The sequence below is a fragment of the Ceratotherium simum genome, chromosome 39 (assembly GCF_057802395.1).
Source record: "Ceratotherium simum simum isolate JZ-2026a chromosome 39, ASM5780239v1, whole genome shotgun sequence".
Lineage (NCBI taxonomy): Eukaryota > Metazoa > Chordata > Mammalia > Perissodactyla > Rhinocerotidae > Ceratotherium > Ceratotherium simum.
This window is the reverse complement of record NC_141938.1, coordinates 13,235,001-13,369,501: the sequence shown is the minus strand read 5'-3', so window position 1 is coordinate 13,369,501 and position 134,501 is coordinate 13,235,001. Positions and strand designations below refer to the sequence as shown.

Genomic DNA, 134,501 nt, shown 5'->3' with positions numbered 1-134,501 from the left:
AGTTCCAAGAGGATAGGGTTGGGTCTGTACTGGTCACTGCTGCGTTCCAGTGTCCGGGACATTGCCAGACACTCAGTAATAGTTGTTGGTTGATTGAATGAATGAATCTGCTGCCCGCTGATCCCACCTTCTGCTTGTCCATCAGTCAAACCAGACCCCCCAAAGGGCGTGCACCTGAGCCCCCTCCCTGGGCAGCGGCTGTGGGTGCAGTGGGAGCCTCCTCAGTCCTGGCCCTTCCCGGAGATCTTCTCACTCAAGTACCGGATCCGCTATAAGCGTCACGGATCCGCCCGCTTCCGCCAGGTGAGGAAGACGCGGGGAGCCCGGGGAGGGTGGTTCCCGGGTGGAGGGGACAGCAGGTGCAAAGGTGCCCGGGCGGCCTCGAACGCAGGTTGGGGTTGCTTGTGTGCAATGTAAAGGCTGGCGGGGACTCAGACAAACCCTTGTACACAGATGTTCCTAGCAGCGCTATTCACAGCAGCCGAAAGGTGGAAACAGCCCAAATGTCCACCCACAGATGAATAGATAAACTAAATATGGTCCATCCACACACTGGAATATGATGCAGCCATGAAGAGGAGTGAGGCCCTGACACACCCACACCGTGGATGGACCTTGAACACACGATGCTCAGTGAGAGAACCAGACACAGAAGGGCACACGGTGTGTGATCCCATTGATGTGAAATGTCCAGAACAGGGAAATCCACAGACAGAAAGTGGGTTCGTGGTTGTCAGGGACTGGAGGAGGGGATGGAGAGTGACTGCCCATGGACACAGGGTGTCTTTTGGGGTGACGGAATGTTCTGGAACTAGGTAGAGGTGATGGTTGCACAACATTGTGAATGCACTAGATACCATTGAATTGTCCACTTTAGAATGGTTAATTTTACACCATGTGAATTTCACCTCGACTGAAAACAACATATATTGTTCTAAATTCTTAGAAAAGAAACAATGAAGGCAGGGTACCTGTGAGCCTCTGGGAAAGTCAGCTGTGTCCCGGGCAGCCTTAGATGCTGGGATGAAGAGCCGAGTCTGCAGAGTTTAGCCTTTTGCAACCCGTCTCTAGAATTTTCTGCGACGGTGGAAATCCTGTACATCTGTAGTGTCCAAAATGGTAGCCACCAGCCACGTGTCTCTGACAAGCAATCGCGATGTGGCAAGTGGCCGGCTTTTAAATTTTATTCAGTGTTCATTAATATAATTTAAAAAATTTTGCAATTGTTAAATTGAGGTAAAATTCACATGTCACAAAACTCACCCTTTTAAAGTGCACAAGCCAGTCGCTTTGAGTGTGTTGGCAAAGTTGTGCGACTATTAATTAATCTAAATGTAAAACATAAAGTGTCACCTCCGGCTGCTCTACGGGACAGCCTGGGTAGAGCAAGGAAGGGACAGAGTCAGACCTGGGGTTAGGAAGCGGCCTGTAGGGGGCTGGAATGGGACATCCTGAGGATGAGGGGGGACCGGGAAGGAGGAGAGGGCTGGGTGTCGGAGAGAGAGTGTGGAGTGGCGGGGACAGAGAGGGAAGGATGCACAGGAGAGGGGACAGAAAAGGCAGGGCTGAGTGGGAGTCTCTTTTGCGTCCGCGGGATTTCATCTACGGAAGTGTCCGAGTGATGGCACGGAAGGTCGAGGCCATTGAAGGAAGAATTTACTACATTTCCCGAGAGGAGGGGCCGCGCCACCCCACGTGGGGCCATCTGGGGCTTCCGCGGGAAAGGCAGGGCAGGGCCAACAGCTCAGGGTTGGCCAGTTTGAATAATTCCAGCAGGCTCAGGCTACAGAGGTGGCCCCTAGTTGTCCCGTACCTGGCCCTGGGGTGACTTAGGGCGGGGACAGTGGCCCTGAGAGTGAGACTTAGAGAAAGGCGGCGATCGGGGGTATAGAGTCGGGAGGGGTTGGTTTGGATATGAAAGGCGTGCTCCCCCTGGCCGAGCCCTTTGCCGTCTCTGAGAATGGCTAGCCCTGGAGGGGGGTCTCTCTCTGGTCAGCAAGGTGTTTCAGATGTCAGAACATCATAAGATACAGACATTTAAAACACATGGTTAATACAGCGGGGCTGGGGGGGAGGGAGGCATCGAGGCTGATGCCAGGGGCTCCGGTTCAGGCCCGGCAGGAGGAGTGGGGTTGGGGATGGTGGTCCTGGTGAGTGAGGGGTCTCGCCACTGAGACATCCCTAGGGGCTGGTGAGGTCCATGAAGGATTTCTGAACGAGTGGCTCTGGGGCCACGCACGGAAATCGGCACAGGTGAGAGTCAGGAAGGACTCAGACGTGGAGGGGCCTGGGGGCATGCTGTTTAGGGGGCATGCTGTTTGGGATGGGCTTTTGGTGCCCGCGTCCTGGAGAAGCGGCCTGAGCAGGGGCTGAAGGCTCAGCTGTGCAGGTCTGTGCACGGCGGCCCCTCGCGGCCTCCTCGTCCCGGCTGACCCAGCCCTGTGTCTGCTCTCAGGTGGGGCCCATTGAAGCCACATCCTTCACCCTCAGGGCTGTGAGGCCGCAAGCCAGGTACTGCATCCAGGTGGCTGCTCAGGAGCTCACCGACTACGGGGAACTGAGTGACTGGAGTGTCCCTGCCACCACTGCTGTGACCCCGGGCAAGTAGCAGGGGGGTCCCGGCACCCCCAAAGAAGGGCCTGGGTCCTTGACATCCACCCCCCACTGCTGCCATTCACCCTAGGGTGGATGGGACCCGACCGGCCTGGGTTCACTGCTGCCGAGTCGCTGGGCAGCCTTGGACAAGTGACTTTGCCTCTCTGAGCCTCAGTTTCTCAATCTGTGAAATGGGGATGTTCTCCCTCCTTGGACAACAGTGCAAGCCTTGTGAACTGTGAATGTGAGATATTTTTTATTGTTTAATTAGAAAGGGATCATTGTCATTGGAATTAGGACTCTTCCTCCCTTCCTTCAACCGACCCAGATGAGACCCAGAGAGGAGTCTGAGAGGAGAGCACAGAGCAGGACAAACATACAGTGGATCCCCACTCCCATGACTGGGGTCAGGGCTGGAGCAGGGGAAGAGACCCGGGCTGGGGGTGTGGGGGTGGGGGTGGCGGGGGTTCTGCTCAGGATGGGACAGTGGGATCCATTCAGTTCAGCAGATTCGTTCACCCATCTCTTCAAAGCTGCGCCAATGTGAGTCCCACTGTGGGTGTACAAAAATGGGACATGGGTGTATCTGGGAAGACTCTCTGAGGAGGGGGCAAAGCAGCCAGGCCCTAAAGGTCAGGGAAAATCCATGCGCTTGTCTGTGGATTTCACTCAGGTCTTCACTCAAAGGTCACTTCCTCCAAGAAGCCTTCCCTGACCACCTCACCCATGGCAGGCAGAATAACTACCCCCCAAAGATTTCCACGTCCTAACCTCCAGAACCTGTGACTATGGTACCTTACACAGCAAAAGGGACTTTGCGGGTGTGATTAAATTAAGAATCCTGAGGCTCCTTCAAGATGAACAATCTTTCATTAAGTTAATAAACATCCGGCAGGTTCACCCTGGATTATCCAGGGGACCCCAAGATGATTACTAGGGTCCTTATAAGAGGGAAAAGGAGGGTCAGAGGGAGAGAGAAGGTGATGTGACCACGGAAGCAGACGTCAGAGCAATGGGGGGCCACGAGCCAAGTATCGCAGGCGCCTCTGGAAGCTGGAAAAGTCAAGGAAACGGATCCCCCCCGGAGCCTCCAGAAGGAACCAGACTTCCCACCTTCAGAACTATAGGATAATAAATGTGTGTGGTTTTAAGACATTGAATTTGTGGTAATTTCCGTAGGAAACTCACACACCATCCCCTTCTCATCACTTTCCATATGTGGCCCTGTTTTATTGTCTTGGGATCCTTTCCCAGACCCCAAAAGGGTCTTTTTTTATGTTTGCTGTCCGTCTGTCCCACCAGACAGGCAGTGACCCCCGTGAGGGCAGGAATCTGATGTCCTGTTCTCTGATGGGTCCCCAGTGACTGAGCAGGGATCTGACCCAGAATTAACAATTACAAGGGGAGGGCAGGCAGCTGGGGAAGGAATGGGGTGGGACCTCCTCTTTATAGGGACAACGCAGGTGGGCAGTGGGGGGACATTTGGGAGCCGGTGTGTGAGGAGGAGGGAGGTGGGTCTGCAGCCTGGTCTTCGAGTCTCAGCCTGTGATCAGGATAAACTTGGGGTGGGGCGTCCAGGGTGCTCCTTAGGGGACATGTGTCGCCCGTGGGATCTGCCCCCAGTCCCCACGTGGACACTAGGACACAGGAACGGTGTGTGGATTCCCAGAGGCCAGCGCACAGGGTAAGCGCTCATCTCTCAGCGCTTTATTTGCTAATTAAAAGAACGAACAACAAAGGAGTGTCGCGACCAGCGGCCACACAGTGTCACGATGAGATGTGAACCAGCCGCTGCCGACCTCTAGGGGGCGCAGCGCCTCCTCGGAACTTCTCCAAACCCAGCCCGCTCCCGGAACCGTGGTTGCGCACCACCGAGGGTGCAACTCGCAAGAGGAGATAATAGGCTTCCGATCTTGACAGGCGGGGATCGGAGCCAATGAAAAAAGGCAAGCTGTGTACGCTGCAGCCAATAATAGAGGCTGGAGGACGTGACGTCAGCGGAAGTGCAAGGGGCGGTCGGGGAAGGTCGGTAAACACCGAGCCTAAGCAGTTGCGTCGTGCTTTTAAGAGTAGGAGGCAAAGATGTCGGAACGAAAAGTTTTAAACGTGAGTGATGGGCGACTGGGGCTTTCTCCCAGGGGCGGGACATCTCGGAGCTCCGGCCGAGGCAGGCTGCCTCTGCTCTCCTATTGGAACCTTTTTCTTCTTCTGCTCAACGGCCTTCCGCGGGGCGGGGCTCCGCAAGCTCCTCCCAATCACCTTCGGGGGGGGGGCCTTCGCTAAGCCTTCCCCTTGAGGCTGGCGTGTATGCAGTCACCTGTGAGGGGCGGAGCTTGGGCTATTTAGCCAATCACTTCCCCTGATGGGGTTTTCTGAACGGTGTTTTCCAATCACTTCCCTCGGGGCGGGGCTATTTAAACTCCTCCCAATCACCTTCCTCGGGAGGTGGGCCTTCTCTAAGCCTTCCCCTCGGGGCTGACGTGTATCCAATCACGTGCGAGGGGCGGAGCTTCGGCTATTTAGCCAATAACTTCTCCTGATTGGGTTTTCCGAAGGGTATTAGCCAATCACTTCCCTCGGGGCGGGGCTTCCTTAAATTAATGGTATTCCCGCTGTGCTCCATGGCCTTCAGGGGCGGGGCTCTGTTAATCTCCGCCCCCTCTTGGGGTCTCTAGCCAATCGCGTTTCTTGGAGGGATTAGGGTTTGCTAAGCGCCTCTGCCCTGCTGTAGGGGACCCTCCCCGTTGTCTCAGCTTCTCCGTCTGACTCTGTTGGGGGAAAACCAGGACTCTTGGGGGGTGGAGGGGTTCTCTGAAGGCAGGATTTGGCTTCTGGGAAAGAGAGCTCCGGAATTCTGAGTCCCTGTCCTCCACCCGCCAGGAGGGTGTGTGCTCCCAGGAAGGGGGTGAGCTCCCCGTCCTGGGAGTGTGTAAGTCCAGGATGTCAGGACGGAGCAGAGAAGAGACCTCTAGACTGATGGCCGGGAGCCCAGGGTTCCGAGGTCGGGCGGACGTCCCTTCCTGTGGCTCAGCCCCTCGTCTTTTAAACACCTGTGTTGGGAATCCAGCCCCAGCCTCCTCGCATTCCAGTGCAGTGTCCGTGAAACCCCTTCCGTCCTAAGGATCCAACCGGGCGCCCTCTATTTCCATAACTTACCGGTCGATACTTCTGTGTGCCAGGCCCTGGGCTAAGGGCTGTGCTCGTCCAGCCCTCGTGGGTGGACAGGTTATCCATTCTTCAGATGAGGAAACCGAGGCCCAGGGTTAATATAGCGGGCCTGAGGCTGCCTTACACGGCTGGGCCTTGGCTGGCCTCCGGGAGCTTGGATGTCGGGATGGTCCCCAGTGTTCCCTGATAAGACTGGCTCCCCGTGCCTCAACTGTACCAGCAACATGGTTTACTCTGAGCACCTGCTCCCCGCCTGGAGTCTGGACCCTGGGACGTGCTGGGCAGGGGTGCCTGCGTGACCAGCCGCCACGAAAACCCTGGGCGCTGGGTCTCTGAGCTTCCCCGGGAAGCATTTCATGTACGGTGTCACAGCTCCCTGCTGGGGGCACTGAGCACGTCGTCCTGTGTGCCTCCATCGGGAGAAGACTCTGGAAGCTGGCGCCTGGGTTCCTCTGGGCTTTGCCCCCCCATGCGCCTTTTCAGATTGTTCTCTGTATCCTTTCTCTGTGATGAATAGTAGCCGTGAGCAGGGCTGGATGCTGAGTCCTTGGAGTCCTCCCACCAGGCTTCGCTCCCGGGGTGACCCGACACAGGTCCCAGAGCCTGTCCCTCTGCCCTGGCCCCCCCCCGCCCCGCGTCTGAGAGCAGCTCCCCTGACGCTTCCTTCCTCCCCGCAGAAATACTACCCGCCCGACTTTGACCCGTCCAAGATCCCCAAGCTCAAACTCCCCAAAGACCGGCAGTACGTGGTACGGTTGATGGCCCCCTTCAACATGAGGTGAGCGCCCCCCGCGGGCCCCCCACCAGGATGGAACCCCCCGACCTCGTAGAGCTCCCAGCTGGTGCCGGCTCGAGATCTTGGTCGTTAGTAGTAAACATGTGAGCACAGAGATGGGGCCCAGTATGTGCATTCACTTCCTCCAACAGCCTTGGTCATTTCTACCCCAGGACCTTTGCACAAGCTGTTCTCTCTGCCTGGAACACTCTTCCTTCTGCTCTCACGTGACTGACTCTTCTTCACCCTTCACATCTTGGCTTAGATCTCATCCCTTCAAGAGGCCCTTCCAATCCTCCGTCTAAACCCTCCACTATTCTGCCTCCCAGTCCCCAGATCTTGTCCTTCATATGACTTTAGAATTACCATATCTTACCAGTTGTAAGCCCCACAATTTTTCACGTCTGAGCAGGAGGGCCTGAGGGAGGGCAGGGTGGCAGGAGCTCTGCTTTGCTCTGTGTGGCTTCCCTCCTGGTGGAATCTTCCCTCGTGGAGGCCAGGATACCCCGTGAGCACCAGGCTTCCTTCTGGGAGTGTGTGACAGGCAAGTCTCACCTAGTCTGGTGCTTCCCAGAAAGGTGGCGCTCGGGCCGAGACCCAGGCAGATAATAGTGAGAAGAGCACAGCAGGTAGGGGGAATCCGAGGCAGGCTGCCTCAGAAGGGAGGGAGCTCCCCGTCCCTGGAGGTATGCAAGCAGCCATCTGCCAGAATCAGAGCCTCCGACCAGTAGGAACCAGGGTACTGAGATGGCTCGAGTCCCTCTGTCCTGCCCCACAGGTGTAAGACGTGTGGAGAATACATCTACAAGGGCAAGAAGTTCAATGCCCGCAAAGAGACGGTGCAGAATGAAGCCTACCTGGGCCTGCCCATCTTTCGCTTCTACATCAAGTGCACGCGCTGCCTGGCGGAGATCACCTTCAAGGTAGGCAGCCAGCTAGGCCAGTCCTTCCTGCCGTGTGGGTTACCCACTCCTGTCCTCTCCCTCCAGGGAAATCCGACTTCCCCTTATCCCCAGGAAACAGAGAAAGGGTTGGGGGGATGTTCATGACAGTATTATTTATAAAAGCAAAAAACTAGAAGCAACCTAGATGTACAATAATAGGGGATTTGATAAACAAGCTACTGTACAGTGGAATATTACGTAGCCAGTAACAATCACATTTTTACTTTAATTGTTACTCCACAGGTGGTAGTAAGGATTTGGGGAAAGGATGAGGAGAACTTATAATTTGCTTTTCACATACTTCTGTACCATTTGAGTATTTTTTTGCCATAAGCTTTTTTTCTTCGGTTAAAAGATAAGATTTGATTAACATAAACAAAAAAGATATTTTAAAGACTTATATATTTTGATTACTTACTTTTTTAACAACAGTTTTATTGAGATATGATTCACATACCCTATAGTTTGCCCTTTTAAAGTGTACAATTTAGTGGTTTTTAGTATATTTGCAGTCTGCTAAACTTCCACCTCCATTTAATTCCAGAACATTTTCATCACCCCCAAGATAAGCCCTGTACCCATCAGCAGTCACTCCCCATTCCCCCCTGCACCCCAGCCCCTGACAACCATGAACCCACTCTCTGTCTGTGGATGTGCCTGTTCTGGACACTTCACATCAATGGGATCACACACCGTGTGTCCTTCTGTGTCTCGTTCTCTCACTGAGCGTCATGTGTTCAAGGTCCATCCATAGTGTGGCTGTGTCAGGGCCTCACTCCTCTTTATGGCTGCGTCATACTCCAGTGTGTGGGTAGACACATTGCGTGTATCCACTCGTCAGCTAATGGACATTTGGGTTGTTTCCAGAAAGTGATTTTTTTGCCTGAATTGTAAAGTGTGTATATATTTAGATATTAATGAATACACGTGGATTTTTTAAAGACTACAGGCACAATGGCAAAATGTTATAGGTTGGCTTTTCTTGTGGAGAAGTTCAGGTGATTAAATAATTGGGGTTACATATATATGTTTATGGATATGCGTGCACGTGGTAAAAACAGAATTCATACAGCACTGCAGGATTAACACTGGAAAATTGCTCCTCTCTGCCCAGCCAGGCCCTGTGCATAGAAGCAAACACTTCTGACTGTTTCTTACGTGATTTTCAAAAAAAGTGCTCTGCAGACACATGCACGTGGGATCACTCTCTTCCTCACTCTTTTTAATAATAAACTTCTATTTGGAATACTTGTAGATTTACAGAGAAGTTGCAGAGAGAGCACAGAGGGTTCCATCTGCCCCTCACCAGCCTCCCCTCCTGTTAACGTCTTCCATTTCCATGGTGCATCTGTCACAATAAGAGCCAACGTGGGCACATTATGTTAACCAAATTCTAGACATGACGTGGATTTCAGTTTTTCTTCCCAAGTCGTCTTTCTGTTCCAGGGTCTCATCCAGGATGGCATGTTATATTTTGGCTCTCCATTTTATAAACACAAGTAGGAGCACGCTGTGTACATACTTGATGTGTAGTTTATAATTAAGGAAAAATGTTAATAAGCGTACATACACAGAAGGTAGAAAAGAAAGCACAACATGTGCAAAGGCCCAGAGACATTTATCTGCAAATGTGGAGGGTGGGGAGTGGAGCGTGAGGGGCTGTAGGGAGGCCGTGGGCAGGTGAAGAAGAGTCTGAAAGTCTGTGCTGGGGAGCTAAGTGTTTTTGCAAAAGGGGACAGGAGCGCTAGCTAGAGAGAACCATACCAGCCAAAGCAATAAGACAAGAAAAAAAAAGGAAAAGCTATAAGAAGGAAGGAAACACATTGAGAAGGTGTCCCAGGCTGCCGGCTGCTGTTTAGAGCAGGAGCTTTCGATGCCCAGGGACGGAGGAGCTGACGTCTGCCCATCTTCCTTCCCAGACAGACCCCGAAAACACTGACTACACCATGGAGCACGGAGCCACACGGAACTTCCAGGCCGAGAAGCTCCTGGAGGAGGAGGAGAAAAGGGTGCAGAAGGAGCGGGAGGATGAGGAGCTGAACAACCCCATGAAGGTGAGCCAGGCGCCGCCTGTGTGCATGGGTGCACGTGTGTGTGTGCGTGTGTGGGTGCAGGTGATATTGGTGCCTCTTCCTGCTTCAGCCCCCCGGGCAGGGCGGTGGGGTGGGGAGTGTGGTCAGCAGAATTCTAAGATATCCCCCAAGACCCCCGCCTCCTGGTCACACACCCTGCATAGTCCCGGGAACTGTGTATACACAAGGACCTTACTCCCCTGATCAGGTTATGTTAGATTAGGTTATGACACAGTCGACCTCATAAAAGGGAGGTTATCCAGACAGGTCTAGAGTTGGAGACAGGATGGCAGAGATTTGAAGGAACGACACTGTGGAGGGGGCCACGTGGCAGGGAGCAGTAGGCGGCCTCCAGGAGCTGAGATCGGCCCCCGGTCAACAGCCATCAATAAAACAGGGATTTCAGTCTCATAACCACAAGGAACCAAATTCTGCCAGCAACCTGCATGAGCTCACAAGAGGACCGTGGGCCTCAGATGAGAGCACAGCCTGGTGTTTTCAGCCTGGTGAGACCCTGCCAGAGAACCCAGCCATGCCGTGCCAGACTCCTGATCCACAGAAACTATGAGACAATGAATTTGCATTGTTTTAAGCCACTGGGCTGGTGGCAAATTGATATGCAGCAAGAGAAAACTAATACAGGGGGCCAGGAAGTTGGACTTCGGAATGCAAAGTGCTCCCTGCAGCTGACTACCCCACAGCTTTCTAAGAGGGTTCCCATGACCAGTGGGTGTTAAGACTAGAAATGTAGCAGGAAAAGTTCTCTTGAACATTTCCTGGCTGTGTGACCTTGGGCAGGGCACTTGGCCTCTCTGCGCCTCAGCATCCTCATCTGTTAAATGGGATTGATATCTGTGCCCTCCTCATACAATTGTGAGGATTAAATGACTTCATATACATAAAACTCTTAGAACAGGGCCTGGCACTTAGTTAGTGATCCCTAAATGTTGATACTATTGTTGTTATTCCTCTAAGAAATTTTCATCTTCAGTTGGACATTTTTGTGGTTTTTCTCAGAAATATTATGCCCTTCTGTTCCTGGACCCTCACAGCTCTGCCAGTTGTTTTCTAAGCAAGCCGTGTTAGATCTGATCTGATTTTTCCATGGGTGAAAAAGTGCAGAGTTCATTTTGTGCAGAGTAGCAGGAAGGGAAGTGGGTATCAGTTAGCTGTTGGTGTGTAACAAGTTACCCCCAAACATTGCAACTTCACACATTTATTATCCCACAGTCTCTGAGGGTCAGGAATCCAGGAGCAGCTTAGCTGGATGGTTCTGGCTCAGAGTCTCTCATGAGCTGTCGGCCGGGGCTGCCTCATCTGAAGGCTCGACTGGGGCCAGAGGAGCTGTTTCCAAGCTGGCTCCCTCTAGTGGCTGTTGGCGGGAAGCTTCAGCTCCTCGCCAGGTGGGCCTCTCCACAGCGCTGCCTGAGCCTCCTCACAGCATGGCGGCTGGCTCCCCCCAGTGGGTGGTCCTAGAGAGCGAGGAGGAAGCCTCACTGCCTGTTATGACCTCGTCTGGGAAGTGACACACCATCATTCTGTTGTATTCTGTTCATTAGAAGCAAGTCACTACGGGCCGGCCCTGTGGCTTGGCGGTTAAGTGCGCGCGCTGCGATGCTGGTGGCCCGGGTTCGGATCCTGGGTGCGCATCGAGGCACCACTTCTCTGTTCATCCTGGGGCCGAGTCCCACATGCAGCAACTAGAAGGATGTGCAGCTACGACACACAACTATCCACTGGGGCTTTGGGGGGAGAAAATAGAATAAACAAAATCTTTAAAAAAAAAAAAAAAAGAAGCAAGTCACTAAACCAGCCCACCTCCAGGGTTGAGGAATGAGGCTCCACCACTAGAAGGGAAGAGTGTCAGAGAATCTGTGGACATATTTTCAGACTGCCATTTTCCAGACGGATAATACAACGAGGTCACACAGCCAGGAAGCAGCCACGGCAGGATTCACGCCCAGCCCTGCCTGGCTCTGCAGCCAGCCCTCTGAGACAGGGGCGGCCGACTTCACCTCTCTGAGCCTCAGTTTCCTTTTCTGTGAAATGGGGTTGTTATGAAGATGAAATGAGATTATATTTGGAATCCTCTGGGCCTGGGGCCTGGCACATAGCAATTGCGCTGGTTGTCTTTTTAAAGCTGCCGTATTATTTTTACTTAATGATGGAGCCAGGCTGGAAGTCCAGGCCGCCTGGCTCCACCCCTGCCCAGCCGCGTGGGCTCAGGCGATCACTTCCCCTCCCCGAGCCTCAGTGTTGTGATCTGTGAAATGGGCACAGTGATGGGACCGGGCGGGAGGTGTGGATCGAGGCACCAGGCTGCAGGTCCTCCCCTTGCCCGTGGTGACCCCGTGGCCATGCGGGGTGCGTCGAGGGGTGACGCACTTAGCCCCACATCGTCACGCCCACCAGGTGCTGGAGAACCGAACCAAGGACTCCAAGCTGGAGATGGAGGTTCTGGAGAACCTGCAGGAGCTCAAGGACCTGAACCAGCGGCAGGCCCACGTGGACTTTGAGGCCATGCTGCGGCAGCACCGCCTGTCCGAGGAGGAGCGGCAGAAGCAGGAACAGGAGGAGGACGAGAGGGAGACGGCGTGAGTGGGGGCAGCAGGCCGGGCGGGCGGAACCACCGTCTGGGGAGTCCCAGGGCCTCCGACCCACCTCACGGCCTTTGCACAGGCCATTCCCTCTGCCTGAAACGCCCGCCTTCTGGATCTTTCCATGGCTCCCTCAAGCGTCACCTTCTCAGGGAGGCCTTCCTTGCATCCCCCCTTCATCTCACTCTCATGGCATCTGTGTCAGGTCCCCAGGACCACTCCCAGGTTTGCTGGTTTGCTGGGAGGACCCCCAGGACGCAGGATATAGTCATTCTCACAGCTGTGGTTTCTAACAGAAAAATCAGTGGAGGGAAAAGGCACGTGGGATGGGGTTGGGAAGACCAGGCAGAAGCTTCTAGAGTCCTCTCCCAGGGGAATTACACAGGATGTGCTCAATACCCCCAAAACCAGACGTGACAGTGCATCTGAGGTGCCATCTTCAGGGCTCTCGGAGACCCAGAGACCCAGGCCCAGGGTTCCCAATGGGGTCACGCAGGGCGTCCGCCCGGCATGGATGAGAGTCCAGACCCAGGAGGGGAGCAGGTGCTCGGCGTAGACCTCGTGTTTGCACAGACAATTTAGGGCTGGGCAGCCCCTGGTCAGCGAAGGTAGCCAGAGCTCCTGGAGTCCAGTTCAGATGCCACTGGGGGCTAGCATGGCAAGCCGGCGTTTCCGAGGACGCAGCTGCTGGCCTGCTGTGTTCATGTTTTTCTTCATGGCGCCTACCACTCTTTGGAAACTTCTAGCTGATTCACCCTCTCCTGGTTTATCGTCTCTCCCCTCCTTTAGACTCTGAACGGGGACTTTGGCTTCTGTGTCCCTGGGGACTGGGATGCGGTCAGGCGCACAGTAGGTCGGCACTATTGGGTGGGCTGATCAACCATACTGAGTAACAGTGAGGGAAGTCTGCACTTACTGAGCACCTTCTGAGTGCCAGGCACTGTTTTGACTGATCATTATGACGGTCGAGAGGACTGAGGTTCCGGGAGCTCCAGGCACAGCCCTGACCAAGGTCACCAACCGTGGTTCAAATCCAGACAGGCTGATTTCAGCGTCCAAACACGATAACCACTCACTGCCCTCAGTGGAGAAAGACAATTTAAAAAAAAAAAAGAATTTGTGTGCCTCTCCATCCCCCACTCAGTGAGGCCAGGAAAGGGCAGCAGGGCCGACACGCCTTGGCAGGGGGGGTCCCGGCACTGTCCCCCCACAGAGCATGTCCCCAAATCCCACGTTCCATCCTGCAGGGCCTTGGTGGAGGAATCGAGGAAGCGAAGACTGCTAGAAGACTCTGACTCGGAGGAGGAGGATGGTGCTCCCGCCCCACCCCAGCCAGCCCTCTGGCCCAACCCCACCGCCATCCTGGACGAGGTGAGCGGGGCTGCCGGAATCTCCCTGTGCTCGCGGGGGAAGCTGGGACAGAGTAAGTCAGGGGCGGGCTGAACTTCTCCTTAAAAAGCCAGACAGTCTGCGTCACACTGCTCAACTCTGCCGTTGTAGCACAAAACAACCATAGGTGGTATGTAAATAAGTGGGTGTGGCTGTGTGCCAATAAAACTTTATTTACAAAAACAAGTGGCAGGCCTACGGGACAACAGCTTGCCAGCCCCTGCTTCAGCTGTTGAAACAAGCAGATCCCCAATTCAGAGACCTGAGAACAAAGGTTTATTTCTCAGTCACCTAACAGTCCCGGCTGCCCAGGACTTCCAGGCAACTCGGCTCCATGCAGTCATTCAGGGACCCAGGCTCCTTCCATCTCCTTGCTCTGCCCTCTCCTGGAGCATCGATTCCAGCTCCGTGGTTACAGCTGGCTCAGAGCACACATGGCTTCCAGCTCAGGTGTGTGAAGGAGCAGCCGCTGGCGCCTTGAGGCTGAGATTCAGATGGGGCCCACCTGCTGTGGAATGGGGTTCCTCTCACTTCCCGTTGGTTGGATTTAGTCATGTGGCCGCATCTAGCTGCAAGGCAGGCTGGGAGCTGCATCCTCTAGCTGGCCCGCGCTGGCACAAAGAAGGGAAGAGGAGGATGTGGCAGGTGGATGACTAGCATTTTCCACCACAGCTGTCTTATCCATGGTGGTCAAGTTCACTCTGGCTTGTTAATCAAAGAAGGGGAAAATCATAAATAACACAGGCACCCCAGAAACATGTTATTTTAATTCAAAACATATTCATGGTCTGAGTTAAATACAAGTCCACCCACTGGACAAGACACAGAGTAACGGTTTCAACTGCACAGAAGTTATTTTTCTCTCGAACAGCAGTTGTGCACAGCCATCCAAAACAGGGAAGGTGGCCTCATGGTGTCAGAGGCCCAGGTTCCTCCCTTCTCCTTGTCGTGCCGTCTCAAGGATGATGCCATTTCAGTGCCACTTCCCCATCCCAGCCAGTGGAAAGGGGCAGGGGTAGAGACCATTAAGGTTACTCTATCCTCAATGGAGTGCATCCTCCTGCTCACATCCCATTGGTCAGAACTGAACCACCTGACAACGTCCTGTTGCAAAGGAGGCTGGGAAATGTAGTCTTTCATGGAGGCAGCCATAGTCCAGCTGAGAATTCTGTAACTGTCAGAAGCGAGGCTGGGTTTGGGGGTCATGCACACTTACCCATCAATCTTTTAATGTAGAACCAAGACACTTTCTTTGGGGATATATCCCCTGATGAGAGCTCTCACACCATCTTTCTCACATAAACCATCCCTAGAATTCACTGTCTAAAATCTCCTTTTTTTTTTTTTTTTTTTTGGTGAAGAAGATTAGCCCTGAGCTAACATCCACAGCCAATCCTCCTCTTTTTGCTGAGGGAGACTGGCCCTGGGCTAACATCCGTGCCCATCTTCCTCCATTTTATATGTGGGCCGCTGCCACAGCATGGCCTGACGAGTGGTGCAGAATTCCGCGCCCGGGATCTGAACCTGCGAAACCCAGGCTGCCGCAGCAGAGTGCGCAAACTTAACCACTACACCACCGGGCCGGCCCCCAAAATTTCATCTTTTTCTTTTAAGTGGAATAAGAGATCTCAGCTAGTTTCAAAACAGTCTGACCTTTTATGACTTTTCCTCCCAGTCTTCTGTAGTCAGCTTGCTGATCCCTAATTTGACAGCAGACCTTTTGTTTTGTTTTGTTTTAAGCAATATGCCTTCATCGAGACTTCTCAAGCCTTCCCTGTAACTTTTACAGAAGGATATCTCTTTCTGCACCTCTGTTTCCTTGGTCGAGTTTAATGACGGCGAGTACAATGGGCATAGACAATTTGGGGACAAACACTCGTGACTCTTAGCACTCAGCCTGCCCTGGGAGCCCGTGATGGTGTCTGACAGAAGGATCAAGGGCGCAGTTGAGTCCGGGAGTCACTGCAGTGGCCCAGATAAGAAAGCTTTGCCTGGAATTGCTGGTCTCCCTCTGTCCCCCCACTGGACTGCACCTGTCATGGTCGCCACTCACTGAGCCCCACGGCCAGGACACACGGAACACCGTATGGCCACTGTGTCCTCCTCCTCCCCACCATTCCCTGCTCCAGCTGAACCAGCCCCATGGGTGAGCCAAGGTCAGCCCCACCTTCGAGCCTTTGCCTCGCTGTTCCCGCCGCCTGCAGCACCCTTCCTCACGTGTCCACTTGTTAACTCCTCCTCATTCTGACATGGGCCCAAAGTCCCCTCTCTAAGGAGACCTACCCTGACGCCCTCATCGACAGTGGCCACCCCTCCCTCCTGCTGTCACAGCCTGGCTTCTTTCTTTCACACCACTCATTAAGACACATGTTGTCCTGATCATCTACTTGATTGCCCACCCTCTGTGGTCCATGAAGGCAGGACCCTCCCCGTCATGTTCCCCCTGCGTCACCAGCTCCTAGCTCAGACAGGGCCTCCTTAGTCTAGTGGTTTCCAGTTCCTCCATTTCAACATAAAACAGATAAAAGGGGTCCCTTCTGGTGTGATTGAAGAGCTGAGAGTGGGCCTGAGCACCTTTCTGCCTCCTCCTGGCTAGTCCCCAAAGTGGGTGCCTCCGTTTTCCCTCAGACATGTTGAGGGAGCACCGACTGTGTCAGGAACTGTTTGTGGCACTGCAGACCCGGCAGTGAATGAGACAGGAACCCACGGCATAGTTGGGGGGCCAGTTAGTAAGGTGCTAGAGGGCTGTGGGCATGGCCATACAGCACTCACTTGAGCTTGAACTGTCAGGAAAGGTGTCCCAGGGGAGTGGATACCTGATTTGGGTATTGAAGGATGAGTAAGAGTTCACCAAGTGAACTAGAGGCAAAGGGGGTGTCCCAGGTGGAAAGAATGGCATGGTAAAGGCATGAAACTGAGAAGCCACAGTGTGACTTAAGAAGTGTAAGTGCAGCATTTATGGGATGCAAAGTGGACAGAGGCCTTGAGTACCAAGCTTGGGGCAATGGGGAGCCGTAGAGTTTAGAGGAGGAAAGACTTGGTCAGCACAGGAGAGGGAGTGGAGGTGGCAAAGATCCCTCTGGCAGCTGGTTCAGCAGGAGACTAGGAGCAAGGAGGCCAGAGAAGGGGTGGCATCTGGGACAGACCACCTACTCGTGTCCCCCCATCATCCACAGGCCCCAAAACCCAAGAGGAAGGCAGAAAGCTGGGAGCGGAGTGTCGGCAGCCTTGGCAGCAGGCCCCAGCTGTCGGGCCTGGTGGTGGTGAAGAAAACAGACCTGGATCGCAGCACCAGGAGGGACCCTGCAGCTTCCACACCTGGTAGGTTTCCACAGGGTTCAGGGAGTTGAGTGCAGTACTTTGGGTGGCCACCAGGTGGCAGCAGCGCCTTCCCTGAACCCCAGCGCTGTTCCAGGGGAGCTGAACACAGTGTCTCAGGTGGCCACTAGGTGGCAGCAGTGCCCCCAGCGCTCTTCCCGGGAGCTGAGCACAGTGCTTCTGTCAACCCTAGGTGGCAGCAGTGCCCCCAGTTCTGTCTAGGGAGCTGAGTGCAATGCCGGGGGTGGCCACTAGGTGGCAGCAGCGCCCCCCCCAGCAACTTTCCCAGGAACTGAGTGTAGTGCCTCTTTCCGCCACTAGGTGGCAGCAGCATGTCCAGTGCTGTTCCTGGGAGCTGAGTGTAGTGCCTCTGTCTGTCACTAGGTGGCAGCAGTGCCCCCAGCACTGTTCCCAGGAGCTGGGTGCAGTGCCTCGGGCAGCCACCAGGTGGCAGGAGCGCCCCCAGCGCTGTTCCTGGGAGCTGAGTGTAGTGCCTCTGTCCGCCAGTAGGTGGCAGCAGCGCTTCCAGCGCTGTTCCCAGGAGCTGAGTGTAGTGCCTCTATTGGCCACTAGGGGGCAGCAGCCGCCCCACCCCCACCCCCACCCCCGCGCTGTTCTAGGGAGCTGAGCACAGTGCTTCTGTCGACCACTAGGTGGCAGCAGCGCCCCCCAGCGCTGTTCCCGGGAGCTGAGTGTAGTGCCTCTCCTGGCCACTAGGGGGCAGCAGCCCCCCCCCCCCCGCGCTGTTCTAGGGAGCTGAGCACAGTGCTTATGTCTGCCACTAGGTGGCAGCAGCGCCCCCAGCGCTGCTCCTGGGAACTGAGTGTAGTGCCTCTCTCCACCACTAGGTGGCAGCAGCGCCTCCCGCGCCGTTCCCGGGAGCTGAGTGTAGGGCAGAGGTCCAGAGGTCCGCCACCAAGTGGCAGCAGCGCCCCAGCGCTGTTCCGGAACCTCTCTGGGGTGGGTGGGGGGAGGGGTGCCCCCGACCATGGCCAGCGCCCGTGGGGTAAGAGGAGAAGGGATGGAGTTTCCTTTTTACCTTTTAATTACAAAAGAAACAAGTGTTTTTAAAACCCTAGTCAGAGAGGCGCTTATACGATAAAATGCCCCATCCCGCGGCTCCTCCCCAGCCCGCCAACCTTCCTTTGTCAATAGACTCCTGGCTCCGCCCTCCCCGGCCCTTGCCTGGGTGTCTACACCTGGCTCGTTGTGTAGCTGATGCTGCGCGTGTGACCCCCCGGGTCCCCTTGGCACCCTCGGGACGTGGAACATCAGGGTGGGCTGGGCCTGGTGAGGTGGGTGAGAGCAGGGTTCCCGCCGAGCAGCCTGGGTGCGGGTCCCCCACGCCTCCACATGGTTGTTCTTTGCCGAGGCCGAGGGTCCTCACCCCCACCCCAGCCTCAGTTTCCTGTCCTGGAAGGTGCGGATCACAACAGGGCCCACCTCGTGGGGTTTTCGTGTTGATTCCGTGAGCTGCTCCATGTCAGGCGCTTACAGGAGATCCTGGCACACAGTGAGCTTCCGTATTCATGAGCCGTTGTTTTCAATACAGTTATCACCCATTTATCAGATCAGGAGCCCAAGGCCCAGAGAGCTGAAGCCACTTGCCCAGAGCCACACAGCCGGGGTGGGTGGTGGAGCCAGGATCTGCTTCTCTTAACCACCGTCGTATGTAGTTGGACTTTGGCCTTGGAGTGGTGTCTGTTTTCTGCGGTGCCCTCCTGGCATGGGCACCTTTGCCCACCTGGGTGGGGTTTCCATAGGTCAGTTGAGGAAGAGGAGTTGCTGGGTCAGGGGTCGTGTGGGTTTCAATAGGATGGGTCCCACCACACGCTTCCAGAAAGGCCGGCTTGTTTCCGTGCCCTCCGAGAATAAGCAGAAATGGCCGACCCCGCTCTCCCAGCCTCATCCCGGGCCCAGCCTTTCTGGAACTGTCGGAGGCGGCCGCAGGGACAAGGGGTGGTGGGCTAGCTCTCGCCTCTCCCGCAGGCACCGTGCAGAACGGGAAGGCGGCCGACCCTGTGGCCCGGGCGCCCGGTGTGTCCTCCCTGAGCCAGCTGGGCGCGTACTCGGACAGTGAGGACAGCAGCGGCAGCAACTGAGCCCTGCCCGGCCTCCTGCACCGGGGTCACACATCTGGGGAGGAGGCCCCGGCACCAGCCAGACGCACAGCCAGGCAAGCGTGAGAGTCCTCTGAGGCCGGCGGGGCCAGCGAGGGCTTCAGCCGAGGGACTCAGTTTCTTTCCTGGCCCCACCCACCAGCCTTCCAGACCTCAGGGCCCCGAGCGCACACTGCCACGCTCCTGGCACCGAGTTCAGGGCCGTGACGTCCGTGGAGCAGCTCTTGCAGGCCTTTGAGGTCGTCTCTTGATCAGTCCCGCAGTGTCAGCCACGTTTTGGGCACATGGGTAAGCCCACCCACCCTGGTTGGCTGCATCACCAGACCGTCTGGAAGCAATAAAGAGACGCGCTCACCTGGCCTAGGTGCCCGCTCTCTGCCGGCGTCTGAGGAGGGGGCCGCAGAACCACCAACTTAGCCGATCTGGGGTTCCTGACTCAGAAGCTACGAGATAATAAACGTTGGTTGTTTAGTGTCCTAAGTGTGGGGATATTTGTTATGCAGCAAAAGGTAGCTGATGCCGTCACGTGACCAGGAAGGCTGGTTCCGAAGCTCGCGATCTCTCACGGTTGCCAGATTTCCGGATTTCCCTCTGCTGTAATCCTCCCCCTCCAGGACTTTCTAGTTGAAGTTCCTGAGCCCCGCCACCCAGACTCCTCCCCAACCTGACGGACCCCCGTCTCTTCTTTCCCTCCCCTGCAGGGTGGCTGATGTCGGCCCTACTCACACACACACACACACACACACACACACACACACACTCTTTCACTTGGCATCTGATGATGAGGCTTTGTATTTTTCACGGTCTGTGTTTGGGGGGTGAAAAGCCCCCACTTTTGGGGACCCACACTCCTACAGTGATTTCCCTGTTTAGGTGCGATATGAGGAGGCGACCTGTGGTCCAGACTGGGCTTCTATTTTTGTTTGTTTGTGAGGAAGACTGGCCCTGGGCTAACATCTATGCCCATCCTCCTCCACTTCCTATGGGACGCCGCCACAGCATGGCTTGACACGTGGTGTGTTGGTGCGCATCCGGGATCCGAACTTGGCCGCCAGCAGCGGAGCGCACGCACTTAATCGCTATGCCACGGGGCCGGCCCCCAGGCAGGGCTTCTGATGAGGACTTGGGGGGCCTCACCTCCTACCTCCACGGCTGCAAAGCCTCAGGTCCTGCTTTGACGCCGTGACCGTGGTGGCTGGCACCGGCTCATGCTGGCAGCCAGTGCAGACTGACGTGTGGTGCGTGTCTCTTCCCAATTCTGCACTCAGCAATGTCATATTTGTGGCTTAAAATTGGCCACGCAGGGGCCGGCCCCGTGGCCCAGTGGTTAAATTTGGTGTGCTCCGCTTTGGTGGCCCAGGTTCGTGGGTTCGGGTCCCAGGCGCAGACCTACACCACTCGTCAGCCATGCTGTGGCAGTGACCCACATATAAAAAAAGTAGAGGAAAATTGGCACAGGTGTTAGCTCAGGGCTCATCTTCCTCAGCAAAGACAAAAAAGGAATTTAAAAAAATTGGCCACAGCAGGAGAATTTACACCATGGAAATCGGCAAATGCTACAAATCTCTCCCCTGCACCCGAGAGCCAGCTGTGGAGCATCTCCCAGCACACCACTGCCTGCTGTCCCCAAACTCAGTGTCATGCACTGTGCCCAGATATGGTCCATTCAGACTCTTGGTTAAAAGAAATCATCCGGCTTAAGAGGTTGTGAACCGAGGCTGGGGGCTTGGGGCCTCCCTTGTTCCTTTGGATTCATTCTTTCAGACCGTTTCCTGAACTTCCGTCGTTCTGGATCCACCCCCATTTTTGCCATGAGCACGCACCATCTGTTACTGTTATTTGCTTCGTATTCTTAAATGTTAACCTAACTCCACTCTAAAACACGGGTTAGCAAACTACCATCCACAGGCCAAATCTGGCCCTCGGCTTGTTTACGTAAATAAAGTTTTATTGGCACACGGACATGTCCATTTGTGTGCATATCATCTGTGGCTGCTTTCACTCTACAATGGCTGCAAGTTTATTAATCCATTTGCTCATTCAAAAAATTATTTATTAACCACCTACTAGGGGCCAGCCCAGCGGCATAGTGGTTAAGTTCGTGTACTCTGCTTCAGTGGCCTGGTGTTCGCAGGTTTGGATCCCAGGCGTGGACCTACTTACCGCTCGTCAAGCCATGCTGCGGCAGCATCCCACATACAAAATCGAGGAACGTGGGCACAGATGTTAGCCAGGGTTCATCTTCCTCACCAAAAAAGAAAAAAAAGAAACTTTAAGCACCTACTGTGTGCCCAGCTCTTTTAGGTGCTGAAGCTACAGCAGTGAAGAAAAATGGACAGTCCCTTCTCATAAAGGTGGCATTCTTGTTGGAAGATGGGGGATAAAGGAGTAAACATATCTAAATATAATAATATAAAGAAAATAAACGTATACTAGAAGTGGTCATAACTATGATGAAAATAAAGCCGGGTAAGATCGTTGGGAGGGCGTGCCTGGAGGAGGTGTGTTTATCGCATGTGGCTCCCCGTGTTAGTTATCTAGTGCTGCGTAACAAATTATCTCCCCAAATTGGCAGCTTGAAAGCAGGAATCTGGACGTGGTTTCGCCGGGTTCTCTCTTGGGCTTCTCAGCTGTAGTCGAGATGTTGGCCAGGGCTGAGGTCTCATCTGAAGGCCCGACCGGGGCAGGGTCCGCTTCCAAGCTCACTCCCATGCTTATGGGTGGAATTCAGTTCCCCCCTGGCTTGAGGCCAGAGGCCGCCCTCAGTCGCTCGCCTGCACAGCTAGCTCTGTAAAGCCAGCCCGAGACGAGAGTCAGCTAGAAGTGACACCCCATCATCTTTCTCACAGGGCCTGGCCACGTTCAGGGGGAGGGGGTTACACATTGGCATGACTGCCAGGAGGTTGGTGTCCAGGGGGCACACCTGAGGGTCTACCTGCCAGACCCCCTGGGCAGTGAGCTTTGCAAGGGTAGGTGGGTTGACAAGTGGGTCCCCAGCACCTGAGACCATCCAGGTACTCAGTAGATGCTCAATAAATGTTGGTGGCCTGAGTGGCTGTCTCCCGTTCACAGATGAGGAAATCGAGGCCCAGGGAGCCCCATGGTTCTGCCCGCTCTCCACCACCCCTCACTGGAATGGGTTCTTTAATTCTTATTTTCCCTGCTGCCTTTGACGCTGGAGCCTCAGCCCCCCCCCACCCCCTCCCTGCCTGCCCGGCCTCCCCCAGGGCCCCCCTCCTGCTCTCTGGAGCCCGTCCTTCCCCCATCAGCGCTGACAGTCCCTGTTCCTGCGAGCTCCGTGTCTGTCATCAGTCCCAGAGCTGTCAGGCCTCATCCTGAATCTCCTCCATCATCTCCCCCGGGGCCTGCCTGGCTGCCAGAGCACAGCAGAGGGACCGGGCAGGGTGGCCTCCCTCCTGCTGGAGCCCACTCCCGCCTGGGCCTGGGCCTGGGCCTCATGAAGGAGATGAGGGGCCGCCCCTGCTCCTAGGCTCCCTGCACACCCGAGCTGGCTACCTGCTCCCTGGGGCATGCTCCGTTAGGGCCCCATTTCACGGGGCGGGGGACCTCGGCCAAAGGCTCAGGTGAGGGTGGGGCAGGACCTGGGTTGGAACGGCTCCAAGGCCTCCCCTATCAGACTCGGACCCCAGAAGGCAGGCTCATGTGTCCCCCATCAGACTGGGACTCCTGAAGGCAGGCTTATACCTCCTCCATCAGACTGGCGGCAAGACCGTGTCTCCCATCAGACAGCGAGTTAGGAAAGACAGAGCCAGGTCTGGGAGCTTGTGTCTCTCTGAGACTAGGAGCTCCTAAGGCAGGGCCATGTCTCCTCCATCAGATTAGGAGTTTTTCGGCCCCACCGTGGGCCATCCCAACCTGGTCCCCTCCTGTCCTGGGGCCTTAGCTCCCATCCCCCCTCCAGACTCAGGGATCCAGGGGGGCTGCTCCATGAGACGAGGGTGAGGGACAGACAGGGCAGGCGCAGCCACCAGCCAGGGACCCTATCTGGCTCTTTCCTGAGGCCCTGTCCACCTTAAGCATATATTGAGCACCTACTGTGTGCCATGCAATGGAATATTATTCAGGCCTGAAAAGGAGTGAAGCCCTGACACAGCCACACCGTGGATGGACCTTGAACACACGACACTCAGTGAGAGAACCAGACACAGAAGGACACACGGTGTGTGATTCCATTGATGTGAAATGTCCAGAACAGGCACATCCACAGAAAGTGGGTTCGTGGTTGTCAGGGGCTGGGGGAGGGGATGGGAGTGACTGCTCATGGGGATGGGGCTTCTTTTGGGGGGTGATGGAATGTTCTGGAATTAGTGGTGATGGTTACACAATCTTGTCAACATACTAAAACCCACTGAAATGTACGCTTTAAGTGGGTAAATTGTAGGGTATATATGTTACATCTAAAAAACAAAAACGGTGCCCCAAAGGCGTCCAGGCTGTAAGCGCCCAACAGACGTTAGCTGTTATCCTCCCATTTCGCAGATGGGTAGATAGTCCAGGTCACTCCCCAAGGGCAGGGGGGCTGGGGGTGGGCACCGAGCCCCACCCAGGAGGTGCCCCCGATAAGCTGCGTCTCAGACCATGAGTGCTGGAGGGAGGGAGGTCCCCCCAGCCCAGGACCCCCAGACTGCCCCCTCCTTGTCTTTGCCCACGCAGTGCCCCCCTCCTGGCACCGCTCCCCTGTTCCCTCCTCTCCCGATCAGAAACCCAAACCCACGAGGTTATGTGGCTCTTCAAGGTCACTCCTCGAGGTCGCTGGACCAGCCGCCCGCCCTCCTTCCCATCCACCATCTCTGGCTCCTCCCCGACCCCCCCCATCCTCTCCTTGGGGCGGGGTGGGGGCGGCCCCAGGAGAAGCCAGCTCAAAAGGCGCAGAAAAGTCAAACGCCCGTTTGATTCTGCCTCCAGGGCTGCTAATTGCCATTCCTAACACGCTCTGTAATTAGAAGGCCCCTGTCAAATCCTTATAGCTCCGATGTCTCCTATGTACTGACAGGCGAGGACTCGAGTTTGATGAGATCTGTCAACGGCTCATCGCCGGCCGGGAATCGCCTGGCGGCTGACAGAAAACAGGACAATTATCCGCCGTGCTCCCCGGCGGTCCCCGGGGATGCTGCCTTGTCACCCGTGGCAGAGGGAGGGGTTGGGGGGGACCTGTACAAATGCGCTTCAGGAGGGGGACCCAGTTCAACAGGTTTGCCTTGGGCGACGCCGTGGAAGCTGGAAAGGGATGTGCCCTCACAGGCTTTGCCTTGTCTGCTCTGGGCCTCAGTTTCCCCATCTGGAGACAGCGGAGGAGAGCCAGAGAACCACTGATTCTGGCGGGTCTCGAATGCCACTCCAAGCCAGGCCATATCGTGGCGTCCCCAGAATGAGCTGCGGGTGGCCCTCAGCAGGTTCCTTCCCAATCTGTCTGTGCCTCGGTTTCCCCATCGGTAAAATAACGCCCTCCATTCTGGCCATCCTGTCTCCAGCTCTCCGCGGCTTTCCTGTGACAAGCCCCATTTTTCAAATCAGGAAGGAAGGAGCAGGCTGACACTGCCCCGGCCCGGCTGTTCCTCCCGGGGTGGGTAGCTCAGTGTGGTCCTCCCTCCCCTCCAAGCCATAGGCACCAGCCCACCCTGGGGACGGGGGGGTGGGAGAAGGGAATCTGGGGTCCCCTCCTTCCCTGCCACCCACTCTTACTCCAGTATTAGGGGGAACTGAGCCAGCCCCCTTACGGGGAAAGAAAAACTGTTTGCTCAGGAGGTGGGCAGCAGCTCTCTTTCCCTTACTGTCCCCAAACCTCTTAGTGTCCTCGTCCCCAGACAGCTTCAGCTGCCAACAGGCATCCGGGCCAGGCGAGACCCCTCGCATTTCTGTCCCCCTCCCTGCCTCCACCCCCAGAAGCCACAAAGGGACAGATGCTGGGGACACGCGCCAGGCACAGATACCATCTCCCTTCCCCTGGCCAGCTGCCCCACCCCCGCCCCCCATCCTGCAATTAGTCCCCTGGGGAGGAGGGACAGACAAGAGCCTCTGGGGGGAGGGGAAGCCAGAGCCCCGTCCCTTCCTTCAGCTGCGTCAATATCCATTTCAACCAGTGACCTCTGGAACGATTTCCAATTTCCCATCTCCTGGTCAGTTTCGCCGCCAGACTCGTGTTCAATTTCAACCCTGCACAGCGGTCACTCGCCCCCTCTGCTGGTCAATTTCACCCCGCCTCGCGGTCAAGTCCGGCCCCCCATTTCCCGGCCAATTTCCACCTCCCCTCCCCGCCTCTGCCCCCCTCACTCCCCAGCAAGGTCAGCCCTGCCGGGTCCCACCTCCCGCGCTCCTCGCTCGCTCCGGCCAGCCCCGGTCGGTCCTCCGGGTCAGTGTCCAGCTGCCGCGGCCTCGGCCCCCGCGACTCCGGCCCCGCATCCCCCTCCCTCCGCGGGCAGCGGCTCCCCTCCTCCCCAGAACAGCTGAAGGTCTCAGTCGCCTCCGAGGGGGGCGCAGGGGGAGGAGAGGCGGGGGAAGCCGCGGGGAGGGAGGCGGGGAAGCCTTGACGACGCTGCCCGGGACGCGGCCCGGGGCCGGGAGGGCGTCCGCCCGCGCGCCCCCTCCCTGAGTGCCCCCTCCCGGCCGCGCGCCGGCGGCGGCGGGGAAAGTCTCTTCAAAAGCGTGAAGGAGGATTGGAGGAGCTTGATTTCCCTTTGTGCCCGGGGCTGGGGCCGGATCGAGGCGGCCGGGCCGGGGGCCGGGGATTGGGGCTCCCCCCGGAGTGCAGAGGAGCGCAACAAAGGATGCGCCGCGCCGGGGTCACCGTCCCCGCGGCCCAACTTTGCGCGCGGCGCCCGCGCCCCCGGGGAGCCCGCCCGCTGCGCTGAGAACCCCGGCGCCGGAGCCGAGCCAGGGCTTGGGGGTCCGCAGGCGGCGCTCCCCCCGACCCCCGGACCCCAGGAGGGGACCCTGGGGCTTCCCGGAGGCGGCGGGCGGCCGAGCCGCGCACGGGGACCGCGCTGCCCGCGGAAACTCCGCGCGCGTCCGCGGATGCCGCTCGCCCTGGCCGGGTCCCGCGGTCCTTCCAGACCCTCCCCGGTCTCCTTTTTCTTCTCCCCTGTTCCCCTGTTCTGAGCCCAGCCAGGGGGCACACCTGATCTCTCTCCTCCTCCCTGGGGGTTCCGCCGAGGAGAGGGGCATGTGGGTGCCCCTCTGACAGTGGCCGGGTTTGGGGTGACGCGCGCACGAATGGCCAAGTGGCTCCGGGACTACCTGAGCTTTGGCGGTCGGAGGCTCCCTCCGCAGCCGCCCACCCCCGACTACACCGAGAGCGACATCCTCAGGGCCTACCGCGAGCAGAAGAACCTGGATTTCGAGGACCCCTACGAGGACGCCGACAGCCGCCTGGAGCCGGACCCCGCGGGCGCCGGGGACGCCAAGTACGACTCCCCGAAGCATCGGCTCATCAAGGTGGAGGCGGCCGACATGGCCAGAGCCAAGGTCTTGCTGGGCGGCCCCGGGGACGAGGTGCGTGGCCGGGTGGCCCCCGGAGACGGGGTGGGGAGGGCCAGGCTGGGCGCCCCGACTTTGGGGAGCTTGTCTGATCTGCGACCCCCCGGGCGGGCCGGGGCACCAGCCAGACACCCCCCAGCCCTGCACCTGTTTGAAATCTGTCCCTTTCTGGGGCACAGCGCTGAGTGGCCTCCTTCCTCTCTGGCTGGGCCTGCTGTGTCCCCGTGTCCTCCAGCTCCCTGGTCCCCCCTTCTGTCCCTTCCTCTTGGCAGCTGGAGGGATCTTCCTAAAACAGCTCTGGGCGGGTCACTCCCCTACCGGGCACCGGAACAGCCTCACCCCTGCTCTTTGCCTTTCCTGTTATTCCCATTTTCCAGAGGCAGAAACTGAGTCTCGCCGACTCACCCAAGGTCACGTGGCCCTAGCTGGTTAGGATCTGAACCCAGACCTGCCTCCAACGCCCAGGCTTTCTCAGTGTTTTTCCTAGAGGGTCAGGAGTCAACACCAGCCCCCAGTGGAGACAGACAAGGATTTGAGGAGGATTACGAAAGGCTGTGTTGCGCGGGGCTTAAGAGCACAGAGAGGCAGGAGGTGGCAGGGCCTCGGAGAAGCGGACAACCTGGGATCAAACCCTGCCTCTTCCTTACCTGCTGTGTGGCCCTGAGCAAATCACTCCCCCTCTCTGTGCCTCGGTTTCCTCATCTGTAAAATGGGGATGATGTACTCACTGAATGTTGGTATCGCAAGTAAATGTATGTGTTTAGAACAGTGCGGGCAGCTGATAAACATTAAAATTAGGGAAGGAGGGAGGCGGGATCTGCGTCGGGAATCTGAAGGGCATGGAGGGAGAGAGGAAAGGAAGCTGGCATCTGTCTGGAACATTCCTGGGTGGTAGAGAAAACACTCTACCTGCCTCCAAAAATGAACTACTTGGGGGGACGTGTCAGATGGCCCAGAGAGAGCAGGTAGGGCTGTACTGTCGCCCAGCAGGGGGCTATCCAGAGATAGGCTGGGTCCCCTGAGCCCCCGTCCCTCCCATTCCGTCTCTCTCCAGTCAGAAGGCGACACCGAATATTCAGACCCCTTTGATGCCCAGCCCCATCCGCCACCCCTGGATGACGGCTACATGGAGCCCTACGATGCCCAGCGGGTCGTGAGCGGTGAGTGGGCGGGGCTTGGGGGAAGGGGACAGGTGGGAGGTGGCACTGGGAGCTGACAGCGTCCTCGGCCTCCCAGAACTGCCGTGCAGGGGCGTGCAGCTGTACGACACCCCTTACGAGGAGGAAGACCGAGAGCCGGGAGACAGGCCTCCTTCGGGGCGGAGGCCTCGGCAGAGCCGGCTGCCCCAGGAGGATGAACGGCCAGCTGATGAGTACGACCAGCCCTGGGAGTGGAAGAAAGACCACATCTCCAAGGCCTTTGCAGGTGCCTCTCCCACCCGTGCCCTGACCTCTGAATGCCTGCGTCCTTCGATTTCCTGCTCTGGTCGCATCCCCTGTTTCAACTTACAAAGTAGACCCCAATCATCTGCCAGGTTGGGAGTTGGTTAATTCTTACTAAAGTGTGAATGACTGATAGTCATAAATTCCTCTTCCCAGGAGAACCTGTATCCTCCTTGGAAACTGAAACCCCTTTTAGAGTGCAACCTACTCATTCTGCTCAGTATAGTGCAGGGATAGTCTTTAGTGTCAGACTATTATCTCCTGAGTCTCAGTTCCCTTACCTGTAAAATGGGGGTCATTTTAGTACCTACCGAACAGGGTGCTTATAAACTGAGTGCTAGAAAGGGCTCAATTACATGGGAGCTCTTGGGGGAGAGGGCAGCATTTATTAGTAGCTATCGTTAGGTGGACTTGGGGTCAATTCCTAACCAAGTTGGGTAAGCTTGGACGACTCTCTGAACCTCAGTTTCCTCTTCTGTAAAAGGGGTAATAAGAAAGCTTTAAGAAATAAAATAACTTGGACCAGGAAGAGTTGTGGGAACCCATCTTTGCCCCAGAAGATGTATGACTGGGAGGGGAATGGGAGCTCAGGGCCGCAGTCTACCTGTCTGTATATTGGGGGTGGTTTTCTAGCTCCAAGACTGGGCCAGAATCCGGCAGAACTTCCAACCCACCCCTCTGGCCACGCCCCCTGCTCTCCGATTTGTCACTTATGGAGCTGCCCCGCCCCTCTATGCAGATTTATGAATGACCACACCCCTTCTTCTGAAGGCCAATGGGTTGCACCAATCCTGCCCCGGCCTTAAACCAAGCCCTTCCTCTTCTGGATTCTGATAGGTTGCCCCAAGCTGGGACCGCCTCCCTACTGAGATTCCATTGGCTTGCCCCTGCCCCGCCCCTCTCAGGTGGGCTGGACTTAACCCTTTCCCCTCGAACCCTCGCCCTCCAGTGCAGTTTGACAGTCCGGAGTGGGAACGGACCTCGGGCTCAGCCAAGGAACTCCGGAGACCCCCACCACGAAGCCCCCAGCCCGCAGAGCGCGTGGACTCGGCCCTGCCCCTGGAGAAACAACCGTGAGTGAGGAAGCTGATGATGGAAGAGCCCAGACCAGCTACAGATTCCTCGGACTGGGGGGGCTGGAGGAACTTTGATTCATTCATTCACTTCATTCATTCCTTCAACTAATCTTCCCCGGGTGCCAACGCCTGCTCTGTGCCGGCCACCTAGCTAGGTGCAAAGTAGGATCAGATGGAGTCTCCCTCCCTCTGGCATCAGACTCTGGGCTCGATTCCCTGCTCTGTATCTCCTGGCTGTGTGACCTTGGGCAAGTCACTTACCTTCTCTGAACCTGGGGCTCAAAACCCTCAAGATGTGCCTGGCTCAAATAGAGTAAAAGGAGATTTCCTCCCTTCACTTGGGTGGGGCTTGTAAGAAGGACACAGGTGGGCGGGGACAGGATGTGGCAAATCTCACGAAAGTGAAAGTGGTCGGCAAGTGATTGAAGTTGGGGGGTTAGGGAGGGAGGCTGTGAAGATCAAGGTTGAATCGGAGGCGGCTGCCACACCGGGGGCCTGGGCTCAGCCGACCCCGGGGATCACCGTGTCTGCCTGAAAACCTGGCTCCTCCTGAGAAACCCCAGGGGATATTTCTTGCTTGTTTGCCTGGGTGTCACAAGCCCTGGTAGCGACGGGGCGTGCACTCGACCCCAGGGTGTGTTGGAAGGGGGTCGCCCTTCGTGAGATAGCTGTCCCCTCCTCCTAGGTGGTTTCACGGCCCCCTGAGCCGGGCGGATGCCGAGAACCTGCTGTCGCTCTGCAGGGAAGGCAGCTACCTCGTGCGGCTCAGCGAGACCAGCCCCCAGGACTGCTCCCTGTCCCTCAGGTGAGACCCAGCCCCCTGGAGGAACAGAGTCACAGGACTGCATGCGTCCAGCTTTCGGGTTGATTCAGCGGGAGCGGAGAGGAGGGGGCTCCAGCAGCCAGTGGGTGGGACTTCCAGGACTGATAGGCAGGGCTTCCAGGCCAGGGGGTGTGGCTTCCAGGCCAAGGGGTGGAGCTTCTAGGGCAGGGGCGTGGCTTCCAGCCTGGGGGTGGGGCTTCTAGGCCCAGAGGGCGGGGCTTCCAAGGAGGCCACCATCATGGTTCCAACTGGGAATGAGCTCCCTGTCGCTGGAGGTATGCAAGAAGATGAAGTGGAAGCCACGCAGCAGCTCTAGGCCTTGGGTGAGATGGGGACGTAGGTGTCCAAGCTTTCTTCGGACTCCCCAAGTCCAGAAGTTGAAGTATATCCATTTGTGTCTGTCGGGGCCAGAATCTCAGAGTGGCCCTCTAGGCGTCTGAGTTGGAGACCCCGGTTCTACATACTTCTCTGCCTAAGATTCTAAGTGTGTCTGATTATAAAATGCTCCTAAGATTCTACTAGGCGTCTGAGTGTGCGATTCCTAGAAGGACAAGATGGGTAGAGGGCTCAGAGGCAGGTTCAAATCCTACATCTGCCACTTTCTAGCTGTGTGACCTAATCTGAGTTACCCAACCTCTCTGGGCCTCAGTTTCCTCATCTATAAAATAAGGATAATGATAGATAGCATCCAGTTCATGGTAATACTGCGATGATTAAATGAAAAAATGTTGAGAATAGTTCCCAGGAAACAGGAGGTGCTTAATTCATATGGATGATGATGACAAAATGATTCCAGGTTCTAGGTCATTCCAGCCACCAGACATGAAGAGAAAGGAAAGGGACCCCAGACTGGGGGTTAGCTAGCGGGGAGCCCAGGAGGGGTAGCGCAAGAGGTTGGGAGGTTTGGCGAGAAAGTCCAGTCGGTGTTCCAGGGAGGGACTTCCACCCACCGTGACCTCCAGCCTGCCTTCTTACGGCACATGGATGGACGAAATCCTAGCCAGTGTGGGACAAGCCAACAGCTTGACACCAAATGGCTGTTTACCAGCAATATTATGGCCAGCCCCCAGCTCCTGCGGGCCATGAGGGAGTGACTTTAGGGCTGGAGATCAGGTCTGGGGTGCTCAAGGCTCCCTGTGACGCCCGTCCCTTAGGAGCAGCCAGGGCTTCCTGCATCTGAAGTTTGCGCGGACCCGGGAGAACCAGTTCGTGCTGGGTCAGCACAGCGGCCCCTTCGCCAGCGTGTCCGAGCTGGTGCTCCACTACAGCTCCCGCCCGCTGCCCGTGCAGGGCGCCGAGCATCTGGCCCTGCTGTACCCGGTGGTCACCCAGACCCCTTGACCGGGAGCCTCAGGCCCCTGCCCTGCGCCCTGAGGGCCCAGCATCACCCGCTGAAAATGCCAGAGGTCTTTCTAGTCCTGGGGGAGGCCAGATGGAGAGACTCCCGAGCCCTCCAGGCCCTGGGTCTTCATCAGAGCCGCCGTCTCGGCCCCCTTCTGGGTTCCAGGGCCCAGAATTGTGTCTGGAAGCCCTCCGCTGGCCTGGAAAATAAATAAGTTATTGTGTGTTTCCAGTGTCTTTTCTGGGAGGCCGGCCCCAGGGAAGGACGAGGGAGATGGACCCTTGGAGGGAGAAGGGTGTCCCCAGCTTCTCGTTTTGGGGACAGAGCTGGGGTCGGAGACTGAATTGCTCACAGGGAGGGACCAAAACTCAGAGAACTGGAGATGGGCAGGGAGCGAGGTACGGAGGCAGAAGAAAACCCGGAGACAGCGGAGACCGGCAGATGAAAAAGACGAGAAACTGAGGGGGGAGGCTCTCAGGCCAGCCCCGCCCCCGCTCGGCCCCTCCCTCCCATCGGGCGGGCAGCGCGGCCCGATGCCGCCGCAGGAAAGACATCTGTCCCCATGGAAACAGAGAAGTGGGGGCGGGGAGCCGGGCCCAGCTGGTGTCACTTCAAGGTGAAGTCGGGCAGGAGATCCAGGGAGCTGATAAATGCCAGGGAGCCCCCATCTCCGCCCTCTCCCGTCATCTCCGAGCCTGCCCGGGGGCGACACCAGCTGGAGGGGGGCCTCCAGCTCAGGGCCCTGTTGGGAGGCCGCGAGCATCACTTCTCTGCTAATTGGATATGTCCCTCCAAGGATAAGAGGGGGGAGCTGACGAGTCGTCACAGAGGCTCTTTGCCACAGTGGACCTCCCCCCATCCCTGGGGGCTCTGGGACCCCCAGATGACCCCTCAGATCTCTTTAGCACCTCCAAATCGCCACCAAGTCTGGCTTTGCTTTCTTCATGAGCCTTTATTGAGGGTTCTGGGGGCAAGGGAGAGGTGCGGCGTCCCAGAAATGAGGACGGGGTCTCAGGACGGAGCGCGGGCCCCGCTGACCCCCGTGGAACCAGTCGCATCTTCACGTGGCCACTTGGGGGTCCTCTCTGGGTCTCCGGGGGCTCCGACTTCTCTTCCTTCTTCAAGGAACCCTCTCGGCCTCGGCTGCCTAGAGGGGCCTGGGTCAGGAGAGACTCTGACTGTAGAGATGAGATGAGTGGGCCTGGGGCTGGGGCAAGGTTTGGGGGCCAGGCACCGCTGGGGGGTGGGGGGCTGCGGGAAAGAGACGGAATAGAAGCTCTGGGCTTTCCGGTCCTCCCTGGGGGTCTCCAGCACCTTCCCCTCCACAGGCCATGCCTCAGTCTTCTTTGGCGCCCCCCGGGGCCGGTAGAGGACGTTGCTGTAGAGGGGGTTCCCTGCATGGGGGAGAGGGGCGACACAGCCCAAAAGGGGGCACTTAAGAGAGCCTGGCCCTCTGCAGCCCACCTCTGGGGGCTTTGTCTCTGCTTCTGAAAAACATGGGTGCAGCGGCCAGCCGTCTCCATCTATTCCCATTCTCTGCCCCCCGCAGCTCCACCCTCCCTCCTTCCGGAAGGGCAGGTGTGGAAGCCAGATGGGGGGGGGGGGGGGGGTGCATTCCCAGCTGCAGTTCCCGCCTCCGCCACGCGGGGGCGGAGTCGCCAGCGGACGGCGGCGCCTGCGCGCACCGTCTGGCCCCCGCGCGGCCACCTGCGCGGTTACCTGAGTCCTCGTGCCCGCAGCGGCGGCGGCCCCAGATCCCGGCGCCCAGCGCGATCGCGGCCACGGCCACGCCCCCCGCCACCAGCAGAGCCGGGAGGAGTCCTATGGGGGGAGGGGGCAGTGTGACGGGGGGCGGGGCAGGGGGCGGGGGAGGGGCTGGAGGAGGGGCGCGCGGGCGGGGCTCACCTGGGAAGCTGGAGCCCTGTTTTGGCGGTGGCCGGCCATCTGCAGAGAAGAAACCCGTGTCTCGGGGGTGCCTCCTGCACCCTTCACGGTCAGAGCCCCCCGACCCTATATGGGACCTCAGGGGTCCTGCCCCTGCCGTGCTGTGTGAGTTCGGGCAGGTAGATGTTCGTTCTGTACTTGTTTCCTCTTCTGCAAAATGAGACTAACCATTCCTATCTTGCTGGGTTATTGTGGAATAACTGGCAACTGGGTTTTTTCATCATGAGCTCCATTACCCTCATCAGGAACACCATCGCCCTGGTCATGAGCACCCTCATCCTGGTCAAGAGCTCCAACATCCTCGTTATGCCCTCCATCACCCCCACCAGGAGCTCCACCATCCTTGTCATGAGCCCCATCACCCCGTAACAGGCTCCACCATCGCCATCAAAACCTTATCATCCCCACCATGAGCCCCCTCACCTTCATCCTGAGCTCCATCACCCTGCTCATGAGCTCCACCACCCTGGTCACGAGCTCCATCACCCTGGGCACGAGCTCCATCATCCCCATCCTGAGCTCCATCACCCTGGGCACGAGCTCCATCATCCCCATCCTGAGCTCCATCACCCTGGTCATGAGCTCCATCATCCCCATCCTGAGCTCCATCACCCTGGTCATGAGCTCCATCACCCCCCATCCTGAGCTCCATCTCCCTGGTCACGAGCTCCATCATCCCCATCCTGAGCTCCATCACCCTGGTCACAAGCTCCATCATTGTCATTTTGAGCTCTATCCCCTGCATCATGAGCCTCATCATTCCACCACAAGTCCCATCATCCCGGTCATGGGATCCATCATCCTCATGGCTCCTGCTTTTTGAGCCTCTACTCTGTGCCAAACCCATTTTACATATGAGGAAACTGAGGCTCAGAGAGCCTGAGTCACTTGCTGGGGGTCACACACCCAGGCGGCAGCTGGGCACTGCTTTGAACAAAGGCATTGCTCATCTCATCTCCCCTCTCCTTACACTGGCCTGAACATTTGAGTCTTGCTGAATAATCAGCGTCACAGATATAATAACCACTTACGTTTATTGAGAAGTTACTAGGATCCAGACCCTGCAATGAACTCTTTAGATATAATCGCTCTAAATCCACCTAACCCATTGAGGAAAGCACTATTAGCTCTGTTTTGATAGCTAAGGAAACGGGCACAGGGGATCAAGTTACATGCCCAGGGTCACACAGCAAGTGAATGGCAGAGTGGGGACGTGCTTCCAGGTCCATATAATTGACACGAACTCCAGCCAAACGCTCCTTCTGCTGTGACTAAGATGAGGCCCGGCGCCCGGGACCCCTTCATCCTGCAGGTTCTAAAGTTGGCGGGGGCTGCCAAGGAGCCATGGGGATGGGAAGCCAGCTGTGTGGAGCTGGACCCACGCCCGCCCTCTCCCTCGCAGCTGCCAACAACCACAGCCTGGCGCCTCCGCATCCCACTTCTGCTAATTGGTAATTGGCCCTCTCGTCACTAGAGGGGCGGGTGGCGGGCAGGACAGCCGTAACACACCGCCCTGGAGGCATGCGGTGGGCGGGCCCTGCCAGCTGGAGAGGATTGGGCGTCTCTAGGGGCTGGGAGCCTGAGAGGGCCCGGGCACGTGCCCGAGGCATCAGGAATGACCAAGAGCAGGAGCCCCATCTGGGTCAGCTTGGGTCTCCCCGCCTGCACAGGGTTTGGTCCATAAGGGAGTGTCATGTGTGAGCTGGGATCTCAAAAAAGCCAGCTGCACCCCTGGCTTGTGTGGGTGCCTGGACACATCTCGGCCCCCTCTGGACCTCAGCGTTCTCATCTGTAAAATGAGGCAGCTGCTCAGCTGATCTGGAAAGTTCCTTCTGGCTCTGCGAGTCAATGGCTTTCGATTCTGGCTTCTAGAATTCTCTGCTCTTACTCTGAGATTGCAAAATCCTAAGAGTCCATCTATTTGAAGTACTTAAGATACTGCAATTCTACAATTCTAGAATCATGCCTTCCTTTATTTCAGTGTTTCTCAACCTTTTTCATTATCATCCCTCTAGGGAGACATTTAAAAAACCTTAATTTGTTCCCTCATGATATTTTAATACCACAGATATACTGTAAATCTGTTTATGTACTACCTTTATATCTATGCTTTATACATAAAAAGAGTAAGGTTTTCTTTGCTTCCCAATAGCCAATTTTTGCCTCCTTAGGAGCAATATTCCCCATTGAGAACGTGTGCTGTCCTTCTAAGAACCTAGGATTTTATGTCCCTAGGGTTCTAGAACTGCAAGATTTTATATTCAAGATTCTAGAATTGTCTTAGGTGCAACAGAAATGTGTACATATGGTGACCAAAAGACAAGTTCTAGATTGTTCACAGCAGCCTTATTCATAATAGCCAAAACCCAGAGAATACCCAAATGCCCACCAACAAGAAATTGGATTGATCAACGGTGGTGGAGTACACGATGGAATAGTCTACAGCAAGGAAAAAGAATGAAACTCTGCTACGTGCACCGACATGGAGGAATCTTCCAGACATCATGTTGAGTGAAAGAAGTCAGACACAAAAAAGAATATACTCTGTGATTCCATTTAAATAAAGTATGAAACCAGGCAAAATAGATCTATGCTGTTATAAGCCAGGATAGTGTGTGGGGGGGTGAGGGGTGAGGGGGCACGAGGATGGCGTCTGGGAGGCGGCTATGTTTCTTGAGCCGGGTGGTGGTACATGGGTGTGCTCAGCTTGTGAAAATCCATTGCTATGGTTTGAACACCACTGAACTGGCCATTTCTGACATGTGCATTTCTCTGTACGTAGAATATACTTTAATAGCATGTTTTAAAAAAAGATTCTGGCATTGTTTTGAATCAAACTCCAGAATTATATGTATCAAGAGTCTTTATGATATTCTGGAACAGGGCTCAGCAAACTACAGCCTGTGGATCAAATTCGGCCCCGGTTTGTGTTTTTTTAAATAAAGTTTTATCGGAACCCAGGCCCGCCCATTCCCATATGCACAGTCGATGGCGGCTTTCACGCTCCAAGAGCAGAGTGGAGTATTTGCAGCAGAGACTGTCTGGTGCACAAAGCAGGAAATATTTACTACGTGGCCCTGTACAGAGAAAGTTGGCTGAGCCCTGGTCTCGAATGATAAGTTCTAGCGCATCTTTGTTTCTGTGCTTCTAGAATTTGATGTTCCTGCGTTTGCAGAATCTGCAAGAATCTGATTTGAAGAATTTAGAGTTTCTGTTTCTAGGAGTTGGAGATGTTAGAGTCTTAAGAATCTAGAGGTTCTGAGTCCCTGGCTTCTTCCTCCCACTCGCCCCCGTACCTGTCTCCACCAGCAGCCACGTTCCGTTGCCCTCGGCCTCCTCCAGCTCCGGGATCTCCGTGGCCACCCAGCACACGTAGTCCCCGCTGTCGTTGAGGCTCACGCGGTCCAGCTGCAGGGTGACAGTGCCAGGTGGCCGCCAGGAGAGCCGCCTCCAGGGCCCGCAGCCCCCTGGCCTGAGGCTGCCCTTGGTGACATATGATTGGCACACGCTGTCGCCATCCTTGATCCACTCCACACGGAGCTGCTCCCAGGCCTGGGTCTGCACCACCTCGCAGGTCAAAGTCACCTGGGTGTCCTGCCTCACCCGCAGCCACCTGGGCTCCTGAAGCACACTCAGGCCTGGAGCTCCTTGCAGGGCTGGGGGACAGAAGACGCGAGTGAGGCCTTTCTCGTGTGTGTGTGTGTGTGTGTGTGTGTGTGTGTGTGTGTGTTTGTGACTTACTCCCCTAACGAGCCCGCAGGGGCTAGGCAGTAAGAGTTTGCAACCTTGCTGCCTGTGTGATCTGTGCAAGGTCACTTCTCCTCGATGAGACTCAATGGCCCCATCTGTGAAATGGGTATAACTCTCCCGGCACCCGTGAGATTTCAAGATGGACTCCCAGCTGTGTGCGTGCCAGGCCCTGCCCTGGACACCGTGGACACAGACACAGAGGGGACCGAGACAGACAACAATCCCTGCCTTTGTGGGGCTGACACTCTGGGAGGAGAGAGACACAAGAAGTCGTGAAATGAGAATCATGATGGAGGAAAGGAATGGGGGAGTGGCGATAGAGGGTAAGGATGAGGTGAGAGACTGCCCTCCTCTACTTATGGAGGGCAGTCAGCGAAGGCCTCTTGGAGGAGGTGACATTTGACTGGGACTCTGTTAAGAAGTAGCCAGTTGTGGGAAGGAAGGAAGATATAGAGGAAGAGCACTCCAGGCAGAGGGAACAGCCCGTGCAAAGGCCCTGGGGCAGCACCGGGCCTGGGGTGTGGGAGGAACAGCGAGGAGCCCGTGTGGCTGGAGCAGAGGGAGCGAGGGGGAGAGAGGGAGGAGGTGGGACCAGAGAGGTCCGCAGGGGATGGCTTATGCGAGGGCTTGCAGGCCACAGGGGTGGGGTGTGGTGGGGATGGGGAAGCGGAGGGGGGGAAAACAGGGGCAGTTTGCTTTTTAATCTAAGTGTGATGGGAAACCAGCAGAGCAGGGAAGAAACACAGTCCCATTTAAGATTTTTAAAAACCATCCTGACTGCTGTGGTGAGAACAGACTAGGAGGTGGGGGGCTGCCGGAAGAGGAGGGCCGAGGAAAGCAGTAATGGGCGCACGACCCTGGAGAGAAGGGGTCAGAGTCTGGCCAGATTTTGAAAGTTGCCCCTAGAAGATCTGCAAGAAAATCTGAATTGGGAGACAGGGAAAGAGGGATGGTGACCGATTCCCAAGGCTTTAGCCTGAGGGACTGTGCGAACGGCGGTGGCTTTTGGCCAAATGGGGGACGCCGAGGGAGGAGCAGGGCTGGAGCAGAGAGTTTGCTGTTGGCCGTGAGATGTCTGGGTGCCTGTTAGATGCTCCCAGAAGGGGTGAGTTTGTGTCGAGTTTCCGGCATCGGGAGGCAACTGCAGCTGGCGCTAGAGACGAGATCATCTGCCAGGGAACAGTGTTCCAGGCAGAGGGAACAGCAGGTACGAAGGCCCAGAGGTGGGATCAAGCTTGGTGTGTGGGAAAAAAAGAAAAGAGTCAGCAGGCCAGACATGGGGGAGACAGGGACCGTGGAGGAGGGTGGAGACGAGAGAGGCCAGAGTGGCCAGGTCACGAAGGCTGTATGTAGGTCACGGTCTGAATTTTATCCTAGGGGCCCCCTCTGAGGATTCTGCTGGAATCCTTCAACCCTCCTAAGGTTCTGAGAATCAGAGACAGACGGGCCCTTGTTGGCAGAGCGGAAAGACTTAAGTTGTAGAGCGGATCTGAGCGGGAGGGGCAGGCAGCTGGGGTGATGGGGAAGAGCGGGTGGGGACAGAGGGGAGGGAGACCCAAGTACTCACCCCAGAGCTGCCCCAGAAGGACCAGCGCTGTGCCCAGGGACCCCATTCCTGGCCCATCAGGCCCCCCACTCTCCTGGCTGGCGCCCCGCCCTCCCCACCCCCCTGCCATTCAACAGATTTCCTGCCACAATCTCCGCCCCCTGCCACAGAGGCAGATGTGACACCCCGGCCAGACGGCAGACGTCCGGTGGCCGATGCTGCTCGGGGCTCCACTTCCTGCTGCCTCGTGCCTCAGTTTCCCCAAAGTTGTTATTGTTTATCTGAAAGGCAGTATCAGTATGTGAAAGGGGATAATGGGTCCCAGTGAGTGGAAAATCTTTCTGGAAGACTCTACATAAACACAGCTGGGCTGGGGGGACACTTTGGAAGGCCAGGTGACACAGGCGTGGGCGGGGGGGCGGCACAGGGGCCTGAGCAGTGGATTGAACAGCGGAATCCCGCCTTCAATTATGTTGCCTCAAAATATCTTCCTTTGAGGTTCAGAGGAATAGACGTCTCCTGCTGGCTTCGGGTCCCAGGACAGGTATGGGGGCTCCCCCGCCCCCAGGGCCTTGGGAGAAGTTTGGCAGCCCAGCTGAGGGGGCTCATAGGCTCTGGACTTTCTCCCAGCCCTTCACCCGTCACCTCGGGGGCCGGCAGTACGCCCTCGGAGGAGGGGGCAGACCTCTAGGACTCCATGTCTCACCCCCAACCACAGCGTGACCTCCTTTCTCACCCAGAGAGAGGAAGGCCTGTGTCCTTCGCAGAATTGTTCTGATCGACCACAGGGACGCTCCCGCGGTGGCTCTCTGCCCACACCTCCCCAGCAGACACGCACAGCTTCCCAGCCTCTCCCTGCTCAGTCCTTCCCCACCCTCTGCCAAGGGGCAATGCTGGGGATCCGGATAGATTCAGCCCCAAGCTGAGAGGGAAGACATAGCCAGACACACACATTTCTAGCCCTGCGAATTCTGGGCTGGCAGGGAGACTTCGGGAGGAGATGTTAGGGCCTGGGGCTTTGTGGGATGTGTAGGAGTTCAGTGGTGACGTGGGGAAGGAAAGAAGGCGTTGGAGGCTGTACATCTGCTTGGGCAAAGGCCTTGGATTTTCGGTAAATGCAAGGCGTGTGAGCAGTCAGGGTCCAGAAGTCGGGGGCGCGGGAGATAGAATTCTACTTTGAGCACCAGCGTGGGTGAATAATCGGGGAGACAGAGGCACCAGGAGGACTAGGGATGGGCTTGAGGTCACATGGCAGGGCCGGAGGTCGAACTGAGGCACCCTCCCTTGCAGCTCCAAGCTCTCTCCGGCTCAGGCATCATTACTAATGTCGCCGGGTGGGCCCCAGGCTCAGGGGGTCCCAGCTCTCGGAGACCCCAGCGCGGGACTACATTTCCCAGCGTGCCGTGGGGGGCGCGCCTGCGCGCTGCGGCCAGTGATGGAGCGCTGACGGGGGGCGCGGCGGCGGCGGCGGCGAGGGCTCGGCGGGCCATTGGCTCCCGGCCGCGGCAAAGGCAGCTTGGGGACTAGCAGGGCGAGCGGGGCCCGCGGGCCGGGCCGGGGACGAGCTGGGCTGCAGCCATGGAGGACCAGAGGGTAGGATGGGGGCCGGGCGCGCGGCGGGGGCGGACAGGGAGGGGCCCAGGTGATGCCGCAGCGCCCTCCCCAACCCCCCACCCGACCCAGCTGCTCCGCAGCCGAGGCCCCACCCCCGCCGCGACCCCGCCCGGACGCAGCCCCCCATTCGGGACGCAGCCCCCCACCCTCGCCCAGACCCCTCATCCCCTTGGCCTGGCTCCAGGCGCGTCCCCTCCATGCCCCCCACCCCCTCCCGGTATCCCGGACCCAGCCCTGACCCCATCCCCCACGCCTCCCACCCGGACTACGGCCCAGGTGTCCCGGCCCCTGCCCCGCCCCGGAGGACGCCCCGCCAGCTCAGCACAGGTGACCCCACGGATCCTGCGCCCCAAGAAAAGGGACCTGTCCAAGGCCTGGGTCAGAGCTACAGGCCCCAGCAGGATCCTCCCACGCCGCCTCCTTCCCTCCCAGCGTCCCCTTCCCCAGACCTCCCTTCCCCCTCCCACTTACCTGGGCTCTTTGGCTCCCCTTTTCCTGAGGTTCATCCTTTCTCCTTGCTAATCCCTCTTCCCAGGCTATCCCCTTCCCCAGGTTAGCCCATTCTCTGCAGGCATCATTTCCCCAAGCTAGCCCCTCACCCGGATCGTGCCCCACCCTCAGCATCTAGGTACCTGGTTGAAGGCTTTGTGCTCAGGCCCAGGGTCTGTCCCTTTCTAAAAGCCTCAGTTTCCTCCCCTGTGTAATGGGGATGCTCGTGGTGCCCACCTGCTAGGTGAGGGGACGTGGGGCCAGAGCTTCGCCCAGGGCCTGCCTCGTGGCGGATGCCCAAGCTCATTGGCACGGTGTCCCCCACATCTTCTCCCTGGATCCCTGGAGGGCAGGATGGGGAGCCCCAGGTGGGGGAGCCGTGCCAGGCTAAGGGGCTTACCGGCCGTGGGTGCGTGTGTGTGGTTCCCATGGGGACAGGAGGCTCTGCGGAAGATCATCACCACGCTGGCTGTGAAGAATGAGGAGATTCAGAGTTTCATCTACTCCCTCAAGCAAATGTTGCTGAACGTGGAGGTGAGGAAGGCACCCCCCCAGGAGGAAGGGAGGGAGGTGGGGAAGTCTTGCGCAGGTGGATGGAAGGGAGGGAGCGAGCGGTAGCCATAGGAGCTGGCCTGTTGCTGCTGATGCCTGCGGGACTCTGGGCCTGCCTGCCATGTCCGGGCCTCAGTTTCCCCATCTGAGCACCAGCCTTGGCCAATCCTGGCCGTTCCGACCCCACAACGTCTCTCCAAGACCAATTCGGCCAAGGTGCAGGAGGACCTGGAGGTGGAGTTCCAGTCTCTCTTCTCCGTCCTGGACGAGCTGAAGGAGGGCATGCTCATGAAGATAAAGCAGGACCGCGCCAGCCGCACCTACGAGCTGCAGGTGTGCATGTGGGGGGACTCGCCCAGACCCCCGCCCAGACGCCGTCCCCCACGGCACCCCTCACACTAACAGAGCCCCGCTGGCCTCAGCATCTTCCTCCAGACCTGTGCCTCCTCCTACGTCCCTTTTTTGGAGATGCCCCCGAATGTCTCCAGCGTCCAGAGCCAGACACCCCGCCGTTTTGGCCTCCTCTTCCCTGGCCTGTCCCCTGCCCCCCTCCCTGGCCATGGCATGTCAATTCCCCACCCACCTGTCCTCTCTCTTAATCCCCTCTTGCATCCACCTCCTCCTCTCCACTGTCACGGCCCCGCCCCACATCTGGCTGTTCCTCCCCTCCCGTCCTCACCTAGCATCTCCAATTTCTCAGCCCTTCCCACCTGTCCCCCAGATCTGACGGCATCACTCCTGCTCAGACACCTCCCATGGCTCCCATGGGGTCTCAGACTCCAAGCTGGGGTCACACGGGCTGTATTGAAACCTCCTGGGCAACTTCCAAACATCCCAGATTCCCATCCCAGGGGAATCTGCAGCCTGGGGGCTCAGGTGTGGCCCGGGCATGTGGGTTTTTAAGGAAGGGGTCCCCAGGTGATTCTGAGGCACTGCCATGAGCCAGGTGCCGCCTCGCTCCAGGCTCCCTCCCCAACCTGGAGTTCTAGAAGGGCATGGTCCCCTGCATCCCAAAGGTGGGAGGGAGCCCCGGGAAGGTTTGAGGCAGTGGGGTGAGGTGTCCCCTCCCTCAGTGCCCTGCCACCCGCAGAACCAGCTGGCTGCCTGCACGCGGGCCCTGGAGAGCTCCGAGGAGCTTCTGGAGACAGCCAACCAGACCCTGCAGGCCGCCGACAGCAGGGACTTCCACCAGGTGGGTGCCTCGGCCGCCGGCTAAAACACAGGATGCCAGGTTAAACTTACATTTCATATCAGCCACGAGTAACGTTTGAATATAAGTATACCCCATGCACTAGTCAGTATAAGTATATCCCCAAAATTGTATGGGCTATACTTTTGCTAAAAAAAATTATTCATTGTTGATCTGAAATTCAAATTTAACGACAAATAATTTTTTAGTATAAATATACCCCATGCAAATGTTTAGTGTGAGTGTGTCCCAAAGATTGGATGGGACACATTTATACTAAAAAAATCTTTCGTTGTTTACCTGAAATGCAAATTTAACTGGGCTTCCTGTGCAGTCCTGCACGGCATAACGACGTGTCAGTCAATGATGGACTGCATAGACGACGGTGGTCCCATAAGATGAGTACCGTACTGTCTAGGTGTGTTGTAGGCTGTACTATCTAGCATGTAAATATGCTCTAGGATGTTTGCACAATGACAAAATCGCCTAACGATGCATTTCTCAGAACGGGTCCCCGTCTTTAAGCAACGCACGCCTGTATTTTTATTTGCTAAATCGGCCAACCGTGTGTGCTGGGCACTGGGCAGGAGGTGGGTGGGGTGGGGGCCTGTGCCCGCCTATCTTCAGGGCACAGTTAAAAAACATCGGAGTTTCCGCCCCAGTGCTGGGAGACTCCAGGAAACAGCTGCCACGCTGGGCCTCACCTCAGTCTCCCTGTCTGTGTAGTGGCTTTCTGGCTCAGTTGAGACAGCTCTGAATTTTTTTCTGTCCCTCTTTCTAGGCTGCCAAGCAAATCAAAGATGGGTAAGATGCAGGGACCTGGCCTCCACCCCAGTGCCCCGCCCCTGGTGTGGAGGTGGGGACACCCAGGTGAGGGTCCCTTGGCCCAGAATAAGGGGGAGGGGTCCCCACCACACACCTTGGAGGACCCAGCCTGGGCCCCCCTGAGAGGCCTGCCAGCGGGCTGCCACCACCTCCTTCCCTGCAGTGTGACAATGGCCCCCGCCTTCCGGCTGTCACTGAAAGCCAAGGTGAGTGACAACATGAGTCACCTCATGGTGGACTTTGCGCAGGAGCGGCGGATGCTGCAGGCACTCAAGTTCCTGCCTGGTGAGAGGGACTCGCTGGAGGGCCAGGGTGTCAGGAAAAGGGTGGGGGGAGTCTGGGCAGTCCTGAGACAAGACCTGGAGTAAGGCTGACAGCCAGGTGTAGAAACCCCAGGAGGCCCCACCCCTGGGGGTGGAGACTCGGTAGTGCCCCGCCCCTGAGGGGGTGGAGCTACTATAAAGCCACACCCCCTTGGGGTGGAGACCTGAGAATGCCCCACACCTGGGGGTGGACGGCTGAGGATGCCCCGCCCCTAGGGTAGAGCCACTATGAAGCCCCGCCCCCCATGGGTGGAGAGCTGATAATGCCCCGCCCTTGGGGGGTGGGGCCACAAGAATGCCCCGCCCGCGTGTGGATGGAGTCTTTGACAAGCCACACCCATTGTGGGTGGAGCCACAAGGAAGCCACACCCCTTGTTACAGAGACCCAAAGGCCCCACCCACCAGGGATGGAGTCCCATGAAGGCCATGCTCTCAATCAGTAGAGAATTCTAGAAATGTTCTACCTCTAAATGGTGGAATCCTGAGAAGGCCCAGCCCTTGTTGGTTGAACCCCGAGAAAGCTCCTCCCCCTCACCCACCCCTTGGTGGAACCCTGGGAGGCTCCACCTCCAGGTCCCAGAACCCGGAGGGGCCCCGCCCACAAGGCGGTGTATCATGTGGGAGGGACCGCAGCGAGGCCCTCACCTCTGCAGACGCAGGACCCTGATCCCACTCTCCCCACTTTCCTGGGCAGTGCCCAGCACCCCCGTGATCGACCTGGCCGAGTCCCTGGTGGCAGACAACTGCGTGACCCTGGTGTGGCGCATGCCGGATGAGGACAGCAAGATTGACCACTACGTGCTGGAGTACCGGCGGACCAACTTCGAGGGCCCGCCCCGCCTCAAGGAGGAGCAGCCCTGGATGGTCATCGAGGGCATCCGGCAGACGGAGTACACCCTCACCGGTCAGTGCAGCTCACCCCTCCAGGCTCCCGTGTCCCCACCGGCCACCTGGGGGCGTGTGGATGACCCCAAAGCTCAGGGGTGTGAGAGCAGCCTGGCAGGCTGATGAGGCGTAGCGAAAAGTAATCATACTGAAAACGATATTGATGACAGCATAGGAGGTCCTGTCTTTGAGTGAGCAAAGCAGAGAAGTCCTCTCCTTCGTGGAGCTGGCTTTCCCGGGCCACCCTCCAAGTATTTGGGATTTCCTTGACAGTCATAAGAAAGCAGAAAGCCCCCGGGGGAATCCACTCAGCTGGTAGGGGAGGGTCTGAAGGAGGGAAAAATCGGGGGATCCCTAATGAATTTAAAAAGCCGGCCTGAGCCAGGGGAAACCCTCAGGGGGCGGGAGAGCCTTGCTGACAAGATAACTATCACATAGCTCTTGGGCTGTAATCAGTTGCTTCCTTATCTGTAATTAGCATACATGGTTAATAATGAGCATGCTAATTGCGGGAAAGAAAAGCCACCAGCCAGCAAGAGGGCCTGAGAAGCTATTGGTTCATCCTTTGCGTGGGAATCAAAATAGACACACCCCATTTTTTCCCAATCTTTCTTTATTATGGTGAAATACACGTAACATAAAATTGACCATCGTAACCATTTTTAGGTGGACAGCTCAGTGGTGTTAAATACATTCATAATGCTGTGCAGCCATCACCACCATCCATCTCCAGAATGTTCTCATCTCCCCAAACTGAGACTCTGTCCCCATGACACACTGACTTCACATCCCCTCCCCCAGCCCCTGGTCCCACCATCTACCTTCTGTCTCTGTGGATGTGACTCCTCTAGGGACCTCCTGTGAGTGGATCACACAGTATTTGTCCTTCTGTGTCATGTCACTGAGCATCAAGTCCTTGGGGTCCATCCATGTTGGAGCAGGTGTCAGAATCTCCTTCCTTTTCACGGCTGAGTCATATTCCATTGTATGGATAAGCCCAGCTTTCTCCAATAGTGGCAGCTTACATAACTATGGTTCATTATCAAATCCAGGACATTGACTTGGGCCAGTTCTACACTGTGTGTGTGTAATCCCATTCACAATTTTATCCCGTGTGTAAATCATGTAACCACCCCCACACTCAAGGTGTAGCTCTGCTCTATCACAGGCTTGAATGCATACACTTACCTATGTAAATAACCTGTGTGGTTATTTGCAATCCACCTCCTATCTCGATTGCTTGGAAAGACGGGAGGGTTTTGGTTAAGTGTTTATGACTTCCGTTCCTCCACTCATCTCATCCTGGTGTGAACCCTGCTCAGTGTGGGGAATATGACGGCCGGTTTGCAGAATAGGAAACTGAGGCACGCAGTGAGTGAGTCCAGACCGTCGATGTTCAGATGGGTTCCTAGCATTCTGGGTGGTAGTCTTAGCTCTGGGGCAGTAGGTGGCGCTGTGGAGCAAACCGCTGGACTCGCAGAGAAGTGGATCCAAAGAAGGGTGAGGCAGTTTGGATGGGCACCTGGAAGAGGTGGCAGCCAGGTTGAGGCCCGAAAGAGAAGGGGTGCAGGGAACAGCCTTCCAGGCAGAGGAACAGCTTGATCAAGAGCTCAGAGGCCAGAGCGCCAAGGCTTGTGTCTGGAATTAATTACGTTTGCAGAGAGAAGAGCATCTGTAGGCAGAGATGAGAGGATGAGTGGGAACTTTACCCTGAGGGCAAGGGGAGCCATGGGAGGTTTTAGAGCGGGGGTTACCGAGTGCTGTTGGGGATGCCCAGAGGATGGGCATCCTGCAGGGAACACTCAGGAGGCAGCCAGACATGTGGTCTGCGTAGAGGTGGGGTTGTGGGTGCCGTGGATGCACGGATGGTGCCTGAAGGGTGATAGGGGTCAGTGAGCAGAGTGAGATGAGTGGGGGTCCTGGACTGAGCCACCCCAACATTGAAGGGTGTCGGAGGGAGGAGCCTTCAAGGAAGACCAAGGGGGAGCAACCAGAGGGGGAGGCAAGGAGAGGGCAGTACCATGGGCGCCCCGAGGAAAGAGAATGTTCCAGAAGGGAAGGAGTGGGCAGCCAGGAGGTGCAAGGTGGGGACTTCAAGGCCAGAGGACAGAGAGGGAATGGGGCAACAGAGAGGGGATGTGGACAGCTCTCCAAAGAGGTGTAGCTTGAGGGGGAAGACAGCTAGATAGCTGCTTTTTACTTTTTAAGATGATAAAAAATTAATAAGAAAAAAAGGGCAGAAAGGGAGGGTAGGATATATATTCTAGTAGGAGGGAACCAGGCATGGCTAGATCCAGGGGTTCCAGCAAATGACTCTGTCACCTCGGTTCCTGTCCTTGTTGGCTCTGGGGGCTGCATTCTCAAGTAGGTTTGCCAAACGCACTGGCAAATTTTCCCAGAAGGAGCTTCCTCCTGGCTGGTCAGCCCAGAGGAAGAGATTCTGCTCGTTATAATACCAGCCAAAGTCCCAGGGCAGATTCTGATTGGCCAGTTTGGGTCACGTGCCTATCCCTGAACCAATCACTGTGACTGAGTCATAAAGGATCCTGATTGGCCAGTTGGTTTGGAGGTGGAGTTAAGTTATCCATAGCCCCACAGGTGAATGAGGGCAAGGATGGTTTCTTAGGGGTAAGATGTGATTTGCAAGGTGGTCCTTAGAATGAGGGGTGGTGGGATTACTGTGGGACATGGGGGCCTCTAACCTAGTGCTCAGAGTGTACACAATGTTGAGATCCCTCTGTTGCCTTCTAGGTCTCAAGTTTGACATGAAATACATGAATTTCCGTGTGAAGGCCTGTAATAAGGCAGTTGCAGGCGAATTCTCCGAGCCGGTGACCCTGGAAACACCAGGTGACTGGCTCCCACCCCTACCTGGGCTGTGACTCCATAGCCCCTCACTCCCAGGGCCCCAGGGATTGGTGTGTAATTCTAATCAGGGTTCTGTGACCCTTTTTGCCCTGGCTGCCAGGAAGCTCAGAGCTCAGTCCACAGTAGATCCCTCAGCCTGAGTATCTGGTATAAACCTGCTTTTGCCCTTTGCTTTTGCAGTTGACCCCATCATAGCTGGATGGGTTTTACACACACACACACACACACACACACACTCACACACTTCTCTCTCTCTTCCAAAAAATCAATAAGTGCCCTGTAGAGTTGAGGATGGGATATCAGTAGTGAAAACAGATTCCACAGCCTCCCACAGCGACACCTTTGCATGCCCTGATAGGAAGTTCTTCTGCAACCTAGCTTAACTCTGTCATGCTGTAGCCCAGCCCCTTTCCTGGGGTTAATCCCTAGCGTAAGCACAGGGCAGCACAAGTGGTTTGAAAATGGCTCCAGACCTGGGAGACTTTTAGGCAACGAGCCCTCGGCCTTCACTCCTGAGGCTCCATGTTCTGCCCCCTCCACTCTTCCCCATCTTGTCTCTCGGCGTCTTTCTGCCTGTCGTCTCTCTGTCTGTCTGTCTCTGAGCCTTCGTCTGTCGGTCTCTTGCTCTCTCTTAGTCTCTGTCTCTTTCTGTTCTCTGTCTCTGTCTTGGTCTGTCTTGGTCACTGTCTGTCTCTCTCGGTCTCTCTCCGTGTCTCTCTGGGTTTCCCCATCTCTGTGACTCCCATGTCTGCCCGGCCCCAGCCTTCATGTTCCGCCTGGATGCATCCACATCCCACCAGAACCTGCGGGTGGAGGATCTCTCCGTGGAGTGGGACGCCATGGGCGGGAAGGTGCAGGATATCAAGGCTCGTGAGAAAGATGGGAAGGGGCGGACAGCGTCTCCCGTCAACTCGCCAGCCAGGTAGGCTGCCCCGTCACACAGAGCCTGGTGTGGTCAAGGCTGGGGTGGAGGAAGGGACATGGAGCTGGGGGGAGCCATGAACGAGTGAATGAAAGGAGAGGAGACTTTGAATTGGGTTTTGATGGTTGAATAGGAGTTTTCCAGATGCGGAAGGGCACAGGCATCTTCTGACATGACAGATCCAGTGTATGAAAAGAACCAACTACTGTTGGGGACTGATGACAAGTCTTTGGTGGCTGAGGTGGACCAAGGAAGCCCCCCTACAGGGGAGGTGAGGGCTGAAAGGAATCTCCCCCCTCCCTGCCACCCACAGAGGTACTTCATCTCCCAAGAGGATGCCCTCAGGTCGTGGGGGACGGGATCGCTTCACAGCTGAGTCCTACACGGTGCTGGGTAAGGAGGGGGGAAGATGGGAGGAGAGAGGGGAACTCTGAGCAGGGCCCTGGTGGTGGGGGGTGGGACAGAGCTCCTTCGCCTGGGGAAACTGAGGCAGCCATCCACAAAGCTTCTCTGGGAGTGGTCCCAATAACATGTGGTGCTGGGGAAATGGGAAGATTGAGGGAGGAGGGATTACTGGGGGGAGGCAGAGCATATGGATGCTCTGGACTGGGGAGCGGCTGGTCAGGGGGATTGCCTGGGGTCTGTGGAGTAGCTGGGACTTGGGGAGTAGCTGGAAAGAACCATCGCCTGTGGAGCAGCTGGGTGTGTGGAGAAGGTGAAGCAAGGCAGGGGTGCGGGGAAGTAGCTTAGGGTACGTGGGATAAACTGGGGATCAACTAAGGCCTGAGGAGCAGTTAAGGTTCTATGGAGGATCCGGATTTTCTGGAAAGCATCTGGGACTGGCGAGAGCTGGGGTTTGGGGAGGAGCAGGGGAAGGTGCGGAGGGGTCTGCAGAGTGGCTGAGATTTGCCAGGGAAATATCTCACCCTGGGAGAGCCTAGGCTAGTTGTGGTGGGGGGAGTAGCTGAGGTCAGGGAGAAGCAGGCCTGGAGAAGAAATGTACACACGGGTTAGGGAAAGGAGAGGAGACTCTGAATTGGGTTTTGACGGTTGAAGAGGAGTTTTCCAGATGAGGAAGGGCACAGGCACGTTCTGACATGAGAGACCCAGTGTATGAAAAGAACCAAACACTGTTGATATCTCCTCTCCTCCCTATGTCTTGGGGAGGAGCTGAGATATTAGATGGAGATGAGCTGCGATCTGGGTGGGGCAGGAGAGTGCGGAGAAGCTGAAGTTCAGGAATGGCTGGATCAGGGAGCAGCTGAGCTGGCAAGAATCTGGATCTGGGGCCTGGGGAGGATGTGGACTCAGGGATTAGCTGAGATCTGGCGGGCATCTGAACCCCAGGAAGAGCTGAGGCCTGCAAGAACTGGCCTCCACCGGGAGCTGGGGTGCCGGGGAGAATCGACATTCAGAAAGCGACTGGGAGGAGTCGCAGAGTTCTGAGGAGTATCCGGACTCCAGCAGGACTCGAGCAGCAGTCTGCCAGGAGCAAGGGTTTCGGGATTATCTAGTCTCTGGGAGGAACTGAGGACCGAGGAGTATCTGAAGGTGGGGAGGAACTGGAGGAAGTTTCGAAGGCCTTGAAGTATCTGAAAGGAGTAGCTTGGGCCCGTAGAGAATCTGGAAGGACTAGCTGAGGCTTGGAGAGTATCTGGACTTAGTCTCTAGAAGGAGTTGATGAAGCCTGGGGAATAGCTGGGGACCGAGGAGTATCTGGAGGGAATAGCCGTGGTCTGGGGAGTCCCTGGGTGGGCACGTGGGACCCGTGCCCGCTGCCTGCCCCGCCCCACAGGGGACACGCTGATCGACGGCGGGGAGCATTACTGGGAGGTGCGCTACGAGCCGGACAGCAAGGCGTTCGGCGTGGGGGTGGCCTACCGCAGCCTGGGCCGCTTCGAGCAGCTGGGCAAGACGGCGGCGTCCTGGTGTCTGCACGTCAACAATTGGCTGCAGGTCAGCTTCACGGCCAAGCACGCCAACAAGGTGAAGGTGTTGGACGCCCCCGTGCCCGACTGCCTGGGCGTGCACTGCGACTTCCACCAAGGTGACCCCGAGCCCCCGCTGGCGTCGCCAGCCCCCCACCCGCCCCGTCTCTCCGCCGCAAACCCCCTTACCGGTCCCCCTGTCGCCCTGCCATCCACCCCAGGCCTCGTGTCCTTCTACAACGCTCGGACCAAACAGCTCCTGCACACCTTCAAGGCTAAGTTCACGCAGCCCCTGCTGCCTGCTTTCACGGTGAGACCCCGCCCCCGCCCGGGACGGGAGCGGGTGGCGCGGGATGCCGGGCCTCGCGTCTCAGCCTGCCTGGCCCTCACCGTCCCCCAGGTGTGGTGTGGCAGCTTCCAGGTGACGACAGGCCTGCAGGTCCCCAGCTCCGTGCGCTGCCTGCAGAAGCGGGGCAGTGCCACCAGCAGCTCCAACACCAGCCTCACCTAGGCCGCCGGGCCGCCCACCAGCCGGGCTGATCTTGGGGGCAGCCAGCTGGGGACCCTCCCCTCACTTGCTGCTTGGAGCCTTAAGTCCTGATGGGGGTCACGAACGGGGAGCAGCGGGGCGGGCCCTCCTCCTACCTCGCCTCCTAATAAAGGTCTAACACTGGCCAGGCCGTGCTGCTCTGTGTGTCCCGGCCCCCTCTGGACCTCAACTCTCCCAGCTGTGAAACGGGCTTTTCTTGCAGAGCCAGACAGCAGTTCTGCTGAGCTGGGGATCCTGGGAGTAAACGGGGGCAGCTGTGGGCAGACATCCGATGGACCCCTCACTGCCCCCCCAAGCCAAGCCAAACACAGAGGCCGTGGAGTCACTCAATCTTTTAATTCTGGGAGGAGGGATCCGGCGGACTGACGTGCTGTGCTCCGAGGTGGGCCCGCTGCTCCCCCGCACGTCCAGCCGCGAGTTCCAGCGCCCGCCGCCTCCGCAACTTCTCTTCCAGCTCTGCTGTCACATCTCCCAACCCTGGGGGGCGGGGACCTGCGGCTTCAGCTGTGCCAGAGGGATCCCCAGTCTGTGCTGTCCCCCCACATCCACTGAGGACCGGCTGCAGAATCTGGGGCCCAGCGCAAAATGAAAATGTAGGGGGAACTTCAAGACAGAGACAGTAGGGCATTAAACCGAGCGCGGGGCCCTCCGCAGTGTGGGGTCCTGTGTGACCGCATGGGTCGCACGCCTGTGAAGCCCACCCTACATCGATCCCCTAGACCCCTTACCGGTTGTGGGGAAGAGAGCCTGCGCTGAGCCTGCTAGCTTCCTGGCCAGGCCACCGTCGAGGCCTTTGGGCTCTGAAGGAGAAGGGGGATGAAGGTTGAGGCTGGCCCTCCACTGGATGAGGGAGGGGCCGGGAAGGAGGGACCCCTACCTGGCTTGGGCCCAACGGGTGGCTTTGGGGGCTTCCCCTGGACCTTTGCCAACCTCTTGGGCTTCAGGACGACTGGGCGACTAGGAGGAAGCACTGCGTAGACAAAGGTGTGGCATGTCACATCCGGCCCTTAGCCTGCCGCCCCCATCTCTCAGCCACCCCTGGTGCCCCACCCACCGTCCTCGTTCACGTAGTTGGCCGCCGGGGCATCGCCAATGGGGATCACGTAGTTCTCGTCCTGGTTCGGCAGCGGGGGCAGCTCGTCCTGGCTGGACACCGGCTTGACGGACACAGGAGGCGGCTGCTCAGGGGGTGCAGGACCTGGGGGGACACGGCCGTCACTGTCGGGGCCCACGTGCTGCAGGGACACCTCGGGGTGGGTCTGTAAACGGGAATGCACGTGTGCAGGCCCGCACAGAGGCGTGTGTGTCTGTGCACGTGCCCATGTATGAGTGTATTTGCATCCCTGTGCAGCATAAACACGTCCACTGGGTGAATTTGCGTAAGCTGAATACATGTAAAGATTTTGTCACACATGCCTAAATGTGTGTATATGCACGACACTGCATGGCTTCTAAGACGTGCACTTGGGTACTTACTTTATATTGGTGTGTGCACATGTGTATCTATAAATATCGGAATTGGTGCTCGTGGGCGAAAAAGTGCATTTGTGTGTACACGTGATTGTGGCTTAAGGTAGGTAAGGGTGTGCTGTACAAGTGTGTGACGTGTGTTCATGCGTGCGTGGAGATCTATCTACAGAGATGTCTACACATGAGCTTCTATTATGCAGGTGGACACAGTTCGTGTTCGTGAGTGTGGCATGTCTGTATGTACATGTACATACATGCCCATCGTGCACATGGGGCACCCAGCATCTGCTCAGCCTGGGGAGGACCATACTGCTCACCCCACAGACCTTTCCAGACTTTTCCTCCCACTCCATAAATTGGACCGCCTCTCGCCCCTTTCCTAACAGCCACCCCGATTTCCCATTTCTGGGGAGTTCTTGCTCCTGGGGCACCCTCTGATCGTCTCATCGCACATCTCTACCTACTGAAATCCTCTGAGACCTTCAGCAAACACCCCCTCCTCCAGGCAGCCCTCTGCCTACTCCGCCCCCCTCTTCTCCCCAACTCTAGGCTCCCCAGGTTCGACCTCACAGGGTCCGGAGGGTCTGTGTCCAGCTCTGTCCCCCACCCCGCTCCACAACCTGGACACCCCTAGAGGGCACGGTCTAATTTCTGGATGCCTGCAACTCTAGGTGCAGGATTGGGCACAGGAGGCGCCATATGGGTCCTAGGTCTCTCTCCCCTCTGACCCAGAGGCGGCCGTGGGGAGGGGGCATCACCTGGGCGGGGGGCCGAGGGCGCCACCCACACACTCTCGCCGTTCTCTTCATCTGCCTCCACGTAGCCTGGAACAGAGAGGGCGGCCTGGAGGAGGCACAGCGGCAGCCAGGGGCTGACCCAGGCGTGGCCCCGTCGGGGCGGGGGCGGGAGAGGCACGGGCTGGGCCCCCCGAGTTCCCTGAGGCCGCACCCACCTAGCACCTTCTCGTAGTCCTCGTCCAGCAGGAAGGGCACCAGCGCCTTCTTGGTGTTGGACACGAAATAGTCGACCACCGCGTCGAGCGAGGCGCAGGAGAACTGGGGGCGGATGGGGGTCGCGGTCAGAGCTGGTGGGGAAGGGGCGCGGACTCGCCAGGGCGCTTCCCAGGACCCCGGCCCAACGCTCACCGGCTCCTCCACGTCGATCACGTACTTGGGACCCTGGTGCTTCACTTTGTAGTGCCGGACCACCGGCATCCTGCACCGGCAGTGGGCGAGTGGGTGGCCGGGCTCAGGCCAAGGAAGACCCCGCCCCTCGCCCGGGCTCCGCCCCCGGATCCTGACTCCACCTTAGGTCTGGCCCCGCCCCTAACCCCGCCCCTATCTCTGACCACGCCCCGCTCCCGACCCTCCTTCACCACCCCCCCACCGGGCTTCCGGAACCGCGCATGCGCACCCGTTGAGCATCTGGCGCGTGGTGACGGACACTCCGCCCCCGCCGTCTCCGCTGGGCCGCAGCAGCAGGTTCCCGCACTCGGGGTAGCGCTCCAGGAGCAGCTGCGCCTCCAGCCGGTTCACCTTCAGGAAGCACCTGGGGCGGGCCGCGCCCCTCACTCAGGACAGGCCCCGCCCCCAGGCACCTCCACCCCGGGCACCCAGCCACGACCCCGTACGTAATCCCGCCCCCGCAAGGCCAGCCACGCCCTCCCGTACATAGCCCTGCCCCCAGAAACCCAGCCCCGCCTCTGAACAGCCACGCCCTCCCGCACATAGCCACGCCCCCGAACGACCAGCCACATCCTCCGGCACAAAACTCTGCCTCGCCCCACGGGACCAGACTCCGCCTCCGGACAGCCAGCCACGCCCAATACGTAGCCCCGCCCCCGGGCACTCAGCCACGCCCTCCTGCCCATCACCAAGCCCCCGGACACCCAGCCACGCCCTCCCGTACATAGCCACGCCCCCGGACACCAAGCCACATCCTCCCCACATAACTGCCCCTGGGGACCCTGACTCGTCCCCCGGGCCCAGACCTCGCCTCTGGAGACTCAGTCCTGTCCCCAGGCACAAATCCCGGGCCCCGGAGACCCAGATCCGCCTCCCAGGCACCTAAACCCGTCCCTGGAAAACTTGCCCCGCCCCCCAGGAACCCAGACCCGGTCCCAAACACCCAGTAGGGCTCCCAGTAGGGGACGCAACCCCCGCCCCAGCCCGGATGCAGCCCTGTACTCCGCTCAAGACCCAGCGCCGGGAGACCCCGCCCATTGCCCACCCTCTGCCCCACGCCCTCCACCCCGCCCCCATCCTGGAGCCCCTGGGCCAGGCGGGGCACTCACGAGGGCATCTCGACCGCGCGGCGCGCCTCCTCTTTGGCCAGGGCCTCGGCCATCATGTACAGGTGTCCGGGCAGCAGGGTCAGACTGGACGGGACACGGAGCTGAGGGGCGATCGGGGCACAGCGACCGCGCCCGGCCGTCAGGGAACGGGCGGCTGTGTCCAAGTCACAGGGGGGCAAACTGAGACCAGACTGGGGACGGAGCCAGGATTCGAGCCCAGGTCTCAGGGCTCCAGAGCTGCCCTACACCTCAGGGGCAAAGAGGCTTTGGAGAGGATGCAGAGAGAGACTTCGGTGATGGGGAGGAGGACAGGGCAGATGCTAGAATGTAGGGTCTCAGACTCACAGACCGCCAGGGCCAGGCAGGGAACAAATGGATAAAAATAGAAATCAGGAATGTTGACTAAAACTCCTGGTTTTTAAATGATGGCAGCTAACTTTAAAATTTTTAGCACTTTGTTGGCAAAACGAAGGATGTTTATGGGCTACATTTGGCTTGTAGGCGGCCAGTTTGAGACCCATGTGCTATACTTAAGAGGCTTGTTTTGGGAATGAAGGATGGAAAGAAAAAAGAGGATTTCTGAGGAGGCCTGGTGGGGAGTGGGAGAGAGGCGGAGGGAGACCACGCCTACCTCCACCACCGTGAGGATGAAGCCTTTCCACATCTCCCTGGACTCCAGGCTCTCCACCTAGGGAGGGATAGAAGAAAACAGTCTATGTCGAGGAGCCTCAGTCTATTCATCTGTGAAATGGGAGTGAGGAATAATAGTCCCTATTTCCAAGGGCTGTTTTAAAGATTAAATGAATTAGGACAGGTTCATTTAGGGTGATGTCTGAATATAAGTCTTTAGTAATATGAGATATTATTATTCTTGAATGTTATTACATCATTTTAAAAAACATAAATCAGATCTTGTATCTCCTATGCTCTAAACCCTCCCAGGGCTCCCACCTCCCTCAGGATAGAAGCCCAAGTCTTCTCTGTGGACCACAAGGCCCTGCAGGATCTGCCCCCGTCCCCTCCCTACCCTACCCTCCTCCTCTCTCCCCCTCACTCACTCTGCTCCAGCCTCACAGGCTTCCTTGCTGTTCCTCCAACACGCCAGGCACAATCCTGCCCCAGGACATTTGCATGTGCTGTGCCCTCTGCTGAAGAGCTGTTTCACAGATATATCTACACTGCTGGCTCCCTCACCTCCTTCAGGTCCTCAGTAAAGCCTTTCCTGATCACATCATTTAACATTGCAACCCTGACCCCCCTTTATCCTTTCCCTAGTGCTTGTCTCTCCGGCATCTACCACCATCTGACACTCCCTAGATTTTACATATTTATATTGTTTATTGTGTGCCTCCACCACTAGACTGTAAACTCTACAAGGGCATGGATTTTTAATTGTCTTGTTCACTGCTGTGCAACTAGAAGAGTGTCTGTCACACAGTAGGTGCTCAATAATGTTAGCTGAAAGACTGAATGATAGCAATGATGATCCCTGTGGATTAGATCTTGTCCTGGGCACTTCAGACATATTGTCCCATTTTGCAGTTGAGGAAACTGAGGCCCAGAGAGGTTAAGTGACTTGCCCAGTGTCACCAGCCCAGTGGTAGATTCTGACTCTGTGCTAGTGTGTGTTAATAGTGGGCATGGCAGGGAAGGAGGGTCTCCCACCAGCCCCACCAAGGTTTCTACCTTGAACTTGATCTCCTGGTTGCGGAGGACCAAGCTAAAGTGGGTGCCGGGATCTCGGGCGCTCCCCTGGGGAGCCTCATCTGTGATCTTCACGAAGGCTCCCAGGTCTAGCTTCTCCACGTGCTGGGGGCACAGAAGCGGGGATCTGAGCACCAGGCCTGTGGCCCCTCGGGCCCCCACACCCTCTGCTTGGTCCCTGAGGCCAAGGGTGGCCCAGCTCTTGAGCCCTCATTCCCATCCTTACCTGGGAGTCCCGATTGCTGTTGTAGAAATAGAGGGTGAGACCCCGGAGGCCTGCCCAGAACTTCCTGTAATGCTGGGGACCAGAGGTGGAGAAAGAGAAAGAGGTGAGGTGGCAAAGCTGGGCACCTCCATCACACCCGCTCTGCCTCAGGACCTTTGCACTGGCTGTTTTCTCTGCCTGGACACTCTTCCCCTAGATCGTCACATAGTTTCTCCCATCTCCTGCTCTGGGTCTTCGAACAAATGTTGCATTCTCAAGGAGGCCCTCCCCATACATGGTCTGGCTTCTGGGGATCTGTTATTCCCCAAGAAAGGGCGAAAGGGAAACTTGACAGGATGGGACACCCGGAGCAGCCCCCCAGTCTATGGAGGCGGGAGCTCTAGGAGTGAGTTAAGCTGACTGGCTTTCTGGTGTTCCACCCATCCACACATCCACACATACATACATCCCCCTGTCCCCTGTCCCCTTATCCACTCCATTAATATTTATTGGCATCTCCTGGGTGCCAGGCCCCCGGCCAGGTGCTGAGTCCACAGTCTCAGAATTTCACAAGGTTCTGGACTCTAGAAGGTCTGCAGATTCAGGATTTCTCCCCAGGATTCTGAATTCCAAGTGTCCTAACTCTCTAGAGATCTCAGGGGCTGAGACAGCTCAGACTGCGAGATTCTAGGGTTTTGTTTGTTTTTCACCAAGTATTCCCCGAGCACCTGCTCTGCACCCAGCTCTGTTGTGTGCAAAATAATAAGCGGGACAGGGCTTCTGTTTCTAAATGGATCATGGTCCAGAAGGATAGAGAAAGCACAGATACTAAAATCCTCCAGGGAAGAGAAGCCAGGACCCCCTCAAGGAGGGACAGACCCTGGGCCATGAGATCGCAGAGGAGGAAAGAGGCCCTCCAACTGAGAAATATGGGAAGACTTCCTGAAGGAGGAGGCACTTTAATTAGTCCATAAAGATAATGAGGATAGTGTTTATATGGACAGTACCATCCATTCATCAATCCATCAATCCATCCATCCATTCATCCATCTATCCATCCACCCACCTGCCCATCCATCCATCCACTTATCTACCATGTACTCATCCACCCACCCACCCATCCATCCATCCATCCATCCACTTATCTACCACATATCCATCCATCCATCCATCCATCCATCCATCCATCCATCCATCCATCCATCCACTTATCTATCCACCCACCCATCCATTCATCTATCCATCCACCCACCCATCCATCCATCCATCCATCCATCCACTTATCTATCCACCCACCCATCCATTCATCTATCCATCCATCCATCCACTTATCTACCACATACCCATCCATCCATCCATCCATCCATCCACTTATCTATCCACCCACCCATCCATTCATCTATCCATCTATCCATCCACCCATCCATCCATCCATCCATCCATCCATCCATCCATCCATCCACCCACTTATCTTTCCACCCACCCATCCATTCATCTATCTATCCATCCACCCACCTGCCCATCCATCCATCCATCTATCCACTTATCTACCACGTACCCATCCATCCATCCATCCATCCATCCACTTCTCTATCCACCCACCCATCCATTCATCTATCCATCCTCCCGCCCCCCCACCCACCCGCCCATCCATCCACCCACCCATCTGTCCATCCATAGATACATACACACATTTAACTAACATTTACTGAGGGCCGACGATGTGCCAGGCAGTGCAAATAGAGCAATAAGTGATGAAACTCGGTATGGTCAGCCTTGCTTCGTCACGCACCAGCGATGTGCCATTGCACAAGTATTTAAGCTCTCTAGGCCTCGGTTTCCCCAACTATAAAATGGCGATAATAATGGTACCTACCTCAGATGCCGTTGGGAGAATCAGGTGAGTTAATCTACGTAAAGGGCCAGTGCTCGCCCTGAGTCAGCTCCTCCGCCTGCTGAGAGCTCCCCCTGTCCCGTGACCGTGCCTACCGCCCTCTTCTACCCATTTTATCATAGGGGAGACTGAGGCACAATGATGGAAAATCACTTATAGAAGGCCCGGGAGCCAGGAAAGTGTGGAGCAGGGATGTGAACCTGGGTCTCGTGGTCTTTCTTAACCACTGTGACCTACTGCCTCTGGAAGCTTTCCAGGCTGGGGAGGATTGGGCGCATGGAGGCAGCGGGAAAGGAAGAGGGAACAGCCATAGCCAAGGCAGGGAGGTGGGCAGGAAACGCAGTGGGGGGTTTATTTAGGTTATAGGAGGAGAGAGGTATGGGGAGCGAGGAGGGAGAGATGGGGCCTTGGGGAAACTGAGGGGCTGGGACTTTATTCTGAGGAACGGGTGCACACACACACACACACACAGGTCCCGTGACCAGTATCTGGTCCTGCCCAGTGTGGCCCCATCAGCTCTCACTGTCCCCACATGCCACCTTTCCCGACCTTGACTCCTGCAGCTGAGAGGTTCATGGAGTTCAATCAGGGGTGGGGGAGAAGGGAGGCTCCCCACCTCCTGGAGGAAGTCCCTGATTTTGTTTGTATCCGAGAGACACAGAGAGAAACCGAGAGACAGTCTTCAGAGAGAAAGACTGAGATCAGGAGAGAGACAGATGGAGACAGGCTGGGAGAGACACAGAGAAAGAGAAAGAGAAAGAGATCAAATTAGAGTCGGAGACACAGAGAGAGACAGAGACAGACAGACTGATGGACAGACCCTTCGCAGCCCCCAGCACACGCCCCGCCCTATCCATTACCCACCCCACCCCCCCTTGGCCTGGTAGAGAAATCGAGGCTCAGAGAGGCGCCATACCTGCCCGGCCGCCCAGCAGAGCCAGGGTCCCCACCCCGCCTTACCTGGTCGCGAGGTCCCTTCTTCTCCAGAAAGCTCTCATGGTAGTGTGAGGGCAGGGCACCCTTGGGCTTGGGCCTGGGGAGCCGGGGTGGGCTCAGGGCCGAGGCCATGGTGGCCCGGGTCTTCTGCCCGGCCTCTCCCTCCCGTGGGAGCCCCAGCTGGGCCAGGAAGCTGAGAAACAGGTTCCAGGGGAATTTCCTCCCTTCTGTCAGCTCCCGGGCTGCCTCCTCTGCCAGCGCTGGGCGGGGGCTGGGCTGGGCAGGTCCAGCGATCCCAGGGGAATCCCGGCCTCTCTGGTCTCCGGCTGGGAGGGACTTGACATCTTTACTATGTGGAGTCTTATCCATGGACATGGTCTGCCTCTTTGTTTATTTAAATCTGATTTCTTTCATCACTGTTGTGTAGTTTTCAGTACACAACTCCTGTACCTATTTTGTCAGCTTTGCATCTAAGCATTTTTTAAAGCGTTTTTAATTTAATGTAACGTATTTTTCATTCTGGTTTCACACATTCCTTGCTAGTATACGGACGTGCAATTGATTTTGGTGTGCTGATCTTGTATCCGACCACCATGCTGAATTAACTCATTAATTAGTTCTGGGGGTGTTTTTTTGTAGATTTCTTGGGATTTTTCTAAGTAGGCTGTCGTGTCAAATGCAAAGAGGCCTGGTTTTATTTCTTCCTTTCAATCTGTCGGCCTTTTATTTCCTTTTCTTGCCTTATTGTGCTGGCTAGGACTTCCAGCACTGTGTTGAATGAGAGTGGTGAGAGTGGGCATCTTTGCTTTGTTCCCAGTCTTAAAGGGAAAGTGTCAATCTTTCACATTAATCACCATCACAACTGAAGCTTTTGTAGATGCTCTTAACCAACTCCAGATAGTTTCCCTCTGTTCCTAGACGGCTGAGAGGTTTTATTGTGAGGGAGTGTTGAATTTTGTCAAATGCTTTTTCTGCATCAATGATACAATTGTGTGACATTTTTTCTTCAGCTTGTGTGTGAGTTTTCTACAGCTGCCGTAACAAATTGTCACAAATTTAGAGGCTTAAAAGAATGCAAATGTATTATCTCACGGCTCTGTAGGTTAGAAGCCCTACACGGATCTCACGGAGCTAAAATCAAGGTGTTGGCAGGGCTGTGTTCCTTTCTGGAGGCTCAAAGGATGAATCTATTCCCTTGACTTTTCCAGCTTCTAGAAGCTTCCCGCATTCCTTGGCTCACGGTCTCCTTTCTCCATCTACAAAGCCAGCGACAGCGGGTGGAATCCTCACCTCATATCACTCTGAACTTCTCGTTTCCACGTTTAAGGACCCTCGTGGTTACATTGGGACCACCCAGATAATTCAGGATAATCTCTCTATTTTAAAGTCAGCTGACTGGCAACTTTAATTCCAACTGCAACCTTCAATCCCCTTTGCCACGTAAACCTAACATAGTCACAGGTCCTGGGGATTACGACCTGGCCACCTTTAGGGACCATTATTCTGCCTACCACAGCCTGTTGAATATGGGTAGATAACATTGATTGCTTTTGGAATACTGAACCAGCTGTGCATCCCCAGAATAAACTCCATTTGGTCATGGTGTATAATTCTTTTTATATATTGCCAAATCCTATTTCCTAATATTGTGTTAAGGATTTTCACGTCTTTATTCACGAGGGATAGGGTCTGTAGTTTGCTTTCTTTGTACCGTGCTTATCTGGTTTTGGTATCAGGGTAACGCTAGCTTCATAAAATGAATTGAGAAGCGTTCCCTCCTCTTCAATTTTCCAGATTACATACAAGTGGTGTTAATTCTTTGGCTCTTCGGTAGAATTCTCCATCAGGGCTGGACATTTCTTTTTCCAGAGTTTTTAAGTTACAAATTCAATTTCCTTAATAGAAATAGGGCTGCCTGGACTTTATACACACAGCCAAGAATAGCCTTTGGAATCCACTCCAGAGCTGTGTGACTCTGGGCAATTCTGCATCTACTGAACGATCTAATAAACTCGATAACAGCATCTGCCATATAGGCGTGCCGTAAATGGTAAATGGTTAATAAAGTCACAGAGGTTAGTTTTAATTTATCAAAGGCAATCGGGAGCCATAGAGGGATTTAGAGCGGAGGTGGGAGCTGATAACAGTTGCATTTTAGAAAGATCCCTCTGCAGCGGGAGGGGAAGCTGGATGGGGTCGGGGGTCAGTATGGAGGCCTGAAGCCCAAGAGGAGATGGCCAGGGTCCAGGCGGGAGAGGCTGGAGGTCCACCCCAGGATTTTGGAAGAGAGTCGAAGAGAAAGTGAGCTAGGACATGGGGGCATAAACAGAGGCCCGTTTGGGCCCTGCTGAGTCTAGGGGGCTGGGGTATCCCCAGTTGGTGGCTGGCCCCGCGGTGGGGGTGGGGGGGACTCCAAAAGGAGGCCTGGTCAGGGCAAAAAGAGCGTAATAATAATTCACATCGATCCAGCTCTTGCTCTATGTCAAGGCTCCCAGCAGCTTGGGGGAGCCCCCACCCTGCGCCTGCAGCCCTGCCGGGAACCGGGGGCGAGGTCCCGGGACAGAGGCCGGGGACAAAGGACACGGACGCGGCCAGCCCGCGCGCATCCCGTCAGGCTCCGCCCACAGGCACTGTGCGCGCGGGGGGGCGGACCCGCGGGGCTGGTTTTGACCCGGGAGCTGATTGGCTGGCTGAGGACCAGACCCTGCAAGTGATTGGATGCGTGAGTTTCAGGGGCCCCTGTTGATTGGCCCCCATGGGGGTGCGGTCCCAGTTCACCGGAAGCAGCATTTTAACATTGATTGGCTGGAGGGAATCCAGCGGCTGCTGCCTATTGGCTGAAGATGAAATGGCCCTCCTATAATTGGTTGGCGGGCTCCGCTCTGGTCCAATTCTAGAATCAGCCGGGGGGGGGGGTGGGCGGCTGTAAGTTAACCCTTTCAAGACTGCACCCGTCTTGGGCGCTTTGGACCCGCGGGTGCGGCTGCTGCCCCCTTCTGGCCCCAGGGCGCTGTGGCTCGTTCTCCCGGGCCTCAGTTTCTCCTCTGGTCCCAACGGCCGAGGCCTCTGCGTCCCTCAAGAGGGGTGGCCGCGGACCTCAGTTTCCCCGCCCGTCCTAGCGGGCTGAGCCCCCCGCGCCCCCCAGCCCCAGGGGTGGTGCGCTCGGGTGGAGCCACTAGTCCCCCAAAGCGGAAGTCCCGGGCCTCAGTTTCCCCATTTGTGCCCACGGGCTCTCGGTAACCACGCCCTTCCCACGGAGGGTGGCCGCAGGCCTCAGTTTCCCGGATGGTCCCGAGGGCTGAGTCCCCCGACCCCCTGTCCCCAGTGCGCAGGCCCAGGGCCTCAGTTTCCCCGCGCGCCCCGCGGGCCGAGCCCCCCGCGCGCCCCCCGGCGGCGGCCAATGGCTGCGGCGCCCCGTTCGGGGCGGAGCCGCGTCACGTGCCGGGAAGACAGAGGCGGCGCGCCCGGGGCGCCCGGGGCGGAGCGGCCATGGCAGGCGCCGGGGGCGGCGGGGCGGCGGGGCCGCCCGGGGGCGCGTGGTCCCCGCGCTGCAGCCTGTCGCTGCCCGCAGCTCCGGAGCCGCCGTCCCCGGCGGGCGGCGCGGCCGAGGAGGCGCCGGATGAGGACGAGGACGAGCCGGAGGCCGAGGACCCCGAGCGCCCGGCGGGCGCGGGCGGCGCGCGCAGCGGTGGCGGCGGGGCCGGGCCGGGGGGCGGCGGCGGCCCGGGGGGCGCGCTCCCCAGGCGCGCGGTCACGCTGCGGGTGCTCCTCAGAGACGCGCTGCTGGAGCCCGGCGCCGGGGTGCTGTCCATCTACTACCTGGTGAGCCCCCCTCCCCGCATCCCATCCCGGCTGGGGCGCGGAGGGGAAACTGAGGCCCGGAGCTCCCCGGCTGCAGGCCGAGCCCGGTGTGGGGAGGGGAAACTGAGGCACGGGGCATCCAGACCCTGCACGAGTTCTTCCGGGCGGGAGGACATCGTTCACCAAACGCCCCATTCCACAAAGGAGAAACTGAGGCTCGGAGAGGACACCACGGCCTCCTTGGCTGTGTGACCTGGCTCAACCTCTCCGTATCCCAGTTTCCTCATCTGTAAAATGGGATTTTTTTTTTTTCCTCCCGTGGGGTGGTATGAGGATTAAATGAATAAAGCGCTCAGCAGGGTGCCTGCTATGCAGTAAGTGCTGTATAAGTGTGCACTGTTATTCCTGTTATTGGTACTTTGTTGTTGTTGGATGTGTGAATGGGAGCAATTTGTGAATTGAGCGCCTGCTGTGTGCCAGGCTGTGTGTTGGGTGTTAGGGGCACCGCACTGATCAAGACGGACCCTGTTCTCACCCTTTGGGGGCTCCCAGTCCAGAGAGGGGAGAGGGGGGCAGACACATAAACGGGCAGTTTTGATCCAGGCTGATCAGGATTGTGGCTGGACCTGCAGGTACTGGGAGGCACCCAAGCTGGAAGGCTTCCTGGAAGGGGTGCTGTGGTGGGAAGTGGGTGCCAAGCCCCGGGGAGCAGCATGAGGTCAGGGAGGACTTCCCGGAGGAGGGGCCTTGCTGGGTACCAGGTCCTGGGCCCAGCCAGCCTGCTGTCGCTGCAGGGAAAGAAGTTCATGGGGGACCTGCAGCCGGACGGGAGGATCGTGTGGCAGGAAACAGGGCAGGTGTTCAACTCGCCCAGCGCCTGGGCCACCCACTGCAAGAAGTTGGTGAACCCAGCCAAGAAGTCCGGCTGTGGCTGGGCCTCCGTCAAGTACAAAGGCCAGAAGCTGGACAAGTACAAGGCTGCCTGGCTCCGGCGGCACCAGCTTCACGTGCCCACAGTCACCGCTGATGAGGTGCGTCCCTACTCACTGTCTGATAAGGAGTGCCTAGAGAGAGGGGATGTTGCAACTGGGGCTTTGAGGGATGAGTAGGAGTTTTCAGAGCAAGATGAAGGGAAGAGCTTTCCAGAGGGAGGGAATGGCAAGGCAAAGCCATAGCTGATGCAGCTGGAGGTTCACATGTTTCGGGTAGCTGAGGGGGCTGGAGACGTTGGTAGGGACCAGTTCTGCAAGGGTCTCGAATGCCATGATAATAATAGATCTTCTTTGAAGATTCATCAGCTGGGTAAACTTCTGGCTGGCGAGTCTGAAATCTGTAGGGCTGCTGGCAGGCTGGAAACTCAGGTGGGTGTTGATACTGCAGTTTTGAGGCCTAATTCCTAGTTTTCCAGGAAACCTCAGTTTTTGCTCTTAAGGAACTTCAACTGATTAGATGAGGCCCACCCCCATTATCAAGAGTAATCTCTATTGAAAGTCAGTTTATTGTAGACGTGAACCTCATCTACCGAATGCCTTCACAGCAACACTGAGACTGGTGTTTGATTCAATAACCGGGTACTGTAGCCTAGCCTAGTTGACATATAAAACTACCCTCACACCACGTCATAGGGCTATTCATTCAGCAGGTATTTAGTAAGTGCCAACTGTGTGCCGGGCTCTGTTCCTGGCACTGTAGATAAAGCAGAGAGCAAAATAGAAAAGTCCCTGCCCTCGTGAAGAGAGAGAGAGACAAAGATACAAAATAAGTCTATCTTATAGCGTGTCGGAAGAAGTGAGCAGGGGCAGGGGATGGGAGGGGGGCTAGGGTGGTCAGAGAGGTCCTCACCGAGAAGGTGACATTTGAGCAGAGAACTGAACGAGGGGAGGAGATCTGGGAAACAGTCCGTGCAAAGGCACTGGGGCAGGACCGGGCCTGTCGTGTTGGAGGAACAGCGAGGAGCCCGTGTGGCTGGAGCAGAGGAAGTGAAGGGGAGCGAGGGAGGAGGGAGGGCAGGGAGGGGACGGGGCAGGTCGTGCAGGGCCTGGGGGGCCACGGGGAGGACTCGGGCTTCTCCCCAAAGGGAGCGGGGAGCCCTGGAGGGCTGTGGACAGAGGAGGGGGGCCCTGACTCAGGGGCTCACAGGCGCCCTCTGGTGGCTGCTGCGGGGAGGACAGACTTGCGGGGGCAGGAGCAGGGGACCAGGGCGGTCCAGGTGGGCAGTGATGGGGTGGCCCAGGCCGGCCATCGAGGGGGGAGAAGTGGGCAGGTTCTGGCTAATTTTGACAGTGGATCTGACGGGGTTTCCTGATGGACCATATGTCGGTGTTAAGAGATGTTTTGTTCTGAGCATGTGGGTGGATGGGGTTGCCCCCTCAGAGATGTGGGGATTCGGGAGGAGCAGGTCTGGGGGGACTGTCGGGACGGCGTGGCCGAGTTGAGTGAGACCCCCATGAGCCCCCCACGGGGAGACATCGAGGGGCCGCTGGACCCCGAGTCTGGGGCTCAGGGCAGGCCTGGGCTGGAGTCAGGACGGTGGGCATCGTTGGGTGTAGAGGGGGTTCCAGCCCCGAGGGTGGACGAGGCCTCCCAGATGGCGGTGGGGGAGGGAAGAGGCCTGAGGACTCGGCCCTGGGCCCACAAGGGAGAGAGGGGAGACCGAGGGTCCCGGAGAGGTGGGAGGGAAGCCGGGCAAGTGCGGGTCCCTGAGGAGTTCCCAGGAGGAGGGGGAAACGTCAAGGTCAGATGCTGCCAAGAGGGGAGGGGACAGAGACTGAGATGTGGCCATTGGGTTTGGACACAGAGAGGTCCCCTCTGCAAGGGCGGTTTAGGAGAGAGCAGGAGGAGAGGTATTGAGAGAATTTAATAAAATGATCCATGCAAAACGCTTGCTTCATTAATGCATGGAGTAACAGTGCGTACGCTAAGTGCTTTGCACGCATTACCTCATTTCCCTCTGACGCCCCCGCTATGGGGCTGGAGGTCATGCCATTTTACAGATGAGGCGAATAGCGCTCAGAGGGGTTAGGGCGCTTGCCCGAAGTCACACAGCTTGCAAGAGGCAGAGGCGGGATTCGAACTTTCAAGGCTGGCCCGGAGCCTAGCCCACCTTTGCTCACTCACGCCCTCTAGTGGGCACTTGGGGCAACAGCAGGCACCTAAGGCTCAGCCCAGCCAGGGGTCTGTGTAGGACTTGGTGGGGAGGGTGGGGGCCACCCAGCTGAGGGTCCCGCCGCTGTCCCCCACCCCACCCCGCCAGAGTCCGGCCAGCGAAGGGGAAGAGGAGGAGCTGCTGATGGAGGAAGAGGAGGAGGAGGTTCTGGCAGGGGTCTCAGTGGAGGACAAGAGTCGGAGACCACCAGTGAAGGGCCCCTCGGAGCCTGCCCACCCGGGTGAGAGGCGTGGGGTAGGGGAGGGGACAGGTCTGACTTTTCTTTTCTTCAGCGCCCCCAAGATGCCTGGCTGACAACCCGCCAGCTGATTTCCCAGCCCCGCCGCCTGATTTCCCAGCCTCGCCGCCTGATTTTTAAGGCTGCCTCTGGAGTTTTGGCCTTCTTGGGCCGCCCCGTCTTGGTTTTCCAGTTCCGGTCAGGGGAGGGACTGATGCTCCCTTTTTCCCCTTACCCCCTACCCCGCAGAGGCCACGCCCCCGGGGAAGCGGGTGGAAAACAAGATCCGGGCGCCCGTGCGCTACTGTATGTTGGGCAGTCGCGACTCCGCCAGGTCAGTTAAGCCCCCCCACCCCCAGCAGGGTTGGGACAAGGCCTCAGATTCTCAGAGCTGGCTGTGGGGGCTGGGGAGCCAGCTTGGGGGGTCCTGAAGCTGTGGGACCCTCTGGCTCCTACAGGAACCCCCACACCCTGGTGGAAGTAACATCCTTCGCAGCCATCAACAAGTTCCAGCCGTTCAACGTGGCCGTCTCCAGCAACGTGCTGTTCCTGCTGGTGTGTGCACGGCCCCCGCCTTGTCCCTTGGGGGCCGGGGGCTCCCAGGCCTGGGCAGGGGGCTGGTGCGCCCGGGAGGGGGGTGTCCCCGGAATGTTAGCCCTGTGAGGGCAGGGACCTTGTGTGCTTTGTTCACTACTGGTAAACAGTAGGCGCTCAATCAATGTTTGAAGAGGGAGGTGGGCGGGCTGGCATCTGGGGCCGGGCTGCAGCCTGAGCGGGTCTTCCGATGTCCCTCCCCTTCCCAGGACTTCCATAGCCACCTGACTCGCAGCGAGGTCGTGGGGTACCTGGGGGGCCGCTGGGACATCAACAGCCAGAGTGGGTATTTGGGCCCTGGTGGACAGGGGGGTGTTTGGGGCCGGGCTCGATGTTCACGCCTTCTCCTGCCCCCGCGCAGTGCTCACCGTGCTGAGAGCCTTCCCCTGTCGGAGCCGGCTGGGGGACGCGGACACCGCGGCCACCATCGAAGAGGAGGTGATGGGGCGCACGGGGACCGTGCATTCTGGGGAGGGCTGGCAGGGACACAGCTGTCCTGGCCCCCGTGTCCCGGCGGCTAGCACAGTGCCGACGCTCAGCAGGTGTGCAAATGAGTGTGTGAGCCTGCAACCCCACGATCGCACTTGCTCTGCAAACATGTCCAGCCCCTTCCCTTCTGAGCCTCAGTTTCCACGCCGTGCCTGGCACCTAGTGAAAGCTCCATAAATATTAGCTGCCATCCTTAATAATGTTTTCCGAGTGGTGCGTAGGATGCGCGTGGAGCTGTGCTCATGCACCCACGCCCACCTTCTCGGGGGACCGTCAGTGTCCCTCGGGGGCAGGTGAATGGGTGTTGATTCCTTGCGCAGGTTTCTCTGCCCACTGTTCCTTTCTCTTTACGCATGCGCATGCGCTTGCCTCTACTCGCTCCGGGCATCCGGGAAAGCCTTGTCCTGCTCCTTCGCACGCCCGTCCACCTATCTCTATGTAACTATTGAGTGCCTACTGTGTGCCAGGCGCTGTTCTGTGGTAACCTTTTGCCTCTGCATTATGACAGGCGCATCTTCTTTATGTATATATTTGTTGACTGTCGCCCCACTGGAGTCGGTGAGGGTGGGGCAGGGTCTGTCTTGGTCACTGCTGTGTCTCCAGGCTTGGTACACAGCAGGCGCTCATAACACGTTGGCCGCGCATGGGGCTGGGTGGGTGTCAGCAGCGCTGGCTGCAGGGAGTGGTGGGGGCGCACCGGGCTGGTAGAGCCCCCAGCCCCCGCCCGCCCGCCGCAGCCGCGCCTCTGCCCCCAGATCTACCAGAGCCTGCTCCTGCGGGGCCTGTCCCTGGTGGGCTGGTACCACAGCCACCCGCACAGCCCGGCGCTGCCGTCGCTGCAGGACATCGACGCGCAGATGGACTACCAGCTGCGGCTGCAGGGCTCCAGCAACGGCTTCCAGCCCTGCCTCGCCCTGCTCTGCTGTAAGTCCCGGGGTGGGGTGCGCATGAGCCTGTGCGTGCGGCCCCCCGGCGCCCCCGAGCTCCTCGGGCCCAGCCCCTCTCTCACCCTCTTCCCCCAGCCCCTTACTACTCAGGCAACCCGGGCCCGGAGTCCAAGATCTCGCCCTTCTGGGTGATGCCGCCCCCTGAGGTAGGCGGGGCTGCTGGGGGAGGCGGGAGGCAGGCGCGCGGGGCGGGGCGTCGGGTGATGTGGGCGGGGTTAGGTCGGCGGGGCGGGGGTCGTGTGGTGTGGGCGGGGCCAGGTCGGCGGGGCGGGGCCTGGCGCTTGGGGGGGGGGCGTGTGGTGTGGGCGGGGCCAGGTCGGCGGGGCGGGGCCTGGCGCTTGGGGGGGGGCGTGTGGTGTGGGCGGGGCCAGGTCGCCGGGGCCGGGCCGGGCGCGCTTGTTGACAATCCAGGGCCGGAACTCTGGTTCGGGGCCCATTTGGGGAGCTGGGGCCACCGTGTCTCCCGTCTGTGAAGTGGGAACTTAATCGTTGCCCTATGTGAGGCTCCAGTGAGGGCCTGGGTGTGGGGGATGTTGAAAAGGCGGGGGCTCCACCTGTAGCATCCTGCTCTTGTTATCAAGATGGCCTCCACCCTAGACCTTGCCTGGTTTCATTCCCCAAGTCCATCTTGGGATCAGATCTCAGCTTTGGAAAGAAATTCCAGGGCAGTGGCTCCCTGCTCCTCTCCTGTCCGGGGGATGCCACCCCGACCCTTGTGACACTGCCAGGTTCCACTAAAGTCCCACGTGGCTCTGAACCTCTGATCCCAGTGTAGAGCCAGGCCTGGAGGGTCTATATTCCCGGCCCAGGGCACTTCCCGCTGTCCCCTGCCGTCATGGGATGGGCGCTGGGGGAGCTGGTGGTGACTGGCTCGTGTCCCTGCCAGCAAAGGCCCAGTGACTACGGCATCCCCATGGACGTGGAGATGGCCTATGTCCAGGACAGCTTCCTGACTAATGACATCCTCCATGAGATGGTGAGCTCATCCCGGGTGGGGTGGGCGGGGGCCCCAGGGAGGGGCGGGTGGCCGCTGAAGGCGCCCGGCTGGACGGACGGGACCCGGTCAGACTCAGGAAGCCGTGGCTGCATGCGCCAAGTCAGGGCCTGGGTCAGGCTCGTCTTCCGCTGCTGAAAATCACCTGTGGCTCTTAGGATCCGTCCCAGATCCTTGCCGCAGCCCCTCCCTCGCCCACCTGCTCCCCTACCTGGCCTCACTGCTGTTCTGGAACATGCCAGGCCCGCCCCCACCTCAGGCCTCTCACCTGTCCTGATGCTCCAAGGGGAGACATGTGGAGGACTCAGGTGTTACCTGACAAATGTATTTTTTTTTTTTTTTTTAAAGATTTTATTTATTTATTTTTTCCCCCAAAGCCCCAGCAGATAGTTGTGTGTCACAGCTGCACATCCTTCTAGTTGCTGTATGTGGGACGCGGCCTCAGCATGGCCAGAGAAGCAGCGCGTCGGTGCGAGCCCGGGATCCGAACCCGGGTCGCCAGCAGTGGAGCGCGCTCACTTAACCACCAAGCCACGGGGCCGGCCCATGACAAATGTATTTTTAATGCCTACAGTTCAACAGGTGCTTAAAAAAACGGAGCTAGTTTGTCACACTTGCAATTTCAGCCCGAGATTGATAACTTGGGATGAGGCTAAACAGGGAGGGATGCCAGGCCTGCATGGATATAAAGAATTCATGTCCCGGGGCCGGCCCCGTGGCTTGGCGGTTGAGTGCGCATGCTTAGCTGCTGGTGGCCCGGGTTCGGATCCCGGGTGTGCACTGACGCACCACTTCTCCGGCCATGCTGAGGCCGCGTCCCACATACAGCAACTAGAGGGATGTGCAACTATGCGATACAACTATCTACTGGGGCTTTGGGGGAAAAAAAAAAAGGAGGAGGATTGGCAATAGATGTTAGCTCAGAGCCAGTCTTCCTCAGCAAAAAGAGGAGGATTAGCACGGATGTTAGCTCAGGGCTGATCTTCCTCTCACACACACACACACACACACACACACACACACAAAAGAATGCGTGTCCCTCTGCCTCTGGGGCAGTTGTCGCCCCCTCTGGGGGCCCTCCTGCTAAGCTCCCTTATTTCTCCTGGGTGGCACTCGGTGGTCCCTTCTTGGTGACGGTAATGTCTACGTGCCGCGTTAGACTGGAAGGCCCACGAGGGGCGGCACCGTCCGTCCTGCTCACTGCTGTATCCCAACACCTGGCTCGGGGCCTGGCGATCAGTGCGTGGGGAGGGTGGGAGCAAGGGGATCCCACCCGGCCCCTGTCCCATAGGTGCTGCTGGTGGAGTTCTACAAGGGCGCCCCTGACCTCGTGCGGTTCCAGGAGCCCTGGACCCAGGAGCACACCTACCTCGACAAGCTCAAGGTGAGGCCCACCCCGACTCCCATGCAAGCCCCCCTTTTCGGAAGACCACTCTTGGGGAGCTCCCAAGAATATACCCACAGGCAGCCTGAGAAACAGTGATTTCCTAACTTATGTGCAAAAGTGTTTCAGCCGGAAATTAACGTTGCAAAGAGAAGTCTTATTTTAGCACACGGGGGGGTGGGGGGTGGTGGTGAAACCTCCATCAGAAACACAGAAACACAGATGAGAATGTGAACGCCCCAGACCTCCTGGCCCTGGGGACGTCCCAGCTGGAGGGGCCGCTCTGACCCTGTTTCACACCAGGGCCACCCTCGGAGGGCACAGAGAGGGTTCTGATCTGATCTGGAAGCAAAGCTGAGCAAAAAAACAGCTGGTGTGGACGGCTCTCTCTGGCTCGTGGGGCCCACAGTGAGCGGGACATTTCCATCAGGCTTGGCGGCCTCGAGTGTGTCTGATTTATTTCCTGCTTGAGAGTCATTCTCAGAAGACACTCGCAACCCCGCTTTGCACAGAGACCCAGTTTCACACGTTCGCTTGTTTTGTTCAGACTTCAAAATAAACAGTGACCGGGACTTAACGCTGCCAGTGCTGGGGTGGTGTGGGGGTGGCCGTGGCTGCCTTTGGAGGCCCCGGAGCTGGGTGGTCCCGGCCTGCCTGCGGGGTGTGAGATCCAGCGGGGAGGCAGCTGGGGTGAGAGCAGGACCTGGAATGCAGCAAACCCCGCCCCCGAACAGGACCACATTCCACGCTAGGCAGCCGGCCTTCACTTACGCAAGGCTCCTCTCGCTAGAAAGAAAGCGTCCCTTTAGGGAACTGCCTTGCACCTCGGTTAGGAGGGCTCCTGGGCCCAGCTGCGGCGCTCGGGCCGGCGGGGGGCGGGCAGGGGAGGCCGGGCTGGGACCGTGGGGCGCAGCCCTGAGGCGCCAGCCCTGCCTGTTGCAGATCTCCCTGGCCAGCAGGACGCCCAAGGACCAGGGCCTGTGCCCCGTGCTGGAGCAGGTGTACAGCATCCTGCAGCAAGCGAGCTGAGGGCACCCGCCTCCAGGACCCAGGGCCCCAGGTCGGACTCGGCCTCTCGCCCCTGCTGGCGCCCGCCCGGCAGCTCTGGGCCAGGGCAACGGGTCTGGGACTTGGTGTGTGATTGCGGCGGCGGGGGCTCCGATAATAAAGGAGAGAAGCAAACAGCCCCGGCTGTGTCTCGCCCCAGGCGCGCAGGCTGATGTCGGCCACGCGGGGTGCAGGAGGGGACACTGTTCACGCAGCCCTGGGTGTGGACCTCCTGGGGCCTCAGGGACGAACTGCCACGCGGGTGACAGGCAGATGACCGCTGCCCTTCCCCGGCTCCCTGCAGGGCCCATGTGGGCCCTGCCCTGACCAAAGACCCCTCGGGAGGGCCCGCCCTGCACCACAACCAGGCAAGAATCTGTAGAAAGAGACATTTAATACTTTTTTTAAAAAATCAGGATTACATTTCACCCTTCCCTAGACTGTGACCAAGGCCTCGCTGCTCGGCTCAGCCGGGACGTCTGTGCCTTCCCCACGTGATGGCCATGAGGGGCCTTGGGGACAAGCAGAGCCTGATGTCCCCGGGGGCCTTACTGGGTCACCGGAGGGGAATGTGAACCAGGCCCAAGGGCCCGTTTAGCCAATTTGCAGATTAGGAGAGGGGAAGTGGGTGGAGGCCTGGGCCCTGCTTGTCTGGAGGAGACGGCCTGGCCGGGGCCACCGGTGACGGGGGGATGGTGCTGGGACCCTCCCCAAGGCGGTCCCAGCAGCCAGGGCTGTGGGAACACTCGCTCAGCAAAGCCATTGTGCCTGCCCTTTGGCAGAGCGGAGGCCGGGGGCTCCGTGGTCCCATGCGTGGCGTGTGTGTCTATGTGTGTGTCTGTGTGTGCAGCTGGTGGTGGCGGTTTGTGCCAGAGAAACGCTCCGTGTGCTGGGCTGGGGTGGGCACCCTGAGGGGGCGCAGGAGGGCAGCAGAGGGCCTCAGCGCCCTGCAGGGGAGACGAGGGCCGCCCAGTGCTACGGAGGAGCAGGCCTGTCCTCAGGGGACCTGGCCGAGGGCCCATGGCTGGAGTGAAGGGCAAGGCCCTCCCAGGGAGGGCGCATCTGTAGGTGTGCGTGCGTGTGGGGCCTGTGGAGGGAGTGTCAGGGGGAATTCGAAAGCAGGGTGGTGCGTCTTGGGTCCCGCTCAGAGCACCCCAAGCAGACATTCGATCCCATCCTGTTACGGGCAGGTTTCCTGGCACAGTGGGCTGGCCCAGTGTGGAGAGGACGGAGGAGGAAGAGGAGGGGGGGCTTTGAGTGAAGGGGCCCACCCGCAGTGACCAGGCCCTGGAGGGGCGGGAGGAAGTTAGTGTTTCTAAGAGCACCGTAGTGTGAGCCCCTATAGGGGCGCGGCTGGGCGGGGCAGCAGGAAGGAGGAACACTGCCCGGCCGGCCCCCAGGCGCCCCCGCCACTGTGGGAGGGCGCTAGTGTAAACAGGGGCCCCCGCCTCCCGGGGCCCTCCAGCCCTGCTCCCCCCGCCCCCGGAGCACCCACCGGGAGGCCCTGGGGCTGGACGGCCGCGGGCTGCGCACAGCCCTGCGGGGCGAGTGGCACGGAGGAGACGTGGCCGGGGCGGCGGCGCGTCACTGCGGCAGAGGCACCAGCACCTCCACGTAGCTGAGCGGGAAGAAGCCCGACTGGCCGTGGAGCAGGCCCTCGTACCAGTTCTCGTCGATCTGGTTGGTCAGCGTGATGATGTCGCCCTCGCGGAAGCCCAGCTCCCCGTCGTTCTCGGGCTCAAAGTCGTACAGGGCCTTGCAGCTCGGCTGGTCCAATGGCGCTGGGGGCGGGCAAGGGCTGGGCTTCCACCGGCCTCGCCGGCTCACGGGGTGACAGCCCCCCTGCCCCCGGCCCCCAGCCTGGTCCCCCTGCCTCCCCGCTCCTCCGTCCCCCGAAGGAGAGCCGCTCCTTCCTCCAGTGCGCCCCAGGTTGTCAGGAAGAAGGGGCAGGTGACAAGAGGGACGGAAAGGGCTGAGTGGCCATCTAAACGCTCTTGGAGGAGCTGGGGACGCCCAGTGGCATCGGGATGACAGAATGACCAGAGGCCCACAACCCTCAGGGTGCCACTTGGGCCCCGGTGTCCAGCTCCTCCCCTGCTCGAGACGGGCTGAGAGGGCCCAGCACAGCGGGGGTTCACTTTGACCGGAAAAAGGGAGGAGGAGAAAGACCCTTCTGGAACAGACTAGAAAGCAGCGTTACAGACCAAGGCTGGGAGGGTGCAGGGGCAGGGCCTGCACCAGTGGCGGACACTCACGCATGCTCCTGCTGGGGGTCCGGATGGGCTTGTCTGAAGATCGGAAGGATGACGAGGCTGCGTGCAAAGCACAGAGGTGGGCTGGGGACTCGGGGCGGGGGACACGGGGCTGGGTACGGCGGGGCGGGGGACGTGGGACCGGGGCCCTTTCGCAGAGGGCTGGGCTCTCACAGCCCTGGGACAGTGCGCCCCGCCCGCCCATTACCTGTGATCTTGGGGGCTGTGGCGCAGGGGAAGCCCCCGTTGGACTGCTCGGGCTCTCCAAGCTCGAAGGGCTCCCGGGGCTTGGGCTTGTATTCCCGTTTGGGGCGTGAAGAGGCTTCTCGCATCCTGTGTGCCGAAGGGGAAGGGAGAGCCATGAGCATCCCGAGCCCTTGCAGTCCGGGTCAGGGAACAACTCCCACCCCACGCTGTTCGTGCTGCTGCCCCAGGACTCAGGGTGGCACGTGGGAGGAGGGACCCTGGGGAGGCCGTCGGGGAACACGACACACAGGGGTGTCCTGGGTGGGGCCCGGGGACCATGCCTGGACGCAGAGGCCTGACGGATCCAACCAAAGGGCCCCCAGCCACCTCCCCCGACCCGGGCACTTCCCAGAGGCTGCCGACCTGAACCCTGCAACCCCTCGGCGCCCAGGAGCTGGTGCCCAACACGCCGCCCCCACCGGGGACCACCGCCACCCACGGCTTCCCTCCTCAGGCCCTGGGCGCTGACTGACTGCGAGGCGGCTCTTGGAGAGAGGAGTCCCGAGTGCACAGCAGGGGACGGGGAGGTGGCGGAAGGGGCCCCACCCTGACTCAGGCTCTTGGTCAGCTCTGAAACGCCCTGTTTGTCTGATCTCTGGTCCCTCAGGCCCCTCCAGCCCTCTCCTTCGGGACCAGGATGAGCCCGACAGGACCTGCTCCCTCCTGAGCCCCCCGCCCCCACACGTGCAGTCCAGGGATTCCTTATGAAAAGCAGCCATCCCTGCTGCTCTGGAAAGTTCCCCCGGCACGGCTGGGCTTTCTGGGGAAGCTCACGGCAGTGTCTTAGGGCCCCGGGGAGCAGGCCCAGGCATCCACAGTGGTGACACCAGGCTTCCGGGCGAGCAGAGTGCGGGATGGGGCTCACCTGCGCTTCAGCTTGTCGGCCAGCTCGTCCAGGATCTGCACGGCCTGCCGGTGGTAGTCCAGCTGGGCGTCCACCAGGGCAGAGAGCTGGCTCACCTGCTCGACCTGCAAGCCACCAGCCAGGGCTGAAAGGGCTGCCCTCCCTGTGACCCCCACCTCCTGGCCGCCTCCTGCAGGGAGCCTTCCAGGACTGCTCCAGCCACAGGGGCAGACCCTGCCCATCCACTGGACCCTCGAGCTGCAGCCCGGGGAGGGCGAAGGGGCTGAGGAGACCCCACAGCCTCAGTGGGCTGGCTGCTGCCCCTCTGGTCCTCCAGGTCTCCCTCCACGCGGGCGGGGGCGCGTACGTCGGTCTCCAGGAGGTTGTGCATGCTGGTCTCGGCCACCTCCTTGGACTCCTCGAACTTCTCCATGGCCTGCCGCAGCTCCTCGTCCGGGATGCGGCCCTGCCGCTTCTTCTTGTAGTCGAAGTCCAGGCGGCGTCCCTCCAGCTTCTTCAGGTGGTGCTGGGGCGGGCGGGGATGAGGGTCACACCGGGGCACCTGGGACCCCGGGAGGGCCGCCCCAACGCCCTGCGCCCTGCCTGCGGGGAGCCCGGCCCAGGCTGGGCGGAGTGGGTCCGGGAGGGGGAGGGGTGCGCCGCCTGAGCCAGCGGCCCCCGAGGGCTGCAGGGGGTGGGTGTGAGGGGCGGCCCTGCCCGTTCTGCAAGGAGACAGAGGGGGGCTGGCGCACCTGGATCTCCTTCAGGTCCTTGTCGCACAGGTTCTGGAGGGGGTCGATGAAGTTCTGCTTGACCTCTATGTCCAGGGAGTCCTTCACCTCGGCCAGGCGCTTCATGGACTCGCCCGCGTCCAGCAGGGCGTCGCCTGCGGACGAGGCGGCGGTGGGGAGGCCGTCACAGGAGGCCGTGGCCGATGGGGCCGAGACACCCCCAACTTCTAAACTGCCCCCACGGCCCGCGGCCAGGGACCCGGACGCCAGAATTCAGAACCAAACAAGGGAGCCTGAAGTCTGAATCTGAGCCGTGTGGCCGGGAGCTGGCGAGGACGGGGGTCGAACAAGCCACCCCCAACGCTGAGAAGGGACCGGGTTTGCCCTGACCCGGCGGTGGTGAGGGCGGGCCGTCCCATGGACTCTGCGCTACTCTGATCCTCCCTCGCCCCATCGGGGGGCTGAGGGGCTTCCTCAGGGGCCTCACTGTCCTCGCCTGGCCAACCAGCCGGCCCTGGAGAAGGTTCTGGGGTGGCAGGAGGGAAGCGCCGTCCAGCTCGCCCGTGCTCACCCCGCCCAGGCCCTCCCGCGGCCTCACCGAAGTTAGACTCGCCGCCCAGCTCTTTCCCGTGGCGGACCATGCACTCGCCCAGCAGGCCCTCCGGCTGCGGGTAGCCAGGGTTCTTCACCTGCCCGCGGATCTTGGACACTGTGTTGAGCATCGTCAGCTTGGCCCGCGAGGCTGGAACGGGACAGCACAGGTGGGCACAGGGGTGGCCTCTCGAGGAGCCGCCAGGCCTACACTCGGCCGGCACTGCTGGCTGCCCCCCCGACACTCATGTATTTCTAAAGCGCTCCCTTGGTCCAAGGAACCTCGGTTCCGGTGCCCGCTGACGGCCAGGCTACGAGGAGACCTCCCGGCCAGACTCCTACTCCTCTGCTCTGGGTGGCCACGAAGGAGCCCTGGCAGTGGGTGGGAGGTGACCGGCTCCCTGGGACCCCCAGGGCCTCCTGTCCTGGAGCACGGCTCTGACTGGAACCTCCTCTCCCTGGCCTGGGGAGGAGCCCCAGAGAAGCGGTGGCGGGCAGGTACAGGTGTGAACAGGTGCCCCAGACACGGACCTCCTCCCCGTGTCCTCATGCCTCTGCCCGCTCGGGTCCGTCCCTGGCACAGGCCTCGAATGGACACGGCTGCTTTTGTTGCCTGCCCTGCATCCACTGCCTCCCGCTACGGGAACCAACATTTGGATTGTCCTCGGGGAAGGGTCCCCACCCCCTTTCCCAGCCTAGGAGACCCCGCCTCATGCTCCAAAGGTGGGCGTGTGGCCAGGGCCTGGCAAACTGAGGAGGGACACCCAGTTTAAATTGGTCCAATGAGTCAGCTGGGAGAAAAGATGCTCTTCTTGCTGGGACTCTGAGCTGTTAAGGGTGATTTAAGGCTAAGATTGCCACGAGGAATGAGAACTGCCAGATGAAGCAGAAAGGAAACGCATGACCCTGAGAACAACCTTTCAACCCCTGGATCCAGCCATGCCTGAAACCTGCCTATCCCTGGGCATTTCAGTGCTGTGAGCCCATACATTCCCTCTTCATGCTCCGGTACCAGAAGATTCCTGACTGACCCAGAGACCCGAGGGTTCAGGGGCAGACCCCTCGCAGCTGGCTGGCCCCCCTACCTGGGTTGGGCTGCAGGTACTCGATGGTTCTGGCCAGCACTTCGGTCACAGCTTTGCTGGTAACGTCCACCTTCTGTAGAAAGAGGCAGCACGTGGGGTTTCGAAACCACTGGGGCACCCGAAGCCAAACCAAGGGCCCCTGGACAGCCGTTGCCCTGCTCCCCGGCCCCCACCTGCCTCAGGGGCTGCTCAGCCTCCCCGCCTCCTTGTCACTGGCTACGCTGTGTCCCCGTCACTGCCCGCTTGGGGCTGGGGGGACCTGCTCCCGTCTCATCCATCCTGATCAGCCCGCCCCACTCCCAGCCCAGCTGTCCGAGCGGGCCATGGGGGCTTGGGACACACCACCTCTACCATTACCTTCTCCATCTCTTTGAAGTCATCGTCAAGCTTGGTCCCTTCAGCCCCTCCAACCTTCTCACTGACCAGCTGGGGGACAGAAGAAGAGAACAGAGGGTGAGCCTCAGAGGAGAGGAGGCCCTGGGACATCCCCGATGGCTTCCCAGGGATGCTGAACGTGGCAGCCACTGGCCAGACGGGTGGCCGAGCGAGGCCTGCTCCAAATCCACATGCTGCTTCAAAATCCAGGGCAGGGGCACCATGTATACTGTGCAGACCGGCCCGGGCCCACCACGCGCGGACGGCGGGGCCACGGCTCAGCTCCGGGCGTGGTGCCCCCTCACTGGGGGAGTCGCGCACCTCCCTGTCCCCACTGCATTCCTGCCTCTCTAGGATGGGATCTCAGGGATCCCAGGCCCAGTGCTCCCCGGAGATGCATTCTCCGGGGTGCCTCCGCGAGGCGAGGAGGTCCCAGGGTGGAACGAACGGACCCCTGGCCTGTGGTGCCTAGAGTCCTTTCCCATCCCGTGTGCGTGCTCGCACACATGTTGGAGCAGCCATCTGGCCTGTGTCATTTCTCACGTTTAATCACATGCACCCTAGAACAGCACTGTGGCGTGCGTCATTTCTCATGTTTAACCACAGGCACCCACTCAACTTCCCGAGGGCCGGCAGCCGTCTCTGCCCACCGTCAGGACCCCTCCTGGGCTCCAGAGGGCAGCCTGCAGGAGTGGTCAGACCACAGGCCCTCGATGACAGGCCCACTGCCTTCTACCCGTGTGGTCTGGGGCAGTCGGCTTCACTGGGCCTCAGTTTTCCCGTCTGTAAAATGGGGTGGTGAGTGTGTGCTCACAGGGCTGCTGCGTGTGAGCACGTGCTCGGGGGCACGCCTGGCCCGAGGTAAGCACTGGCTACCCGAATCTCTGAGTGCTATTACTTTCCCCGTGCATCTTGTCCCTCCAGGGAACTGTGCAGAACTCCAGAGCAGCCCTGCCTGTCCGTCTCTATCCCCTTCCCCCACCAGGGGTCAAGAGGGGACGGGGCCACGTGCCCCCGCAAGTCAGCGGTTCTCAACTTGGCTGCACCGCAGCGTCCAGGAGGGTACGCTGCCTCGGGGGGACAGGAAGGAAGCAGGGCTGGTGCAGGGCGAGGTGACTGTCGCCACCTGGAGCAGCTTGGTTGCGCTCAGCCGTGCACCATCTTCTAGGGGCCCTGGCAGGGGCTGCCCTCCCGTTCTGCTAACAACTTTGTGAGGAAAGACCTCGGTCTCTCCCGAGGCATTTTTGGGCCGTTCCACTTTATTTCATGGGACAGTTTCACTTCTTTTGGTTATGGTAAAACAGGACATTCTCAAATTCAGTGGTTGCCAGAGAGAGAAATGACTTAGCTACCTGACGTGGAACGAGACTTCTGGTGAACTGGGCAGGGAGCTGCAGCACCGATGCTGAAAACCACACCTTCCGGCAGAGGGCCTGGGCCAGACGCCTGCTCCGTGCAGCAGGCGGAGACCACGGCCTGGTCCTTCCTCTGAGGGGAGGGGCACGGGCAGAGCCTGCAGCCTCTCCCGGGCCCGCCCCACGAGGCCAGATTTCCCTGGCCATCCTTGCTCCTTGGCTCCAGGGAGGCCGCACTGGAAGTGCCCGGGTCCCCACCAGTCTCCCCGTTCACCCCCGCCTGGGAGCTCCAAGCTCGAGTCCCCCACGTCCCTTTTCTCCAAGGCTCACAGGCTGGGAACCAGCACAAATGGACGAGGCCAACAGGAAAAAGAGGGAAGAGCAAAGAAGCCACACGCCAGCTGTAGCAACAGGATGCACAGGGCGCTGAGCGCGGGGCTCCCTGGGAGGCACGGACGCGGCTCCAGCGGGGAGGGGACCCGAGTGGTCCACGGGCGGAGCTGGGAGCCATGTGGGTTACCAGGAGATGACACCTTTGGGTGTGAGAAGCAGGCTTTTCTAGGGGCCACCTGGGGGCGTGAGCTGCACGTCTCGGAGCAGGCAGCCCCGGATGCTCAGCGGTCGGGACACTGTGCGTGGCAGTGCCCAGGAGTGCCCTGTCCGAGGGCAGGCCACGACCCTGACCTGCAGTCCTGCTCAGGGAAGCTGCACACACGTTTCTGGGCCGGACAAGAGCAGCAACCACCACTGTGGGACCAACACCTCCACGTGCAGAGTCTGCACCCAAATCAACAGAGCTCGCCTCCCGCGCTCGCTCGCTCGGTGCTCGCTGCAACCTGACCGTGTTCCACGCTGCGTGAGAGGACACTGAGGCTGAGGACTGAAGCCCACCCTTCCTCTCAGCATCTAACGAGCAGCCAGGGACCCGCGTGGGCTCGCGGGGTGGCTGCAGCACCCAAGGGCCGGCCGAGTGGGTCGGTGACCGCTGCCCTCTCTCCCGCAGGACTGTGACCGGGACAGTGGGCGGACAGCACAGCTTCCTGGCTCCACTTGGCTGGTCAGAGCCTGAGTCACTGGGTCCCGTGATGGCTGTCACTGTGAAACCCACACCGGGGCCCCCTGGGGTAAAGCTCTGCCCCCTTTCAGGTGCCAGCCCGCGCCCTACGGAGCCTTCTGCAGAGGCTCCAGGAGCCTGGGGCTAGGCGGCCCCTGCCGGGTGAGACCAGGGCTGAGAAGTTGCCGTGGGAGAGGCCGCCTCAGTCGGGCCTGGCCGCGGCCTCTGGAGACAACTTGCTGTTGCCCACCGGACGCTTCTCGGGTCTCTGCGAGACTGGCTCCCACACTCAGATCCCAGAGATCCCACACTCAGAGCCTCTCTGCTCTCCTGTGCCCCACCGCCCGGCGCTGCCCGCACACACTTCACCTTCCGCCTGGCACTGTCCGTTCCTTCTGTCTGTCCAGCGCCTGGGCGCAAGCCCGGGAGGAGAGGCCGCGCCTGCCTGGCTGGATTCCTCCTGCGCTGGCGTGGTGTGGGCCTCGGGCATGTGCTCAGTGGCCGTGTGCCCCACGAAGGGCCTAGAGTGGGCTCTCCTGGGGGACGGCCGGGCAGCTACATGTTAAGGAAGGTCCGCAGGAGGTCCTGAGACCAGCCAGGGGTGAGGGCCCGAGCCCAGGCCATCGGGTGATGCCGACTGAGTGCGGCTGCTCCACGACACCTCCGAGCATCCGCCCGCCCGTGTGTCTTTTTTAACAGCTTTACCGAGTATCACTGGCCTTGCACATGACCCACCGCCGTGAGCGGACACCTGGATGTGTTTTAGTGACCGCACTCGAGCCAGCTTCAGAGCACCCGCAGCCCCGCAGAAAGCTCCCTCGGGCCGTCCGCTGTCGACCCTGTGACCCCTGCTCTGCTGGCTCTCGCTCTCTCTAGCAGGCCTTTCCTGGAAACTGCACAGACGGACTCACACCACACATCTGGCCCCACTCGTATTCCCTCCCTGTTATTTTTAGCCTTTGGGAAGAGCGTGCCCTGCCCGCACCCAGGCTGCAGGCACCTCCAGGGCGGCCACGGGGTCCACAGCTCCACACCCCACAAGTTCAAACTACGGCTTAGACTGCGGAGGCGGTTACTGCCAGTGAGGGGGTAAGAGAGGCCCCAGTCCCGTTTGCTTCCCTCCATGCCCGACCCACCCCGGCCCCCATCCCACTTGGGCTTTGAATGACCATGTTTACGACGACACGCCTGCGAGTGACTGCAGTGGCCTGTTCAGGCTTTCGCGTCTATTAGCAGTGGAGCCGCACCATCTGATGCCACCTGTGAACCGGGCGCCCTGGAAGTGAGCAGGCCTGGAACGGAGAGGGGTCCTCATCCCAGAGCCCCTGTGACTTTGTCCGCACGTCTGGGCCGTGGGCGCTAGTGATGAGATGTGCTGGAGAAGGTGGCTACTCCTTCAAAGACTGGCATTCTTCAGCGTTCTGGACCTCTGGCCGTCCTTGGAGAGGAGCAAGATGCAGCAGGACAGGCCGCGAAAGGACCCGAGGAGACGCCGTATGCCGACCGCCGGCCACCAGGAACAAGGCGGGAGACGCTCTGTCACCCGGGGCGCCAGGACACGCCGGGCAGGCACACCCTCGGCGGCCTCGTGGGGGCAGCTGGAGCAGCAACCGATTCCTGCCGAGTCGGTGGCGCCAACGGCGGGCCTGCTAATTGAATCATCGCAGCTGGGAAGCCTGATCGATACGACATGGAAAATCAACGAGCCCATCTGCAGGCTCGGTGACCCGGGCACACGGCTCACTGTGATGAATTAAGAGTTTAAGGAGCGGGAGGAGAAGGGTGGCAGGGGGAGGCGAGCAGGGCTGCTCGGGGCCCTGCTGTCCCAGGTGGGCGCTCCACGTCTTCCCGCTCCAGGTCCTGGCGCCTCGTCCGGCCATCAGTGCTCCAGGACCACCTCCCGGGTTACCAGCGGAGGCCTCCTCTCCCGGCCCGGGCCAGGGCCTGGGCCAGGCCTCCCCCCAACCCCCTGCCTGGCTAACTTCTCCCTGCCCGTCTGTTAGTGCCACACCAGGGGACAAGTCCCACAGCGGCTACAGAGCAGCCCCCTCCCTCCTCAGCGGTGAGGGCCGAGCCCAGAGCCAGGCCCAGAGCCGAGAGGCCACTCGTGGGCACTGGCTGGAGAGCTGGAGCCATCGGCATGGAAAAGGCGATGGGAGACAGCCCAGGGGCAGAAGGAGCCTGAGGGTCCAGGCCCAGCCATGGCTGTGTGGCCCCGGACGAGCCACCCTCGGGGTCTGGCCCAGTGAACGGTGCCCCCTCTGAGGCGCTGTGACCCGCGGCTCTCAGGTGTGAGCCCTTCTGGCTCCAGCTGGTGACCACTGTCAGGAGGGGGTGGACAGGCCGGTGCTAGCTGACGCCACGTTATGTGATGAACTGAGTCCGATGTGGGAGAGGGGCATGGAAGGGACGTGTGACTGTCCTGGTCCCCCTGGGGAGGGAGATAAGGTCAGACGGCCACACAGAGAATGAGAAGGGAGGTATAAACACGCCAGGACGGCAGCGGATGTGACTACCAGCGGGTGAGCCGCAGAGCCCGGCTCTGTCTGAGCCAGCCCTCCAGGGAAGAGCAGGGTCCCCACAGCAGAGCCAGGCCAGGCGGGCGGAGGCTGTTCTGGGGGAGATGCGGGTTCGGGGGCACAAGGGCCGCCACTCCTGGGACAGGCACCACGCAGGCACTGTCATGCATCAGGTCATTGTCACACGCTCTTGACGACGATGTGAGGACTGGGCACGCATTTTACAGGTGAGGAAACCGAGGGGCGGGAGGCGGGAGACGTTCGTAAGCGAGGAGCCGGGAGCTGCGCCCAGGCTGTGGACAGGCCTCCACCCTACGCCGCACCCCGCACTGGAGGACCGGTCAGCCATGGGATGGGGTAAGGCCCGGGGCCTGCGCAGGGCCTCTGACGGCCATGAGGGGGCGTCAGACTGCCCCATATGCAGAATGCCCGGACAGGGGAGGCCCCGAGAGGCGACTGCGGAGCCCAGGCAGGGCCGGGAAATTCCTGAACTGAGGTGACGCACGGGGTGCGGTTGGGGGGACGGGGACGGACACACGCGAGGATGGACACGTTTGCCTCTGAATCCCTTCCAGCTGCGACGCCCCTCCCGCTGGCCTCCTGACACCTGGAGGGCCGCGTGCCCCACACTTAGAGCAACCCCCCCCCGTTTCCGTCCCAGTCTCTGTCTCGTGACGCAGAGTCCACGACATGGACAGAGCCCAGGCTGGTCTGCTGCCCGGCCGATACGTGAAGCCGCCGGCCTTCTCGGGTCTCCTCTCTCCCTGTGCTCCTGGGCCCCGACTTGGAGATGCTGGCAGAGACACCAGACGGTGTGCTCTTTGGCTAACCGGGCTTGCTTTCTGGAAAGGCCAGCAGAGCGGGCCTCTGGGGAGGCAACGTGCGTGGTGCACTGTCTGCCCTGAAGCCTCTCGGTGCTGTCCCAGGCCGGGAAACCTCCAGCGGCCCCCAGTGTCGTCAGGATACCAGAACGATTTCCAAAGCCTGGGCCCTCCCGAGTCGCTCAGTTATAAAGTGCTTGCTGCCGGGGGCGATGCTCTGGTTGGGGCAGCTCGGAGCTCCCACGTGGCTCTGAGAGTAAAGGCTACGGGTCAGGTCGTGGGGCTGGGCCACCGCCCTGAGGGGCGCAGGAGAGGTGCCACCGAAGTAGAGGCCACAGAAACATCATCTGTGCCCAAATGACGCTTCGTACCCCGACAGGGAGGAATCGGGGGATAGAAATCAACTCCTCACCCCGAGGAGCCAGGTCAGCAGGAGACTGAGGCTCTGGCAGCCTGGGGAGAGGCCTGATTGTCACAGTCCTTAGTAAACATCTGTGAGCTGACTGGGAATCCGTCCCCGCCCCTTTGTTAGACCCCACCCCATGGAGAGCAGAGCTCCTGCAAGTCAGGACTTCCTCCAGCATTCCCGGAATTCCGAAATTTCCCCGGATTCGCTGGGACCTTCATGCCTCCGGGCACGCGTTTCCTCTCCTCCTAGGATCAAAGCCAGACATCTTCTAAAGAGCAGTCTTGGTGAGCGCCCGTTGTGGAAATGATCAATCGGGAAAAGGCTGCTGAGGTTACTTTTCACGTGCTCGGTGTGTCACAGGTTTACCAGGAATCTAGGCTGGCAGCAAAAGATTGGTGGCTTTTGAAGTCCAGGATGTTCTCTCAGCGGGAGGGGCAGCCGCCTGGGGTGGGGGTGGGGGGGTACGGCTGGTGGCTGGGACACCGGCTCAGAAGCAGAACCCCTCAGGTCTTCAAGCCAGCTGCGGGGTCTCCCAGCCAGGGTGGGGGCTGGCTGTCGCTGTGGACAGGAGCCCGGCATGGGGGCTTTGGTCAGACCTGGCCTCTCGCAGTCTAAACCCCCATGGTTTTCTGCCCTCCAGAGAGCCATTTACGTCACATCAAGGGCTGCCTCAGCCTCCTGCCTCTGGGCACAGGCGCATCTCAGGACTGCCTAGCGCCCCGAGCTTGAGAACGGGGCTCCTGGGCCGGCATGGGAAGGTAAACGCTCTGCCATCTGGAACGCCACGTGCAGCCCCAGCCACCCCTCCCCTGCCTGGCACACGCTGTTCAAACAAGGGGGAACCCCGAAGCAGGGAGAATCCTCTCCAAGTCACCTGTCTGGCTTCATCCGGGAGTCTGAGCCGGACACGGCACTGGCGCTGGGACAAAGCGGGCACTGACCATTGGGAAGAACGGACTGGAAAGGAAGTGGCGCTGACAGAGGGGAGACAGTCACTCAGCAACCACCGAGGCCCAGTGACGAGCCAGACGACGACACTCCCCGAGATACAGCGGGGGTGCAGCCGAGGCCTTGTCTTAAAGCCCCAACCTCTGCTTCACAGGCTGTGCAGGCCCCCATACCCCCAGGACCTGAGGCTCCCCCAGGGCCAACAGAGAGAGCGGCCCCTTCAGCTCCGGGAGGAAAAGAAGACTTTTTCTTTGTTGACAGCGAAGTCTCCAGACCCCCACGAGTGCCTGGCCCACCCTCCCGCCGCTGCCACACTGCTCTCCTGATGAGGCCTCAGACTGTGCCGCAGACTTCACACACCCTGGGATCCTTCCCGAGGGCCCCTGTGCCCCCCGCTGGGAGCCCCTCCACCCGCCTGGACTGGGCTTGCCCCCGCCCTGGCTCCACCTCTCATTTCTCCCCAGGGCCCCGGGGCAGCCTTCTCACTGGTCTCCCCTCCTGGGTCGTGCCCCAGCCCCCTGTCCAGGACCCTCCACGACTGGGGCCAGCTGCCCTCTCCAGGCCCCCAGGGCTGCTGCTCCCCCTCCCCGCCCATCAGTCCTGCGCAGGCCTAATTCCCGCCTGGAGTTCAGAGGCCTCAGCGTCAGGGTGACCTCCTGTTCGAGTCCCTGTGCCTCCAGAGCACCCTTGCGTTCTAACTGCATGCCACGCATCCTACGTTGTCCCCGTAGCCCACACAAGCTCCCAGGGCACAGGGACCCCGTGTGTCTTGCTTTCTGCCCGGCCCAGCACATGGCACGGATTCGGCGGGCACCATCTGACCGACGGCCTGATGCTCTGCCCTCGAGTCACCCTGAAGGGCCCCCCACAAAGGGCGTGCTCTCGCCAGGGTCAGAGTGGAGTACTGGCCGTGCCTGGCCCCTTCCTCTTGCGCCACCCCTCCTCTCCTCCCAGAGGAAGGGCTAACAAAACGCAGGTGCGGCGAGGCCCGGAAGGCTGGGGGAGACGTGGTCACAAGACCACAGGGGGAGAGGGAGGGGCCGGGCAGACACAGTGTTTGCAAGGTGCCTTCTCCAGCTGCTCCAGGCCCAGCCACCGCAAGACGAGAAGACGGCCCAGCCCTCTCTGCTTGAGGGAAGTGCCTCCTCCCTCCCCCCCCAGGTGACTCAGCAGTCCTTGGAGACGGGTGACAGGGAGCTCACACCCTGCCTGGCCCCAGCCCCACGTGGCCGATAGGGGGACAGGGCAGGCCGAGTGTTGGCCTGTGTAGGGCCCGGACTGGCCAGCACTGGCCACAGGCTAGGATCTCCCCTCGCAGCCCCTCTGGCCAGAAGCCACAGGCCTGAGCCCCCTCCTGACGCCCTGCAGGGGGGACGCCCTGGGGGGGACAGTGGCCTGGGGTCAAGGCGCCACAGCTCCTAGTCCCGACTTCTCAGGGGACTCCGACCCAGTTTCCTTGTCTATGACACCAGAGTGTTGGCCCAGGTTCAACTCTAATGATCGCGCGGTCCTGGGATTTCCATCAAGAAGCCGAGTTCCCCCAAAAGGAAGCAGAAGCACTTAACAAAAACTGGCCCCCACTGCCGCTCATGGCTGACCAGCTCCCATTAACCACCAGAGTCTGGGGAGGAAGTGGGCCCCACAGGGCGCCGAGGAAGGCCGGCTTCTAGTCGACGCACGTATGGCAGGCAGGCAAGGCAAGTCGGCTGGAGCCGAGAAGGGGTCACAGAATCCCCACCTTTACCGTTTCCAGGAAACGCAGCGGAGACTACATGGTTCCACGGAGCTGCTGCTTGCCGGCCCTTTTGTCATCCTTGAAAACCCCAAGGGGAAGGGACAGAGCCAGCGAGGACCTCCCACGCCCACCTGGCGCAGCCGCAGCCTCTGGGCGGGTGTCCCCACTTTATAAACGGGACAACTAAGGCCCCAGGAGGTGACGGACCTGCCCAAGGCCAGGCAGCCTAGTGTGTGTGTTTGTGTGTGCGTGTGCCAAGCCAGACAGGAGGGTAACCTGGTCCCCAGTGTCTTAAATCCCCCGCTCCAGAGGCTGTCCCTGCACCCCTCTGGCTTGCTTCCTCATTTCCAGACACCAGCTGGGCTGCAGGCGCTGGGGAGACGAGGGGCTGACTAATAACGAGCCCGGGTCTGGGGGAGGACTGGGCCGCAAACCTGCCCTCCCACCCAGTGTGGGGCCACATCCCAGGCCCCCAGGGGCAGGCCTGATCCAGGCTGGCGCCCTGGCTGCACCGAGGGTTTTTACCAACGATGGAGATGCCAGCGATCGCGTGAGGCCTATCTCCCAGGAACAAATCGCCATCTGGAACTCTCGCCAGAGCACAAATGCCTAGGTGTAAATCGGCCTCATGCATTTTAATTTTTCATCTTGGGGACGAGGCAGGAGGGCTGTGTGTCACACCACCAGGAAAATCAATTTCAGATGAAAATTTATAAAAAGAAACACCCAACCCACAAACAAATGGAGTGATAAATCCCCCGGGTCCTGCGTGTGGGGTGCACAGGGCGGGGGGGTGGGGAGAGGTGCGCCGCTGATCTACGGTCAGGGTGTCACACACGTGTGTGCAGGAATGATAGGGCGGTTCTGCAAACTCATCCTCTCTCAATGGCAGAGCTGATGCAAGAGTGGCCCTTCAGGAAGAGACGGGGAAATAGGGCTTGGAAATCCCGTGAGGTGCAAAGCTACTTGGCCCCTGGAAGGCACTGGAACCACCTCTGCTTCAGACACACAAGGGGCTCTGGGCACCTGGGCACAGGTCTCAATGAGGGGCCACGGGTACCCCAACGATGACGAGCTAGGGTGACCAATATAAAAGCCCAGAGCCCCTGCCTCCTGGAACACGGATGCCGTCTCCCCCATCTCTAGACCCCTCCCATTTTTAAAGGCCTAACGAATGAGAAGCCACCTCTCCCAGGAAGCTCTCCTGATTATCCATTGCCTGCTTCGTTACCTAGGCGACAGTTACAGGGCCACCTCTCCCATCACACTACTGGCACCTCCTCTCTCACGCGCCTGTCCCCTTCAGACCTCACCTGGGCCCAGGCTTGCCCGAGCCGTGTCTTCTGTTCCACAAAGGCGCCCACCTCAGCGCCCCTGCCCCAGACCTCCCCAGGGCTGGTCCCCTCCTCCAAGGACCTGGCCGTGACCCACCCGCCACTCGCCTCTGCTATGGCCTACCACTCATCGCTCTGGAGAGGCCTCTTGTTTGTTTGTTTACGGCCCTCTTTCCCGCACCTCCTTCCTACACCGTGAACTTGAAGGGATGGACCCTGTCCCTGCTGTACCCCCATTCAGAACAGCACCTCAGGCACAGGAAGTGCTTAGTGGACACTTAGCACGCGTGGAAGGAACTATCCCCCCGAGGTCAGACCTCATCCCACCACTCCACGGTGGCTAAGCTCTGGGAGGGCAGCGGACTGGGGAGCTGGCCGGACGACAGCACCCCTGAACCCCTAACCTTCCTTTTGTCACTCGTGGGAAGTTCAAGTCAGGCCAGCACCGGCCAGAGGCTGCAGTCCGGTTCTCTGTTCTCCGCCCAAGGCCTGCCCACAGCTGGCTCCCTCACTGGAGAGCAGAGGTTCAGGGATATTTGCAAAGAAAACACATCTGAGCCAGCCAGGCCCGGGCTGGCTCGCGTCCAGAGGACCCCACTCCTGGAGGGGGTGGTTTCCTATCGACAGGAACCCCCATGAAAGCGACGGGCCTGCAATTTGGGAGGACAGGACACAGGAAAGAAAGGCTGATGGGCAAACAGGCTTTGAAGGCCAAACGGAAACGGCCCGAAAACAGGCCGGGCTGGAGCCGGGAGGGGGAGGGCAGGCGCCCAGGTCCTCCCCGGATGGACGGCCGGGAGGACACGGCTCCGGGCAGAAGCTCCGAGTGAGCACGCAGGAGTGTGCCCTCACCTGGCTCCACTGCTCGCCTGTCACACCAGGGCGGTGACAACAGGCTCGGCTGACACTGACTCACGGCCACCGAGACCAGTTTCTTCAGGTGTGGCTACCAGAAGCCCCTGGGCAGGTCACGGTCCCGGGACAGCACGCGGCGAGCCAGGGAGGGGTGAGGCTCTCGGCCCCGCAGACCAGCCCCGTGTTAGATGCTGGGCCACTGTCAGACGCTGACGCTGTCACCCTGCATGACTGCCCCCTCGTCTGCGCCTCCCCCCATTCGTCCAGGGGCACCTGCCCTTCTGAGCTGCAAAGTCGGTCTTGGAAACTGGGAGCTGAAAGAGTCCCACCTCAGCACAGGTGGGGAAACCAACAGGGCCGAGGAGGAGGGAGCTGCCAGGGCCAGGAGGGCAGTTCCAGGTGGTCACCACGGCCAAGCACTCCTGTCCCTCAGCTGCCATCACCCGTTTCCCTTGTCAGGACGCGCATTCAGGCCTGACGCACACGCACGTCACCACTCATGCCCCAGCGATGGGCGAGCACCCCAGGCGGGCCAGCTTCCAGGGACCTAGCTCAGGCCACAGACAGAGAACAGCAGGTCTCAGGGGCCCTTTCCCCTCCCCATGGCCCATCTTCATTCCGGCAACACCACGCAGGACAGCCTCGCCTCCCCACCCCAAACACACCCTGTCCCCAAACACGAACTTCCTGGCGGCAGTGCTGGGGTGAGCCGAGTGGCGCAGGGCCTGGAAGGTGCTCGGCGTTCAATATTTGTTGAGATAATAAATAAATACCTGTGGAGTGTGCACAGGCCCCGCCCTCTGGGAGCTGTGGGAGAACACACGTCCTTTAGTAACAAGCCAGAACAAGGGCACCCTTGAGGTCCCCAGGCAGAGCAGGGGACACGGGGAGTGGAGGGGCCTGGACCGCAGCACGGGGAATGGATCTGGCTCTGTCCCCCGGCTGTGACTTTCAGCAACAATGGGACCCCTCCGAGCCTCAGTCTGTCAACTGTAGAACGGGGTGGTGACGACGACGTGCTGTGGGACGCGGGTGTGAACGTGCTGTAACACACACACGCTCTACAAATCTGAGCCTGCCGCTGACCACGTGACACATGTCCCAGGGACAGAGTGAGGCCAGGAGGGCCATGACAGGCAGCTCGAGGTGGGGTCCACGGCTCGGGAAGCTTCAGCAGCAGGGACCTGCAGGTGGCCTGGACGACGGGGCAGTAAGAATGGCAGTGTTTCTGGAGTGGAGGCGTCACGAGACCCTTCCTGATGAAGGGGAACTTCACCTCCCCGGGCAGCCCTCCCACGGGGGATCCGTGGCTCCGCGCACACGTGACCACACACGGGGCAGGCACACAGGCTGCTGTGCCAGCCCTTCCGAGATCAGGGACGGGCTCACGCTGCCAGCGCATCTGCTGCTGGACGGTGGGGACACAGTTCTGAAGCTCTGCTGGGGGGAGGAACAAGGGACCGAGGAGTAAAAGGACTCAGTTTGAAGGAAGATGGGGAGAAGCCCTCAGGTCCATCAAGGACAGTGCCCGGTGCACGGCTGCTACCAGGTCACCTCCTGGGCGACCACGATGGTCCCCCGGCCGCCCCTTGTCCTCCTGCTGCTACCCAGACAACGAACCCAGCCCCTCGGCCGGCCCTGAACGCCCCCGAGCGTCTTTGTGCCCTCCATCCTGGCTAATGCAATTCTGCCCGTACCTCCCCCGCCAAATCCCCCTTTCCGCCTCGAGTATTGGCCTTCTCCCCATCCTTCCACATGGCGCCAGTGTGCACCTCCCCCTGGAAGCCCTGCTGATACTCTGTGTGTGAGGGATTTACGGGCCACACAGGGGTCTCACTGCATCTGCAGAGATGGGTGTGCAATGCCGGCTCAAGGCACTCCTCAGTGAGGCCTTTTAATTTTCCCTTTTGCAGGCGGAAAGCAGCCCTGCCCTCCTGTCTGGCTGCCCTCCTCCCCGGGTCTTGCTTCTCAGTTGTCACCATGGGATATATGTCTGGTGTTGCCACTTCCTGAGCCAGGAGCTATAAGAATATTCCAAGCCCCCTGCACGCGATGAAGATGGTCTAGCAGCTGGGGCAGCTTCCACTCCCCTGGAAGGATGACTCCTCGGACAGACTCCTCAGTGTCTGGGCTCCTGGACGAGGGGTAGGAACACAGCAGGGCAGGCCGGCGACCCAGGGGCCTTGCCACAGCTGCCTGCCTAGGAAACCCTGCGTCTTCTTTTCCTTTCTCCTTCCTACGTCCAAGTTCCCAGCCGACGTCCAGGTCATCTCCTGTGACTCATCCCTGGGTTCTCCCTACAGGGCGCTTGTCACAGGACCCTGTGCCACCACACTGGCCCCATTTCAATCACTGAGCCACCCACTCGTGTCTGGGACACTCTCCTGCCCTGAGCCAATCCGCTCTCTTGGGATGGGGCTGAATGTCTGGGGTCAAAGTCAGATGGCCAGATCCCTCGTTTCAAGAACGTTCCTCTTATTCATTCAACAAACATTTGTTATTTGTATGTGCCAGGTAAGTAGAGGGAAAAAAGAGGAATCATATAAGCATGTCAAGAAATGATAATACAAGGTCCTACAGGGAGAAGCGTCTGCCTCCTTGTGGATGGAACCGGGGAGGCTCACAAGGAGACGACTCTGGACGTGGCTTTGAAGGATGGGCTGAATCTGGACGCGGGAAGGACAAAGGAGCATGACTCAAGGAAAGGCAGAGACAAGCGGACACGGGGCTCTGCACCAACGCAGAGGACACAGGAGCTGAAGGCCCGCTGGCTTGGAAACAACACCCGGGACGGGATTCTGACGTGTCTGTAGGAAGACGTGGGGGTCACTAGCAGAGGGTAGAGACGGGAAGGAACGTGCCTCCAGACCTAGAGAGCTGCCCGCCTCTTTCTACACAGTCGGCAGAATCGGCCTCTTTCTACACAGTCGGCGGAATCGACACGGGTTGGGATCCCGCTGTGGGCTTCCCGGGATGTGGCACCCCTGAGGCTCAGATGGGCAATAGCGATTTTTTTGCGTAAAACCCGAACGTAAAGCCGGTTGTCAAATTCATGGTCAACAGTGCCAACGGAGGAGTGCCTAGCAGTCACCAGGTCACCAAGGTGGGAGACAGGAATGAGGGAATGGCTTCCGCAGAGTTCCAGATTGTTTCACAGCACTGTGACTAACAGCGGCCGGGTGGGGGGCCCGCTCCCAGCACAGCGACCCACAGGTCAACTTGGCCAAGTGCACCTGTCCTGGTTTCCCGCTGACTTCAGCCATTAAGCTGGAGGCGAGAGCTCAGGGAGCATGAAACACACGTGCCCGAGAGCATCTCCCCCCAAAGACTGAGCTGAACACCTGTATCAGATAAGGACGAGGCTTTAAGCCTGTGTGGACCCTACGCATTTCCTACGGCTGCCGTAACCAGTTACCACAAACCCAGTGACTTAACACAAATTTCCTAAACACAAAACAGTAGACAACACGACATTAAAGGAACACAAAAATCTTGAAGAGGTCAGAAGTCTGACACGGATCTGACTGGGCTAAGACCGAGGTGTTGGCAGGCCTGCGTTCCTTTCTGGGAATTCTAGGGGTTTCCTGCCTTTTCTGGCTTCTAGAGGTGCCCACATTCCTTGGCTCGTGGCCCCTTTCTCTGTCTTCAGAGGCAGCAAAGGCAGGCCTCTCCTGCTGCCTTCTCTCTGGTTCTCTCCTCCACAGTCACATCTCCCTCCAACCACAGCAGGGAAAGGATAGCACCTTGAAGCGCCCTTCTGATTAGACCAGGCCCACCGGATAACCCAGGATGATCTCTCCATCTCCAATCTCATTAGCAAGTCCCTTGTGCCAAGTAAAGTAACAGAGACACAGGGTCCACAGATTAGGGTGGGGACATCCTTGGGGCAGGAGCTACAGTCAGTTCTCCATACTTATAGCAGTTCTGTTCTGTAAAGATGCCACAGACACTGAATTAGCGAATACGGAACCACTGCTCCTGGGGGAATATAGGGGTAGGTTCCTGCGAGCCTCTGGTCACAACATTTTCGTCAACCGATCAACATGTGACCTTGTGTTCTGTGTGTTTCTCTTTAAAGACGCCTCATTTAATACACACTGGTGACTCACTCACACTGAACTCGAGGCCAGCAGCCCTGTAACTCGTCCTGCACGAAGCTCATCTCACAACCGTCTTTTCTCTGTAAGATGCATCCCAGCCTGCCTGTGCGGAGGAACACTGCACAGCACTGCAGCTCGACACTAGGGGGCCATTTCAAACAGCAAAATCACCCATAAAAAGCACGAAAAGGCAAAAAACATGGCACTAAGCAGACTGTGAAAAGGACATGTGTTTACAGTCTGAGCTGAAATGAGAAGGCGGGGCGTCGCCGTGCTCCAGCTCAGCTGGAAACGAGCGCATCGGGAGACTCAAAATCTTTTGCCGCTCTGCACGTGTCTGCACACGTCTGCAAAACTGCCACAGCACTGATTTGGGAGTTACAAATAAATTTCAGTGAGTAGGTGAAACTGCACATACAGAATCTGCAAACCGTGAGGATCGACTGTAAATACTGGCCGGAGTGGCCCCTTGGGACAAGGCGGATGCCAGGTGCTGCCTGCTCAGTCTCAGTGGAGACCAAAACTGAAAACACGGGTTCTAGAGGAACTGACAGGCTGGGGAAGAAATTCACTCTGCGAGGACACAAGGCAGAAACAGGGCCTGGGCACTAGCAGTGGCTGTGGCCTTCCTTGGATTTCTTGATGGCCCATGCCCCCCTGGACCACACAGAGCTGACCCCATGCCCAGGGAGCCCCTGTCCCGGGCTCTCAGGCCCCCCACACAGGCAGTGCAGCAGGGCACAGCTGAAACATCTCCCTTTACGAGCGCTCAAACACAGGACCCCCGCCAGCTTCGAGTCTGGGACTTTAAGTCACGCAAAGCGAACAGGTTGTTTTTTCCAGGCTGGTACCACTGAAAGCCTATATGGTTACATCAAACAAAGGACGACTCTAGAGAAACTCAGACATGTGCCCGGGCGGCATGGACGAGACTGCTCGCTGCCACATCGTTTGAAAGAGTGAAAACTTGGAAACATCCTCAACTCCCACTGGCAGGGGACGGAAACGTGCTGCAGTGTAGTCACCCAGGGAAAGCTACAGAGTGCGCAAATAAACAAGAGCGGCACGTGTGAGCGTGAACAAAACGCACCAACGGTGCTCAGCAAGAAAAGCAGGTGACACACAAAAACAGCCACGCAATACCATTCACGTGAGGTGTCACCTTGCACAACAGTGCATGTTTCTTAGTGATAAATCCCTGTGCGGGGAGGTAAAGGGAGGCAGCTTCGACCCTAACTGCATTGCTCCCTTTTAAGCTCTTGCAGGCATCTGGCTATCGGCTGGTCGTTATCTCTTTCGACATCTGAGACACTTTATAACACAAACTTCACGTGCCTGGAAAGGGATGTGCCCCTTTAGGACATACTGGCGCCGACCGGCTCGCGGGCCTGGTGAGCGCATGTGAATTAGCTAAGTGGAAACTCCTGGAAGGTCACCTCGCCTCCAGCCTCTGCCGCACTGGGCGGACTCCTGGGCTCAGACTGGGCAAAAGGTTCCTCTCCTCCCTGCTCCTGAACAAGCACTTTTCCTTCCAGGTCCCAACACACCCCCATCTCCATGGTTTCTCACTTAAGACTCCCACCCAGTCCAGAGGTGCTGGAGGGACCCTCCTCAACAGAAGAGCCCGCCAGTGCCTTCTGTCCACCCTGTGCTGTGGTGAAGGGGCTCGGGGTGCTCTGGGGCAAAGCAGGAGCCTGCTCTGGGGGGCTCGGGCTCGGAGAGAACACTCAGCCGCCCCCGAGTCCACTGGGGAGAAAGGAACTATGAGGAACCTTCCAGAGAGCCCCGAGAAACACACGCGACTCCTCCACTGTGAAGCAAACGTGTCAGAGCTGGAGGAGAAAGATGATCCGCATTCCACGTCCCGGACCTCAAAGCCGAGCTCTGGTGTGCCTCACGGGCACACGTGTGCGGGCCTGAGCCAGACCCCCACCGGCAATCAAGGGGGCCCGGGGCAGCTCAGACTCCCCGAGGGTGAAATGCTGACTTCACGGGGCAGCAAGAAGCAAGAGACCAATGCACAGCAAGGATTCTAACCCTCCCACGAAACGCCCCAGGGAGAGGAGGCAGAGGTAAAGGCCATCCTAGGCCGGGCGGGTTAGGTCAGGAGATGGAGAAATCCTGTCCGTTCCCTCGGCTGCCCTCTCCCGAACCACAAAGGCTGGCCTTGAAGGGCCACAGCCGCCCGCCGTCAGACAATCACGGCTCTGACGGGCTGAGGCCGGCGGGTGGGTGGACGCGTGGACGCCTGCCCGTCTGCCCGAGGCAGCCGTGGGGCCTCGTCATGGGAAGGCGGGTGGCAGGGGACGAGGAGGGGCCTTGGGGGTGAAAAGAGCCAGAAGCTCCCAGTTTCTTTCCCGAAGGGGCTTCCTAAGAACACAGTCTTCGCTCACTCCTGAGGCCAAGGCCCATAATCGTCAGTCGGCTGTCCGCTCGCGACGGGGTAGGGCTGGACAGCGCTGTGCCGGTGAAAGATATCGGAATTATCGGCCAAGGCGGTGCCTGGGGACTAAGAATATTGACTGTCCTGTCCTGCCTCTCCCCAGATGCTCGGGAAACTCACCCTCACCCCAAGGCTCTGTCTTCTGAGCCTTAACTCTTAAGTCCTCGGGATTTCCTGATTCTCCGTGAAGGGCACGGCAGGGGTGCGGCGTTCTCCACAGCGGGGACCGGAACACAGGCGCGGGGAGAACGTCATTCCTGCTGCGGTGCTCTCACAATACCCCTTACTTTACTCGGGCAAAGAGAAACTTCCAGGTGGGCTCTGTGCTGGTTCCCACGACCCTTTATCAAGGGGAACAGACCGCAGGCTCAGAGGTGAGGTGTCCAGGGAGAATCCACTACGGGGCTCTGTTCCTGCTGTCTTTGGTGGTCCAGTTACTGTCAGTTACAGCAAGGAATAACACCAAGATCCCTTTTTAAATAAATTTAAAATGTGTGCCAATTTGAAAGGAAAAAAGTCAAGTTACTTCATTGATTCAAGCTGAAGGACAGGTAGTCGGTGACGAGCCCTGGTCGTTGGCTCGTGGTATTCACATGGCGGGGAAGGCGGTGGAGTGGGCAGGGGTTCCGGCGTGGAGCTCCCTGGGCATGAGGGCGAGGACAGGGAAGGTCGGGGGCAAAGTGAGGAAGCCGGCTTCAGGTGCCCTGGGCCCAGGAGCTTGTTGCCTTTCAACACCAGCGGGACAGCTGGGGACCACCACCTACGGGGTCTGAATGCCGTGACTGGGGACGTAGATCTGGAGGACAGGGGCACGAGGGGTGCTGGGTGCTGGGAGGTAAGTGAGGTCCTGGAGGGAGGAGGCCCAGAGGAGGAACGGGAAGTCCACAGAGAGAAGCACTGGGACAAGCGGGAGGGGGAGGAGGGGAGAGAGCGAGCCTGCGGGCGACTGAGGGAACGAGCAAGGAGGCAAAAGAACAGCCAGGTGTGGAAGCCAGGGAGGGAGCGGGAAGCCGGGGCTGTCAACAGGACCGACGCTAACGCTGCTCAAGTCCTCGCAGCCCACTGGGCCCGGGGGGGCAGGTTCCTGGGGGCCAGGGAGCGGGCCAGCTGGGGGAGAGTGGAGCCGAGGGCAGACCGGGCAGCTGCGGGTAAGTTTCAGCCTGGCCGCGGCGTCCAGGTGACAAAGACTGCCCGTGACACAGGTCAGGCCTCTCTGGCCCAGCCAAGTGCAGGTCCCTCTGGGACGCAGCCCCCGGAGCCCCCGAGGCAGATCCTAAGCTGAAGGGAACAGCCTCTGAGCTTTGACTTCTTTTTTAAACCAGTCAGACCTGTTCCCGACCCAGCCCTCCACGGGGCGGCCGGCCGTCTCGCTTCCCTGGGCTCTGCCAGGGCCTGAGCAGGAGCCAGGCAGGGGCTGGGGCCCAGCTGCCCGCAGGGACACTGCAGGAGGCCCCGTCGCCGGAGAGCCCACTCCCATTCTGAGAGGGAGCCCACCATGTACGACCCAGGGGGCCCCGGGCCTGTGACTGTCGGAGGAGAAGAGCACATTCAGTGCGAGGATGAGCTTGGCACGTGGGCCGTGCGCAGGAGACTGCTCGGCCAGATGCTCCGAGGGTGGAGAAGCACTTCCAGCGGGTGGTCACGGGAGAAGGCCAGGATAAAGGGAGGTACACACGGGGCTCTAGAGGGCAGGGAGGGGACAGAGACCGGGCTGGGTGGGGAGGAGAGAGGAGCACCCTGCTCCCATAGAAGGAGGCGGGGAAGGTACACAGCAGCCGGGGCAGACCGGTCAGACTCGAGTGTGCTGCCCACAAAGGAGGAGGGCGGGAATTAAAGCTGGGACCAGGGCGGGGCCCCGGAAGGTCCTGAATGCCAGGGTGGGCTCAAACGGCACCCCAGGTCAGCCGGGGCCATTCGCATCACGTGTCCAGGCCTGTTTCTCCAGGTGCGCTGACGAAACCGCTCCGCTTGTCCACTCACAGCCCATGGCGCAGCCATTTGCTCACTCGTGTGCAGGGGCAAAGGTCCCCCCGTCCGTCCAATACTTACTGAGTTCCTGGGCCAGGCCAGCGGCCAGGCTCAACACCGGGCAGACAGCAGTGGGCAGAAAACACAGGCCTGCCCACAAAGAGTTTATAAGCCAGCGACAAAGACAACTCAACAGTCACCCAGGTCAGTCTCAGTCCTGGACTGGGAAGGGGCTACACAGGAGTCCGTGGACCTGGGATCTGAGGGATCAGGGGCCGGCAAGACCCATGTGGAAGGGCAAAAGGGACACACCGAGGGTGAACGCATGTTCACCAGGCTGAGGGCAGGAAGGGCTCGAAGGGCCCAAACAAGGGCCACCGCGCTGGGCGGGCTGTGTCACACACCGGGCATGACGCCCGCTGGAGGCCTTTCATGCCCAGGTGTGGAAATCCAAGCAGCCGGGCGGGAGCCCTTTCCAGAGCGGGCCGCGGACGGATGCTGAGTCAGGCTCTTCGGAGGAAATCGCACGTCTGTTTTCCTGCTGTGGTTGGAGGCTCCGCGTGACCCCACTCCAGGGGCCCAGTCAGCAGGTTTTTCTAGGAGCAGAGTGGAAAAGGAAGACCATGCCGTCCTCTGGGAGCCTGTGTTCGCAGAGCCCTGGTTACTGCTTAATGGGAAACAAGTAGAAACGTCCCCAAACTGCAGCGCTCAGGAGAAGAGGCTGCCAAATCCAGCCTTGTGAAAGGAGAGAGGGACAGAGAGAGAGGAGAGAAGAGAGCGACCAGCTGCTGCCCCAGCCTCACACAATCTTCCACCCAGCTTTCCAGGGACAGCTTTGAAAAAGAACAGGAAAAGCCGACCCTAACACTCCACCAGGCGCATTAAAAAGCCATGGGGTTTGAGCACGGGGTGAAGCCGCCTCAATAGGTGTTCCTAACCCCCTGGGGCGATAAACGCCTGTGGCTTGGAAGCTTCCACATGGAACCCTCCAGAAGGCTCAGAAACCTCGCCCGCCCTGGAAATCAGAAAGAGAAGACAATTTGCCGTTCCTCCTACTGCAGCCCCCAAAATGCAGGGGCCTCTGAAATCCTACGGAGGAAGCTGGCTGCACGCCCCAAATTAAAAAACGACGATTCCCCAGATTGGATCACTTTCAAAATACTGGTAACAACTGAAGAGAAGGAGAAGGGCTGAGATAGGGGCCAGGGCAGAACTAACTAGCCCATGTCCCTGGATCAAAGGCGGCGGGACACACGTGCCAGAGGCAAATGGCAGGCCTCAGCGGGTCTGGCCAGGACCTGAAGTTCTTCCTCTGAGGAAGAAAGTGAACAGACGCACACACCGACAGCTGAAGGGCAAACCAGCGCAGGCCCCCAGTGTCCTGTGCGCTCAGATGTGGGTTCCCCGAAGGGAAGGCTGGGTGGACAGGCGGGTGGGTAATAGCACGATTTTCTCTGTTCGCTTGCTAAGTCTTTGACAGTTCTGGGCCTCAAAAGCGTGACAGGCCCCAATTTCTGCAACTGAACAGGGAGATACTGTGAAACGCCTAACCACACAGGCTGTTATTAAGTGGCACATGGAATATAATTAAGTATCCTACGGCTTTGCCTTAAAACACACCCAGATCAACAGGGCGATTAGCTCACACGGCGCTCGACTGGTCTTTAATAAACACAGGACTGTGAGTCAGAGGTGAACTTGCGGCCTAATGTACCATAGTCACGGGGCAGCAGAGTCAGAGTACGGTGGCCCCTCAGTCCTGGTGTGTCAACAACAAGAAGATGCAGGATGCTGCTGGTGACGGAGAGCCTCGGTGATTGCGCACAGCGCGTCCTGCCCAGGCGGTCAGGCTGACCTGGTTTGCAGACAGGCCTGGGAGTGCCGGGGTTAAGGAGGCCCCGGGTCCTTTGGAGAAGGGCAGTCTCAAACTACTTCTTGTAGCTCCACAGTCCAGCCTAACACACCGGACTGGTCACTCCACCCGACAAGCTAGTGATGGCAAGTCAGACAAGCTAGTGATGGCAAGTCAGGAGAGCGATCCAGCCCGTCCACTGATGGAGCAGGATGGGAACACCTCTGCCCAGGGGCCTGCAAGGATGTTACTAGTTCAAGGGTCTTCTTATAGAATGAGTCAGCAAAGTGGCTTCCTATATGAGGGGGACTTAACCCAGTTCCCATCACACGTGGACATCACAATGGCCCTTTCCACGTCGGCTGCCCCAAGTAGATGGTCTTCCGGGGGTCAGCCCCCAGCTGCCGAGCTCAAGGGTCTGGGGCCAGCACCCCTCTCTCCACACCTTGCCTGTCACCTGTCCTTCCCAGCACATGGGGCCCACACTCGTATTCATGCTGAGGCGAAGGGGTTACTAGTTCCAGATTTTTGTATCTTAGGATCGTTCCACGTTTATTACTTAACAGCACTTTGTTAAGTTATTACTTTGTTATTACTTAACAAGCACTTTGCTAGGAAATGAAAAGCATGATTCCACAAAACGAGGTTTAAAAAATAGGTCAGAGCAAGCAGAATCTGGGGACGTTCCAAAACGCCAGCCACCGCCCCCAGTGACTGCTTACTCTAACAGGTCGGGGTTCTGGGTCCCTCAGCCCGCCCCCACCCACCCCCCGCCTCTCACAGGAAGTTCGATCTTGCCTCCCCAGCACACACCCAGGGCCTCCGAGCATCCAGCAAACTTCAACGCTATGGGATATGGCGGGCGTGAATTTTCCTCCTAGCTCAGACGGAACCAATCTTTCAGTTCAAACTCTCTCCCTCCTTTCAGGCAAAAAAAAAAAAGAAAAAAAGGTCAGGCCAGCATTCCAGGCCGCTGCCAGCTCCGTCCCTAGTTACACTCCCCAATCTCCACACACGAGAATTATCAGGAAACCAGCCAGCAGTTTAGGTCTGGAAATTAACGTCACCCGAACACACACCACAACGGGAAGTGAACTTCTGAGCCTGGGTCTTACCAGCGGGGTTCCTTTTACCCTCCTTGGTTCCCCAGAAATACTCATAAAAGCATCCCCCCAACTCTAGACGTGCATAAATACCAGACGGCTATGGAGGGTGTGGGCGTCACACAGGCAGGATGGAGGGGACCAAACCACGGGCCCCAGACAGGCGCCTGTTTCTTTCACTGTTTTCCTCCAGATTCGTCAACTTTCCTCAGCCCAGGCCCTCAGCCAGTCAGTGGCCAGTTCATAATAAGAAGTAAAAACTCACACCCTTCCCACTCAAGCCCAAACTGATTTAAAACAAGAAAGTTAGTCGACCAGAGATGAACCGGGGTAGAATTTGCCAGTACATGGCAGACACTGATAACTGGTTGGTTCCCAGCATCACCTGTGAGATGAGAACCGTTTTGTTAAGGTCGCAGGCTCATCTGCTAGAGAGGGGTGTCTCTATTCCGGGCTGCCTCTCCCACGCACCTCCACCTGGCTTCCATTTCTCAATTTAGAAAGGACATTGTCACAAGCCTCTGAAATCAAGAACCTGTTTCAAAGCGGGGTTTCTCAACCTCAGCACTGCTGACATTTGGGACCAGGAAATTCTTTGTTGTGGGGAGGGCTGTCCTGTGCATTGTAGGATGTTTAGCAACCACCCCTGGCCTCCACCCACTCGATGCCAGTAGCATCCTCTCCCCAGGTTATGACAACCAAAAACCGTCTCAGACATTGCCAAATGTCCCGGGGGCGGGGGTGCAGGGGGTGGAGAGGACAGAGGGAAAGGTTAGTAAGCCCTGGTGGAGAGGCACTGACTCAAGATTACACCTTCTTAAAAATACCAGGGGCCAGGACACTCTGGGGTTCTCCTAAGGGCTTAGAGGGGGGGCTTGGGGTCCGTATGCTGCATTTTACGTATGCATCCATCTGTGTACACCTGGGTATGTGTGTTTTGAAAACTAGGAGAAGCAGGCAGCTACCACAAGAATGGCCCAGGAGAGATTTTTTCTTGTTGTTTTGTTTTGGTGTAATTAGCCTCACTTTTCTCAAACCTTAAAGCAGAGTTTCTCAACCTCGGAACTACTAGCACTGCGGGCCAGGTAATCTGTGGTTCTGGGGGTGCTGCCCTGTGCACTGAAGGATGCTGAGCAGTGCCCCTGGCTGCCACCCACTAGATACCAGTAGCAATCCACCAAGTTGTGACAAGCAAAATGTCTCCAGATACTGCCACTGTCCCCTGGAAGGCAGAACTGGCCCTGGTTGAGAACTGCTGTTCTACAGGACAATAAACGTCCCCAAGTCCTTTTGTGGGAAAAGGGGAGTGCATTGACGCTCAGGCCAGAGGAGAGACCAGTTGAGACCAACTGGTTTAAAGCACATTGCCTGTTCACATGGTGGAAACTCAACACATACTAATTATTAGTACATAACGAGATATGTTACTCTTGAACAGATGACTCTATTCCGAGGGCGCAGAAGAGGATGTAAGAGCTGTTCCTAAGAACGAGAAAAGAAACACACACAGAGATGGACACGTCCAGATAAACAAGGGAGCTGCTGGATGCCCGTGGAAACTGTTGCAGAAGAGAAGGGAACACAGCCAGGGTGAGTCTTGAGAGAACTACTCAACACAAGAGTTGATGAGGAGGCCGAGACGACCGCTCTCAGAGAAGGATGTGGCCATCACAGCAATTCTCTGGGGCTGGGCCTCAGAATGTGGAGATAAGAAATTGATCTGAACCACCAGCTTACACTGCGCTGTGCTTTCCAGGTTTCAAGGCGCTTTTCACAGATCTGAATGCGGGCCATCCTGGTTCCCCGAGAGAGAACGCTCTGGCAGCTGGCCTGAGAGACCCGGCTGGTTCCTTTAGCTGGGTGTGCCTGCTGGGGACGGTGTGGGCCACCAGCATGGGGCCTGATAGCTGGGGTGGGGAGGGGAGGGCTTCCAGAGACCCGTCTACAGGAGGGTACAAGTGGTCCAGGAATTCTTCCAAGACCTACGGGGACATTGTTCCTGCAGGCCGGACTACACAGGGGCCAAGACAGTGAGCAGCACCAAGGCACTCCAGCCAACCACGTGGGGGTCTGAAGCCTGCTGGGCAGAGGCTAACCCAGGGCCAGGTCACTGAATTCCATCCTGCTGGGGCAAAGGGCTGTACCTTCAGCAACAATCCTAAATGCCTCTGGATTACGTCCCTCTTCCTTCAGGGTTTAGCCACCATCTGGGTTCTAGATATAGACCCAAATATCTTTAGCCCTAGACAACCAAGAGGGTCGTTACTTTTTCCCTTAAGGGCCGAAGGACACCAGCTGTGTGTTGCTGGGGACTTACTTCTCTTCCCTCCCACTGGATCGCTCCAAATTGTGGGTAGAGTTTGGCTTGCCAACACGGCCCAAAGAACTCTGAAAATCATCGCTCGTTCCTCCGTGGAGTGTATCCACACAAACTCCACACCTACAGTTCTTAACCTGGGACGCAGGGACCAACAGGGTTCAAGGAATCTGGGGCTTCTAGGATCTGAAATTATAAACCAAATTTTGCATCTGCCTGGTTTTCTGGAGAGTGGAGCCACAGCGTTCGCCAGATTCATGAGCCACTGGGCCCGAATCTTCCAAAACACCTATACTCTCTGTCACACATAAAATGCAGATATTCTTGGATTCAGCATTCCACTTCTGGGAATTTCTCTTATAAATCCAATCCCACCTGTGAGCAAAGATATTCACTGCAGTGTTGTTTGTAGCAGAAAACTGCTGGAAACAACTTAAACATCCATTGATGGACCGGTTAAATACATTATGATACACATCCATCGATAAACCAACTAGGTAAATAAATTATGATACACTTGGTGAAATGTAATACCACGTACTCATTAAAAAGATCCCAGAAGCTCTAGGAGCATGCTTTAGTCCAGTAGTTCCGGGGGAGGGGGCGGGGGGAGGGAGGGGGTTCCCCCAGGGAAATCTGGCAGCCACTGAGACATTTGTGGGTGTCACGGCTAAGGGTGCTCCCAGCATCGAGCGGGTGGGGGCCAGAGATGCTGCTCAACCCCCCACAGTGCCCAGGACGTCCCCCCACGGAGAATGACCCCAGGTGGAGAATTCCAGCTCTACTGTGATCTCCGAGACACATTTAACGAAAAACACAAAGTCCACAGGACGGTGTCGACTCTGCTACCACTATATGTGTGTTTTTAAAGGAGGGGTGTACACGTATCCTTGAAAAGAGACCTAAGTCGCCGGTGACAGTCCTGATCGTGGGGAGAGGAACTGGAGTGGGAAACTGACTTTTCACTCTAACCTTTCAACTTTGCACCAGGTCCATCGAAAGGGTATTTTTTGCCTTTTGTTTTAAAGAACTGCTTTAGACACAAATGTTCCCTTCCTCTGCGCTCTCTGGCAAGAGTTCTGTGTCGACAGCCTCGGGACTGTTCTTCCCCTTCTCTCCCTCCCTACCCCTGCCCTGTTAGAGGGGAGGAAAGGAGGAGAGGGATCACCGCCCTGGGTCACCCCCTGGGTGCATCTCTGCTCCTCCCAGGGGTCTGCCCACCCCTCCCGAGGAGGCTGGAGCACACAGGGCGGCCAGGGCCCGAGCCACCTCGCCCGCAGCCCCTGCCCCTCCTGGGCTCTCCCCACCCCGCGGGGGACACGTGCCAACGCAGCCCCCTCGGCCGCCTCCCGAGCCAGGGCCGGGCCTGGTCCCCCACTCCGGGCCGCCCGGGGCCCCCGCCTCGGCCTCCGCTCACCTGGCTCGCCTTGTAGAACTGCTTCTTCAGCCCCGCCACCGACATGCTGCCTCCCGCCGTCGGGCCTCCCGCCCGGACCCCGCGAAGCGGAGGGACCGCTCAAGCGACAGGCTTCCGGGCGCCGCCAACCCCCCGCGCACCTCCGCGGCCACGGTCAGCGCCGCCTCCGCCGCCCTCTCGCCAGCTCCGCGCCCGCCCCGGCGCCGCCTCAGCCACTCGCGCGCCCGCGCGGCCAGGATATTACATGGCAACTGCACACTTCCGGTGCCGGCCCGCGCGCGCCCCCGGCCCCGTCTGCGCACGCGCGCCCCCTGCCGGCCGGAGAGCGCACGCGCACTTCGCCTGCCGTCGGGAGCGGGGAGGGGGGCCGCCCCCGCCAGCGAGTGGACCCGGCGAGCCTAGAGGGGCTGTGGCGGCTGCATCGACCTCTGGAGTCCCGGAGGTGGCCCCAACGTGTTAGGAAAGGCGCTTAAACCTTTCTGGAGAGGTTGGGAGGCTGTGCTTACAAGTCTCCAGACACCTGTCTGCTAATCTCAGCTGTACCCAATTCCTCTATGCTATTTTTTTCTTTAGTCCCTCCCACCTACCGGCAACCCCGCCCCGTGTTCATCCATTCAGTTTCCCAAGTCAGACATCAGGGTGTCGCTTCTACCTCCTTTCCACTGCCTCCATTGACCTCCCTGCCCTAAGCAGACCATTCCACCAGCCTCCTCTCTGGTGTGCCCACCTTTAGATTCTCCCCTCCGATTCACCCCCTACAAGGCAGCCAGAAGGATGCTTCTATAACAATTCAGATCACATTAGTCTCCTGTTTTTAAAGTCCACCTACTGCCTTCAGAATACATTCCCAACTTCCTAACACAGCCTACAAACTTTACATAACTTGGCCTTGTCAACCCTTCTGACTTTGGCTCTCTTCATCTTCTATAATCCGTGATCCCTGAGCCTATGGGCCTTTGCTAACGTTGTTCTTCTCTTGCACAGTCTTCCCCAATCTTTCGCTCCATCCTTTGCACATAGAAGAGGACTCTGCTTGGAATATCACCCCCTCTAGGAAGACTTCCCAGATTGATGCATGCTTACCGATCTTGATTTTTTAATCAATTGTTATTGTATTGAATGAATTGGAAATTAACAATGAATTGGAATGAGTATGTGAACCCAAAAAGAGGAACAAGAAAGTGACTAGAGCTAAGGGGCTTGCAACTTCAGTGCTGAAATCTCTGACATTTGGGTGATTGCCTGAAGCGGAAGTTTGCTGGAAGTTTCCAAATGCCTCAACAGAAGGTCCTGGACTAGATCAGAGGATTGTTTCGGCATATGCATGCCCTAGCCTCCCTCTCAAAGATCCTGATGGGGCCATTACAAATAGTTTGAAAAAATTCTCCATGTGATTCTGATGGTCACTGGTCTAAACCATTGCAGAACGCCAGAATGTCAGAGAAGGGAGGGAAAACACCCTCATGGTTCGTACGGGGAAACTGAGGCCTTGAGTAAGACGTGACTTGCACAAAGTCTTGCCCACATTCCCTATTTCTTCACATTACTTCCAACCAATTCTACTGATTTAACTATCTGATCTATACAATCAATAGAATTCTAAACTTGGGCTAAATTTCGGTCTTCTCACTTCTGCTCTGCTGGATTAAATTGCTGCTGGAGAAAACCTACTCTGAAGGTCTCTGTTCTGTGTGAGCCTTTTAACCTATATGATCACAAAGTCCAATCAAATGATATTTATGCAATCACTCAAATATTTATTGTCCCCTACTAATGTATCAGTCACTGACAGGTCTCAGGGATACAGTGATGAATGACTCCTGCCCTCATGGAGCTAATGACAAAAACAGAAATTACGGCATGAATCAAATAACACGGTAATAAATAAACATAAGCTGTAATTTCTTCGAGAAAAAGAACAGCGTTGTAGGAACTTCATTTTGTTGGGGGTAATGGAGGAAAGGTTTCTCCGAGGTCTAACTTTAAGATCTGAAAGTTAGGTAGAAATTAGCCAAGAAAAGAGCTTCGGAAAGAGTTTTCCAGGCAAGGAAACAGTATATAAAAATCCTGAGGATTAAATCGGAAACATTCATTTCATTCATTCCCCCTGAATATATTTACCGCATGTCAAATACTTCTGAAGCGATGCCTAGAGTTTATTTGTATTGTCATATAAAAGCAATTTACAATTTTAATTGCTGTTGGTGTATTCAGCCGACGTCCAATTAGGATAAACTCAAAACTTCAGGCTTCCTCTAAATCGCAGCTTCAGGTTGTCACCCGTCGCCCTACGTAAAACGTCTCGTCATGACGTAAGAGCCTGGCCCTCCCTCTTCCTACCGACCTATCCCACGCGCTCAGCCAATCACAGTGTCGAACTCTCAGTTTGACACCTACTTCCCCCAATCGCAGGGCGCCTCCTCTTCGCCAATGACAGGCAGCCAAGAGGAAGCCCCGTCCCTCCGCGGGAATATCAATAGGGGAGCCATGGGAGGAATGGAAGCCTCGGCTCTCGCGAGGATGCTCCCGGAGCTCCCCAGTTCCCGAGGCGGGCCGTCACGTGATGCGGCCTCGCCCAATCGGCGCGCGGGCTGCGGGGGTCGCCGCGGTTCCCGCCAAATACGAGCGCGGCGGCCGCGGCAGCAGCGGTGCGGGCGGGAGGGCGAGCAGCAGCGGCCGCCTGAGCGGAGCCTGCGCCTCCGCCGCCTGAGGGGAGCTCGAGCCGCCGCCGGAGAGATGCTGGAGGAGCCGGAGTGCGGGGCGCCGGGCGCCAGGGCAGCGGCGGCAGGTCGGTTCGGGCCCGCGGTGAGGGGAAGGGGGGGCGCGGCGCGCGGCCTCTGCGGGCCGAGGCGGCGGTTGGGGGCGGAGGGGCCGAGGCGGCGGTTGAGGGCGGACGGGCCTCCGGGCCCCGGGCCCGCGCCACCGCGCCGGGCGTTCGGGCCGTGGGGCCGTGCAATCGCGGGGAAGGGCCTTGCGACCCGGAGGGCGCGCTCCTTGACGTTATTGTTGTGGCCGCGACCATTTCTTTCCGGCGCTTTTGCGGCAGTACGTCCTTGCAGGGCCCTGTGCGGTGATGGGTCGGTGGGGGCCGGGAGGGGAAACTGAGGCCCGAGGAGGCGAAGGGGCTGGCTTGGCAGGTAACCGAGTGCGTTTGGGTCCCCTGAGCAAGTTGGGCCCCGCAGCGACCCTCAGGCCGGGTGGGGAAACTGAGGCCTGGGCTCACACGGGCCCGGGGACCCAAGGGCTGGGTCTGCGGGTCAGGGCAGGCCGAGGGAAGAGGCTGGGTGGGGGGATCGTCAGGGAGCCGGGACTCCCGGGTTCTTGATCCTCCCGGTATGCAAGGTGACCTGTTCTCCTCCCTGTGGCTTGGGAGGGGGCTTCCTAGCAGCCAGCAGGCCCCGAAAACGTGGGAGGCGAACCAAGGAAGGCCTGACTGCCCCTCTCCCCTGCTTGACTCCCATTTTGTCCCCAGCCCTTGGCACAATGCTTGGCACACAGTAGGTGGCCGAAAAAGATGTGTTGGTGGAATGAATTAAGGGGTGGCAGGGACATCAATTAGTCTAGTCCAGGGGTTCTCACCCTCAGCACTGTTGACATTTGGGGCCGTCCTGCGCACTGTAGGGTGGCCTGGAGCAGCATACCTGGCCTCCATCCATTAGATCCCCGTAGCAACCCCTCTTGCCCAGTTGTGACAACCCAAAGGTCCAGGCATTGCCAAGGGGCCCCTGGGAGGCAGAGTCACCTGCTAGTTGAGAACCACTGCTCTAATTGTTTCCAGATTTGGGGATTTCACAGAGACGTAAAATTCACGTAAAGAAAGTTGGGACTGATTGTCAGAGACAGTCATTTGACCCAGTGAGGATGTTTAATTTATTTATTTTTTTTACTTTATTTTTTTTACCCCCAAAGCCCCAGTAGATAGTTGTATGTCATAGTTGCACATCCCTCTAGTTGCTGTATGTGGGACGCGGCCTCAGCATGGCCAAGCGGTGCATCGGTGCGTGCCCGGGATCCGAACCCCGGGCCGCCAGCAGCAGAGCGTGGGCACTTAACCGCTAAGCCATGGGGCCGGCCCCAGAATGTTTAATTTAAAAAGCACCACTTGCTATGAGCATACTATCATGAAAGGGAAGAATGTTTTAAAGCCAAAGAAAAATTAGGAGGGCGGTATCTCAGAATTAAGGGCAGTGGTAAGTTTATACACCAGTGATTGTTAATTGTATGTGTACTTCTGAACAGTCTGGATCCCTCGGTGGAGTCCCTTTTTATGTCGACCCGAGGCTGTTTCTGGGCCTAGGTTACTTCTCTCCCACTTGCATCAAAGCTAGTGTTTCAGCGCCACACCAAAAAGATCCTTGTGGCCGTCCTAAAAATAAATTTAAGTGGCTAAAGACTGTGTATCTCTCAGTTGAGGGGGGAAAATTCATGTCTTTGCTAACTGAAAATTCGAGAATGATGTTTTGAAATGGGTGGAAAGGAAATGTGTCTTCTGGGTACCTTTCTTTTTTTTTTTGAGGAAGATTGACACTGTGCTAACATCTGTTGCCAGTCTTCCTCTTTTTTCTCCCCAAAGCCTCAGTACATAGTTGTGTATCATAGTTGTAGAGTTGTGGCTCTTCTATATGAGACGCTGCCTCAGCATGCCTTGATGGGCGGTGAGTGGGTCTGCGCCCAGGATCCAGGAACCCCGGGCCACCAAAGCGGAACCCGAGAACTTAACCGCTCCGCCTCGGGGTCAGCCCCTGGGTACCTGTCTTATATTCCAAGCTTGGAAGGGAGCAAGGCAGTTCCTCTATGGATAGTCGAGTTTTTTAGAAAGCCCTGATCTACTTTTAAAAAATACTCACTTGTGTGTATCTTTTAAAGAAAAATATGTAGGGCCGGCCCTGTGGCTTGGTGGTTAAGTGCGTGCGCTGCAATGCTGGTGGCCCGGGTTCGGATCCCGGGTGCGCATCGAGGCACCACTTCTCCGTCCATCCTGAGGCCGAGTCCCACATACAGCAACTAGAAGGATGTGCAGCTATGACATACAACTATCTACTGGGGCTTTGGGGGGAAAAATTAAATAAATAAAATCTTAAAAAAAAAATAAATAAATAAAAAATAAAGAAAAATATGTAGATTGCCCGAAATAACTCAACTAGATTTTTCCAAGCCAGATCTCCTAGCAGGTGTGAGCTTCTAAACTTATTCTAACCATTTAAAAATATTTATCCAAAGGCTTGATTCTATTTACAGTCATTTCTGCCTCAGCTTTGATATTATTAGGTGTTTTTCTTGAGATTTTTTTCGTGCAGGAAAACATTTTCCTTTATCATTTCTTGACAGCACTTCAGCTCCGGCCGGGCAACTCAAAATGCTTTAAATTGTATTACCTTCATAAACTCTATTTTAAAAGATAAACCCTATGCTAATTTTACAGATTTGGTGGCGGGAGAGGTTGGATTGGAGGAGGAAGTTTTGGGGTCATATTAATGGTGAAATGGGTAATGTGGTGCTTTCTCTCATCTCTAGTTTTATTCCTTCCTCTTTTCACTGCTCCTGTGCTGTAGTCATTGATTTCCACCATGTGCCAATCCTGAGTGAGGTGCTCCAGGGGCAGTGTGGAGCCAGTCCCCCTGCTGTCACAGAGCTGGCGTTCTGTTGGGGGGAGACATAACAAACAGCATAAGTTTCAGAGCAATAAGTGGCCAAGGAAAATGATACAAGAAGTGACAGTGTCCAGGGCAGAATTTCTCAACCTGTCAACATCTGAGCCAGAGAATTCTCTGTCGTGGGGGCTGTCCCGTGCTTCGTAGGATACGTAGCAGTCTCCCTGTCCTCTGCCCACTGGATGCGAGTAGCACCCTCCCCCCAGACATAACAACCCAAAATGTCCCTGGACATTGCCAAACGTTCCTGGGGCGGGGGGGAGGGGGGGATGTGACAAAATCGCCCCCACTGGACAGCCACTTTGTACAAAATAGGTGCTGCATATGTGTTTGCTGTTTTGTTATTTCCAGCAGTTAATAACTCATCTTTTGACTCTCGTTCACAGCCATGGATTGCAAAGACAGACCAGCTTTACCAGTCAAGAAGTTAATACAAGGTAACTTTCTGGGAACGGGTTCAATATTCGTTCCTGATTTATATTCTTCATTGTCTCCTCAATTAGATTTTTAATTCCCCTTGAGCAGAGGCCATGTGTTGGGGTCCTCTGCAGAAGCATCCGGGGGCTGGAGGGGAGCAAGACAGTTGCACCTTACAGTCAGAAGCTGGGAAAGCCATTTTATCAACTCCTGTTCCCAGGAGCAAATCCAGAGGGTGCAGCCTGTGCAGAGGGGTTTCCCTGCTTCAGCACTGTTGACAGTTTACATTTCTCGTCCTGTGTACTGTAGAGAGTTCAGCAGCATGCCTAGCCTCCTCTCCCAAGTCGTGACAACCAGTAATGTCTCCAGACATTGTCAGATGTCGCCTGGTGGGCACTGGGTTGAGCCACTGTTGTACAGGAAGATAAGTGGCTCCAAATCCTTTTGTGTGAAAAGGGCAGTGCGTTGACCCTTAGGCCACATTAGTGGCTGACTGTATAAAAAACTATGGCTTCTGGGTTTTAAAACTTGATTGTCTGGTTCCCCTGTAGCAGTTTGCCTTGTCCTATGACAGCTGATAGCTAGTTTGGTGTTGGCAGGAGAAGGGTGAAGGACAGCAGTCTTCTGAGGTTAAAGGATTTGGGGCAAACAGTAGAACGAAGGGCATGACTGTTTTATAAGCTGATTCAGAACAGGTTTATTTGTTTAGTCTATTACATTATGAAAAGTTAATGAGACGTTTTGGCATGTAAGTAAACGTGGGCTCCTTGGGAAGTTCCCCCATCTGATTTTCCTCACTCCTGAGGTGTGGCTGTGTATCACCTAGAACCAGCCAGAAGCCCAGCAGGCCATGGGAAGATGGTTGTCTGATTGACAAGAAAAGCTAACAGCCTGGGATGCTAGGGGCAGAGAGAGATCTTTCCGCAAATGGATTTGTCTCTCTTGCTCTTCCAAACCAGATGCAGTTATCTTCAAACGGAATTTCCACCCATGATAAATGAATTTGGAATTGGAACTGGATCTTGAACAGATCAAAAAATATCTCGAAATTCTGGCAACATCCCTGCTATAAAAGCTTTTCAGTTTTTTGTTTGTTTTGAATTAGGATGTTGAAAAAGTGCAGAATGAAATGATAACCCCTTTTTAAACTTTAAAATCCGCCCCCAGCCCAGCAAGGTCGATAATGTTCAAGCATATGGAATATTAAAGCCTTGATTGTGGCTCTTCACACTTTCACTAAAAAGACGGCCTCTTCTCTCCCTTTCAGCTCGTCTGCCATTCAAGCGCCTGAATCTTGTCCCAAAGGAGAAATTGGACGACGGGTCGGAGGACATGAGAAGCTCCCAGACTGCTCCTGTACAAAGTCAAGTCCCCGATTTAGAAACCTCTTTGGACCTCTTGGAGAGTGACTGTCATATGGGTTCTGAGATAGATTTTAGGCCAAAACTTGTCAATGGGAAGGGTCCCTTAGATTACTTTTTAAGAAGTAGAGACAAAACCAATATTGGCCAGACCACGGTCATCATTGATTTGACGGAGGACTCAAACGACCAACCAGACAGCACTGTGGCCCACGGTGAACTAAATTCTGTAGCCTCCCCCTCTGGGGAGGCTGTAAATGGGGTCAGAGAAGAAGCCGGAGATGAGAGGGGGCTGTCCAAGGCCGGTCCGGAGGATAAGTTGGCATTTCCCGAGATCCTTTCAGACACTCCGTGCAAGACAGAGGAGGAGCATGCTGGCTCCGGGGGCACAGAGAGGAGTGCAGACGTGCGGAAAGGCCCACCCCAAAGCTGCCCCAAGCTGACAGGCGGTCCCAGAATGTGCCCCGAGAAGGACCAGGATGGCTGGAGTGAAGCCGGGGGCATCTTGTTCAAAGGGAAGGTGCCTGTGGTGGTCCTGCAGGATATCCTGGCCACGAAGCCTCCTGGAGCCAAGTCTCCTGCTACCACTCCTCCCGACCAGGGCGTGCCCTCGGAGAGCGAGATGCTGGAGTCGGGCCCTGAGGAAGACTCTGTCCTTAGCCATTCGTCCCTGAGCTCTTCCTCTCCTACCAGCTCACCTGAGGGGCAGTCGGCCCCCAAAAAGCAGTGCCGCCAGCCCAGTCCCTTCCCCACCTCCACACCGATCCACAGGGTGAGTATCTCCCCCGAATGCCGGCGCGGCGGTGCTGACGGCGTTCAGAGTGCTTCGTTCCCGCCCCTCACTCCTCACCTGGAGTACCGTGTCGCCCACAGGGCTGGTGGCCGCACGAGTGGGGCCACAAACGAGGTCTTGTGACTTCCGGTGCAGAATTCTCTCCCGCATCAAAGACCATGAGGGGTATTGAGCGGGTGTACATCGTGATGTGCTAGGGGCTCAGGTAATCAGCAGCATGTCGATGCCATCTGGTAGCCTCAGCCATTCGAGTGAGTAACTGATGTAAGCAGGCAACCTAACTCGTGTCAGACTCTAGCTTCATCTCCCTTTCTTCCTTCTTCCTGTTCCCGTGCAGACTGCTGGGGGTGTTGGGGGTAAAAAGTCAGTAAGCGTTGGCAGAGAGACGCCAGGACAACAGGAAGAAGAAAATGGGGGATTCTGTAGAGTCAGCTCTCGTCAGCACCGTCACCCTTCTTAAAACCTCACCCAGAGTGACAGAAGGAAAAGGAGAAGTGTTGCACCATTTTTAAGGACCTAGGAAGGGTGACTTTTGAGATGCCTGTTTCCGTTATTGGTTTCCGATCAGCAATGGCAAATGTCTCTGTTCTCACCTGTCTTTAAGGTCTTGTGGATAAAACTGACACAAATCAGTCGAGAATCTGAAAGTGGGGGCTGGCCTGGTGGCGTAGTGGTTAAGTGCGCGCGCTCCGCTGCGGCTGCCCGGGGTTCAGATCCTGGGCGCACATCAACGCACCGCTTGTCAGGCCATGCTGTGGCGGCGTCCCATATAAAGTAGAGGAAGATCAGCACGGATGTTAGCCCAGGGCCAGTCTTCCTCAGCAAAAAGAGGAGGATTGGCAGATGTTAGCTCAGGGTTGATATTCCTCACACAAAAAAAAAAGAATCCCAAGGTGTGTTGAACAGTGTTCTTTGGTTTTTTGGTTTTGTAGCACTTTTGTTTGTTTATGTTAGGTAGGTTTTTATATAAGATTGGATCCTGGGGTGGGTCATTCAGTCTCTGCTGTACCAGCTTCATTTGACCATAAACCACCAACCTTGATCCCTTCCTGAAATCCAATCTCTAAGGGACTAGTTATTTTTCTAGATGATCCCATGGCTTATCTTTTACCCTCTGAGGAGATTAGAGAAAGAACAAAATGGCTCCCTCCTTAGGTTCACAAAGTATCAGTCAAGAGTGGCATTATCATTTTTAATCCTAAATTTCCAAGTGTGGCCGACTGGGATACACATTCTTGAAACCTCCGTCTGAGCCGTTACTCAGGCTCTCGGAATGCGAGTCTGAGTCTCTGCCGTCAGCCATCTTGTTCTGTCCATCCAGTTGCTTGAATTCTTTCCAGACCACTGCTTCTACTTTGCAGAACTGCTTTGTCATGTGACTCGTTCCAGCCAATTAGCCTGCAGAACAGGACACGTACACGTGTTTCCATTCTTCTTAATAGTTTCATTTTTTAAGTTAATATTAATGCCCTTAGGCATGCCAGAGACCTGGAAAGTGGGAGCCCATAGTTGGGCATTGGCATGACACAGTTTTACTTCTGTCCACTGGCCCAAATGGCCATAAAACAGCTGAGCCTGTGAACCGAGTCCTCAGTTTAGGAAGTCCTGCATCTCAGATGCTAGGTCTTACTCTGAACACAGGCGCGGAGTTTTGAAATGCTCTAGGAGGCAGCATTATCACTTGGCTTTGCAAAGAATTGACACTGCCAGTGGTGAAGGCTCCAGACCGCCCCAGAGCCTGTGGCAGACAATTGCCCCAGTCGCCCACAGCATGGGAGTAGAGCCGCCTGCTGTTGGGCGACCCCACAGGTATGAGTGGAATGATCTTCAGGACCATCTGGGGCTGTGATGGCAAGGCTGCCTGGGAGCCTGGCTGGACACAGACCAGCTCCAGCCACGCGCACATAGCCTCCTAGTGTATCTCCTTACCTTTCAGGAGTCTGGACTTGCTGATTTGTTTATTTGCTTGTTGGTTTCATGGTTGGTACCTCACTAACACCTTTCCCTGCCTCGGGCCCGAGTGTTTCCTGACCCCTGTGACTGTGGGGAATACTTCGGTTTCTCCATTTTCCCTGTCCACCTCCTCCTCCTTTCCAGATCGTGGGCAGGAACTCATCAGAAGCTTACAGGTTGTTTCATATGACCATGTAACGTGTGTGGTTCTATTAGGCTCTGTTGGTACCATACAATCTCTGCGTTTGGAACCCCGAGGCATTCACTGGGCCTCTGTTTTGTGTGTGTATTTATTGTTTTTCTTCCAGGGAGCTTGTTAAAATGCAGATCCTGCCATCCCTTCCCAGGGAGTCCCATGTAGTCCCCTGAGAGAGCTTTGTTGTGTTTTGAAGTACTCTGAGGGATCTAGAGAATCTCACTTCGAAAAACAATAATTTAGGAAGACCTTTTTTAGATAATCCAGGGTTTTTTGACTAGCTGAGGACTTGCTGTTTAGCATTAGAGCTTTTTACCATTTGTGGAACCATTTCCTACGTTTCTTTGCACTTAGATGAGTCGTTTACCCTGCTTTATCAATGATTCAAGATTATTATTCCATAAATTATAATATGGATACTGTTGCATTCCTGGAGTCTTTGCCTTGCCTCTGTACAAATGAGCCCAGATGGCTGGAACTTTTTCCCATATAATTTAGTTAATACAAGTATTACATGCTCCATGTTTAAAAAAAAATCATTGAAACATTACAGCCCCTTTTGTGTCTTGTCTCTTCCCCAGATTGTCATCTTATAGTTCCCTGTGTGGTGTGGATGTGAGAGATCCCTTAGGAATACAGTATCGTTTTGTTTCCTTACATGAGCCGTATACTGTAAATATGTTTCTTTTTCCTTGCCGGGTGTCTTAGATATTTTTTACTTTGGGATGGGAAGATCGATGTTGTTTTAACTGCTATATTGTACACCTGTGGTGTGGATATGCGCAGTTTACAGCGTCATCTCACTGATGGATATTTCTGTTGTCTCTAATTCTCGGCCTCGACCAATGATAATTGTAGTAAGCTTCCTTCTACCATTTCCCGGGCTGTTTTTTTGTGTGTGTGTGAGGAAGATCAGCCCTGAGCTAACATCTGCCAATCCTCCTCTTTTTGCTGAGGAAGACTGGCCCTGGGCTAACATCCATGCCCATCTTCCTCCCCTTTATATGGGACGCCGCCACAGCATGGCGTGACAAGCGGTGCGTCAGTGTGCGCCTGGGATCCGAACCGGCGAGGCCTGGGCCGCTGCAGCGGAGCGCGCGCACTTAACTGCTTGCGCCACACCGGGCCGGCCCCTCCAGGGCTGTTGTTAAGCAGACTGGCAGGAATGCGCCTGGAGTTTTGCCTGCTTGTGCTCCCGTGTGGCCGGGCCGGTCTGGTGTATCTTTTCCCGTGTCTTCTCTCCCCCACTGTTGGGTTATTAGCTGCTGCCTATCCACAGCCTCCTCCCCCCTCTCATTCACTGCTGCTTCTCTTCTCCGGGCTTAGAAATGAGATCTTCTCAGGTGTAAAATCAGAGTAAGTGGGCTCCAGGATTCTCCCGAATAACGTGTAGAATTTTACTGCACGGACATAGTTACGTCTCCCTTGACTACTTGGGGTAGTCGATGTGTGTTTCAGCTTCCTCCTGGGATCCTGGGTCTCGTTTTTGGCAGGTGAGTTCCAGATCAGTAACATGTATGGTCTGTATCTTGAGAGAGAGTTCTCTAAATACTTGGGCCAAATGTCAAGAAGATAAAATTACATAAGACCAGTAAGATCCACCCGAATGTCTAGTAAAGCAATAGAGATACTGGTTTTAAATTAATCGTAATTGCTCTGGTCGTTGGATATCATTCAGCCGGCTCCTGGTAGTCATGTCAACTCTGTTATCGCTGGACTCACAGCAAAGGGGAAGCATTGGAAAAGGCACTGATTCTGCAGCTGAAATTCAACAAGTATGGACAAGACTAAATAAATGTGTTTTTCCCCCCAAATACTCTGATAGAGGAGTCTGGCAGTCACATTGGGTAATCTTTGTGTGTAATCTTTGAATGCAAAGGACCACGACATAGAGATATGGAAACTTACAGATTCTGCTGTGAGGTTCTTGACTCGGGGGGGTGAAGTCCGCAGGCTTGGCAGGTGGATCGGATCCTGGAGAGGCAGATGCTCTTTCTTACGCACTGGGTAAGGCCTCTCGGGTAACTGGCAGTTCTGTTGGCGCACGCTCCGAGAACACGGGACTGAGCACCCGGCACTCTCGGTGGCCTTTGAGCTCCTCCCAACATGTGGCTTTCTCATGACTATGCTCGGCCCTTTCTTTTCCTAAAGGAAAGCTTAGTCCAGAAGGACCTTGGTGTGCCCAGTAAGAGGGATATCTTGAGTTCATTCATCTGTCAGTTTTATTCTGTAACAGGTCTTAGGGCTGAGGCTTCCCCAGGTAGAGAAATCACTGAAACAGAATTTTGTCGAGAGATGGCAGACCATTCCAAGAGAAATGGGCCTTTGTGCTTTTTTGTGTGTGTGTGAGGAAGATTGGCCCTGGGCTAACATCTGTGCCCATCTTCCTCTACTTTATATGGGACTCTGCCACAGCATGGCCTGATGAACAGTGCGTCGGTCGGCGCCCGGGATCCAAACCTGCGAACCCCAGGCCGCTGACGTGAAGCATGCGAACTCAACCGCTATGCCACCGGGCCAGCCCCAGGCCTTCGCTTTTTCAACTGGGCTTTAGTCTCAGTTTTTGGCTGCCTCTCCAAGTCTAAAATGAGCCTGGGGAGTTCCCTCTTTCTGGCCTGAACTGTCTCTCCATTGTCCTTCAGTCTGATGGCGGGTTATCAGGATTCCGGAACTGCTCTGGAGAGAGCTTAGGCCAGAAGTCTGGCCTCCCCTGTCATCCCCAGATGCATGTGTGTGCACCTTCATTGGGGTTTGTGACCCCGCTGCGACATTTTGGTTCTCTTGGAGGAGACTGGTCACCTGGAACGGTTTTCATTTTTCTTGTTGTGCAAAGCAGTTCTTCAAGTGTGGGTCACACGTTCCCTCCTTCCTTTTCCCCGTGGACCATGCAGTACGGTGAACAGGGTAAAGTGATTGAACCAGCCCTGTTTTAAGATAATGTCTTTCATTTCAGATAACTAAGAAATTGGTCAAAGGTTCTGCCGAGAAGAACAAGATGAGACTGCAAAGAGTAAGACATTTTCCCTGAAATAGAAAATTACCCCGCTGTGCTTTTTGTGTTGAATAGTAAGCAAAGCCCTTTGCACTTCTCTGGCCCAGTTGTCACCTCTCCCCTCTTGTTCTGACCATCATTTTGCTTCTTGCTTCATTTTACATAACTGGGCTTAGTGGATTGCGTCATTTTTAGCTTTGCTGAGTCCTAAGGTTTTGCATGTAGCCTTTTCTAAGCTTTTATTATTATTATTACTGTCTTAATTAGTTGGGCATCCCACTGTGGCTTAAAATTGCCTTCCAAGAACCTAGTCCCTCTCCCACATCCCAGTCCCCTGCGGATGGATTTAAGTTCCGCTTCTTCCCACAAGCTGTAACACATTGACGGCACCTACACTTCATGGGTGATGATTGTTTAATGGTTCTCTGCTAAGTCTTGGACTCTGTTTTCTAGAGTTTATCTCATTCTTCGTTGGAATTTCAGAGTTGGGCACCCACGGGTGGGGGTGGGGACGGGACTCAGAATGAAGAGATCTGATTTCCAGAAGCCCCTGTCTTCTTATCTAGCAGCGGGGAGCTGCATTTATGCTGCTGGTCTTGTCACTCACCCAGACCCTCTCCAGGTATCCTGTGTGTCAGACGCAGATGCGGAGGGTACTTGGCAAGAAGCGAATGTTCAGACATGTCTGAGGGCATGCCTCTGTGGCTTTTGTTCCAATGACCAAAAGTTTCTTAGGGCAGAGGGTAGAATATTCTCTGGGGACGAGGGCATAATCATACACTCATACAGCCCGAAAGCTCAGCTGTCGGGCTCCAGACAGGTGGGAAGCCCATCCTCGGTGGGAATGGCCCTTGAAAATTACCCCGAGCTATGTTAGCAGCTGGCCACCCCTTCCATCTGGCAGGTGAACTGTTTAATATGAACTCAAGATTATATAATAACTCAGGGCCCCAGGCCATGTCCCAGTTCTTCGGAATGAGGAACTGATGTAATAAAACGAGATGTTCCCACTTCAAAGAATAGAAAAGAAACTAGCTGTTTGTTCCTGCGGCTAATGAAAAGATACTCCCATCGTAACAGAGGTTATTCTTCATCCTTTCTTCCTACCTAACCTTCTTTTCAGATCCTGAGAAATGGTTTTAAAGATTGTTTTTTCTTTTATTTTTTTATGTGTTCTCATTTATCCCCTGCTGTTTTAAGACTTGCCCATCAGGTTCCCCGTCCTTGCCTCATCCCACTCTTTTACTTCAAAAGAAATAAAATAAACCCTATCATCTGGTATGGTTTTGGGGGAAGAGGAAGAAAAATCCTTGTGTTTTAAAGGTAGGGAGGCAAAACGTGGAGGTGTTTCTGTGTCTTTATTTTACCACAGCTTTCTGTTTAAATAAATGCAGCTCGGACCCCACAGCGGGCCCCCTGCATAGGCAGCCCAGAGGTACTTATGCAATCTTTTTAAATTCATTAATAAGTAAACTTCATCCCATGTCGAAAGACGGTATTGTACATTTTGAATTGCCTACAAGGTCCTGTGACAAGCGGCTGATGCTCGTCCCTTTGCTCAGGACAGAAGGAAACGTAACGGGGAGAGTCACTCCTGCGTGAGGCTGCGGGCTGTGCGGCCTCTCCCCGTCTCCCTTCTGTCTGCACACGGGCCCTCCCCGGGGCTCGGCGTGGCCGCAGCCATGCCCTGTCTCTCGCTGCAGGACAAGGAGCGGCTGGGCAAGCAGCTGAAGCTACGGGCCGAGAAGGAGGAGAAGGAGAAGCTGCGAGAGGAGGCCAAGCGGGCCAAGGAGGAAGCCAAGAAGAAGAGGGAGGAGGAGAAGGAGCTGAAGGAAAGGGAGAGGCGGGAGAAGAGGGAAAAGGACGAGAAAGAGAAGGCGGAGAAGCAGCGGCTCAAGGAGGAGAGGCGCAAGGAGCGGCAGGAGGCGCTGGAGTGAGTGGCGGCCCCCGCGCTGTCCCTGCCACGTCCTCCCCAAGGGGACCCGGCACCCTCTCCAGGGTTGCAGGCGGAGCCCCTGATGGAAGGGGCGGGGAGGAGCCTCTGCTTGCTGCGCTCTCCCCCTCCTCCCGTCTGTCTCCCGGGGACACTTCTTCAGACCCCTCGCCGTCCCAGGACGCAGGCTTGGGCTGGGCGCGTCGAGGGCCGGTGGCTGACGTGGAGTCTCGTGTCCCGCAGGGCTAAGCTGGAGGAGAAGAGGAAAAAGGAAGAGGAGAAACGGTTGAGAGAGGAAGAGAAGGTAGGACGTTCCCCCAGAGCTTCCACATTCCAGCCTCTTGGAGAATCCGGAGCTGGCATAAAGCGGGTCTTTGCTTCACTGCTGCCCGGCGTTCCCCAGGTCGTGGGAAGCCACGCGGCCCCCACAGGGACTGATGTGTGTGTCAGCAGGTTCTCGTCCCTTGTTCTCATGCTGGCCTGTCACGAGCCTACTGGCTCGACATCCCGGTCCTTCTGCCCACGAGAGCATCTCTGACATTTTGAGATGGCCTGGTACCCCGTTGCTGGTTGACGGGTTTTGAGAGCTGAAATGAAAATAATGCTTTCAACTTAAAAATGCTTGCGATTCAGTTCTAGGGGCCTTTGCATGTTTTAAAACACACACCGTTTCTCTTTATTTCTTCGTCTTCCCCATCTTCTCTTAAATTGCAGCGCATTAAAGCAGAGAAGGCCGAAATCACGAGGTTCTTTCAGAAACCAAAGACTCCACAGGCCCCCAAGGTGAGCAGCTTCCTCCTGCTTCCCTTCTGGTGTTTGTCAGCCTCTTCCTTTGGGAAAATAGAAGGGTCTCTTCCGACCAGCTAGCTTCCCTTTCGTGAAGGGGGGCCTCCGCCTGCGCAGGGAGCTCTTCTTTCTGGAGGTTCAGCGTTTTCTCATTCACTATGTCCTTGAAAAGGCACATTTGCTAGAGGTTGCTTCATGAGCAGTTTTGCATTAGGAGGTGTGTGGGAAAGTCTAAGAGAAGAAGACCTAGGCCTTACCCTTGAGGAATTTATGCACCAGATGGGAGCCAAGACCAACCATAAAACAGCAGTACAGAATCGCGCTTCCCCAGACCAGCATCCAGTCACCTTCGGGACCAGCATCTGCTCGTGGAGACCCCAGACCTCCCTCTCCCCCCACCCCCCAGCTCCAGAGGTAACCCATCTCCTCCAATGCACGGGTGTCCTTCCAGATCTTTCTCTGTGCTTTTACATCCCGGCGTGTATTTGTGTATTGGTGTGCACATAAATCACGATCATTCTGAATTTGCGTTACTACTTTGTGTACTTACCGTGTCTTGGATTCTGGCCACGTCGGCCCTTTTGGATCTACCTCATTCCCTTCCCTTGCTGCGTGACTTCTCGTGATGGGGATGGTATCACAGTTTATACGTCCATTCCCCGTTGAGCCCCCTCAGTGGCGCACTGAGCGTCACCGACATTCTGCGCCCGAGCCTTCCTTCAGGGCGGCCACCTGCCAGCGGGCTTGCTGCTGGTCCAAGGACACGCACGTCCGCAGAATCGTGGTGGTTATGGTTCTGCTGCCCTCCCCGCGGGAAATGCCGATGCACCGTCCCACAGTGTGTGCAACTGTGCGCTTCCCGCCAGCCACCAGCGTGGGTGTGACACATTCTCTTTTCACTCTGCCAACCTGACGCGTAAAAAAAGTGATGTCCCTGTTTGAACATTTGTCCTTGGCTCCTAGTACAGTTCAACATCTTTTCACGTTTGTTCGCCTTTTATCTCTTGTTCTGTGCCTTGCTAATTCCTATTTTCACCCAGTTTTCTACAGCATTGGCTCCCCGCTCCCCACCGGATCTCTAGGAGTCCTTCATATAGCCTGGATTTTCATTCTTGGTGATATACACTGCAAATATTTTTTCTTAGCCTGTTTCCCACCTTTAACTTTGTTTATGATGTCTTTTTGTTGCACAGAAATTTTTTGTTTTAATGTCAACATTTTTATTCTTTTATGGCAATTGGCTTTTGGTTGGAAAGCCTAATGTATCCTATGGTTGTAGATACATTCTGATTTTTTTCCAGTTTTGGGGGGTTTTTTTTTAGCTTGAGTTTTCTTTCTTTTTTTTTTTATAATTTTATTTATTTATTTTTCCCCAAAGCCCCAGTAGCTAGTTGTATGTCATAGCTGCACATCCTTCTAGTTGCTGTATGTGGGACACGGCCTCAGCATGGCCGGAGAAGCAGTGCGTCGGTGCGCACCTGGGATCCAAACCCGGTCCGCCAGCAGCGGAGGGCGCGCACTTAACCGCTAAGCCACGGGGCCGGCCCATTGAGTTTTGTTTCTTATGTTGAGTTCCTTCGCTGGAATTCTTTGTGCTCGTGGTATGGGGCGTGGCCCTCACTCTTTCCCCATGTGGATCCCGATGTGCCCAGCACCCGTTCCTTAGTGAGGAGAAAAGTCTGCTGGCTCCTGGCCTGGGCTGCCTGTTGGAATCGCTGGGGAGCTGTAAAGAGTAATGGAGCCTGGATCTTATCCCCGGGAATCCCACAGGCCAGGTCTGGGCACCGGGATTTCCACCAGTTCCCCGGATGACCCTGTCGTGCAGCCAGCAGTGAGGGCTGCCGGCCCCACTGGCTTTCTTATACCAGACTTCGTAGACATAGCCTCTCCTGCCCCCCACGGCGTCCTCGTGTGCTGCCAGCTTTGGGATCCGCTGACACAGACATTCAAGATGCTGAATGAGCTCTGAGAAGGGAAATCACGTCCACCAGACTTTACAGTGGCTGGTTCTCAGGAAACAGACTCGATGTTTCAGGTCCATGTCAGGCTTCAGTGTTGGAGTCGGCTGTGTCATAGTCATGTGTTGTAATGGGGTGGCTCTGGGTAAGCAGGTCGCTCTCCTGGGTCTCCATTTCCTCCTCTGGATCTCAGGCTTTATTGTCTTTTTATTTAAAAAAAAAAAAAAAAGCCAGGTTTATGGAGGTATAATTTTACAGTAAAATTCACCCTTTTCAGGAATACTGCTCAATGAGTCTTAACAATACATGGGGCCCCGCGGCTAACGCTGTGATCAGATCTAGAGTTTTGCCATCAGCCCAAACGGCTGCCTTGTAGTCATCCCCTCCTTCCACCCCCAGCCCCTGGCAACCACGGTTGTCATCTCTGGCCCCATAGCTTTGCCTTTTCCAGAAACCCAGGTAAACAGCATCACACAGCGTGTAGCCTTCTGTGTGTCTTCTCTGACTCTCTGACGTGGACAAATCGGAAAAGCAGCATGCTGTGTCCAGCCGCCCACCCTCGCACTGCTGGGTGGTGTGCCGTCGCACAGGCGTGCCATCACTCTCTTCTCCATTCCAGACCCTGGCCGGCTCCTGTGGGAAGTTTGCCCCTTTTGAAATTAAAGAACATATGGTCCTTGCCCCTCGGTGTCGGACCGCCTTTGACCAGGACCTCTGTGACCAGTTGGACCAGCTCCTCCAGCAGCAGAGTGGCGAGTTCTCCTTCCTGAAAGATCTGAAAGGGCGGCAGCCCCTCAGGTCGGGACCCACCACGGTTTCTAACCGGAACACAGACATCTGTAACAGGTCAGTGCCCCCTGGTGAGGTTGGCGCAGCTCGAGAGCCCTAGGGGGCCTACTGCTGACTCCCTGTGGCCTTGGGCCCGTCATCTCCCTCCCGGGCCTCAGCTGGACTTCAGTGCTTCATTGGACCTCTGTGCTGGCTTCCCCCGAGCCTCCGAAGTCTCCCGTGGGCAGTAGCCTTGCAGGACCCCACTGCTCTGGAGTGCAGACTGCCCATCCCGGCTTCCCGACTCTCCTAGGAGGGATCCTATTTCCCTGCTGGCCTCCTAGAAAGGCATCTCCCTGTGCGTGCTGCTGTACTCGCCCTCCACAGCCCCACTCACGTAAATGCCTGGGGCACAGCTTGGCAGTCTGGTCTCCCTCCCCCTTGCTCTGTGTCCCTGGGTACATGCTCTGTAGCTTTCCTCAGGCACAGGTGCTGCTGAATGTTACCCATCTTTGTGGCGGGTCCATGGCCGCTTCCTCGGGAAGACGGGGTGGTGAGTGAGCGCGTCGCGGGGGGCCTTCCTGAGCTGGTGTCTCACCCCGCAGTGATGTGGTGATCGTGGAGAGTGGCAAAGTGGACGGCGTTCCCGACAGGAGGAAGTTCGGCAGGATGAAGCTCCTGCAGTTTTCCGAGAATCACCGGCCAGCGTACTGGGGGACGTGGAACAAGACGACGACGGTCATCCATCCGAGGGACCCCTGGGCCCAGGACAGGGTGAGTGTGTGGGCAGACGTGCTGATGGGCCAGGCGCCTGCCCTTCCAGGTTTCCTTCTCGTTTGCCTTCTTTTATGCTGGTCTCTTGGATTCCGTAAGTATTCCAGCTTTTCTGCTCTGCCTTTTCCTTCCAACCCTGAAAAACAACAATGACGCACCATGTGTTTGTTTTCCCAGAAGCTCCTCGACTACGAGGTGGACAGCGATGACGAGTGGGAAGAGGAGGAGCCGGGAGAGTCCCTCTCCCATAGCGAAGGGGTGAGCGCAGACCCGGACCGATTCAGATTTCGAGCAGAAGACCGAGGCAGGCCCTAGGCCGAATTCACCCACAGACAGCCTTGGTTTGAGCTGCAGGGTTGTCTGAACATTTTAGCCAGCGTTTAACATCTGGATTTCCAACTTCTCATGGAAAACCGTAGCTGGCGACACTGACCCTCTTGGCAGCGGTGGGTCATCCTTTTAGATGGGCATGCCCACTCCCTGGCTCTCCATGGTCCCCACCGCTCTCTCTTGCCTTCCATCTGGGCGGCTTCACTGAATTATTTTCTTCCTAATCCCCTACCCCCACTGTAATATAATGGGGTTAATTAGTGGGGTTTCTGCTGATCCCCACCGTGTCCATAGGAACGACACTCAAAGCAGGAGATGGCTTTTTCTTCCTTAGGTGTTCACAGATTAAAATTTTAAACGAAGCATATATTCTGTTTCCACATATTGTGAACATACTTTTTTCCCCTTGAGGATGATGATGATGAAGTGGGAGAGGACGAAGATGAAGATGATGGTTTTTTCGTGCCCCATGGGTACCTGTCTGAGGATGAAGGAGTAACTGAGGTGAGGGGTCGACGGGGAGGTGACTGGCTCAGAAAAGAGCTCAGTCGGGGGCCTGGCCGGTGGCTGCTGACCTGGGGGTGGTGACGGGGATTCCACACCTACCTCGCCCCTCACAGCCTCAGAGGCTCGGCTCCGCACGCAGCCCTGGTCGTTTGTGGGACTGCTGGAGCCAGAGCCTGAGTTCCGCCTGGGAGGGTGATAGCATCTGTGGAGGGAGGAGAAAACTCCAAGTGAGGGGAGAGGTGTGAGAAGAAAGCCTGGTCGGAGGGTGGCTGTGGCGTGTGGGTCAGGACACAAACTTTTTTTCTTACGTTTCTTAGCTGAAGTATAATTAACATACAACAAAACATACAGATCTTAATTTTTGAGTGTGATGAGGTTTAACAATTGACTACATTTGTGAAACCACCACTCGAAATGAAATCGAGAACTTTTCCATCTCTCCATGCCCCTTTGAGTTAACCCCCTGCCACCACCAACTTTCTAAATTCTGCCAGGTGGTGGAACTTTTGAGTAAGCCATTTTTGGGGCTCTGAAGACCTGTCGGGTTGCAGTGTTTGGGTGGTGGAGAAACAGAGAAAAGTCCGACACGCCTGGGGCATGATTGTGTCTCAAAGTCAGACCTGAAGGGCGTGTGTTCCTTGTACGTTTCCGAAGGAGGCGGGTGTTTCTCGTCGCAGCCGCAGCATCTCTGTCTCAGAGAGTGGTATCGGGTCCCCTGGAAGAGGCCTGGCCGTGGCTGAACTGGGCACGCGGTTGTGGGTTGGTGATTTGACAGCTCCAGGGTCACCTGTTAACCAGAAAATCCAGAGTGGCCTTAGGAGGCTCCCTGGTGAGGTTATGAAATTACCTGTGCCTCGCCGGTCAGAGGCATCTCCAGCATCGAAAGGGGGAAAATACCGATTACCGTTCAGTTTAGAAAGCTGTCTGCCTGTCTCACCGCCTGTAGTGTCAGAAGAGGAATGTCTAGGATGCGGTGGGGAGCCTGCAGGTGTGGTTTCCACACTGGTCCCGACTGAAATAACTCGGCCCCCTTTCCTCTCACTGTCCCAGAGGCGGGGACTGAGAGTGCCCGGGCGGAGGGGAGCGGGGACCCCGAGTAAGCGTCTGCTCCCTATCCTGCAAGGAGTGTGCCGACCCGGAGAACCACAAGGTTCGCCAGAAACTGAAGGCCAAGGAGTGGGACGAGTTCTTAGCCAAGGGGAAGAGGTTCCGTGTGCTCCAGCCCGTGAAGATCGGCTGCATCTGGGCGAATGACAAGGATGGAGGCGCCGACCTGAAGCTGCTGCAGCAGTTCACGGCGTGCCTGCTGGAGACCGTCCCCCCCGAGGAGGAGCAGACGCCCAAGGCCTCCCGGAGAGAGAAGAGGGACCAGCAGAGTGAGTGCCGGCGTGGGAGGGGGCGGGCTCCCCTGCTGCGAGGCCCGGGGCACTAGATTAGGGGACTGGAGGGAAAATTGAGAAGTTCTCTCAACAAATAACAAGCCGGCGCCTGCCAGGCACATGTGTTCACTCTGATGTTCACGATAGCAGTATGAGGCGGCTGCTTTAGCCCGTTCCACCTGCGGGGACTGGCCCAGCGCCTGGCCCAAGTCCCACACGTCCCTGACGGCTCTGCCTCCTTGCTTTTCAAGCCAGGGAGGACTCGTGACTCAGATCGTGAGCATGATGACCTTTACCAAGGAAAAATAGGCCCATAAAGTGAGGCGCGGCAGTTAATCCAAATGAATCCTGCCTTGTGAGGCTTGGGCTTCACAGAACCCTCTGGAGCTGTTCTTGAGTCTTAAATCTATCCCTAAAAGGCCACCCCAACGCCGACCATGTCTCGACGGCAGGGACAGCTTGGGGCCTGTGTGCCGTTTATTCTGTGTCTCACGCCCACCGTGTCCCCTCCCCGCTCCAGTCTTGGCCCAGCTTCTCCCGCTGCTCCACGGGAACGTGAACGGAAGCAAAGTGATCATCCGGGAGTTCCAGGAGTGCTGCCGCCGAGGGCTGCTCAGCAAGGACGCCGGCAGTCCCGAGACCTGCTCCGCCAGCCCCCCGAGCCCGGGCTCCTCCCGCCCACAGACCCCCACCGCCGGCGAGGACACCGCCGTCCCCTCCAAGGCCAGGCTCAAGCGGATCATTTCCGAGAACTCAGTGTACGAGAAGAGGCCCGATTTCAGGATGTGCTGGTACGTCCACCCGCAGGTGCTGAAGAGCTTTGACCAGGAGCACCTGCCCGTGCCGTGCCAGTGGAGTTACGTCACCATGGTGCCCTCGGCCACCAGGGAGGACAGTGGCAGCGCCCCCTCCACGGGGCCCGTCCAGGGGACGCCTGTCTCGCTGAAGCGGAAGTCGGGGGGCAGCATGTGCATCACCCAGTTCATGAAGAAGCGCAGACACGACGGGCAGGTGAGCGGCAGGCCCAGGAGCCCACGGCGGCCTTCATATTTTTAATGAAGTTCATTTTTTAGAGCAGTTCTAGATTCACAGAAAACTGAGGCCAAAAACTTGTCCAACATTGAGGGGAAGGTGCTGAGATCTTCCATATGCCCCTTGTCCCCCCCACACACAGCCTCCCCCACTGTCAGCATCCCCCACCAGAGGGCACATCTGTTACAGCCGAGGAACCTACAGGGGCATGTCACGGTCACCCCACATCCGTGGTTGACGTTAGGGGTCACTCGGTCTTGTGCATTCTGTGGGTTTGGACAAATGTAGAATGATCCGTATCCACCGTCAGAGTATCACAAAGACTAGTTTCACTGCCCTAAAAATCCTCTGCGGCCCACCTCTTCATCCCTCCTTCCCCTTAAACCCCTGGCAACCACTCATCTACTGTCTCCATAGTTTTGCCTTTTCCAGAATGTCCTAGAGTTGGAATCACATACTACGTAGGCTTTTCAGATCAGCTTCTTTTACTTAGTGATACACATTTAAGGTTCCTCCTATAAGGTTCCTCCGTGTCTCTTCATGGCGTGATTGCTCATTTCTTTTTAGCACTGAATAACGTTCCAAGCACTGGCTTATTCTTATTTTTTTGTTTTTGCATTCATTTAACACAGTTATTAAGCACTTATTCTGTACCACACACCCTGCTAGGCCTTGTGTACGCAGTGACAAGCAAAACACCATCTAACGGGAGACACAGACAGGAGTCCATCAGGCGAAATGCCGTGTGATTACAGATAGATGGTGCGCCAAAGAGAAGGAGCATGGAGACGAGGGACGTGTGCCAGGTGGGCCTGCCTGGCCCGGGAGCTGGGGTGGCCTCCTGAGACACTGGGCTCGGTCGTCTCCAGCGCTGTGTGCACGCTCAGAGGGCAGGGCCAGTGCTAGAGGCCTGTGTTGCTGTTTGGTGTGTGGTTTTTTCCCTTACTAGAATGTGAATGTCAGTGAGTTTGTTTCCACCTCTCTGCTCTTACTGGAAACCTGTTTTGCGGTGTGAGCATTGGGCCCTGGTTTTAGGCAGGCATCTCGCGGAGTTACAGATTTTAGGAGGATGAGATGAAGGCGTCGTAAGAGCCAGGTCTCCCGCTCACGTCCAGTGGCCTCTTCAGGAGGGGCTGTGGCCCGGGAGCTGAGTGCTGGAGGCTAGTGCTGGCGGAGATGGAGCGGGGAGAGCTGGTGCGCGCCCGCCAGCCCCCAGCTCCCGCCCACTGCTTCTGACACTGACTGTGCGGCTGAGAACTTCAGTGGCCGTCAGGGCGAGGAGGCGGGAGAACTGCTCCTGGAACGGTGTCGAGCCTTCTCCCTGTTCCCGAAGACAGATGAGGCCTTCCATCCTTCGTAAACCTTACACGTCACGGCAAGGGACACCGTCAGAATGGCCCGATGTTGTGTTGTCATGTCGACTGTTCCTTGTCCCTCTCCAGAGCCCTCGTCCGTGCTAGGCTGCGTGCACAGCTGCGCCCAGCCTGTGGTTGTGGCTTGCTACTGTGGAGAGCCCGCGGGCTTAGGAGTCAGGGCCCCGGACCCACCGACACTTCCCTCCCTGAAGTGATGGGCTTCGTTAGATTAGTTGTGTTCGAGCCTTTCCATGGTCGACATTGTTGTTACCCAGATGGTCTTAGGGGCAACCCAAATGTGGCTGTTCTGGTGGAAACCAGCTGGGGAGGCCCAGTTTGAAAATGGCTGGGGCTGGAGACACCCTGTGTTTGTTTCCTTATCCAGGCAGCGTGCGCTTCCCCCGCTCCCCCAGGGCTCCTCTGTGCCCGGTGTCATTTCACTGGGGTAGATGTGGGGTCTCGCGTGAGGGCACAGCTGCGTCCCTGAGCTCCGCTCTACTCTCCTTGCCCTCGGGGTGGTCGTCCTCATCCATGTTCATAACCCGTGTTTCTCCACGTGGAAAGCGGTGGTTTCAGCCTGTTGCATGTTTCCTCACACGCTGGGCACTGCTGGGCACTTGACGGGGATCCCTACGTTTCATGCGTGGTGAGATGCTGTGTTATCTTACGAGCCACCAGGAAGGAGAGTGCTCCCCATTGAACTAGGCTGCCCCTCCCAGGAGACAGGTGGATGCGTGAGGAAGCGTGCACCCGGGAACCAGTGAAGCGGGCGTTTCGTCCGATGGTGCACATGTGAACAGCAGCCTGGGCTCGGTGCGGCCTCTGCTCCCGTTCACAGACGGGGGCCTCGTAGAGGCTCAGCAGTGTGGGGGACTCACCGAAGGCTACACCGCGAGTGAACCTCGGCCCAGGCCCAGCTCACGGCTTAACCCAGGAGTCTAAAACTGTTCTGGGCAGAAGTGTCACCCGGAGAAGCTTCACTTGAGAGTTGTGGGCATGCTGGACCCAGTGAGTCTGATTCAGTAGGTCGGGGGACCCTCAAGTCTGCGTTTTAAAAGCTCCTTCTCAGGGACTGCCACGTGAAGGACCAGGACCACAGCGTGGCCAGCACAGGGGGCGCATGACACGAGGGGAAGCCCTGAGCACCTGGCTTCTGGGGTGTTCTGTGGGCAGTCAGCCTCGCCACTGCTCCTCGGCGTGCTCACGGTGGGACACCTGCTCGACAGCACTTGGTCCTCTGGGATTGTGTTGGGCCGCAGGTAACAGGGCCTCTAGTCACAGCTTAAGCCATGGGGGTTTGTCTCCAGCAACAAGAAGGCCTGAGCTCCTGTAATGACGTCGTCGTCCGAGGCCAGGCTCCTCCTGCCTCCTACCCCCTCCTTCCTTAGTGTTGGTCTGTCTTCGTGGTCACGAAATGGCTGCTGCACCTCCAGCCAGTAGGACCAGGGGGCGAAGCTGCCTATTAGTCTGGAAAGGGAAGCCCTCCCTAGCAGATGGCCACCTGTTTCCTTCTGGCCAGAATGCTTTGGTACAAAGCTGCAAGAGAGGCTGCAGAAATGAGACCTTGACCCCCACCCCCACCCCCACCCAACAAAATGCCTGTTCTGTTTTGGGAGGGAGGGCTGGGAGAGTAGCTTTGGGGTATGCATCGAGCGGGGCCTGCCACCGCACAGCACCTACACAGCGTGGGAAGCACGGGTACGACTTCCTGGAAGGCAGGCTCGGAGGGCCGGGAGCACGTGGAGTGCCTTCCCTCGCATTTTGCGAAAGCCGCTAGCTGATCCTTCTGCCCCCGTGGGGATGGGTGTTGCTAAACTCTAAATGTGTCCCAATGTTTCAGACCGGGCTGGGCTTCTTTAATTTGTGAGAAATTTAAAATCTCTTCAAGTCCAAGAGTCACGGTACCTCATGGTTTACAAAGTGTTCTGCCGCCACGCGTCTGTGTGGCCCAGGGTGACTCGGGGCCTAGGTTTTGTTTTACAATGGGGAGAGGCTCTGTTTGCCCTTTCCAGTCCCAGGCACTCTGCTGGAAACCGCCGGTGTGACTCGGCCCTCCCTCTCTGTGGGTGCCGAGTGTTTCCGCTCCCCCCTCCCCATCTCTGCATCCACCACCTGCGTAGGGACAGCGGGATGCCGAGCTTTCCCTTACAACAAGCTCTCAGCGCAGCGCGGCTCAGCTCTCGTCCTGAATTCTCCCTTTAGAAGGCGTCAAAGCCTATCGCGTGCCCAGAGGGTTGTGGGTGGTGGTCCCCCTGAAAATGTGCGCATCAAGAGAGAACCTCGTTCGTCTACACTGGCGTTTCCTGTCTGCAGGCCCAGTGGCTGGGGGGCTCTAAAGAAATCAGTTTGTTCCTTTCACTTAACAGACCCAAACACCGCCCCCCAAATCAGCATAAGTCAGAGCAGGGCTGTTTTGCTTTTCTCTGCCAAACAGTCCTTCTGGAGCAGGTAGCTGGAAGGTGCCCTTAGCGTCCCCCCAGTGGCGGCAGTGCCTCTTCCTCTGGGGGCCGGTGTTCCCGGAGGCCAGACGTGGAACCTTCGATCTGAACCCGGTTCCCAGGCCAGGAAACCAGTGTGCACGTCAGTCTCGTTGCGCTGCCGTCCCTCTTCAGGCAAACAGAGATTTTTGCAGCAGAGGAATTCTGGAAGTGTTTTGAGAACTAGTCTCCCTGTTGAAATGAGCCCGTCTCCGCCTCATCTGCTGGTTCTTTGTTCACGTACAGAGAGCGTGAGCGCTCCTGTGGGTGGTGGGTGTTTGAAATTGGTCCTGCTACCTTCCACGGTCTTGTCTTCCCCCCTGGCGAAAGCCAGTGAAAACAGCTCAGGAATGCCGTTGGAAATGCTACCCTCAGCAGAGGCCTTCCGGCCCCACCCGCCCTCCTGCCCTCTGTCCACAGCTGCGCAATGGCATCCCCACTGGAAACTGGTCTGAGCACAGATTCAGCGAGAGAGTTGTCAGGTGCCAGGCAGAGGGGACTGAGCCGTTGGGCGGAGAAGAAAACACTGACTGAGTTCTCAGCCATTTATTTCAAAGAATAAATACAGCGAGAGTGCATGCTTTAGTAATTTCTCTTTCAAACCCAACCAGAAACCCAGAATTCTTTCTAATTCAGTAAGAGTTCACAAGGGCCCGCCTGGTGGCACAAGCAGTTAAGTGCGCGCTCCACTGTGGCGGCCCGGGTTTCGCGGTTTCAGATCCTGGGCACGCACTGACGCACCGCTTATCAAGCCATGCTGTGGCGGCGTCCCATATAAAGTGGAGGAGGATGGGCACGGATGTTAGCCCAGGGCCAGTCTTCCTCAGCAAAAAGAGGAGGATTGGTATCGATGTTAGCTCAAGGGCTGAGCTTACTCACAAAATAGAAAAATAAAAATAAATAAAAAAGAAAACAGTTCACAAATCATTTTTGTAATAACGTAAGTAATGATGGTGGTAGGTTTCAGAGATCTGAATTTCATTAGTTCGTTTGAGAGAAACCCCCAAGCTTTCCTTTGGTCGTAGGCTATCAAACAGACTCCTCAAATTCATTGTCAAAACAGGTAGAGGAGGTCGGGTATAAGGAAGCGGGTGGCGAGGGGGGTCACACGCTGGCCCGCCCCGCAGCTCCCGTGTCCCCATCTGCTGCCGCTGCTGACGACAGCCCTGCCCCCTTGGTCTGTTCAGGTCGGCGCTGGGGACCTGGACGGCTTCCAGGCGGACACGGAGGAGGAAGAGGAAGAGGAAGGTGACTGTGTGATGATGGACATCTCGGATGTCGGGGGTGAGAAGGGCCCCAAACCAGCAGGAGGGGAGGGCGCCCTCTCTCCCGCTCGCCCCTTCTGTAGATAATGGAGGTTGAGGAAAAGCCCCCGAGAGGCACCAGGCAGGCTGGCCTGCTGGAGTGTGTGGGCAGTCGGTTCCAGTCCAGGCCCCGGGGGATCTGATTTGGTCTGAAGGCGACATTTAGGAAACCAAAGAACTGGAGGGTGGACGGGCGTGTTAGAGAGGGAGGGTCCGGGGGGGGCGGTACCTGGGCACTGGTGGGGGGCATGCTCTGACCCCAGCGCCTCCAGGGGGAATGAGGGCCGCGGCGGTGCTGGGCTCAGGGAGCCCGAGGCCCGGCCGTCCTTGACGGCGTGAGCTCTGGCCAGCCACTTGGCCATGGCGCCCCGGTTTCTCACATTTGCCGTGGGGGCCTCCTCCCTCCCTGGAGGGTCAAGTGTCAAGCTTGCTGAGAGGTGCCACTGAAAGCACACAGGTGCGAGAGGGACACAAAAACCTTAGTGAGGAATGGGGCTTGCCCTCCAGGTTCCCAGGTGTGAGTGCCCTTCTCTGTCCTGCCCGTGGCACACATGCTCACACACTCGCTCCAGGGGAGCCAGGGTGAGGGTTTGTGGCTGGCGGTTCTGCCGTGGGGACGTCAGGACCGGACGTGCGGTAGCCATCACAGTCACAGTCAGAATAACAGGCTGACAGCTGGGTGCTGACCACATCCTGGCACTGTTCCAGAAGCTTCCGACAAGACCTGCAGTGCTGCACCTGGGGCACTGACCCATGACAGTGCTGTGAGGGAACATGGTGGGTGGGGGCTTGGGGTGGTCTCAGCTTCAGATAGGGTTCACAGAAATCCTCACTGTGGAGGTGACCTCAGAGCTGAGGCCTGAAGGAGGGGAAAGGGGCGACCAGTGGATTCTGGGGGAGAATGTCCCCGGCCAAGAGGTCAGAAGGACAAGGGCTCCGGGTGTGAGGCCCCGCAGGAAGGCCAGTGGGCTGAGGAGGGCCCGAGCGGGCTGTGAGGGAGGCCCAGGTCTGGCTCTTACTCCGGGAGCTGAGGGGGGTAGGGTCTGACAGGGCGGGAGCGCACGCAGCTGCCCAGGAGGGCGGTGGGCGTGGGGAACCAGTGACCTGAGCCCCGGCCTGGTCTGGGGCTGCAGCCGGCTAAAGCCCCCTCCCTCTCTCACCTTGCAGAGGTCCAGGCCCCGTGTGGAACCACTTCGGGAGCTGGGGGGGCCGTGGGGATGGACACCAGCGAGAGCCCCATGCCCGCCAGCACGCTCGGCTCCTCCTGAGCATGCGACCGCCCGTGTGTGTATTTAGAATGGTTAGGGTTTCTCAGATGCCTCTCCGATACTTGAAAGTCCTGGTTCCTGTGTAAAGAGCACTTTGTCCCGCTTCGCAGACCTCCCCGGAGGTCTGGAAAGTTTTATATAGGATGCTTGAGTAGTCCTTGATATTTGTAAAAATTTCCCCCAGAGCTGCATACCAATCTGCCCTCTAATAAAGCATTATTGCCACCTGGTGACCTGCTCGGGGAAGGCCGGTCGTGCCCTGGGACCCGAGCGGGCGCTGTGACGAGATGCTTGTCAATGAATTGTAGCCCGCGCTGCGGCGCAGCACCTGGACCAGACATGGATGTGTATAAACTTGCTGTCTAGCCCCCATCCGGCGTGTCTGTCGTCTCTGCCAACATTTGGTTTCTGCGAGTGTGTTCGAGTGCCTTTGGCCGAGCCCGGCGCTCTGTGCCTTGCTGTCGGGTGTCCGCTCCCCCACCCGTGGCGCCGTGGTGTTTGTATGAAGCTTTACACTTTGCACAAGCATTGTCCCGTCTCCGTTGTGAAATCCCCAGCCTCCCACTGACCTAGTTCAAGGTGAGTGCTTCTTGGCAGGTGTTAATGCTGGTCAATCCGTCCTGCCCTTCGGGAAGACGAGCGGGGTATATTCCCGGCTGCCAGAACCTCAATCCTGGCTTCCAGAGCCGACTGCTGGGTCAGGCCACACCTCAGGGGAGCGCTGACACTGAGGAGGAGCGTGGCCCCAGCCAAGAGCTCTGGGGCCCTGGTCTCCGAGGCCCTGGAGCGGCCCCGCACTGGGGCTGAGAGAGGCCCCGCGGAGGCGTCTGAGCACGAGGTGAAGGCCTGGGGGAGCTGAGATTTCGGCCGAGTTCACAGGCTCCATCCCACCTGGACTCCCGTCCTCCTCTGTTCCTGCTGTGTCCATGGGAGAAGAGCCAGCTGGCGGGTCAGCGTGCAGAACAGTCCAGCATTGACTGGATACAGCTGAGACAGGGCAACACTACCCCACCCTCGGGGCGCTCGCCGTGTGGTGGCCAAGATCCTGCCAGGCTAGTCTCTCCTGCCAACACTGATCCAACCCTTCAGGGGCCCCATTCCTCCCCAGCCCCGTCTGGGTGGGGCCGACAGACGCCCCAGTTCCAGGGTGAGGGCACCGGCCCTGACCCAGCCAGGACTTGCTGCTGGAGGCGGGCTGCAGCTGTGTCTGAGGACGGGCACGGGTACCACAT

The 134,501-nt window shown here is 57.5% G+C and overlaps 9 protein-coding genes across 20 annotated transcripts in view; 6 read left to right on the top strand and 3 right to left on the bottom strand.

Moving 5' to 3' along the window:
* EBI3 (Epstein-Barr virus induced 3) overlaps nt 1-3,014 on the top strand; it is a 7,501-nt gene extending 4,487 nt beyond the window's left edge. Inside the window, exons 4-5 of the mRNA XM_004441298.3 lie at nt 146-303; nt 2,456-3,014. Coding sequence (XP_004441355.1) covers nt 146-303; nt 2,456-2,608 — 311 coding nt within the window. The 3' untranslated portion in view covers nt 2,609-3,014. The remainder of the gene's footprint in view (nt 1-145; nt 304-2,455) is intronic.
* A 1,567-nt stretch (nt 3,015-4,581) lies between these two features.
* Nucleotides 4,582-20,940, top strand: YJU2 (YJU2 splicing factor homolog). Of its 2 annotated transcripts, XM_004441297.3 has the most exons (8): nt 4,582-4,701; nt 6,441-6,541; nt 7,317-7,461; nt 9,402-9,536; nt 11,967-12,148; nt 13,399-13,522; nt 16,717-16,861; nt 18,848-20,940. In XM_004441297.3, exons 1-8 carry the CDS (start codon nt 4,678-4,680, stop codon nt 18,958-18,960), a joined length of 969 nt encoding a protein of 322 aa, XP_004441354.1. In that variant the 5' UTR covers nt 4,582-4,677; the 3' UTR covers nt 18,961-20,940. The 2 variants fall into 2 exon arrangements, with proteins under 2 accessions (XP_004441354.1, XP_087281855.1); XM_087425729.1 differs by lacking the exons at nt 16,717-16,861; nt 18,848-20,940 and adding an exon at nt 15,281-16,710.
* A 4,597-nt stretch (nt 20,941-25,537) lies between these two features.
* On the top strand, nt 25,538-31,382 carry SHD (Src homology 2 domain containing transforming protein D). Of its 3 annotated transcripts, none has more exons than XM_087425727.1 (6): nt 25,538-26,460; nt 27,527-27,632; nt 27,709-27,897; nt 28,864-28,987; nt 29,676-29,795; nt 30,968-31,382. In XM_087425727.1, exons 1-6 carry the CDS (start codon nt 26,209-26,211, stop codon nt 31,152-31,154), a joined length of 978 nt encoding a protein of 325 aa, XP_087281853.1. In that variant the 5' UTR covers nt 25,538-26,208; the 3' UTR covers nt 31,155-31,382. The 3 variants fall into 3 exon arrangements, with proteins under 3 accessions (XP_087281853.1, XP_087281854.1, XP_004441353.2); XM_087425728.1 differs by having other exon boundaries at nt 25,538-26,487; nt 29,733-29,795; XM_004441296.3 differs by having other exon boundaries at nt 25,539-26,487.
* Nucleotides 31,383-32,069: 687 nt separating this feature from the next.
* Nucleotides 32,070-38,498, bottom strand: TMIGD2 (transmembrane and immunoglobulin domain containing 2). Its single transcript, XM_014795943.2, has 5 exons — nt 38,417-38,498; nt 36,396-36,755; nt 33,061-33,099; nt 32,875-32,976; nt 32,070-32,549 (listed from the first exon to the last, which is right to left on the bottom strand). Exons 1-5 carry the CDS (start codon nt 38,460-38,462, stop codon nt 32,167-32,169), a joined length of 930 nt encoding a protein of 309 aa, XP_014651429.2. The 5' UTR covers nt 38,463-38,498; the 3' UTR covers nt 32,070-32,166.
* Nucleotides 38,499-39,846: 1,348 nt separating this feature from the next.
* Nucleotides 39,847-50,662, top strand: FSD1 (fibronectin type III and SPRY domain containing 1). 3 transcript variants are annotated; one of them, XM_087425714.1, is made up of 13 exons: nt 39,847-39,988; nt 40,937-41,032; nt 41,252-41,383; nt 42,141-42,242; nt 43,021-43,043; nt 43,228-43,349; nt 44,082-44,291; nt 47,024-47,122; nt 47,903-48,062; nt 48,376-48,455; nt 49,858-50,018; nt 50,212-50,300; nt 50,391-50,662. In XM_087425714.1, the coding sequence occupies exons 1-13, from the start codon at nt 39,974-39,976 to the stop codon at nt 50,413-50,415; spliced, it is 1,314 nt and encodes a 437-aa protein (XP_087281840.1). In that variant the 5' UTR covers nt 39,847-39,973; the 3' UTR covers nt 50,416-50,662. The 3 variants fall into 3 exon arrangements, with proteins under 3 accessions (XP_087281840.1, XP_004441351.1, XP_087281842.1); XM_004441294.3 differs by having other exon boundaries at nt 49,858-50,109; XM_087425716.1 differs by lacking the exon at nt 49,858-50,018.
* A 170-nt stretch (nt 50,663-50,832) lies between these two features.
* STAP2 (signal transducing adaptor family member 2) lies at nt 50,833-59,233 on the bottom strand. 4 transcript variants are annotated; one of them, XM_087425717.1, is made up of 13 exons: nt 59,067-59,233; nt 56,234-56,305; nt 55,990-56,112; nt 54,935-54,991; nt 54,304-54,404; nt 53,424-53,558; nt 53,156-53,225; nt 52,963-53,065; nt 52,769-52,834; nt 51,595-51,738; nt 51,418-51,510; nt 51,269-51,340; nt 50,834-51,017 (listed from the first exon to the last, which is right to left on the bottom strand). In XM_087425717.1, exons 1-13 carry the CDS (start codon nt 59,172-59,174, stop codon nt 50,875-50,877), a joined length of 1,287 nt encoding a protein of 428 aa, XP_087281843.1. In that variant the 5' UTR covers nt 59,175-59,233; the 3' UTR covers nt 50,834-50,874. The 4 variants fall into 4 exon arrangements, with proteins under 4 accessions (XP_014651428.2, XP_087281843.1, XP_087281845.1 ...); XM_087425718.1 differs by having other exon boundaries at nt 50,865-51,108; XM_014795942.2 differs by lacking the exon at nt 52,769-52,834 and having other exon boundaries at nt 50,833-51,017.
* Nucleotides 59,234-62,327: 3,094 nt separating this feature from the next.
* MPND (MPN domain containing) lies at nt 62,328-71,996 on the top strand. The gene is made up of 12 exons (XM_004441401.3): nt 62,328-62,864; nt 63,638-63,874; nt 66,097-66,229; nt 66,476-66,560; nt 66,685-66,781; nt 67,030-67,102; nt 67,182-67,258; nt 68,065-68,233; nt 68,332-68,402; nt 69,143-69,232; nt 70,542-70,634; nt 71,577-71,996. Exons 1-12 carry the CDS (start codon nt 62,328-62,330, stop codon nt 71,661-71,663), a joined length of 1,749 nt encoding a protein of 582 aa, XP_004441458.2. The 3' UTR covers nt 71,664-71,996.
* A 62-nt stretch (nt 71,997-72,058) lies between these two features.
* SH3GL1 (SH3 domain containing GRB2 like 1, endophilin A2) lies at nt 72,059-104,234 on the bottom strand. Its single transcript, XM_004441292.3, has 10 exons — nt 104,036-104,234; nt 77,788-77,856; nt 77,431-77,503; nt 76,353-76,496; nt 75,776-75,909; nt 75,391-75,549; nt 75,045-75,148; nt 74,142-74,266; nt 73,937-73,993; nt 72,059-73,462 (listed from the first exon to the last, which is right to left on the bottom strand). The coding sequence occupies exons 1-10, from the start codon at nt 104,078-104,080 to the stop codon at nt 73,266-73,268; spliced, it is 1,107 nt and encodes a 368-aa protein (XP_004441349.1). The 5' UTR covers nt 104,081-104,234; the 3' UTR covers nt 72,059-73,265.
* Nucleotides 104,235-106,554: 2,320 nt separating this feature from the next.
* Nucleotides 106,555-134,263, top strand: CHAF1A (chromatin assembly factor 1 subunit A). 4 transcript variants are annotated; one of them, XM_087425711.1, is made up of 15 exons: nt 106,555-106,823; nt 110,073-110,123; nt 111,371-112,236; nt 117,360-117,416; nt 119,102-119,331; nt 119,575-119,635; nt 120,046-120,114; nt 122,695-122,921; nt 123,449-123,617; nt 123,798-123,875; nt 124,359-124,451; nt 125,578-125,830; nt 126,354-126,844; nt 131,885-131,981; nt 133,169-134,263. In XM_087425711.1, exons 1-15 carry the CDS (start codon nt 106,556-106,558, stop codon nt 133,267-133,269), a joined length of 3,111 nt encoding a protein of 1,036 aa, XP_087281837.1. In that variant the 5' UTR covers nt 106,555; the 3' UTR covers nt 133,270-134,263. The 4 variants fall into 4 exon arrangements, with proteins under 4 accessions (XP_087281837.1, XP_087281838.1, XP_004441348.3 ...); XM_087425712.1 differs by having other exon boundaries at nt 123,795-123,875; nt 131,885-131,945; nt 133,169-133,666; XM_004441291.3 differs by having other exon boundaries at nt 123,795-123,875; nt 133,169-133,666.
* The last annotated feature ends 238 nt before the right edge of the window (nt 134,264-134,501 follow it).

Coding starts and splice junctions, on each gene's coding strand:
- YJU2 (XM_004441297.3), top strand. CDS start 4,678: ATGTCGGAACGAAAAGTTTTAAAC. Junction 9,537..11,966: donor AGCTGAACAACCCCATGAAG/GTGAGCCAGGCG, acceptor CACGCCCACCAG/GTGCTGGAGAACCGAACCAA. Junction 13,523..16,716: donor CCACCGCCATCCTGGACGAG/GTGAGCGGGGCT, acceptor CATCATCCACAG/GCCCCAAAACCCAAGAGGAA.
- SHD (XM_004441296.3), top strand. CDS start 26,209: ATGGCCAAGTGGCTCCGGGACTACCTGAGCTTTGGCGGTCGGAGGCTC. Junction 28,988..29,675: donor CTGCCCCTGGAGAAACAACC/GTGAGTGAGGAA, acceptor CCCTCCTCCTAG/GTGGTTTCACGGCCCCCTGA. Junction 29,796..30,967: donor GACTGCTCCCTGTCCCTCAG/GTGAGACCCAGC, acceptor CCCGTCCCTTAG/GAGCAGCCAGGGCTTCCTGC.
- TMIGD2 (XM_014795943.2), bottom strand. CDS start 38,462: ATGGGGTCCCTGGGCACAGCGCTGGTCCTTCTGGGGCAGCTCTGGG. Junction 36,756..38,416: donor CCTTCTGGGGCAGCTCTGGG/GTGAGTACTTGG, acceptor TCTGTCCCCCAG/CCCTGCAAGGAGCTCCAGGC. Junction 33,100..36,395: donor GTGGCTGCTGGTGGAGACAG/GTACGGGGGCGA, acceptor TCTTCTCTGCAG/ATGGCCGGCCACCGCCAAAA.
- FSD1 (XM_004441294.3), top strand. Junction 42,243..43,020: donor ACAGCAGGGACTTCCACCAG/GTGGGTGCCTCG, acceptor CCCTCTTTCTAG/GCTGCCAAGCAAATCAAAGA. Junction 50,110..50,211: donor GCACTGCGACTTCCACCAAG/GTGACCCCGAGC, acceptor CATCCACCCCAG/GCCTCGTGTCCTTCTACAAC.
- STAP2 (XM_087425717.1), bottom strand. CDS start 59,174: ATGGCCTCGGCCCTGAGCCCACCCCGGCTCCCCAGGCCCAAGCCCAAG. Junction 56,113..56,233: donor ACAGCAATCGGGACTCCCAG/GTAAGGATGGGA, acceptor CTGTGCCCCCAG/CACGTGGAGAAGCTAGACCT. Junction 51,341..51,417: donor ACCCGTTGGGCCCAAGCCAG/GTAGGGGTCCCT, acceptor CTTCTCCTTCAG/AGCCCAAAGGCCTCGACGGT.
- MPND (XM_004441401.3), top strand. CDS start 62,328: ATGGTCCCGAGGGCTGAGTCCCCCGACCCCCTGTCCCCAGTGCGCAGG. Junction 62,865..63,637: donor TGCTGTCCATCTACTACCTG/GTGAGCCCCCCT, acceptor CTGTCGCTGCAG/GGAAAGAAGTTCATGGGGGA. Junction 63,875..66,096: donor CCACAGTCACCGCTGATGAG/GTGCGTCCCTAC, acceptor CCACCCCGCCAG/AGTCCGGCCAGCGAAGGGGA.
- SH3GL1 (XM_004441292.3), bottom strand. CDS start 104,080: ATGTCGGTGGCGGGGCTGAAGAAGCAGTTCTACAAGGCGAGCCAG. Junction 77,857..104,035: donor AGTTCTACAAGGCGAGCCAG/GTGAGCGGAGGC, acceptor TCTGTCCCCCAG/CTGGTCAGTGAGAAGGTTGG. Junction 75,550..75,775: donor AGGACCTGAAGGAGATCCAG/GTGCGCCAGCCC, acceptor CGCCCGCCCCAG/CACCACCTGAAGAAGCTGGA.
- CHAF1A (XM_004441291.3), top strand. CDS start 106,556: ATGCTCCCGGAGCTCCCCAGTTCCCGAGGCGGGCCGTCACGTGATGCG. Junction 110,124..111,370: donor AGTCAAGAAGTTAATACAAG/GTAACTTTCTGG, acceptor TCTCCCTTTCAG/CTCGTCTGCCATTCAAGCGC. Junction 119,332..119,574: donor GAGCGGCAGGAGGCGCTGGA/GTGAGTGGCGGC, acceptor CGTGTCCCGCAG/GGCTAAGCTGGAGGAGAAGA.